This window comes from Condylostylus longicornis, unplaced genomic scaffold (assembly GCF_029603195.1).
Source record: "Condylostylus longicornis isolate FDR11 unplaced genomic scaffold, ASM2960319v2 ptg000013l, whole genome shotgun sequence".
Taxonomy (NCBI): domain Eukaryota; kingdom Metazoa; phylum Arthropoda; class Insecta; order Diptera; family Dolichopodidae; genus Condylostylus; species Condylostylus longicornis.
In genome coordinates, this window is record NW_026577982.1 from 111,778 (window position 1) to 255,956 (window position 144,179).

Sequence of the window (144,179 nt, forward strand, 5' to 3'; positions counted from 1 at the left end):
ATATAATGTATACATGTATACATAATTTTTTCTCAAGGATATCAATCAGGAAATTTATTATATTTGAATAAATATTTTAGATTAGGTTTTTTTTTTTCTAAAATTACATATGCGTATATATATGCGTAATGAAAATTATATATAAATAACCCTTGTCATAAACTCCCTCATAGTAATAAGTTTAAAAAAAATTACGAAAGTATTATTCCCAATCCTATCAAGAATAAGTTTTATCACAACTAAAAATTCCGTGAACTTTATACTTAGTTCGTAAATTGTATTGGAAATCTTTGGGAGGGAATTTATGGTACGGCTGAATGAAATAAATACAGTAAAAATATAAATGTAATTTAATTAAAATACAACAAAACATTTATAAAACTACTTTGCAGTTTTTGTTATAATTTCGATCTTTAGATCATTCCTATAAAGTTGGGAAACAAATGTGCTTGCCAATATAATTTTGCTCCTCTATCCAATCGTTCGTCAGCATACAAAATTTGTACATCCTATATAAGATAAAATACAAGTTAATCCTTGAGAGAAAATTTTTCGTCTTCATAAAAATTTCTTCCTCCCTCCTGCCCTACTCTTTTCTTCTAAAATTTATAGACCCTAAAAATTCTAAAAATGGGATTTCTATCCGATTATGAATTTTACTAATACAACATCATAGTTGCGGAATTGATAAGAATGTGCTTATTACACTACTAATTTATCTTAATGGAAATTTCTTCATGCAACTGCAGAACAGGTGGATGACGTAATCAAAGTAATTTTCTATCCGATTTTTTACTTAAATCAGAATTTATTTTTGAAATTCCGTTGAAACAAACACCACTATCATGAAAAAGTATAGTAGAAATTAACCATTTACTTGAACCAATTTTCTTCAAATTTTTTACATTCTTTTTCTCTTAAACGCTTAAAGACTGAAATAGCCGATCAACTATCCAAATTTAATAGAACTTAATAGTTTATTATGTTAGGACACATATTTTCTTTCCATGTCTTACTCTCCTCTCCCAACCTCACAAATCTAACAATTTTACAATTTTCGAAAGCTCAATTTTTATAAAATAAATCGAATAAATAGCATTTACTTTATATTTTTAATTAAAATTGTAATTAATTTATTTTCAAAGATTCCAGAGGCAGAAATCCATTAGGTCAAGTTAATTATAAAATTTTTATGAATCAAAGAATATAAATATAATCCTATACCAGACTATTCATAATATCAAGATATTTAAATATTATTATCCTTATGTATACATTAAAAATTCAATTAATTAATTATACTTTTCTGTTTCTTAAAAAAACGAATAATAATTTCTTTTTTACCTTAAACATATGTGATCCCTTTAGATTAATTAAATTCTGATTTTCAATTTCTATTTTTCTTTTATTTTTTTTTTTACCTTAAAAACCCTTAATAATAATACCTTGTATATTTGAATTAAATTTAAGGATAAAGAGAACTTAAAATTAATTTTGATTTTTCATATTAATTTATTTTTCTCTTAATTTCAAAATTAAATAAGAAAAAAAAAGCATTAAGCTAATCACCTGTTATGTTATGGAAAGAAAGATGTAGCACATCTGGTTTTGAAATTCATCTTAATTTTCTCTTTCCGGAATATTTCAATTTATAATCTCAATCAAAAAAAAAAAGTTAACTTTTTCCGAATATTGAATGGAATAACAAAAAAGTTAATAATATAAGTATGAGCGTGTGTATATAAAAACAAAAATTATTTAAAAATATTTTTATCCTTTTTTTTTACATAATTATATTATAAAGTGCGTGGGTGTAAATGTGAGTAAAAATAATCCTTTTGCATTCTTAAATTAAAACGCAAAATTTTAAGGTAAGCTAGACCAATTTAATTATTAAAATATGCTAATAGGCCCTTGTTTTTTAACATCTTGCAATATGATTGATTTTTCTATTGAACAACGGGCTTGATTTGCAAATTCAACGCACTTAACTTTATAATTATTACTAATTATATTATTGATAAAATAAATAAGTTTTAGTATATCTAATAGTTAAATTTTTATAATTAAAAAAATATTATTCAAATTTATAAAATTTTTATACTAAATTTTTTACTTTACAAAATAATTAACCATTTCAATCACATTTTCAAAACACATTTTTTATACCCTGCACTTCGTGAAGGGTATATTAACTTTGGTATGGAGTTTGTAACTACTTGAAGGAGTCATCTGCGGTATGGACATATATATATATTCTTGCTCAGCGTAAAATTCTGCGTCGATTTAGACATGTCCGTCCGTCCGTCCGTCCGTCCGTCCGTCCGTCCGATCGCACGATAACTCAAAAACGAATAATGCAATCGACACCAAACTTTCACAAGTTTTTTCTTTTGTGCCAAGGACGAACCCTATTGTTATTGGACTAATTCGGACAACGGGTTCGGGTAGCTGCCATACAACTCCAAGAGTTTATTTTAAATATTTCAAAAACTAATAAAGCTATAAATATAAAATTTTGTATACATGTGTCCAATTATATTCTACATATGGTCTAAAAACTATAATGAGATAGCTGCACCGGTTCGGGTGGCTGCCATACAACTCCAACAGCAAATTTTTTATATTCGGCAAAATAATAAAGTCAGATTCATGAAACTTGGCAGTCATGTGTCCAATTATAGGTCAAATATATTTCTGAAGTTTTAGAGGAATTGCTTGACAGGTTCGGGTACCTGCCATACAACTCCAGAAGCTAATTTGAAATATTTGGAAAAATAATAAAATCAGTTTCATGAAACTTGGCAGTCATGTGTCCAATTATAGGTCAGATATATTTCTGAAGTTTTGGTGGAATTGCTTGACAGGTTCGAGTAGCTCCCATACAAGTCTAAAAGCTTATTTTAAATATTTGGAAAAATAATAAAGTCAGATTCATGAGACTTGGCAGTTGTGTGTCCAATTATAGGTCAGACATATTTCTAAAGTTTTGGTGGGATTGCTTGACAGGTTCGAGTACCTCCCATACAAGTCTAAAAGCTTATTGTTAATATTTGGAAAAATAATAAAGTCAGATTTATGAAACTTGGCAGTTGTGTGTCCAATTATAGGTCAGACATATTTCTAAAGTTTTAGAAAAATTGCTTGACAGGTTCGGGTACCTGCCATACAACTCCAAAAGCTAACTTAAAATATTTGGAAAAATAATAAAGTCCGATTCATGAAACTTGGCAGTTATTTGTCGAGTTATAGGTCAGTTGTATTTCAGAAGTTTTGGTGGAATTGCTTGACAGGTTCGAGTAGCTCCCATATAAGTCTAAAAGCTTATTTTAAATATTTGGAAAAACAATAAAGTCAGATTCAAGAGATTTGGCAGTCGTGTGTCCAAATATCAGATCAGATATATTTGTGAAGTTTTAGTGCAAATTGCTTGACAGGTTCAGGTACTTGCCATGCAACTCAAAAAGCTAACTTTAAATATTTGGAAAAATATTAAAGTCAGATTCATGAAACTTGGCCAATTATTCGGATGTCCAATTATAAGTCAGACATATCCGTGAAGTTTCTATAGAATGATTTCACAGGTTCGAGTAATTGCTACACAATAACGAAAGGTGCAGGGTATAATTCAATCGGTTTATACCGACTGAAACGTTTTTACTTGTTGTATTAAAAATTCGAAAGATGTGTAGTGAATTCGAAATATGTGTGGTGAATTCGCACAATTTCATTGCGAAAATGCTACCATTGCAAAAAAAAAAAATTGCGAATAAAATCAGACGCCTGACATAATACTAAAAGCTAGAGAATTTCTCAATCCAATTACCAAGTTTACTCGAAATATTTTGATGTGGTTTCGTTCAGGTTTCTATCTATCTATAATAGACAATCGAATTACTAAAAATTTACTTCTATACTCGTATTAAATTATTTGATAATTTTAACATGTAGACAGCGCCGGATCTACCATATATGCAAAGGAAGCATTCGCAATGGGCGCCAGAAAATAAGACCGCCATTGAAATTTTAGAAAAAAACTTGAATTTTAATAAGTAAACACTTTTTTCAAACTATACGTAAGGTCCTAAACAAGTCAGAACCAATTCTGCATCTAAAATAATAAATAAAATTTTCAATTTTCTTAACTTAATCTTCATTTCTTTATCATATAATATAAAATTAAATAACCGTCGCATAAAGTTTATCTAAGAAATTTTCAAAGCTGTCTCAAGCAAATATCTGAATAATTATTACGGCTAACTAAAGAATATAGACTCAGCCTAGACGTAACATTAGACATAACACATTAAGTAATTATCAAGGTGCGTTTTCTGCTAAAATTTGGTCAATTAACATTAATTGGTAATTTATTAGGAACTTTCGTCTATTATACGTCTCAGCCTTTTTAAAACTTATTAAAGATTCTTTCAGCCTTTCTTTACATGTAATAAAATTTAAAAATATTTTCTATTTCTTTTACTTTAAAGAATTTTAAATATAAAATTTAAATTATTAAAAAATTTATTTGCTTCTTTTTGTGTAAGTGAAACTATAAGTAAAAGACAAGATAGACTTTTTTCACCTTAGAACTTTTTCTTCCAATTTTTTTCTTTTCCTTGTTACTTTTTAAGCAAAACCAAACAACTATTTCTTTTCATTTCATTTCATTTTACTTTTTTCTTGTTGCTTTACTTGTATAAGTATCTCAGTGCTTTTTTTTATTATTATCCTTTCATTCAAATTCTTACATTTCAGATCATTACTATGATGAAATAAGCATAAAGAAAAAAAGGATTTCAACGCTAAAGGCATTAAAATGTAAGTATAGTTTACAATAATACAAAATTGTATACACAGACATATGTACATATGTACGTACATGTTGTATGCTTTACTGGGAAATTTATACTCTTAAGTAAATACTTACGAGAATAAAAAAAAGGAAAATCTTGAATGATTCTTTACCTTAAATTATCTTAAAATATTTATCCATGTAAAATTTTTCTTCAGCTTAAAGAACATTAACAAAAAAAAAATTGTTTTTTTATTGGGTAATTTATAAAAAATATGTCAAAATTTTCCGGAAATCTTTAAAATTTTTCTTACATCCCGAAAAAATACATGTCAACATAATTTTATTACAAATATAACGTAATCAGCAGATATAAATCACAAATAAGTTATGTAAAGTTTTAACAACCGAGATAATTGATACCCTGTAAAACGTATAAAAATAATACTAGCCCGAGGGAATTGTGATTGGAATAACAGTCATACAAGTTAACAATTTATTCGATAATATCCCAGAAAACATTAAAAAAACACAGCACTGAAATACCACAAAACAGATATAAAATAATGGGGCCACTGTTTTCTATTAAAGTAATTGAGATCACACTAGTCCTGACAGTAGCCAGCATTCCAATTCGCTAGTTGCTCCGCCATATTTCAAAAAGTATTCAAACTATTATACTGAGCTCTCGTAGATAAACACAGTAACGAAGTTGATAATCACACTAAGGGACGATAAAATTATAAAACTCCTTATGGTTGGGGTTATACAATTTCAAAACAATCGTTACTTCATCAATTATTAAACCATATTTTAGAAAATACTTAAGCTGCAGCAATAACAAGAACTGTATGTATATGTATATTAAAAACAATAGATTAAAAACAATATCTAGAAACAGTAGGTGGTGTGAATCTTTGTAAGATCGTAAATTTCTGCGAGATTGATATGCCACCAATTGTTCATATTAATCAAAGAGTAGACAGGTTCAACTAACGTATGTCTATTCTTATTTGCAGTTGAATGTCACTTAAAATCATTTAAAATTAAAGATACCCAGAGTTTATTGTCCAAAGAAAGCAGTAATTTCGAATTGATTTGACAATACAGTCGAGACGGGACATATTAAACACTTTTGTTATCACTAATAATTATAAAACTATACTCTGTAATTTTGTTTAATTATCTTGACTTTCCTTTTATAAATTCTTCATATAAAAGTGCCTTTAAATTAGTTAAGTAAGAAAACATTAAAAAAACTAAAAAATATAAGCAAAAATGCTTTTACTTACTTTTCATTTTTATACAAACATATTTACATATCTCTTTGATAAGGAAATATAATATTATCCTTTAAAAAAAAAAAATAATAATTTTTTGTTTATAATTAATGTTGAAATTATTATTGATACAGCTGGTACATCATCCTTCGTATAACTCGCAATTTTAACCTAAATTTCTGATTTTTTTCAGATTTTCATTTTTTTGTTTTGCAAAAGTTTTCAATTTAATTTTCAAAGGATGAGTTTGTAAGAACATACACATGTATGTATGTACATAGTTTGTAAAAAATAAGATAGATATAAAGATATTCGAATATATAAAAATATTAAAGGTAAAGGATAAGTCAATTTTTATTCGCATTTATCATTAAAAATCATTAAGATGTTTGAAATTAATGAAATCGTTTATAATAAACCATTAGGCCTATAAAATTGCCAAAAAAAAACGATCATTGAAGTAGGAATATAAGCTGTTCACAACTCATAATTTAATGGAAGTTTTAATTCCTAATTTACAAATAAATAATGAATGCTGATCGTACAGATTATTGAACCTAACGATCTTTCCCCCCGAATTGATGTGATCAGATAACATGTGAGCAGCAGCTCTTCAAACAATAAAATTATAGTATCCCTTCAAGCCCATCAAGTCTTACATACAAAAATCATATATTTTAAAGTACTTCTACTAGTCTCTTTGATTTTAATAAAAAACTACTATTCAGATTTCAAATTCATAGATTTTACCGATTATGTGAATTGAATAATAATGCAAGCAACGACAATAATATGCCGGCCAAGCATTTTGCCTAAATTATTACAGTAAACAAAATCACAGCATTTTTAAAAATCATTAAGAAATTATGGAATTGGTAAAATATTTTGATTTGAATTTTGATTTGTTGAAATTTTCATACGTTCAAAGACGTATACACAAGAGATTAGGGTACGTATGATGTAGGTATCTCAATAATACCACAACTAATAATATTTTTGAATATCCTGTAGTACCTAATCATTAATAAAAATTTTTTTAACTTATTTTCCATGAAATAATTAAAGTTCTTGCCTACAATTTTTGAGAGCATCACGATAATAACATCACAATTCATTCACATAAATATTTATGTACATAAAGAAATAATAAATAAAGGATCAAGGTAAAATATTTTCATAATATCCTGATCCCAAAATACAAAAAAAAAAATACGAGAATATTGGTCAAAAAAAACAAAAACAAATAAACAAAACAATCATAAATTATGAATACAATTTAATGGGTTTTTTTACAGTTTTATACTTTACGGATTGTGTGTAGGTTCATATAATGTTCTTCTATAATATACTAAGATATACGATATTACTGTATACTGTGAATAGCTGAATAAATAATTTTATATAATATTATATAATATAATTTACAAAACTGAATATAAAATAAAATAATTAAAAATTTATACTCAGATGGAAAATTTTAAACCATTTAAAACCAATTAAATTCAAAATAATTAATGAAAATTTAAAGCTGTTATACATATAACAGTATAAACTTGTTAAATATATTATGATAATTATTGTATATAAATTTAAAATTTTTTTTTAATTGTTCTTAATTATAATAGTAGATTGTTGTTTATTCTTAAAAATATTTGAGCAAATTATAATTACAAAAAAATCTGAAAGTATATGTATAAGTGGGCGATAGGGCTCAATTCGGATTCCAAGGAAAAATATACTTAAAAACATTAAAAAATTTTCATCTTAAATGTGAGCTATTGTTATGGTAGAATTTGTAATATTAAAATTTAAATCACATAATATTTAAGACACAGGCGACAAGTTATAGTAACCGGCAGTGTATTCGTTACTTTAGAATTCCTACACAGCAATTACGACTGAGAATTTGAATTGTGTATTAGAATACTGTATAGCTACAATTTCGAACACAAACTTAATCAATCATTTATTAAAGTTATCTTGTTTAAACTACAGTCATAAGAGAAAATCGAGAATTTTCATAGCTGAAATGATTCTGCTCATAGCTTAATGTTTACAAGTTCACCACTTTCAATCATTTCCATCTGCATTTGAATACTTAAATTTTGTTAGAAATATGCAATTAAATTTACAAATTATATAGAAAAACACTATTTTAATCATACAAAAAGTAAATAAATTTTTTTTTGGCTCCGAACATCCTATTCATTCCATGCAGCTTACATAACGCAAAAACAGGACAAATAAATGGTCAAAAAAAAAGCGATTTATATTCAAAAGAAACTAATTTAATATATGAGGATATCATAAAATAAAATCTTTGCAATTTCCAAGAAAAAATTTAAAACCCGACACGTACACATTAAAAATGTTCTTGAAATATCTTTTATTTAAAAAAAAAACGAAAATTACTAAAAGATCTGATTCTTTTCCATTACCTAAATACGAGTAGATAAAGTAAATGATTACAATAATGCAGAAAACACCTGCTATCAGAGAACATTTGTTAATACGAAATACATATTATGAAAATGTAATTTTTTCTGAATAATTCGAAAAAATTTTTGGTCTGTTATGTTGCAAGATGCATCATATGATGCATCAGGTGCATATTTTATTAAGCTTTATATGGCCGAATTCGAAAAACATGAGACAAACTGGTATTAGTTGCTTATTATTTCCTAATTATTAGAGAACTCTTTTCTGGGAGCAAACCCCAGAAATTTTGAGTCAGAGAAGTTTTTTTAAAATACTCTACTATTAATATTATTTCCTTTTTACTGACAACATTGAATATATAACAAACAATATTATTCCTTCTTATCAACATCATTATTATAATAATCACATCATATATAGAGTCACATAATTAAAAATTCAGATCTTACCACCCCTTAACTTTATTTTCAATTTGATATAAATTAAACAATTTAATTGTGTTGTTAACTGTTATACAATATTAAATATAAATGTGAAGGAACAATTTAACATCGTTTATAAATTCATTTATGAGATATACTCGTAGCATATGGATCTAGTCTTATAAATTATTATTACAAAACAAGTGAATGCAATAATTTTGGTTTCTACAGCAATATTTTCCAGTTTTTTATTTTCCTTCCTTTTTACGAAACCAAAAATAAACTGGAGTAAAAAAAAAAAACAAACAATAATTTTTATTTATGAAATAACCTTTAACATTCTACATTTTCCTATTTAAAACATAAATTTCTATTTTAAACCAAAACCAAAAAGTAGAATTGGAACAAAAACAAAAAAAAAACTGCCAGAAAAACTTTAATGAATTCTTCATTGTTTATTTTTGACCATAGTATTTTTAATATTGTTTGTTTAATTGTGAATTGTTTTCCATTATGAAAAACCACATTTGGTATGTATTCATTTTGATTAGATGTTAAAACAAAACAGATATCTCCTGGGGATGTTTTGTAAAAGATGTACTTATAATCATAGACAACAAGAATATTGTAAAACATAATATTTATGAATTGGTTCCGAAAAAATCAATTTTAATATATGGCAAATAAAAATAGAATTAATTTTGGTCAATTTGGACTTTGGTTACATTGCACATAGAATTTCCGTTATATCAAAATAATTTATAAGAATATTTAATTTTTCAGAAAAATTTCTACAAAATTTTCATTTTCTTTTAGAACGTTTCAACGAACTTCAAAATATTATGCCTCTCCCAGATAGGTAATTTAATTCTCCCAGAATCAAAAGACAGAACCTCAAATGAAACAATAATTGAATAAAATATTTTAAGAAATTAAAGTTGCTGGAACCGTGTCCAATGTCGGAAAAATTTATTTTCAAAACCTATCAACTACAAATTCACAATGACTATATTTTTAAAACTAGCAATACCAACTTAATCAATTGCGTTAAAAACAAGGTTTCTTTGGATTGAACTTTGCATTGCATGATACTGAATTGATGTTCGCCAATTTAATTTTGTTTACAGTTTCGTATTTCTAACAGTCTGAAAACCTAACAAAAATTTTTACTTTTTGTTTTAAAGACTTTTCTTTATGCTCGATCTTCTTTTTGATTCCCAGTTCTTTAATTCCTAAAATTTTTCAATTAAAATAGTCATATAAATTTATGTAACCATATTTTAAAATTACTGATTTACAGTTGTCGTTTTCTCTTAGTTTTTCCTACGGGTACACCACATAATTTTAATTTTAATTCCAAAAAGAGCTCCACATAGGTTGTTTTAATGAGAAAACTTTAACTATCATTTATATTGTTGTACAGAAAATAAAATAGCTAAATATAATATATTATTTTTATCACATAAATTGTCTTGAAAAATATTCAAGTAAAAGATGGAAAATAGTCAAAAAATTATTATTAAAATTTAAAAAAAATGGGACCAATGCTTATTTTTATAATATAGAATGTTAGTAAATCAATTTACTAGTAGTTAATAAATATAATTTAATGAATGCGTGCGTAGCTTTACCACACATTTTCCAGCAATTTGAGGGAATTGCTCTTAATAAAATTAATATTATGCATGAATTTCAATATAAAAACGTAAATTGAATTAAAATAAAAATAATTTATTAAATATGAAATAAAATTAAATAAAATTTTCTTAATTAAAAACATTAAAATTAATTTAAATAAATAAAAATTCTTATTCAATAACTCTAATTTCATTTCGAAACTTTCTTACAAAAAGTTAATAGTAAGTGCTATAATACCTATGACTCACTAATTTACTGCTTTTTCAATACATACAGTGTTTGTAAAAAATTATTTCCAATATTGTTATAAACAAATTATACGTCTTCACCTAAAAGTATGCAATTTTAATATTTTTCAAATGTCTTAAACAAATTTAGTTGTATTCAGGTTTTTAGATCTTGAAACCATTTAAATTCCATGTCTTCACATAAAAGACATGATAAACCCGATAATGGTGATGGTAATTCCGAAATATTATTAAGCCATCTCGATTCCCTTATTGAATAGCACTCAATCGATTTATATATTTTCTTTTCTTGAATTGACATACCACCAATAATAATAATTTTATCATCAAGAGCAATCACATCATGGCCATGTCTAAAAATAAATTTTTATTTAAGAATTTTCTAGCAAAAAAAAGAATTATAAATATAGTAATTTGAATAAGTACGATATAACCATCAAATAGTTACTTTCAATTAAATCATTATACTACTTTCTAGATTTACTGGCAAAGACCATTTAAAATTCTTTTTCAAGTATAATTATTAAATTTCTCTTATTTTACCTGCTTGATGACATTTTCGTAACACATTTCCATTCATTTGTATCCCTGAAATATTTGTCAACATCTTGAAGTGATAAAAGTATACCATCAATATTGGTAACACCGCCAATACAATATAAATCTTTATTATTTGTAATACAAAATTTTCCATAACATCTAAAAAGAAAAATAGAATATGAAACGAAAATTACTGCACACATTTCAATTCAACTTAAATATCTTAATTTTTCTAGTTAGAATAACGGATAACAAAATTTTAATGTAAACCTAATAAAATATTTAATTCAAACTATTTGTGTAGTCGATGGAAGAGAGAAATCAGTTCTGTCATTGCGAATTTTAATGTCAATAAAGCTTAATATTTACTTCAATGTTAAAAATATGAAAAATAAAGATTTTCACTTCAACGACGGAATCAACAGTCCTTATTTTTTAAAAATTAAGAAGGAGAAATCGTAGCCTTCAGCAGATAGGGCTATATGTCAATGTTTACGGATATTTTATAGCCTAATGCTGAATGGCATACATTTAGCTAATATGACATAATTAATAAATTATACATGACACATGTAATCAATTAAACAAAAATTTTACTTTTTATAGAGAATCAAATCGACTAAATCACCGAATTTAGTTCATACTCGTGTATGGTAAGAAAAATGAATGCTGAAAAATTCAATTTAACGTCATTAAATTATTGTGTTCGTGAGATAAAACGTTAAAAATATTGCATCGAAAATTGAATTTTTCTAACTGAATTCTCTCTGAATAAACCTAAGCAGATTATCTGAGACTAAGATTCTTTTACACACCGCTACTCATTTTGCGTTCTGTTGCAATAATAAATTCGGACGTTCTTATCGAAAAACTCATTAAATACAATATTCTTATGATAAAACTGCCAAATCACTACATTACACTATATTATTTTTCTACTTTCATAGACCTTACAAAAATTAATTATGTGTTTGTACAATACTAGAATCATAAGATTCTTAATTTGATATTTATCGTTGTGTTTGTCCAAATTTTGTATTATGCTTTTATTACAATTTTTTCTCTTTTAATTTTTTAATAAAATCCAATATAATTTACTATTTTACAAAAAGAGAGAGTAATAGATAAAAAAAAAAATCATTTAGAAAGCACCTTGGAATTCTAAGATATCCTATTGTATACCAAATATCCTCATTTATATTATATCCTTCAATTTGATCAGTTATTATAAAGTTCACGGTATCCAAAATACCTCCAGCAGCCCAAATACTTTTAAATTCACTACAACAAGATTTTATCATTTTATTCGTCATTTCATTTTTCTCTATTTTAGTTCTTGATGTATCAGCAATAACCATTAGCCCAGATCTGCTTTGCTTTAATGATGCTTTCTTAAAAATTGTTGTATACAATAAACAGAATGAAATGTAAAGGAAAACAAAAGAAAAAAAGCAAAACAAATTTTATATTTTTTTTTTTTAAATTTTTTTAAAATTTCTAAAGAAAATAAGTAATTTAAAAACAAAAAAAAAATAAAAAAGGACATAAAATGTAAAAAAAAAATATGTACAAAGTGATACTTAACCTAGAAAAAAAGGGAAAACTATTTTCATTCTATCTGTGTGTATGCCTGTGTGTACTTGAAAAATAAGCATTCAGTAAACTCATACTTATTCTTATACATACAATTATCATTATTCCATCAAGTATACAAACATATACATTCATACTTGATATAATTATTTTGTCTACTTTACATAATACGAAGCATAAGATATGATTTCTCTTCATTTTATAAAACGTTTCCAGTGCAACTAAATGAACCTACTCTCTCCAAGAAAATGACAAAAAAAAATGATAAGTTTTCTCGCTCCGGTTTTCAACCCATTCAAATTATGAATGCATAATTTAAAGTTAAGAATAAAATACTTAAAAATTTATAAATATATTTTTATATTTAAAAAATGAATTGTAAAACAAGAAAAGAATAGTTGACCGCGCCCGTATAGCTCTTTGGTACCCGTACAAAGGTTTCTCATGTATTATATAAAACAGTTGATGAAAGGATTCACGCAACTACTGCAAATTTTTTTTTTTCGAATAACAACCCCTAAACATTATAGTTAAAGCTACAACAAAATTATTTTTAAAATTGTATGGCAATTATTAAAAGAACTAATACAGTCTTGATCAAACTTTAAAACAAGCCAATAATTTCAAAGCTATACGAACCAATAACCACTCTTATATAAACGAAATTCATTTTGAAGCTTTTGTAAGAACACACAAAATTCCAACAAAATTTTTAATGAAATAGTGACTTTGTACAAAACTTTTTTTTGCCAAGTTTGAACAATGCCCCTTTTAAAGTGTTTCAGATATTATAAACTATGTTATATGGCAGCTATTATGAAAAAAACTTATGAAACTACTACAAAATGTTTTCGAAATAGAGGCTCTATTTCCAGAATCGTTTACGGAAAATTTTTAAATTGTAGACTTTTATAGATTCGAATGGCTGCTTTCATCAAATACAAATTAAATAAAGGTTACTTTAAACAATTTGTAAAATTTTTGTAAGCCTAGCTAAACGGGGAAGCTCGAAGTTTTTCGAACATAAATTTGAATAGGTATAACAATATGCTACAATATTAATTAATTGCAGAAAACGTTCAAGAATTCCAAACCGAAAATAATCTTATATCTCACAAATTTCATATAAGATTATCACTAATTTCCCTTACTACATACACAATTAAAATATTTGGCATGATTTAAGAGCATCTCTTTAGAACACGTTCCTATACTGTTATATAGTTTCAACAAAAATTTTTAAAAGAAAAGCAAAATATATTCCTCATATACTTTTCTGAAATATTTTGCATCCCGAAACTTATTCTTGAAATACACTTTTTTAAGCTTTAAACCAAAAAATTAAATTCCTTATATATCGATTTTATGTGCATTTAAATAATATGGAGGTGCAAAAAGAATTCAATTATGCAAATACTGATAAAACATACTTTTACCCATACTTTCATATTAATATCATAAAATATTGTAGATGATAGAACAATATTTCCAATGCTTTCACCACCAATAACATAAAATCCATTTTCAATAGATATTAAACCAAAATCCCGACGTGGATACGGTAACCTAGTTTCTTTAGACCATTTTATTGTTAGAAGATTAAAACACCAAACTGTATCTGAAATTACCTGAAATGTTAAAAGTAAAATATGATTTTATATTTTTGTTTTTCTTAAATAATTATTATAACATAGTTTACAGGGTGTTCTCAAAATAAATTAGTAAAATAAAAATTTAAAGAAATTAAGAAAATATAAATTTAAAATATGAAATAGAAATAAAGTCGATTAGATCAATGGTTTGTAAAAAAAACTCATTTGAGAACTAAGTTATATTAAATTACGCTCTTGCCAAGCAAATCATTTAAACCCAACTAAATCCAGTGACAGAAAAATTTATTTATTCTATGAATGTTATTCGTTAAAGGCAGCATTACTTAATTTAGACACTTCTATTTTTAATATTTAAAATGAGTATACAATTTTCAAGCTCTTCATACTCTGTTAAAATCCTGCTAAATTTTCATTCCCTTAATACAATTCTCAGTACACGTTAACGCAACAAACCAAAGTTTCCGTGCACATATTTGTATTCTATGTATAAAAATCCTTGACAAACCAACACAAAAAAAAAGGAAGTAGTTAAAAAAAAAATAAATGATGCTAGGTAATAAAAATAAATAGAAACAACAAAAGAAAAAGAATCTGAAGACAAATGAATGAGAATCATTATAAAAGGATTTTTATAGGTCAGTACCAAACCAATATTCATGCTAAATACTGCCAAAATTTTGTTGTTTATAAAGCAGTTTACATAAATCTTCAACAACCAACTACACTAAACCTTAACTTCTACAAGTAAATTGGACTTTTTTCAGAAAAAAAAAAGAGTACAATAAATTTTATTTTTGTACAAAACATGAAAAAATTTTTTAAAATTTTTAAATTTATTTTTATACCATAATAAAGGAGGTTTTTACTTATACAGTCAGCCCACTAGCTAATACGTCGACCATAGCTACGATTCTAGTCGAGCATAGCTAGCAGTCTTTATTTATTATTCTTGTACTTTAACAGACTGATAAATTTATATTCGTTTCTCAATACCGTACACTCTCTACAGGACAGGATTATACAAATAATTCGTTCACATGTAAAATTTCCGGAGACCTTAAGGTATTCTTGGGTGATGGTGGCCTCCTGATTTAAAATTTCGTTTTAAAATTACTTAAATCTCAACTGTCCATAGAACTATATTCAACGTAACGAGCACACATACATATATATATTTTTTTCAAATTTATTTTTCGTGACCTATGGCCTCACAGAACAGTTTCCAAAAATCTACCAGAGGGAAAATTGTAAATCTCGTCACAGGCAGACCAACACATTTATGTACATTCAGTTCTATACATATACATACATTTGTATATGCTCAAATATTGGTCATGCAAGTTGGTCATGACCAGCTTGCATGACCAACATGCATGACCAACTTGCATTGCCAACTTGCATGGATTATTGGCACTTTATATGGAAGAAGAAGCTAATAATTTTTCTTTTGTGTATATATAGAAGAAGAAGATAATATGTGTATGTATACTACTTGAAGGGTAAACAAAAAAAAACAAAATTAAATAAATAAGAATTTTATTTTCAATTAAACTCACCGGAATCTCTTTCCCTCGAGCTGGCTTAGTACCACCAACGACATAAATTTTATTATTACAAATTGTAGCTGAATGATGATGTCTAGCTCCACGCATTTTTGTCAACTCTGACCATTCATTTTGTTTTAAATTGTATAGAAAAACTGATCTCCCATCTGACTTTGAATCATCATTGGTATTATAATTTTCATATGGATTTAATCCACCAAATGACAAAATAAATTTGTTATGTCTTAAAATAAATATTTTAAAATAATTTAATCTTTATTATATTTTGACATTTCTTAATATAATTTTAATTAATTAATGTAGATGGCAGGATGTACAAAATATTTAAAAAAAAGTGATCGAAAATATAAAAAACTCACGAGTTCAGAATTGACAAATAGAAATTAAATTTGCAATTTTTGTATACACTTGCGGCTTCTGTTTTCATCAATCATCAATGAAACTTTATAATAAAATTATCAGAAACCATATTATTTATTGATAATGGTTATAACTAAACAGATTTTAAAAATTTCCATATTATTCGCGATTTTTCTTTGAGCTAAAGTTCTCTAATAGATAACAATTAATATTTTTAAAAATATACAAAAACAAAAACGAGAAAAACCAACATACAGAGTTTTTTTTCAATCTGAAACGAATAGAATATTCATAATAAAAATAATCAAATTTTTTGACCCAATTATTACTTAGTAAAAAAACCATATCTTAATGATTCTTTTGAAGGTCTTTTCCTATTTCTAAATATAAATGTGAAAATTTCATTATTACTACATACACTCAGACACACATATGTAGCTTAAAATGTACATACCTACATATAATAGCTTAAAGATTTTGAAATGATCATAAAAATTCTAAGTTCAATAAACCTACACAGAGTCTAGGTTAATATTAGAAATATAAATGATGCAATGAATGAAAGCAAAAACAAGAAAAAAACCACAAGTAAACTGTTTAATTAATTTTCTTATCAAAAATCTTTAAAAAAAAAAAGCAAAAACAATAAAAAATATAAAGAGCTTCATATAACACAACAAAATTAATCTAAATATCGTTTGAACTCAGCTGTGTAATCACTTTAATTTTTTTATGATTTTACAATCTGGTCACTGTATTTATATACTGTGTAAATTCATGGCATAACAATTTATTATCATTAGGCACATTGAACATATTTTCCCGCCAAAACATAATGTGCGATCAAAGATCACGTTTAATTTTTTACATTTTTTTTCTTTTTTTGTAAATAAATTCTCATCTGAAAATTGGAATAGCATATTCCAGTGATGTTGTAATAAAAAAATAAACTGTCTTTGAAAATTGTACATATTAAAATCATCCTTTCGAAATAAAATTAAATAACTATATTGCTGTACACTTATATGCGATGGTCAATGTCAGAAACATTAGAAAACTATAATAATGAAAAAGGATTAACAAGAGAACAAAAAGAGAGTTTATGTGATGTCGGGTTTTCGACGCAGGAACGCACTTCTTCATATATTAGGAAAACCTAAAAAAATATTTTTGGAGTGATGTCGGTGACTTCATTACTAATTTAATTACCAATAGAACGTTCAGTTTTTTAGCTTTATTATTAACTTCTTTCTGAGAAAAACTGATGGAAATTAATTCATACAAATGCAATAGATATATGAGGGCGGTAGATCACTGGTTCGGGTCCAGTTCGAAGAAAAAAACTTTTTAATTTTTCCGCCTTGACTTGTTCCTTTAATTTCGTAATCCATCTGTTCTGCAGTTGTATAAAGGAATTTCTAGTAATTATTCTTAAAACCTTCTTCAAAATTGAAAAGAAATGTTTAAAACTCATTTTCATAACCTTCTGTAACACTTTCACTGAACTGGACACAATATTACGGTGGGTTATGTGTTGATAATGTACAATTGTACGTTTTTATAATATTGGCGTTTAGTACAATTTAAAAATTTATTTCATATCTGTTATATGCATTTTAAAAATAAACTTAAATTACATAATATGATAATTAAATTTTTAAACTGAAAGCCGGCTTTTTGTTAAAAAACAAAAAAAATAACAAAAAACAATAAAATATTTTGTAAATAAAATAAGTGTGACTTCGATTATTACACAGCTGATCGATCAATTTACACCCATACCATATTACTGAAGAATAAAAAATTGATAAGATTCCGAATTAAAGAAAGACTTCAATAAATTCTTATAGAATATTATGCGTATGTATATATTATTTTTACGCATGTATTCGTTTCCATTATAAATTTATAGAGGAATTTTTTTATCAAATTTAAAATATTAAAATTTTTAACAAGAAAATAGAAGAAATCAAAAATCTCGCAAGTAAAAACTCAAATATTCTCAATATTTTTAAATTTTTTTCATTTTGAATTTTGATAATTTTTACTTGAAGAGTTAAAAACTTGGTACTTGTTAGAAATTTTAGAGAAATAAGAATAAAATAGAGAGAAAAACTATAAATAGACAAGATCAACGATTGAATAATTTCAGTTTTATTTTAAATCCGTGGCCGTTTGTTTAAATAGTTTGAAAAATTAAAGTATTTCTTTTTCCGTACACTCACATTTCATTGAGTAGTGAAGAAAATGAAGTAAAAAATAAAATTTTATATTGTTTAAATTTGAGATTATATAATTAAAATAATTTATTATTTATTACAAAATATATTTTAAAATTAATATTAAAAATTATATTTTCTCGATACTATCGACTTGGCACGCAACATAATTAAAAAAAAAATCCAATCTCGAAAAAAATCTTCTCGGAAAAAAAAAATTAAAATTCTTTATTTAAATAAAGAATAATTAAATTATAAAAATTTAAAATATTAATAAAGTGTTAATAGATTAATTAATTAATAAAAATATTACTTGAAATAATTTAATTTTAAAAAATATTAAAAAAATTAAATTCAACTCTTTTAAAAAAAAAAATTTTTTAAAAATCCAAAAAAAATCTTAAACCTTTCAAAAAAGCAAATTTTATACAAAATTTATAAATTTCTAAAGTGATAAGAAACATTGAAAAGCGGAAGTTCATCATGACCTGTAACCAAATTTGCTTCAAAAAAAAAAAAAAATAAAAAATTAAAAGAGACGATCTAATAAAATTATTTATTTTTTTTTGTATATTCCTTTATGGGTTGCGATAAGGAAAGGCATATAAATTTTTCGTATTAGATCAACCAAAAAAAAAAAACAAAATAACAAAAAAAAATTCTTTAATAAGACATAAAAATCTCTTTGTTTTGCTTATTTTTTAAATACTCGTTTATATTAGCAAGAAACTGTAATATTATTTTAATGAAATTGTCAATTCATTGGAGGAAAAATTTCCCTTAAAGATATGCAATTTTTTACATCGTTAATTTTTTAACGGTATGACGAAACAAAAATTAAAAAAAATGTGCTTACTAATTAGTTTTATTTTCCGGATCCGCCTGTAAATCGGCTTACAAACATTTAAGTTGAATAAAGCTCAATTTCGCTAGTACATTTGCCTCTTCTCTCCTCAAATAAGGACTCCTCACACCTCAATGCACAATAAATAATAGTGGTTCTATTATGAACATCGTAAAGAACTTTAGTATTTTGCAAAAGTAAAAAGTTCGCAACTTTTTTCTTTTCTATCGATTCTTTTTTACCATTTTTTCAGAAAAAAACAAAAAATTCACTCGGTTCGTCCGCTCGTTCGTCTGTCCATGTTTTTATTTACAAAACTTCTACACACTTTGAGATAGAAAGCTGAAATTTTATACACAAATAGATATTTCGTAACAACTTATGTATTTCTATGGAAGAAAATTTTTACCACAACGATTCTTTCAAATTTTTTCTTTTGCTCATCCTATGTTTATGCAATAAATTGATATATTTTAGTATATGAACGAAAGTAATTTAAAAATGCAATGTAGATTGCTTTTAAAAAAATATTTTCATTTGTTTAAGGGAAAAATTCATTTTTGCCAACAATAGATTACACCCAAATTTACTTATTTATTTATATTGGCTGCTCTTTGTTTTAAGCACATATAAAGTTCTGCACTGCATTTCCCAGTATGTATATTTGTTTCTGCATTAATATTGCTTGTATTAATGCGCCACACCTAAGCCCAGTTTATCGGGATGAAATGTGCTTTTTTAAAAACGACTGACTTTACTTTTGTTTATTTATAATATTATATTATTTGGCAATAGTGAAACAATATCTTAATTGATTTTTAACATTAAAAAATTATACTAAAATTATAAAAGTTAATTAGTTTAAGAAGAAATAACTTATAAAGTCACTAAGCTCGTTTATAGATTCCAAAGGCAAGTTGAGGAAAAATTGATGTTATTAAAAAATAATTAAAAAATTTTGAAAAAGAGCTGCACTAAATTTAGTATTGAGTGCTAAATATTCAAAATAAACTGTAATTTATAAAGTTAAAATATTAATAACAGTTATTAAAAGAACTATAATCTCTTTTTGATGATATACCTGAATTGAGCACTAAAATATTTATTAAATAGAGAGTAATAGAGAGATTAATAGAGAGCAATAAAAAATATCAAAATTCTCTTATTTTTATATTTTCAAATACTCTTTCACTACAGAAGAAAATTTTGCTCATTTTCCGGTACCCACTCATTTTAATATATTGAACTTTAAATTTACTCTCACTTTTAACTAACCCGATTCTCTCAATTATTTTTTCTCTCTAATCTTGTTCTTCAAAAAATAAAAATGAAAACAAGTTCAACTTTAAAAACGTCTTAAGATAGAATATTTTCTGAAATTATTTTAAAATTTTAAAAATGCATGCGTTAACGTACGCTTTTTTAGCGCAGGTCCTTATCAATTTCAATTTTATTTTTATATAATTATAGAGTATATTTATATTTCTCTAAAATATTAACTAAATTACATGAATGGAATTAAATTTTATTTTTTTTTTAAACATTCTAGAATTTTCAATGATTTTCTATAAAAAAATTAAATTAAATTAAATAATTAAACAAATTAAAAAATAAATAAATAAAAAAAATTTAAGTTAATAAAATGAGAAAGAAAAAAATCATATTGTTCACTTTAGTTTTGAATATTTTAATTGTAAACGCTGCTGTATCGGATGAAAATAAATCAAAACGATTAAAAAAAGAAAGCAATAAATTAAATAAAAGAGCCAGAAATAGTTTATTAAATAAACCACAAGCTGATTTGCCGAATCCGGATGAAGATGATGATTTAAATTATGATAACTATGATGAATATACTGATATAGGTAAAAATTGTTCAAAACAAATTTAACATTAAAATTTCAAGTGTCTGAGCAATTCATTATTTTCACCATGAAATTTTAGTTTTAAGAAATTTCTATAGGGCTGTTTTTTTACAAAGAATTTATAAAATGATTTATAAATTTATAAAATTTTTACGAAGATAAGTAATTGAATCGTAATCTTCGTAATAATTAAAATTATTACGAAGATTATAATTGCCTATTTGTTCTCTCAAAAGAGAGAACAAATAGGCAATTATAGGTAATATTTATAGAACCATTATTTTATTGAAATCTTAAAATTTTTTTTTGAAAAAAATTAGTTTAAAACAGCTAAGTCTCCCGAATTTCAAATTCCAACTGCATTTTAATGAAAAATATAATTAGTATAGCATGATTAGCAACATAAATACTTAACTTTGTCATAGCATTTTTTAGGCCACTGCCACATGTTCGGCTGTTTTATATTTTTGTTAGAGAAATTTTGCGACACAAATGCTTCTTTAAGTATAATAACAAATTCATCAAATTCTAAAAACATTTCTAGTGTTTTGATTTTTATTTCCTTTATTTTTGTTTCCGGAACTCCGTTTAGTTTCTTTAAAACCACAATTAGAATTGAAAATTTCAAATATAAAACAAAAAAGGAAGATTTGATTTTATGTTCTTTTGATTTAAAAAACTACATATATAACAGCTCTTTTCCTAATTTTAATAGGATAGAAAATACTGATAATTTTATAGTTTTATATTTAGAGCAACTTCAATTCTAATTGTTCTAGTTCGGCTGCACATGATTTCCACATATTTCATTCATATTAATTTTTGTTTAAACAAATAAAAGACTAATAAACTGGAAAATAACGGGTTTCGAATCCTTCTTATTAAAAATTTTGAATTAACGGTATTTTTTGATTCATTAAAATTAGTAACTACCACCTTTCTAGATATGTGTGACTATAAAATATAATACTGCATCATCAACACAATATTTATTTGTTAATAGAAAAGTCATATTATTAATTTTATTTATTCGTTCTAGATCACCTAGACAATAACAATAATAACAATGGACTTCATGAAGATACGAGAAGTATCCCGTCAAGTAATTAATTGAAATTATTTTGTAAATTATTATTATAATATAAGTTTTTAACTTGTAAATTTTTTTTTTGTTAGACGTTCCGACAAGACACAGTTCAAGTTTACCAAGTGAAAACATTATTGGATCATTTCAATGTATTCATGAAGGGAAATGGTATCGTAATAATGAAGTTTTTGAAACAGGAGCAAATAATTGTGCCACATGCACTTGTTTAAGCGGCCAACTTCAATGTGATGATCGAAAATGTAAACCAAATATCACAACTACAACGCCTCGTCCAACAACTCCTTTCACTACAACATCAACTACACCGGCGCCACAAACTAGACAACTTGATTACGCATCACCTGGTACAATTGCAATTGGACCAAGAGGCGAAGACGGATATATGGGGGCACCAGGTCGGCAAGGTGACAGTGGGGTTCCCGGCGTTCCAGGAAATCCTGGAATTCCTGGACCACCTGGTCCACCAGGTCCGATTCCAGATATGTCATTTTACACTCAACAATTAGCCGATGCTTATGCAAGTAATGATAAGGGACCTGGAGCTCCCGCATTTAGACCCGAAAATTTTCAATATCTGCAAGCTCAAGTTGGACCAGTTGGGCCAAGAGTAAAAAGCTTTTTTGGAAAAAAGTAAATTATAACCTAACTTTATTATTTTTTAAGGGACCACCAGGACCTCCAGGAATGGCAGGGCCACAAGGATTTCAAGGTAACTGATAAAATGTTTACATTTTTAATATTTCCAAAACAATATTAAAATGATTCAAAACCTTAATCAGGAGGCAGAGGGGAGCCTGGTGAAGCAGGACAACCAGGGATACCAGGCCAGCCAGGTCCTAGAGGACTTCCAGGAGCACCAGGGAAGGATGGAGCAGCTGGAGATGATGGAGAAGCAGGATCTCCAGGAGCTACTGGGCCACCAGGACCACGCGGTTTACCCGGAATGCCAGGTAAATGATTATTTCGAATATTATCAATTACATTATTATATTGTTTAAAAAGTAACAAATGACTTTCTTCGTAGGCATACCCGGCGTAAAGGGACATAGAGGCTATCCTGGAATCGATGGTGCCAAAGGCGAAAATGGTGCTCCAGGAGAAAAAGGATCTACAGGACCAATAGGAGCTATCGGTCCTACCGGTCCAATTGTAAGCATTTTTGAAATTCTTTATTTAAAACTATTTATTCCCATTCATTTTTAAGGGTCCTGCTGGTGCTAGAGGAGAGCGTGGACGGGAGGGTCCCCCAGGATCACCTGGAGCTCGAGGAGTAGATGGAATTCCAGGTCCACCTGGACAACCTGGGTCACCCGGAAAACCTGGCCCACCTGGATTCCCCGGAACTCCTGGAGCTAAAGGTGATATGGGTCACATAGGACCCAAAGGAGACCAGGGATTACAGGGACCAAGAGGTGAAAGTGGAAGAGCAGGCGCTCCTGGAGAACCTGGAAACCCAGGTTTACCTGGCAAAGATGGATCCCCTGGAGAGAAAGGTGCTGTTGGTGCGCCAGGTATCGCAGGCCCACAAGGATTTCCTGGCAGTAGGGGACCACCCGGAGTCGACGGAAATCCAGGACAACCAGGTATGAAAGGTTTACCTGGTACACCTGGGGAACGAGGTTTCAAAGGAGATAATGGTTTAAAGGGTGAATCCGGACCACCTGGTCCAAGAGGGTTGCCAGGAACAGTTGGCCCTGAAGGGAAACGTGGGAAGAGGGGAATGAGAGGCCCTGCAGGACCTGGTGGACCACAAGGTATTCAATTTTAATATTGAACAAACCGAACATTTAAAAATTCAATGTGGTTTTTAGGTGAAAGGGGTCCAACTGGTAGTCCAGGCCTTCCAGGACCTGACGGAGCACCAGGACCTAAAGGTGGAGCTGGTGATAGGGGACCGGAAGGTCCCTTAGGTCCCAAAGGTAACGTTGGAGACGTTGGCCCACCCGGACCGGCTGGAATTCAAGGATTAAGAGGCCTACCAGGTCGAATAGGACCTCAAGGAAAACAGGGTGGCCAAGGTGAACGAGGTTTGCCTGGAGCAGATGGTAAACCAGGAGAACAAGGACCTCAAGGATTACAAGGGCTACCGGGTCCTTTAGGGATACCTGGTGACAAAGGTTTTCCAGGAGAACCAGGGAAAGATGGTGAAGCCGGCCCCCAAGGAGTTCAAGGTCCACGAGGAGATGCTGGAAAAGACGGACTACCTGGTTTGCCAGGACCCCCTGGGCCACAGGGACAAGATGGACCAAGAGGAAATCCTGGTCCCGATGGCCCAAGAGGTTTTCAAGGGCTACCAGGATCCCCAGGTTAAGTACCACTTTACTTATATTTATGATTATCTCTGTTATAGTTTTGTTCTAAATTGAAGCATACTCTTTTAATTAAGTATTTCTAAAAATCGGACTTCCTTCTTCGTCGGAAATTTCTAAAAATCTGACTGGAAAGTGACTTTCACTTAAATATTTTCATCTACCTATGACAAAAATAAAAAGTCTATTTTAAAACAAAGTCAAATACGAAGATTTATTCTATAGTTCTATTAACATGTTTACTTATATGTCATTAATAGGTAGTCCGGGTTCTCCTGGCAAAGATGGTCAAAGTGGCCCAACCGGGCCTGCAGGACAAACCGGACCAGCTGGCCCAAGAGGTGAACGAGGTTTTCCTGGAGAAAGAGGCCCTATAGGACAACCAGGAAATTCTGGTGAAAGGGGAGAACCTGGATCTCCTGGAAATGATGGACCGCCAGGCTTACCAGGAAAACCAGGCATGAAAGGACATATAGGTGCACCAGGTATGATTGGATTGCCAGGATTACGTGGTCCACCAGGATACGCAGGAGAAAAGGGTGAGAGGGGTAGCATTGGACCAATAGGAAGTGAAGGACCTGCTGGACGAATGGGTGAACGAGGTATAACTTGAAAGAATTTTAATTTGATATTTTTAAAATTTGACTATATTCTAAATTTCAACTTAAAAAGCAAAATAAGCCATAAAGCTATTGCAGCATTATTGTAAAAAAATTCAATCGCTAAACAAAAAATTAAAAAAACATCATTTAACTTTTAAAAACTAATTTGAATATTTAAATAAACACTGCGAATAATGAAAAGCTTTAAATAAATGTTGCACGAATATTTATATTGTAGGACCTCAAGGCTTAGTTGGTCCACCTGGACCACCTGGGGAACCTGCAGAAAGGGGAGAACCTGGTCCACCAGGTCCACCCGGAGAAGTTGGTGCTGCAGGATCTCCGGGCGAGCGCGGTCCTATAGGAGCGGCTGGTCCGCCAGGATTTCCGGGTCCTCCTGGAATATCAGGCATACCCGGAGCAAAAGGTGATCGTGGACTAATGGGTATAAAAGGTGAACAAGGTAGTTCTGGGCCACAAGGTTTACCTGGAGAATCAGGACTTCCCGGACCGATTGGTTTAACCGGTGCCAAAGGATCAAGAGGGGAAGTAGGACAAAGAGGAGAACCTGGTATGGGTGGTCCACCAGGCAGACCAGGAGAACCGGGTTTGGCGGTAAGATGTTTCTATTACAAATATTTAATAATTATGATAATAGAAAATTAAAATATACTTTAAATGTTCAGGAAATATGTGGAAAGTTTTTTAGGAAACATAAAAAAATTCCTATAGCTACGTATATTTTAAATAAATTTTTTTAATGGAAGTGTTTTATTAGGGCCATCCAGGAAATATTGGGCCACCTGGACCTCCAGGAACTCCAGGTATAAAAGGTAATCCTGGAGACAATGGAAGACCTGGAAATCCTGGACACATTGGCTTACAAGGTCCCCCCGGCGCAGAAGGTCTTAAAGGTGAAGCTGGTAGTGACGGTCAACCCGGGCTGCCAGGGAACCAAGGTCCTCCTGGACCAGCCGGCGAAAGAGGGTTGCCTGGACTAAATGGTCCTCCTGGGACACCTGGGTTAAGAGGTCTACAAGGAAGTGCGGGCGAACGTGGAGTACCAGGTTAAAAAAAGTTTTATAAGAGTATTCTAATAATTTTATCAATACTAACGATTTTCATATAAATAAGAACAAACTTAAAATTTTAAAATATGTATATACATAGTAAAATTTACCTAAGTAGACTAGATGTTTAACATCAAAACTATATGTATTTGAAAAGAGAAATTTGCCTTTCATATCTGTTAATTTTCAGTTTACTTTTAAATTAAGCTAAATTTTCTGTTATGTCTCCTTGTGATAAACATTTAAATATATTACGCAGGTCCACAAGGAAAGGATGGAGAACCGGGTTCCCAAGGATTACCCGGACCAATGGGAATGCCTGGACCAATGGGAGAAGCGGGTCCCGAAGGCCGACCTGGAAAAACTGGAGTTCCTGGTATAAAATTTTTTAAAAATTATATTAAAATTTAATATATTAAGCAACCAAGTCAACCAAATATCAAATAATTTTAATTTTTTGTATATATTTGGGGGTTCGTCTAAAATTTTAAAATCTGTATATTATATTAGGAATCGCTGGCAGACCTGGAGATAAAGGACCACCTGGACAAATTGGCAATCAAGGACCGGCTGGTCCCCCAGGATTACCGGGGCCTCCAGGTCCACTTGGTCCACAAGGTTTAACAGGAGAAAGAGGTTTCAAGGGTGAAACGGGTCCCCAAGGAGTAGAAGGGCAAATGGGACCTAGAGGAAAACCGGGTCCACCTGGAACGGAAGGTATTGCTTTTTATAATAAAAATAATATAATTTATTTTTTTAATGTTATATTTCAGGCACAAAAGGTGATGCAGGAGAACCTGGCCCGAAAGGATTAAAAGGACATCGTGGTTTGGTTGGTTTACAAGGTCTTCCTGGCCAACCCGGCCTCAAAGGTGACATAGGAAATCCAGGATCTCCAGGTCCAACAGGAAAACCAGGTGATATGGGGCCTCGAGGCTTACCAGGTCGCGAGGGTTCCGTTGGACAACCAGGACAAATTGGTCCACAAGGATTAAGAGGACAACAAGGTAGTGAAGGAAAACCTGGAGTACCAGGCCCAGCTGGTCCACCTGGACCACCTGGACCTCCAGGCGAAAGTTTAGGATACGATGCTGCAGCATTAGCTGCCTTATTGGCTCAAGGTTCAATTGGAGGTTCTAAAGGACCAGACCCAGGTCTTGGCGACGAACCACCAAGAATGTTTGGAAAATTCGATGAACTTACTGACGAGCAGCATCAAGCCATCATTGAAAAAGCATACAAACAAATTAAAGATCAATTTGATCGCATAAAAAAACCTAACGGTGAACAAAATTCTCCAGCAAAAACTTGTAAGGACTTGGCATTTGCTTATCCTGATTTGAAATCTGGAGAATACTGGATTGATCCAAATGAAGCAGATCCAAGAGATGCTATTTTAGTTTATTGTGATATGGAAAAGAAAGCCACATGTGTATATGCAAAACCAAATAAAAGTCCAAAATTAACTTACTCCGGAAAAGAACAAGAAATTTGGTTGGGTGAGATGGATAATGGTATTAAACTAACTTATAAAGCAGATTCAATGCAAATTGGATTTTTACAATTATTATCTGGTCGAAGTGAACAAAGTATAACATTACATTGTAAGAAAACAATTGGATATGAAGATGAAGCAAATAATTCCTTTAGGTAAAACAATAAATTATATATATTAAAAAGTGTTTAAAGCTGAAAATTTTTATTTTAGACGCGGAATGAAATTGCTTGCATGGAATGATGCCGAACTTAGTCCAAAAGGACCGCAAAGATTACGTTATGAAGTTTTAGAAGACGGTTGTAAATCACGTTCGAATTCTTGGGCAAAAACAGTTATCAAATACACAACTGATAAAACTACACGATTACCAGTTATTGATGTTGGTATACGTGATATTGGAGAACCTGATCAACAATTTTGGATTGAAGTCGGATCTGTTTGTTTTTATTAATCAAACAAACACACAGATTAGTAAATAACAATTTTTTTTAAAAATAATCAAAAAATTTTAGAAAATATTTAGTTAAAAACTAATGTTATACTCTTAATTAATATCTAAAATGAGATTAAAGGTTAAAATTATTTTTATTTTTATATTACTAAATAACTATACTATAACAATATAATTATTTTTAGTCTAATGCAACAAATAATTAAAAATAAGAATATTTATAAGAGCAGTTTTAAGAATAAGTACACTTTTAATAAGGCTTAGAATATAAAGACTATCAGTTAAATATAAATGCAGTGATTCAAATTTTTATATTAATTTAAAATATTAATTTTGAATAAAAAATTTTTTAGCAAATTATAAAATAAATATTTTACTTGCTTTATTATCTTAGATTACTTTTATTAGGAACTTGATCTTAGTTAGGATTAGTCAACTTTATCTTAGGTTGACTTTTACACTTTTATTGTATGTAATTTTTAAAGGTTGCCAACGAAATTCTGTATGAAAATTTAAAAATTCTGTTCCAGTAATAAAATTATTAAAATTGCAATAATTTAAATCTTCTCTAAAATAATTATATCATTCCTTAAAATTTTTCATAACGAATTTCAATATTTGACAGAATTTTTTAAAATTAAAAATAAATATTTTCATTCTTAATTCATTCTATTTGGGTGTGTACATAAATAAACATTTATACGTAAAGCTATTAATCTAAAACAACAAACCCATCAATATTAAAACTCGCTTAAGTCGCGAATATCTCTAATATTTAAACAATATAAAAGCAAAACTTAAACAATAAAAAAGCACTTACATTTCTTCAGTAATTTCATTAAAAATACACTTTTCTTTTGAATTTGTTTCATTTAAATTACTTATTCCTATTATTTTCCAGCTATTACTACATTCCAACACATGTGATTTGCCTTTATTTCCCATTTCATTTTTAAATTTACACGACAATTGTTCATTTGAAATACAATTATCATTTGAATCATTCACTTGACATCCGATATTATGCGAAACTTTATTCATTATTAGATTTTTTTTCGAATTATTTATAAGATACGTACATAATATCAACATAATTGAAAATAATAATACGTGAATATTTTTCTACGTTACGACAAATAATTTACCTGTTTCAACTTTTTCAGTTGTGCTTCTTGGAGTTTTCTGAGTACCTTGATCTTTCAAAGTAAGTATTTCATCCACCTAAAATGTAAGAACATAGATATTAAAGAATGAAATTAGTGTTGCTTCTATTTTTTTATTTATTTTGTTTATTAAATACCTTAAATTCTTGGATTTCCAATGCTAAAATGAACCGATTTCTCCACAAATTTATACAATTAAAATCCATTTTTCCTGGAATCCAAATCATTTTCTTTAATTATTAAAATATAACTTAGATATTCTTGTTTTATGCCATATTATACTTAATAAAATAGTACAAATCCATTTGTTGTTAACTAGCATGCAAAGTACCTAATTTAATATTATCACAAACTTATTTTTAAAATTTATCAATTCCATTTCGGAATTATAATTTGATTACTATCATTTTAAAACTTCCACCTTTTCTGCATTATTCAACAAGGAAATTATTAATAAACAAATTCAGACAAACAAAAGAGCTTTATCAATAATTAACGCTAATACTTTTCAGTATAAATCCTTAACATTTGAAATCCAAGAACAAAGAAAAATTTATTTTATATAAATTTCATATTCTGTGTATTTATTTAGATTATATCTTTTCAATATTGAAAAAAAAATTCATTTAATTACAATAAATTTAATGAGATCTAGATTTTTTTCATAACAATAAATTATGTATAAGCGGATATTTGTGTATAAATTCACATAATAATTTAACTTTTCATAATTTTCTCGAATTTACAATAATCATCAAAATATTTTGTATCATTTGCACGTACTTGTAAATGATAATCAGCATATGGTCCATGTTTATTAAATTCCAATTCTTTCCAGTAATCTTTACCCTTACTTCGTATATATTCCAAATATTGTAAAAATTTTTCATATGTTATTATTTGTTTATTCAAACAATGTTCATGACCAGCCCAACTTTTATCACATATCCATTGTCTTCCAACTGGTTCATATAAATTTAATCGTTTAAGACATTCAAGAAATTCATCTTCACGATTACCATAATAGTATTTTGTTGTAACGTATCTAAATTATATAAATAATAATTAATTAAATACAATACTGTTTATAAAATAAATATTAATAAGTGAATATTTATTGAAAAATATATATATATGTACGTACGATAGTCCATCATCAATCATGTTTTGTACGTCAACATTTTCTACAATTTGTTGGATTTCGTGGCATGTTGTACTTCTTTTCAATTCAACTAATTGCCATGGTGCTATTAAACCAAATCTAACACATTTTATTACATCAGAAATATATTTCCGTCGATTTGAAAAATCATAATGTAACCAACGAACACCAGCCATTAAAACCTTAAAAAGTTAAAAATATTAAAAATTAAATTAAAGGAATGCCGACATTATCATGTACATACTATCTACTCGAAAAAAATAATATATAAATGTATTTACCTCTGTTTCAGAATACACTCCAATAGTATTTGATTCAAGTAATGAACATACTTCATTTAAACTCATTTCCAAAAATTCTTTTGATGCAACTAATGTTAAGAAAAATTTACAAATTCTTGTTAACATTAATTGTTGTATTTGATCTTTTAAATCATTTTTATATTTTCCTGCTTCTAAATAAAGCATAAAAGCTGTATCTTCACGAAATCTAACAGCATCATCTAAACATGCCCAACATTGATCTAAAATTCCTTTTATTGACAAAAAAGTTGCTGCATTAAATAATTCTAAAATCAATTCACGTTTAACTGTTGGCTTTTTAGTTAACATCCAACAGTAAATCATAGTAAATGCTTCAATTGTAACCTAAAATTTACATAATCTTTAGTTACTACAAAAAGCACAAAAAAGTAAAATGTTTTAATACCTGCTCTTCTGGTAAAATTATAAAATGTTCATTATTCATTTTCATAAAAAATTGAGAATAGCATTGTAAAACAATCATATGACAGTTGAATGTTTTTGATCCTATCATAATTTTAACGTCAGTTTTTTTAAAATTTTTTATCATATCATTTAACAATTCTAACAAGTCTTCTTTTGGGGGTTGCTTAATTTCCTCCCATCCCGATATATCATTTGTTTTAAAACCAATTTCAAGTAAAGTTTTCTCTTTCGCTTGATTTTGCTGTCCTTCAGTAGGTGGTATATAATTTGAATGAATTGCGTTAGTCTTAATCTCTTTATTTTCTATTCTTAAATTACGATCACTGTAATCTATATAATACAAACAATACAATGTATGTAGAGTTAGAATAGATATTACATATTATATGCATAATATGTAATATCACATACTTACATATTATATGCATAATGTTATGTGTACTGTGTACAACAAAACATACTAATAATAATTTAAATAATAAAAATAATTAAAACTATAAATGTATGACATGTACATACATATACATATGTATGTAAGAACTAATATCGTTCTCAATCTGGAGTTGATTACTACTGTAACGATATTATTATACTTCAGCCAAGCAGAAAATTTAATGCATTTAAAAATAAATACATATATGTATGTATATATTTAGTTTAAATTAAAATAATTATTACTTACCATCAGAATTTTGTGAACTCATATCAGAACCTTTGAATAGTTTACTAAAAAATATTTAAAAAAATATTTAATTACTTAAAATAGATAATTTTGTAATAAAGGAAGATGCATATATGTATGTATATACATACATACCAAATAATATATGTAAAATAAATATTATAACTCACCTTAATGATTACGTTCAAATATATATAAGAAAGCTACTCACTTAAAATATTTAAGTTTTTGATCAGCATCAGAATCAGAATATAATAGCAATCCGTTTACAGAACCCTATTGTAAATGAATAAATTTATTTATATATGTATTAGATATGTATAACATTTCAGTTTATAAATTATAATAGGTAATAAAATATGATATTGCAATAATTACAATATCATTATTTCAAGTGTCTAAGTTTTTAACTTTCTTTCTTGGCAGTGAAACTTATGAATTAAAATGAATATGCAAGAAGAAAATTTTAAATTTATGCTCCTATCAATTCAATTTTGTTTTCGTAATACACGTGCATAAATGCATTTTTTTATGAACCACAATTCTATTAAAAAGCTTACCTTATGATTTGCACGTAAGTCAGTTTGCGTAACATTAAGAGCAGATTTGAATAATGGGAATTCTTTTAACTTTCTGAACCTTCGCTTCGTGTTTAGCCAATTTTTACTTTACGAAAAACTTTTACACCATATAAACAAACTACTTTCAGCAAAATATATGTATTTGAAATTTTTAATTTTTTTTCTAAAAAGAAATTATTAAAATTGAAATAAACAATATAAATTTTTGAAAAATATTAGAAAAAATAAAAATTAGTTTTTATTCAATATAGTAACGCATTTAAATCAAAATTTGAGTTTTTAAAAATTTATGATTGCTTTGATGGTAAAATTAACATAGTAGAGATTATTTTTTTTAAAAGTTAAAAAAGTCCAAGTAACCAAGGGAAGTTTTTCCGATTTCTTGTAGCTTTGGTATAAAGTGACAGCAATATTGTTGGCTGAATTAAAATTATTCTTTTTTTCTTCAATAGAACTTATTTTCGGCATTAAAAATTGAATGTTGACTAGACTAATGTTAAAGCTGTTATTCGAAAACATTTAGTTGCTGAGAGGTGCACGCTTTCTACACGACGCCAAGCACTAGGCCAAAAAAGAAGCCTGTCGGTAATTCTCGAATTCAAAAATTTCTTCTGAAACAAGAGCTTAAAAAAACGGACAGGTAAGCCCACCCAGAGAAAAAGGAGGTGAAATAAAAAATTCACCCAGTATTCATCCATCAATCAAGATCACTAGGCGTACACTTTTCGCGTGAAGCTATGTGCTACTAGCAATCAGCCCCTTAATCATCCCATGAATCGTCCTAAATTTTGAGAACCTTCTCCTCTCTGAACCGCTTCATAACCCTCGAAGCCGCCGCCCACCATACCCCGCTGTATTTATTAACTTTTACTTTTTCTTAATATTTTTTTGTCGTTATCTTGATTATAAAAAAAAACACATTAAACTAATAATTTTTATAATTGTATTTATTCATTTTTAAATACATACATACATATATAAAAATTAAAATTTTATGCAATTTAATAATTTAATATTACATAAAATCATTATACATACAGTAGAAATTAAAAAAAACTACACAATAATTTTTGTCGAGCTTTTAACAATTAAACAAAATCAATTCCATATTTTTTTTCACCAATAAAAATACTTAAATTTATCATAGCATTTGGTAAAGTAGTAATGAAAGTTTCTTCTATTCTAGAAAATTCCGTTGCATCTTCTATAATTTTAAAAATATATCCATACATACATATATTCGAAAATACATATAATCATTTAATTTATTTTTTAATTTACCTTCTTCAACTAAAATATCCTCGTAACTAGAGAACAATGTAACTTTAACGTGTTTCCTCAATACTTTTAATTTGATACAATTTAAATCTTCAAGAATTTCTAACAAACATCTTAAGTTCATTGGATGTAATTGATTAAATTTTTGACATATAGTCAATATAGTTTGTCCAGTATTTGTTAGACAGTCTGTTAAAATAACACCAATCCATTTATCCAAAACGCGACGATTCAATGAACCATTTACTCGAATCCATGGATATGGTCTAATGATTATATTTTCTTTTTCTCTAAAAATCAATTTATTTTTATTAATAAATTTTCATTTATTCAACTTCATGAATAAAATTTTTTTCTATTGATACATACTTTACGGTAACTTCTTTTATTTTAACACTGGAGTCGTCAGCTTGGTAGGGATAAATGGGTTTCGGCAATCTTTTACAATCATCATTCTCTATTATCTCTTTTTTTATTGGTGGTTCGTCTATATCATTTGAACTATGGGGACGTTTTATTATAACTTCCGAATCTTGTAAAAATTCTTTATCCAGTCTTTTTATATTGTAGGAATTTACAATCCAAGGAGCAACATGATTTTTGTGAACGTAAATAAAATTTTCTACTCCCACCCGCATAACAAGAAAATTTTTTCGTAATATTGAAACAATTTTTACTAGCATGTTTTCATCTTTAAAATGTTCCTACAAAAGTTAAATTAATTATACAAAGGTTTTAATAGCTTTTATTGTACGCCTTAAAACATACCAACAAATCATAAGCTTTAACACCCACTTCAAACTTTTCCAAATAATTCAATAAATTTTCAGTAAAAATTTGCTCTCTAGAAGACAATCTTTTAAATGTTGCACTTTGAAAAAATTGTTTAATATTTCCATTATGACACCAATGCGAAAATCTGTTAATAGTTATGTAAAACATTAAATATAATAACTTTAATAATTAAGCTACGACGGTTTTAATAAGTTAAAAAAAGCAAAAAGAAGTAAGTATGAAAAATTGTAAAAGAAATTTTCTTTCACATTTTATTCATTAATAAAAGCAAATTTAACTTACGACAGTACTTTCTTCAGTATTTCATCCCTGTAAATAGCGTTTTTCACTATTTGCTTAGGCACTGTTAAATCGTTATATATAACATAATCCTTGTCAATTTCTTTGTGTTCATTATATTTAAGTTTTAAGGTCGGTAAATTAACAACATAAACATCTTGAGATTTATTTTTATCTTCTTTAATCATACTCGATTCAAACTCCAATTTATTCTCTAAATCAATATCTGTATAATCCAAAATTTCTTTTGACAATGTTAATACATTTGCTTTATTTTGATTAATTTTTGGTTTACCGAAATCTTTTTGATCATTACTCAAATTACGTTCTCTTAAAACCTTTTGCAATCGTTCAAAAACTTGCATTATGTTTTTTTGATTTAAAATAACTATACTTTCTATTATATCTTCAATATCTGAATTATAAATTAATTCTTCAATTATATGCTTACGTTCATTTACAATACGTTCAATGTTAACAAACAAATCTGGATACTTTAATATACAATTAAATGGACAAAAAGTATCCATATTAAATCTAGAAAAATCTAAATCAATAATTTTATTTAAATTATCAAGGGCACAGAAGAAATGATAATAATTATCTGGCAATTTTGCTAATACATCATAAGGATTATATATTATTTTATAGTTTTCATTTGCTTTATTAAATTTAATACGTGAGCCAGATGCATTTTGATTATTTTCTTCTTCAAAATATTTCACGTATTGAGTTTTTGGTGCACTATCAAGCAAAGAATGAAAATGGTCCATGATGCGTTCCGTTTCCTCTTCAAATGATGGACTATGGTTTGGATCAATTGTCAAAATCTTTTGTGGCATTTGTATTTCAATATTTACTTGATTTGACGCTAATAGTTCTATTAAATGATAGAATCCACCAGCATCAACGGTTTTTAAAATAAACGGAGTTGGTGTGACCTAAAGTAAAAATATGAAAAAATTATTAATTATGTTTATTTTATATTTGTCATTTATTAATTATATAAAAGATATTGCTGATTAGTTTATCAACACATTTAAAAAAAATTTCTATTCAATCTGCAAAAATTATACTTACGACAAAGAAGTTTTGCAATGATGATTCAAATTGCTGGTAACATAAGCTTATTGCTTCATAAGGTATGTCTAAATATAATTGTTGTTTATATTTTACAGATAAAATCAGAGATGAACCAGAAATCGGTACTAACTTCGATCCTGATGCCCCAGATTTGAATTTCAATTGAACAACTAAATTGTCATCACGAGCTTTCTTGTATGCTTTAGCTAAAACATCTTCCTTAAATTTTTTATAAACTTCAAATATTTGAATATTGTATAATGTTTTATCTCGAGTACAACATAGAGTACTATGCATTAAAGAATTTATTGTTGAAATTTCTATATCCTCTATATTTTGGGGATCCAAATGTTTAAGTGAAAAATCTCTAATCTGAGCTATATCATTAACAGGAACCGGGGTTTCAATTTCATTATACATTGAATTAAAATGATTCAAAGAGTCTGGTAACAAACTCTTTGATTCTATGACTTCATTTAAGTTTTGTATAATTTGATTTAAATAATAAACCATCTTAATATAAAGTACTTTCAATATATTAATAAACTGGGCATCATTTTTATACATATCACGTAAATTAATAAGAACATTAACTCCGAAACGCTTAGATATCTCAGAATTTTGCTTTAATTCGTGCACCCATGTCATTACATCTGATGATGGTCTGTGCCGTAATATATAGCGTAAACGACGTTGGCAGGCCCTTGAAGTTTTATTTATAGAATTTAAGTGCCAATGCAAGATGTCTCGAAAAATATATGAATTAATAGCTCGTTGTAATTGTGATATATATCCACTCAAATATATATAAACTGCCCGACATATTTTTAACATTCGATCTTCATCTTTTGACCATGATACTCTTAAACATGACATTTTATTTATTGCCTCCTTGTCAACTTTGTCGTATTCACCTTTTTTTTTTGCTGTATGTTTTATTTGTTTTATTTGTTTTTTCAAAATGAGTCTTTTTGATCTTAGTTTAAGCATATTCTGAGTAGGTTTTAATTTTATGGGCTTGTCGTTTACCATTTTCGCTGCTTGAGAAGAAAAACGTATTTTGTTTGCTCTTGTGGTTGTTTTGATTGTATTCTTTTTTATAGCCCTCCAAGACCAATTCCTTTGTAAATGAGAAAATAAGTTGGAATCGATCCCTGACGCTCCCTTGTTGTCTCCCGGTATATAACCAACATCTTTCTTGATTGCTTCATCAAATTCTACTGGACCCAAAAAATCTACGTCAAATCTTTTTTTTAAATTTTCTGAAATAAAAGTACAAATAAACAAAAAATATCTTTCACATTAAAAGAATCTTATGTTCTATACCCGATTCCATTTTCGCTCCTAATTTAGTGGATAGACAAATTTTATATAATGTATTCCAATAATTTTGTACATCTGAAGGTGTATTAAAAGTGAAGTTTACTTCACTATATATTTTATCCGAAGATATGTAACGATACCCAGTATCTGAAATTGTTGTGTCTAATATTTTTGCTTTTCGGTTAACATATAACCAGCATTCTCGTGAATCTTTTAATTCACGATGTCCTACTTGAATTAAGCCAATCCAATTTATATTTTTTAATACCTGAATTAGCGATCGACTGACACGAAAATTATTCAAATACTCCTGTAATTCTTTTGGCAATTGTGTAACTAAATAATGTTGTTTGACTGGATCATTTACATATTCCGCAAATAATGGATGACAATATTTACTAATCTGATACATTTTAACGATTATTGATAAAGGAAGTCTTAAATATATATCCATTAGATACGCCCATCCAGTTGGTTTTTCTTTGTATATAGGTAAAGGTTGTATAAACATTTTCCAACTCAAACTATTATCATAACAACCAACTGAAAGATCATTATCTAAATTATTTAAATTATAATTTGGTGAAGATTTTGTAAGTACTTCTTTGATTTTATCATATTCTTTAATCGGACCCGCATTTCGATCTTGCTCATACACCAAAAAATGAACGAATTCATGGACAAATCTTGCTGTTAAGAATTTTGGAGATTTCGAAAATGTTTCTCGCACAACTTTGTAAGGAATAACTGGTGTATGAACTTTTTTCTGGCTAGATTTAGTTTGCTGCTGTCTTATTTCGCGTTCTTCCAGTGTTGTTAATAAAATATTTTTTTGTTTTAAAATTTCACTCTGTAAGATTCTAAAATGAGGTTCCAGTTTTATGTGGGCCGCATAATATATAATTTTTACATATTTATTATATTTCAATGATAACTCATAAAATCTAGCCATATTTTTACTTTTGAGCCATCTTATTATTCGGTACAGCGATTTTGAGCAAATTTGATCTTTGTAGCCAAGCTTCTGCTCTTCAGACATAATATGTTTACGTAAAATATTTTTCTCCACAAAAAAGCTTTTACTCAATACATCAAGAATTAATTTTATCCTTTGATTATGTCGAGCGGTCCTGGGGTCGCAAATTATTTTATTTTCAACGAAGTGATAGGGAGTGTTTGTCTCTTTTAATATAGACATAACTTGATTTAATTTATCTAATTTAAGTTTATCTGGTTGTCCTTCTCCTTCAAAGTGTTCAAGTTTTTCGGGTGAATTCATCATTGAAACCAACTAAAATTTTACTTGAAATAATTTATAAACTTTAATATAGTTTTGAAGATAAACTCACATCCTCTTCATCAATTTTTAAATCCTCTCTGATCTCTTGAGCAGAAGGCGCTTTAATTTTTGACATGTTCTTCGCATTGTCAAAAGTAACGTACCTTAATATACGTAAAAATAAATGCAAAAATAGGTTTACTATAGCACTTTTGTAATACTCACATCACAACTCGCTGTCTTCCAACATCTGTTGAATATTCTTTTATATATCCTTTTTTCAAAAAAGCTCTAAGTAGTTGCCTTACGGAATATTTATTAGTTGCCGTATAACGTGTTATCTGCATTTGACTGCAGCCCGTGGAACCATGTTTTGCTATAAAACGATAAACTTGTTCTTGGAAAGACATATCCAAAAAACAATGCTTTTCACTTAGAAATTCTATATTTTCAGCCTCTGATGTTTCATTGTTCGCAGAATCAAAGATATCTTCCAAAGCCATATTTTCATTTTTAAACTTTACGACCAACACCATAGTGTCAGTACGAGCTCGTTTACTTTTTGGCTTACTCATATCAATATCAACATCTTTTTGCGGAACACGCTTATTAAAAAAAAATAATTTTAAGAACAATAACTTCACAAATTCATTGCATTAAAGTAATAACTTACAACAAGTTCAAAGTGTTTTGTGAAAATGGGTAATTTTGTTAGTTTTTTGAAACTGATTCCATCGAATGGTGGACCTTTTTTCAAAGTATCTAAATGAACAGTCTTTGTTGGATGCATTTTAAGTACATTATATAAAGTTTCAATTATAATTACAGGTCTAGTTTTATATATTCTATAAAATCTGGTAAGAGTTAAAAGGTAACCGCTTGATATCCTTCCTTGGACTCTTTCCATGTACGGTTGTTTTATAATCAACTGATGAGATGTCAATTTTAGTCTAAAACATATTTTTTTTAATATTTTATGCATTTGTTCAATTTACTTTTGATATATATATTTGCATGTATTTAACATGTATTTTAGATTAAATTATTATACTTTGCATAAAAAATATCAAGATATTCTTTTATATATGTGCTAATAGAATGCTTTCCACTAGTAACTTCGCCATTAAACCGACTTCGTCCAATGGCTTCTAAAACACAGTATTGCACCGCGGTAACGTCAGTAACTTTTTGAGTATATTCTGGAAAAAGAACACTTTCACGGTATTCTTGACTTGCAACGATAACTAACGTATCTCCATATCTAAAATTATATTTTTATTACATATTTCAATTTCATACAAATTTTTTTTCAAAAAAGCAATATTATACGTACTTGTTTTTTATTTCTTCTAAAGACATGTCGAAAAGTGCTTCAACTGGAATCTTTTTACGTTCATAAAAGTGTTCACAAGAACCACGAATATTGCCTTCATTTATATTCTTATAAACAGATCTATCGAATGGACATTCATCCTTGAAAAAAAAGATTTTACACTTGAAAAATAAATATAATAAAAAATTGTTACAGGCAAAACTGGAAAACCTAGTTCTGGATCAACGAAATCTGAGCGGCGACAATTTTTTATTTTGGCTTTTGCTACAGGTAATATAAAAAATTCGATAAGGCTTTCATTTTGCTTTTTTAAAAATTGCCATATTAATAGTTTAAAATTATCTGGAGTTTCATAGGGAAGATGTAGAGCTTGCTCGAATCTGAACCAAAGTCCTAAAATCATAAAAATGTATTAAATAAATATTCAAAACACAATGCACATGATTGTTTTACCATCAATTGTGATTCCTTCCAAACCTTCTAAAGCTATTTCATCTAAAATAATTTTAGTCCATGGTCCTCTGTTTTTTTTGCAATTTTCCATTTTTTTAAAAAGTAATTTTTTTCTAATTTGATTACACGCAGATGTTCCAATATTTCAATAATCTTTCAGTATATCAAATTTTTCCACTGTTATAAAAAAATTATGAAGGAGAATAATTGACTTTTTTGCATTTCCGATTCAGTTTAATGCTCAGTAAAATTCACAACTTCTCTATTTGTTCAGTAATGTTATTATTAAGTATGTTTTTAAATGTTAATTATATGATGAAATATTATAGCCCCGAACACAGTTCTGGTTATTAAATCCAACGAATCAAACATATCAATATTTCTAATCGGTTGATTAAAATCATTCAAAATGTTTTTGAATAATTACAACTTAAAATTGCAATAGAAAAATTTTTGTTAGGCTTATTCTTTCTCTTCAACAGCATGCTACTATTGATAATTGACAATCTATTGCTTTAGTTCTTGACATAACAAAAATATCTATCATTCGTGATTCTGGCAATAAAATGTAAACATTCGAAATGAAGCGGTAAACGGTAATTTAACCAGGGTTACCAAATAAAAAATGCACAACTAACCGAAAAAAAAAATTAAGATGTTTACACAACAAATATTAAGGTTTTTAAATTTTAGTTGCCACATACCCATTAGACTTAATCAATTCAATCTTATAAGACAGAATCATTTTATTCCTTAATGTCAGATATTAATGTTTTAAGGAATTGCAATCTATACACTAAAATATTAAAGATTAACAGCTCAAAATTTTTTTTTCAAAAAATTACAAAAAAATTTAGAAGATTCTTAGATTCACCACCAAAAAAATTTGGAATAAAATATAAAACAAAAATTTCACAACAAAAAAAACTAAAACAACAATAAACTAGCACCGTGTGTAAACCCATCAATTGGAATTAACCGGTAGAAAATTGTTAAGAATTCTCAAAATAATTTAATTGTGCATTATATTGACACCGGGAAAATGACAAGCATGAATTGTCACAAATAAATATTACTAAACACACACATTATAACATATACTCTTATACCTGGCCTGTGTCTATTTCAGTTCCACAAATTATTTTTCCGACAATTTTTGTTTATTTGGTTTATTAAATTATTTTGATAAACATATTTTAAATTCATGGGTTTTTAAAAATTTGCAATAGAGTTCTACATGTTCTTGAAAAGAACCAAAAATAGCTAAAGTATTTGCCACCGAAATTTTTTTATACACATAAATATAAATCTAATCTTAAAATACTGTTTAGAAAATTTAAGCAAAAAATTAAATGGCTTACGTAAATAACGTTAATATTTTCACTAAATATATATATTTAAAATAAGTTTTTTTTATTTTAGGAAGATTGTAAAGTAACTAGACTTCCTACGGACTCTGACAACATTGGTAAATAAAAAAAATTTAGTCTTATTTTAAATTATAAATTAACTTTTTTTCTATTAGTTTTCGGGGAATGGACTATTGGTTATAGTAAATCTCACATATTGAAGAGTGTTTGCATTCGAAATGAAAACGCATGTTCCAAGGATGATCCAGACCAATGTGAATTGTGCACGTAATTTATAAAAAAGAAAATTTAACACATATAATAAATAAGTAGCCATGTATTCATTTAATTTTAAAGATATCGCAACTCTCTGGAATTACCTCATTTGCCTGATATGGTATTTCATAAAAATAAAATGTCTTTGATTCATAAATCAGGAGCAGAATTGTATTTTACACCATTAGAAGCTTTAAAATTAGTTGAAAATGGTAAACAAAGTATTCAAGTGGCTTGTGCAGACGAATGGAAAGAATCTAGGTAAGTTACCTTGTAGAGAAAAATGTATTTGTACTTATAATGAATTACTGCAGGCCAGAGCAACACCTACAAGAAAAATTTAAGCCATTTGATTGGACATTTTCAACTGACTATCAAGGTACACTAAATGAAAAATTTCGCGTTGAAGAGACTGATAAAAAAATAGATATTTTCAAATTAATGCAACAAGAAAAAATATTATTTTATCATGATTTAACTTTATTCGAAGATGAATTGCATGATCATGGTGTAGCAACACTTTCAGTAAAAATTGTAAGTTTTATTTTCTAATAAAACACAAAATTTTAAAATGTTATACATATATAATCTACATATTTTAATATTTTAGAGAGTTATGCCCTCCGGTTTTTTTGTATTGTTGAGATATTTTTTGCGTGTCGATAATGTTATGATAAAAATGAATGATACACGTTTTCATTACGAGATTGAAAATGACTTCATTTTAAAAGAATACACATCGAGGGAGGCGAAAATTGAAGAATTAAAAAATGTATAATTCAAAATAACTTATCAATTATATTATTCTTTTTAATTACTTGTTTCTAGGTACCTCCACCTTTGTTCACTATTCCAAATGAGATTGAAAAATCATTGCCAATAAGAATTAAGAAGTCCTATAAATTATTTTTCAAATAATTTTTTTCAATTTATAGTCAGATTTGATGTAAACGCATAAATTTAATTTAAAAGGCATAAATTTAATGTTTCTATATTATAATTTTATTACAATACTTTATTCTCTTTTAAAATGAAATAAAAATTTCAACTGAAAAATCTATTTGTAATTCACTTTGAATAATTTTTAATATAAGGTAGATAAGAAAATATATTCATAATTAATATGCCAAAATATATTTTTAAATAATTATCTTTGATTATTATTTAATTTATAAATATAATAACCAAAAATATTTTTCGTTAATACCATAAAAAAAAAAATATTGGAGATGCGGGGCATCGATCCCCGTACCTCTCACATGCTAAGCGAGCGCTCTACCATCTGAGCTACATCCCCGTTGTGAAAATTTAGTCAAAGTTCATATATGAATTTATATACTAAAAACAAATGATCAGATAACATTGCAATTACTATTTAACCGTAAGTATAGGAAAACAATATTTTAAAACGCTATAAATTTGTCCAATTTTAAAACAATTTTGAATTTTCACCATTATATTTTGCATCTTGTTCAACGAATAAAAAATTTCTGTATTTTTTTTCGACTCAAAATCAAACATTTATATTATGTAGGGTATATGTAATTCCTTTATTTAGATTTAGGATGTGATTTCGAGTTTCGAATAAACTTACTGAGATCAACAACATAATTTTTTTTTTAATTATATTATATTTTAAACTACCTAATTATTTTCACTACCCTCATATTTCCTTTCAAAATTATAGGAATCCATAAGGTTCCTCATCTCTTTCAAATTATTCAGTAGTATTGTGACATCTGCTTTATGAATATTTATCTTATGTGTAGTATCTTTTGGAACTCCATCATGCAATTCATCTTTTATTTTAAACTCCAAAGCACAACAATCTATTGCATCTTTATTCAACGTCCCCGATACAGAAATCAGCTCGTTAATATTAAATTTTTGTTCCAATAATTTTTTCTTAATAGGATTAACACTTTCAGCATGCACTCGACATATTGATAAAGAATGCTCTTTTGGTAACCCTAGCTGCTGTAATTCTTCATTAAATGTTGCTTCATCTGCATTATTCTCTGATGCATTTATTAATAAAAATCGAACACAAGCAATAGCTGACTTTGCTGATCTTAATCCATCATTACTCGATTCAAACATATCTTTGATTTTTTCTTCATTCCCCATGCAACCATCAATGATACTTTTGGCTACTTCTGATGCTAGTATTCTTAGTTTTATCGCGCTTAGAGTTGACAAAGTGCAATGTATTTCTGACAACACCCAATCTGGACAGTCACAATCACCACAAAAACGAAATTTCATATTGATTTTCTACTCTACGGGTCTTTTTTCCGTGAAAGTGACTAATATTTTTTGTTTCTTGTTTTCATCAATTCAATGTCTATTGATAATGACAACAGCTTCTTTATAAAAAGCTACATTTTCTTAAATCTGCAGAATTGAGTTCATACATGCTATTATTTTATTGTCAATTTGACATTTATTGCTCAGAGCTTTGAAAATGGAATTGAAACATTCAAATCATAAGTGGAAAGAATACATGAGAATTTAAGGAGCATCAATCTGTCGATTTATTATATTTTTCGATTCTGTTTAATGTTATAATTCAAATCGATATGAAATTTATCTTGCCTAATAGCCTGAACTTGTATCTCGCTTTTTTATTCACTTTCAAATCAGAGTTCTCAGATTACTCATTTTTTCAATTGGATTTTTGCATTTTTTCTCAAATTAACGACTAAACGTCTCACTTTTAAAAACAATAGTGAATAAATTTTGTATGCATTCTAGAAAAATACCGAGACACGCAATGCACAACACAAATAATTCTTCTCACTCGAAAATCACATTATACAAGTACCTATATGGTAGCTACTCACTTTATTCTGACTTTCTGAGTAAAATAGCGAGATTTACGATCAGAATGTGAATTTGTATTTTGAAAAATTCGGTGCAATTGACGGAACTGCTGAGTTGCAAAGTTCAGTGCAATTGACTAAAAGTTTCTGGTTGCATAAAGGAAAAGTGGTACCAAAATGTTAAAAAGATGGGTTGATTTGAATGGATAAAAAAAGGGGAGTATTTTTGACCACTTTATTTTTAATTACAAAATCGTAAATGCTTTACTTAATTTTGTAGAAATGACTAATGACGATCTGAAATGTATCAGAAATAACAAGGAAAATTGTTGAAGTCCGATTTGAAGGAAATTGCAATTTCAACCAGAATAAATTAGAATCAATGTTTTATTTTTTCACATTTTGAATTTGAAAATTATATTTACTGACTGTTCGAAGAGATTTTCATTTCAAAACATTTAGGGCAACTAATCTACTCAAAATGCAAAGGTAAACCCGTAAAAAATATAATTATCACTTGAAATTTCACATGTTGCTAAATGTACATAGAAAATATGAAATGAATTAGTAGTATTATAATGTAACAAACTTTATGATATTATTTACTTTTTAAAGCTTAGAGAAAATGGCTTTTTCAGATTTAGTTAATTGTGCTGTTGTTGCTTCCAAGAAATCTTCGCTTAACAAAAGTAAACTATTCATTTCTCTAATTTGATCTAAACCTTCTTGATTACTATGATCCAGCGAATAAATTAGACTCTTTTTTGTAGCTTGAACTGCCACTGGACTTTTCTCTGCTATAGATTCTGCCAAGTCTAATGCACCTTTCAATAAATCATCTTTTGTTTCAAATACGTTAGAGATCATTCCACAATTAAAAGCTTCTTGACTCAAAAATTTTCGACCGGTAAAACAAAGTTCACGAACTAAACTTTGACTTCCAATAACCTTTGGTAATCTTTGTAAGGTACCAACATCAGCTGCCATACCGATTTGAACCTCTTTTACTTGAAACCAAGCATCTTGTGTACTATAACGGATATCGGCAGCAGTAATTAAATCAACTCCAGCTCCAATACAAGCGGAATGGACTGCAGCGATGACTGGCTTTGTACATACTTCTAATGACGTGATGGCATCCTAAAAGTACATATGTATCAATGCTAAGCCCAAATTCACAATACACCATGTTTATCAACTTTTCAGGTATCTAAGCTTATGCATACTAGTTTCTAAAACGAAGATATTTTATATACCTGATATAATTTAATTAACCGGCTCATTAATAATCCTTTTCTAGCAAAGTCCTCGATTTCACCAAGTTCCTGACCCAATGCTATCATACTATTTAAATCAATTCCAGCAGTAAAAACTTTCCCGGCACCTGATAGAATAATTACTCGACACTCTGGATTTATACTTAGAGAATCAAAGCACTCTTTGATTTCCCTAAAACGTTACTTTAATTTAAAATATTTTATCTTGTTTAATATCAGACACTTACATCCACATTTCTTTACTAAATGCATTCAACTTTCCAGGTCGATGCAATTCAACATGAAAAATGTATGGTTTTGGAACTGTTACAACTAAATTCTTTAGGTGTTTGACATCTTTTTCGCTCGAGGATGGAATTATTTTAGAGGATAACATTTTGGAACTTCCAGATGTCGTCAACGAAGCTAAAAACAAGAAAAAATATATATGGAATACCGCTTTACATAATTTTACTTAATTACAAAAGTTTTTAAGTTAATGCTGATTTCTAAAATTCAACTAGGTATATTTTTAAAGAAACAAGAAAGTGTTTCACTGTAACTTTTTTTTTTCTAAAAGTTAATATTTATTAAAGTTTTACCTGTTAGATTCCGAAACATATGTTTTGTTGTTTTAAAACTGTTCAGAGCCATTTAATAACAATTAACGTCCAAAGTACACAAACCTTAAAATGAAAGTACAGATGAACTGATAATTTGACATTGGGTTTGGTAACTAATGTAAATACATAATAAAGCTAATATAAATAAAAAACAGCAGCTCAAATTAATATAACAGGGATAATTCGATCCAAATATTGGTGAAACTATGGGTTTTCACCAATATGTATAAAGCATAGACTGCCAGTCTATATTAAAGATATTAAAGACTACCGGTACGGTAGTCCGGTTAGGCGGTACGCCTAAATAAGAAATTAGATTATCTCAGAATACTTCTCCATCAAAACATTTTTAATAGTAATTTGAATTGGTTTTGATTCTGAAAATATAAAACATTTTTAGGATTTTTAATGGCGGAATGCGAAATTTGAAAATCAAATTTCCCCTTTTATGAAACTTAAAATGTATTACGCAATTGTTCATTCACTGTTGTCTCGTGATACAACTGTGTGGATTTTAAGTGACACACTTGAGGCTTTTTGATTCTGTATTTCTGCAAAACAAAATTTTACAGAGAAATTTCTATGTGTTGTTTGATATACAAATATTTTTTGAACAAAACGTTCCCTACATATAAGCCTAATGAAGCAATATATATGTACATAATATATTAAAAGGTTTGGTTCGCCTCAATATTGAATTGTTTGAATTGAATTAATTAAAAAAAAATGGATTAAAGACTTTTATGTCAATAATGTGAAGAGCGCCATGTTAATGTTCATATATTTTTAATCGCACTTATAGTTGAATGAAACAGATAACAACTATGAAAGAATGCATATAAACAAAGATTCAATAACGTTGAAAAATTCAGTTAAAAAATTGAGACGCTGTCTTTAAAAAAAAACGCAAAAATATGAAAGGAAATTTGAAAAATTCTACGCGAATTCGCTTGCGATTAATGTTATTTTGACACCTAGTTGAAAAAAAAAATAATAATTTATTAACATGACAGTTGAAACTGGCATCGTTAATAAAATATGTCATATTTTATGACATTCCTACTTTCATTAAACTATTAAAACAAGTTATTGATTTACATTTTACAAATAAAATTAAACTTAATTTTATTGCTGAATTTAAAAATCGAAGAAATGGGTGATTTAAATGAAAAAGTGTTAACTGCAAAAAATGCTTTAACTGTTGCTCTTGGTGATAATACTCAAAAGTATTTTAACAATATGAAGTTTTGGTTTCGTAAAAAATGGTCAAAAGAAGAGTTTGATATCGCTTGTCGAAAATTATTAACGCCAGACAAAATACATTTGCATAATCAATTTCTTTTGGCTATATTGAATAAAATAGATGCTTTTCAACCTGGAGCGGTTGCTTTGCAAAACTCTACAAAGTTTAGCAATAGAATTAAACAAGAAACAAATAGCAGTAGCGGTCCCAGTGAAAGTAAAAAACGTAAAAAAAGCTCAAGAAGTGGAAATGACAGATCATTTGAGTCTTATGACTTTTGCGATTTCCTAAAAGATGATAACATGGACACAATTATTAAACCACCACCTAACTGCATGGACTATAACAATCAATCAGTACAGCAACAAAGATATTGTGCCCAAGAATTGTTTTTGCCAGATACTGGTTTTATTATGGGCAGATTACTTGTAGGTGCTTGGGAAAATGGTTTAGTAAACGCTGAAGATGTTGCGGCTGAATATATAGCAATGGCAGTACAAGTTTTATTGAAAAATATACTCACAGCCGTTATTACTAAACGGAAACATTATAAAGTTAATTCAGATGGAAAATATTTTTATGATATTGGAACTCCAATCAAAGATCCTTTTTTAAAAAACACTATATCCAGACAGAAAATCGACGACGCACCATTGGAATTAGACAGAGAAATCACCTCTGCGCATTTATTACGCAGAAATAATGATGATGTCATATTTTTGTCAGCTTGTGAGGAATTGTAAGTGTATTATATGATTTTCTTTAACATATTATAATTAGATTTTCTTTATTTTACATATGTTAAGGTATCCGATAAGAAAGAGACTTATAACAGTTCCTGATCTTTATAGAGCGTTACAGGATAAAAATATAATACCGTCCCATACGGTTTATGCTGTTAACATGGAAAGAATTGCACAAATGCTACAGTAGTATGTAAAAAATTATGTATTAAGTAATATATAAAAAGCAACATTGGCAAAAGTAATAATGTTCTCATAACATTCATATAAAAAATACAAACACATTATTGTCATTATAGTTTTATAATTTCGAAAAAGTTGGCTTGTCGGATTTGGTGAGTTGGGCTGTTGTCGCTTCCAAAAAATCCTCACTTAACAATTGTAAACTGTTTATTTCTCTAATTTGATCTAGCCCCTCCTGATTTGTATGCTCTAAAGAATAAACCAAATTCTTTTTTGTAGCTTGAACCGCTACTGGGCTTTTTTCTGCAATCAATTCTGCCATTGATATGGCACCTTCCAGTAGTTTATCTTTTGTATCATAAACTTTTGACACCATACCAGATTCATAAGCTTCTTTGCTGAAAAATTTTCTTCCAGTATAACAAAGTTCTCGAACTAAACTCTGACTACCAACTGCTTTGGGCAGTCTCTGCAATACACCAATATCGGCCGCCATACCAATTTCAACTTCTTTTATTTGGAACCAAGCATCTTGTGTGCAGTAGCGGATATCTGCGGCACTAACCAAATTAATTCCGGCCCCAACACAAGCTGAATGAATCGCTGCTATTACGGGTTTTGAACATGTTTCTAATGAGCTTATTACATCCTGCAATATATCATTTTTATTCACATAGAAATTTTCATGAAGCTATACGCCTAACCTGATACGTCTTAACAATTCTGCTCATCAGAATTCCTTTTCGGGCAACATCGTCCACTTCGGCTAGTTCTTGAGCTATTACCATCATGCTACTTAAATCTATTCCAGCACTGAATATTTTTCCTGCAGCTGATAAAACAATTACTCTACAATCAGGATTTATGCTAAGAGAGTCGAAGCAATGTTTAATTTCCCTTTCAAATGAAAAAAAAAAAATTTTTTTAATATGTAGCAATTCGATGTACAATGTAGATAATGTAACGTAATTTGTTAAAAAATATTACATCCACATTTCCTTATTGAATGCATTTAACTTATTAGGACGATGCAATTCGACATGAAAAACGTAAGGTTTTGGAATTGTTACACGAATGTTTTTTAAATGATCCACATCATCATTTGTGGAAGTGGGTATCATCTTGGAAGATAATCCTCTGGTAATTTTGAATCGTGTTACTGAAACTTAAAAAAGAATTGTTTGAGCATGATGTAAGTAAGTAGATTTACTGTAATTGTGTATATAATGTATTGATTTATTTAAAGAGCTAAAGAATTCCAGGTAGGTGTTACAAACTTTAATTGCTTGCTAGGGCTTATTTTGAAAGTCGTCTTAAAATATTATATAATATAAATAGGTATGTACAGTGCAGAATTAGTGAACTATTAACTCCTTAAAGCATTGCAAAACATACGTATGTTACGCATGTAAACAACACAACGGTTTACCGAAATATTTATGTAATAATGCAAAAAAAATACTTTGTTATGTATTTGTTTACATATTTACATTGTGTACATAAGTATGTACGTATTATTTTTGTAAATAACAATAGGTCATTAACCCCACATAATGAGTTTTTTAAGGTACAATTCGTTAATTTTTTATTTACCTAAGCTACGACAAATATTTTTTGTAATATTAAAGTTTACCAAATTCATTTTTTAATAAAATTATAATAACTTTTTTAAAAACAAATGATAAAAATACAATTTAAACAAGGCAACAAATCTCGAAAGTTCAAGGTACAACAATAAAAAAAAAAAAAACAAACAGAAGCAGTTATGACATTCGAAAATTAACGCTGTTCAATGTGTGAAATTGAAAATTCTGCAGTTTGTTTCATAATCACGACTGACAGCAATATTTTTTATGTCAAGTTCACTCATATCATCCAATAATTTCTTTTCCAATATACATATTCCTTTTAAGTTTTTTGAAAATTGGTGGTACAGTTTCAAAAAACTGCCATCATTCTGGAAAATTTATTTAGGAAAAATTGATTTAATTGATTGTTATTGCCACTGAAATCGGGAATGCATTTACCAAAAGAATGCAAATGTATTTACATTATGTACAAAGTCTTCAATTTTCCCCGATGAGGAACTGTCAACCTCTCTTAAGAGCTAGGACTATATTTTTTTTAGTTTTTACAGGTCATATAAAGCAATTATATGTGTTCAGATAATCTTTTGAGATAACTCGAAATAAAAAAAAATTATTGAAATTGGGTATTGATACTTCATAAAAATTTATACATCCTTCGCAAATCTATTTTTTTAAGCCTTAAATATAATCAAATGTATTTTAAAAATCTTGTCATAAAAAATATTACATTTCAGTTAGTATAATTTTGTTGTAGTGAAATTTTGAAGTGCATCATTGCATCCTTATTAATAACTTTAATGTTGTTAAATTAACAACTTTAATGTTGCGCTTACTTCGTCATTATTTTAATTTATTTTAATTAATTATTTTAGTAGCCCTAACGTAAAATTAATTTAACTTACATGTAACAGTGTCATCTAAATTCGATTTTCAATTATGCTCTTAATTATGTCCATTTTTCTTAAGAAATCATTCAAACGTTCAAAGCAAATATAAAACAAAACTAAAATTTTTAATACTTAAAGTATATGTAAGTATTAAATAAAAATTTAAGTCATTTGAAAACTGTTTATTGCAGCAGTCTATACAATATCACACTGCAGTACATACTAGAAAAATAAATTTAATCTAAAATGCGAAATCTCGCAGAGGAAAATCAATTATCATATTATATAAATAAAATGCAATTTTGAAGCGAGAAGTTTTTTGTATTGCATATTATATTTTTCCTACTGGTTTAATTATCACCTTTATTCATGTTTTTTTATTTCAGATGATTGCTTTGTACAATCATTTTAGTATAGCAAAATAAATATACTTTAGCCAACTAACGTAGGTGTCAGTTACACTAACTAAAACCGTCATTATTTATAGATAGAAGGGTAAGGAAAAAGAAAGAAGGAGTAAGAAAAAATAATATTAGAATTAATTTAATATTAATAAGTAATTTAAAAATTTAAACATCTAAAACCAAATGCATACGACCACTGTATGCCGAGTTAATAGAAAGCGTTACATAAGCTAGGAATTAAGTAAACAAAAATAATGCTATTGTAAAGTCTAGTGTTTTACTTTTATTTCATTAATTATTTATTTCTTTTTCGTTGTGTTAATTAAATAAACTTAAGTAAATAAACCAGATAGAAAATTGTTAAGAAATTATATCAGTACATATATTATTTGTATATAAACCATGAACTTTGATCATTAGATCTTTATCATTGAGATGATGCAGTTTTGTCAAATTATTTTTCCTTGGTTAAATAGGGAAATTGGTAAACGATGGTAGTACTTGTTTTTGTTAATGCGGCTGCTAATTTCAATTGTCAAAAATCAGATTTTTCTTAATACAAAAAACATCAATAAACAGCTTCAAAGCAGTAAAATTCAAAAATTTTCAATTATTGAAAGTTTAGGATTTAAAAAATTTTTAAAATTTATTTTTAGGTGTCAATTATAATATGGATTATGAGGTAAATTATTTTTTAAGGCAACTTTAATCAGAATTTTCATTAAAAGATCGGCTATATATACTTACATACATACATATAACTATGTGGCATAAAAAATTTGGGTGCCGTGAAAAAATTAAATGTGGAGTTTATGCAACTCTTATACAGTCATTTTAAATCTAAATTCGAATTTGAAGTTGATGTAATTTGAAAAATTAAAGGAACCTACCTATTTGGGCTTTTGCATATTCAGTACGTTGATATATGTAACTCCTTATTTACAATGTTTTTTATTGAAATTTTCTACATTAACGGGTAGGTACATACGTATTCTTATTTATTATAGGATCCTATTTAAATGTAATATGCTTAAATTTCTTACAATGTCATGGTACAAATTTTGTTTTCGTAAACTTCACAAATGCAACGTAAAATCAATAAAATTATATTGATTGCGATAATGACGCTTTTAGGTACTCAGTCCCATATCCTTACTGCTAAAAATAAATTGTTATTAGTAAATTGGTTTGATTAAATTTTTAAAATCAATTAAATATTTTCCATTTTGTATAATGCCGAAATATGCATGGTATATGAATTGAATATTAGTAAAATGATGGAAACGTGCCAACATCTAGAAATTTTGTTCTTACTTTTTCATATTGATTGGTTTTTTTTGTAATAATATTAAAATTATTTATTACATACAACTGCTCTGTGTATTTATTAAATATTTGACAAAAAAAAAAAAAAAAATTAAAATTTCAAAGGTAAAGTTAGACTGGCTTTATTTTTTCGTAATATCCTCCAAAGTACCTATCGACCTACCTACCTACCTGAAAAAATCAAGTGTTAGCACTCTTATCTTCTTATTCAATTAATTGTATTACATTGTTCAACAAAACTATCTGATTGTATAATGTCCGAAGATTAAGCTTATCTATTAAACTCTTTTGATTTTTAGGATTTTACCGTAATTTGTTTTCAGATAAGATAAGCATGTGAAAATTTTTTGTAAGAGTATTGCTTATTACCGAAGCCACTATAAAAATTTAAAGTGCTTTTAGTTTTTTTTTTTAACGGTAACTATTGCTTCTTAATTAAATTTCTTTTTCCGTTTACTTTTAGATATAGAAATATTGTAGATTCACGTCTTCCCCGATCGAAATTAGTCAAAAATAGGGGCATATTATTACATTTTTTCATTATGTTAACAAGAAAAGTGTTAAAAAAATTTTCTAGTCCATCAATAATAGGATATATTGCAGCAACTATAATACTTATTATAATAATATGGCCAGATCGTTATGCAAAATATTATGAATATATTGAAGCAAAAGATGTATATGATAATTTAGTGCCTGAAACAACTAGTAATATTTCTTTGGAACGTTTAATAGCGTGCGAATATGATGATATTATATTTGATAATGATTATTTATTTACGCAAACATATCGTTCACAATTATTTAATAGCGATGAAATACGTTTAGGTGGTGAATATACATCAGATGAATGCCGTCCGAAATTTAGTAGTGCCATAATAATACCATATCGTAAAAGAGAAGAGCAATTGCATTCATTTTTAATTTATATGCATAATTTTTTACGTAAGCAACGTATACATTATAGAATATTTTTAATTGAACAATATGATGAAAAACCATTTAATAGAGCAAAATTATTTAACATTGGTTATGAAATGGCTATAAAATTTGGATTTCCATGTTTGATATTACATGATGTTGATTTAATGCCTATGAGTTTAGGTCAAATATATGCATGTACCGAGCAACCACGTCACATGTGCTCAAGTTTAGATAAATTTCGTTATAATTTACCATATTTAGGTTTATTTGGTGGAGCTGTTGCAATACGAACTGAGCAATTTAAATTCGTAAATGGTATGTCAAATTTATTTACTGGTTGGGGTGGTGAAGATGATGATTTTTATGGACGATTAAAAGCAAAAAATATTGAAATTTGTCGATTTTCACCAGATTTCAGCAAATATATAATGCTTAGGCATGGTATTGAAGAGCCAAATGAAGAACGTATGGATTATTTACATAGTGGACCAAAACGTTATCATACCGATGGATTAAATTCTTTAAAATATAAATTAGTTGATATTAAATTACATAGTTTATTTACTCATGTTTTAGTTGAAACATAAAAAAGTATTGTAGTTATTAGTGTTAGTTTTTTCTTTAAATAAGTTAGAAAGCTTTAATATTTAAATTTATTTAAAATTTTACGATATTTGTAGAAAATAGTATGATATTAAAATTATGTATTATTAGAAAATAATACATTATTAATGATTTTACCATAAAGAAAAAAAATAATATTAACTTTTAGCTACAAAAGTAGTATTCTGAATCTCAATTCTTGGTCAAAGAAATGTTGCCTTTAAAAAATACTCTATTGGAAACAATGAGAGGCTAAAGTTAAGTACTAAAATATTTATATTTAAGGGCTTAAAATCTTAAATTGTATTTTATTAAGTACATCTTACTACTTTTTAGATTATAGTAATTAGTGAGTTATTGATAAAACAAAATAGCTATTACTTAATTAATTCTTAAAATAATATGATAAAAAAAATTCCAAAATTTAATTTTATTTTTAAGATCATATAGATACAACAATGCTGTTTTGCATATTTAGTTAAATAATTGAGGTTTGAGTTGAAGTAAAATATTTGATGTTTTGATTTAAATTAAAAAAAGAAAACTTTCGCGTAATTGATATTAATTTGAAACTATGTTTTATTAGAATAAATGAATTATATAATAATTTTAATAGCTTAAATGAGCGTTCAATTTAGTGTAGAATAGTCAAAATTTACAATTTTTAGTCCCACATTTATTTTTGGTAAATATATTTAGGCTTTTTAAATCAGAGCGAACCTTGAGTGCCATAACGATTAATTTCTATCAAATATTAACTTAAATTAATTTAAAATTGTTATGAAAGGTAAAATTGCTTTTTTTTTTTTAAACAAATGCAAAATTATTTAATATTATATTAAAAAAAATTAATAGACCAAATTATTTCTCATTTTAACCTTTATTTGAGGGCAAAACCCAAAAAATATTTATTTTAAAATTTGTAGGTACGTATTTTGTTTATTTTTTTTCTTTTGTAAGAGTAATTTTGTAAATTTCCGATTGGGGCTGTGTTTATTTATTATTTTATTTTATTTATCCGCTTTTGCATATTTTAAACATAAATAAATTTTAAAAGACATAAGAAATCAAAGAATCAAAATTGCTTTAAAGTTTTTAGATAAAAAAAATTTATAAAATTTTTCAAAGAAAAATTGTAGCAAAAATTTCTATGTAGAAAAGCGGCCTTAATTTTATGATTCATTGCTTTTAGAAAATGCTAAAATCAGTTATTTTTACATAATAAATCAATAACAAGTAAAATAAATTTAAAGTTGTTTTATTCGATTTATTTAACTACAAATGTTGTAATGCACATCTTTGGAAACGTATTTTTAAAGCAGAATTTAGTAAATATAGGAAGTTTATTTTTTTATTTTTATATGCCTAGTAATAAAATTTTTGAATTATAAAAACCTGAAACCAACTGAATGAAGCAATTTTTTTTAACACAGACAAGTTATATTTTATTGTAAGTAAATATATTAAAAATTTCAGAACATACATATTTATTTTATATTTTCCATTTTAATTTTGGCAATTAATGAAAGATAAAACAAGAAATGAATTAAGAAGTCAATACTTGCTATGATTGTCAATAATCATTAATATACAATTTTTAGGACTACCTCCTAATTGTTATTAATTCCAAATTATTATAGACTACTAGAATTTCAAAAGAGAATATATTCATAAGCAAAATTAATTGGACACTCGTAATCGAATTTAAATAAGCTATATTTTCTTGGATAATAAATTATTTAACATAATTGAATTTCAAAGTAGTTTTTAACTTCTTATATGGAAATATTTATAAAAATTAAATAATTTTAACAAAAATATTTTTATATTTTAACGGCTTACTTTTATTTTGGGGTTTTCATCACTGCTACTACTACTTTCGTCCTCATAAATAAATGCTTTTCTTTTAACATTAATTTTCCGTTTTTTAGGAATCATTTGAGTTTTAGTTATATTATCTACCTGTTCTGTATCAATTGTAATAATTTTATTTGGATTAAGGTTTTCCGACACTTTTTCATTGCCATATTCTGTTTGTAAAGCATCAATAGCCCAATTTAATTCACTATTTTCATTGAAATATTCAATATTTTTATTATCTTCAGTGTTTGTCACCAAACTGATTGAGTTTTGATTTATTGAATTACTTGCTATTGATATTTCGTTATCTATTTTATTAAAATCTAAATCATCTTCTAAACTCCAATCTAAAACATCGTTATTTTTGGAAATTTCTTGATTTTTTCTTGAAATTTCACTATTGTTGATATTATCGTCTGGATCTTTAAATGTAACATTTTTTTCTTTTAAATGATCTCTTATTTGATGATAATTCAATACAAATTTAATCATGTCGTATGTTATAGTTGGGGGGCATTTTTCTTTAAGAATTTTCAACTGAGGATTTTTTGTATTAAGAGATCTATATGTAGAAGTTATTATATCAAAATTTGTATCAGAAACACCCAATCTATTCAATTGCTTTTTTTCATAAATAAGTCCGTGTTTGATTGCTTCACTAAGATAATTGGAAACTGTAGATTCCGTTATATGACGAATTTGAGAAATTATTTGGATAGATTTGCCTGATTTAAATAAATCAAAAGTTTGCAATATTGTTGTGGTTAAAGGTTTCAAATCTAGAATTGTAAAACAAGTTTTTTCAAAATTTAACTTTAATTATCAGACGAAATATGATAGATCTAAAAAAAGTACTTACTTGGTAATGGATGCTCGTCGAGCAAATCAGCTATAGTTTTATCTTTTTTTTCGGAATTGATATCTTCAGAAGGCAACAAAAAATTTTTTGATTCTAGAATGCAATTAATAAAAGCTGGTCCAAATTTAACAACTTTTATTTCAGATACACCATCCAGTTGAGCAGCTCTAAATTCATCTAAGTTAAGAGGACATTTTTGAGCTAACTGATGGATAGCTTTATTAGATATTATCATATAGGGCATAACATCTAAAGAACTAGCGAATGAAGATCTAACTTTAAAAAGTTTTGACACTAGATTTTCAATTGAATTCTTTTCTTCTTTCTTCATATTTAAGTTTAAAATTTTTGAACCGGATTGCGTGTTGGAACAAGGTAACCCCATTGTATTTTTTCTTTTCAATTGGAAGAATTTGTGCATTGATTTCGATGGCTTGAGTAAAACTTTTTCTTTTGGATTAGTATCTAACCATTTCTTACCGCGGTCCGTCATTGTTAAAACATGTATAAATTTTAAGTGCTTATTTCGACCGAAATTCGATTGAGGATTTTTCTCACTAAGAGGTCTTTTTACTATAAAACCATTGAATTCTAACATGTCTGCTAATATTTTATAGTAATCTTCTGTTCGGTGTTTACCAACGCCGAATAAGCTGTTTTCAAAAAGTCTACAATATTTTCATTAAGTTAGTTATTTTAAAGCTAAACAATTGTAGTTGCAATTTATTTTTACCGTTCTCCTAGAGATTTCCTTTTATTTCCTTTTAAAAAATGAATTATGTTTGTTACACCTTTCCATCCTCCCATTAACTCAGTGACACTCAAAAAATTTTGAGTATCATCCGTAAAGTCACAAAGGCCATCAGAATTGATTTCTTCATATACTTCCGATAAGTTTCCACTTTCAGAAGTATTTTTACAATTATCACAACAATATTTTCTTTTCTTAGGTAAAATTACATTATCGCCTTCAAAGTACTTCAATATGAAATCTCTTCTGCACGTGGATAAACTACAGTATTCTCTTATCTTTAACGAAAGATCTCTTTGAATATCTTTGAAAATCGTTGAACCTGTGGATTGTGATATAAAGAGATCATGTAATTTCCAATCTTGATCTGAAAAAAACGCATAGCATTTCGAATGTAAACCATCTCTTCCCGCTCTTCCAACTTCTTGATAGTAACTTTCCATATCTTTTGAAATTCCATAATGAATTACAACACGAATATCCGGCTTATCAATACCCATACCGAAAGCTACTGTAGCAACAATTACTCTGATCTCATCATGGACAAAATCTTCATGTACTCGTTTCCTTTCTTTTAGAGATAAACCTGCGTGGTATGGCTTACATTTTACGCCATTAGATTGTATAATTTCACTTAGTTGTTCAGTCTTTTTTCTAGTTAAACAATAAATAATTATACTTCCCGTTTGTACTGATTTAATTAGCCGCTCAATATCTTTCCAAACGCCAATAGAACTTTTTCGTGCAACATTAAATTCTAAATTTGGTCGGTCAAATCCCGTACATACCATTTGAGGGTTTTTTAACTTTAGTATAGTACAAATATCAGTTCGAACTTTTTCCGTTGCTGTAGCAGTCATTGCCAAAATAGGTACATCTGGTACGCATGATTTAATGAAGCTTAAACTTTTAAAAGCTGAACGGAAATCGTGACCCCACTTGCTAATGCAGTGTGCTTCATCTATCGCAATTAATGATAATTTCGGACTAAGCTTTAATAAAAATTCACGGCCCAACGAACCAGTTAAAAATTCTGGAGTGCAATAAACTAAATTATATTTGAATTCTAAAACATCATCTAATATCGATTTGGTTTTTTGTGCTGAACCTAGAAGGCATGATTTTATGTTTGAAATAGTTAATGAGAGAACTTGATCCTCCATTAAGGATATTAATGGAGATACAACTACAGTAATTGTATTTAAATACACTGAAACGAATTGGTAGCACAAAGATTTTCCATATCCTGTTGCCATTACTACACAATTATCTCTTTTATCGAGCATTACAGAAGAGATAACTTTCCACTGCATTGGTCGAAAGTTGTTGTGTCCAAAATTTTCCTTCAAACATTTAATGTATTGAGAATCTTTAAGATTTTTAGTATTAATACTAAATACATTTATATGGGCAACTTTACCTACCTATCTCGTTGCTAGAAACACTTTCAAGCGAAAAATTTTCAAAGTCTTCATTGTCACCAAAAAAATCATCCATGACTTCCATTAAATTAATTTTACTTAGCAGAACAGTTTTATTTTGCAGTTTTATAACCAATGTCTTTTTATATTGTTTTACATTTAACAAACTATTTCAAATTACAAATGTGAACTGTTTACATTTTACAATTACGTATAAAATAAATTTCCCTTTATTCGAAGCGCCAATTTTAAGTTTTGACAGTTTGTCAAAATAAAACCAAAAACGTTTTGCTGTTTACATATGGGTAGCGCATATGACGTTTTTTTAAGTGAAAATATTTTAATATTTGATTTAAAACAAAATTTTTAATACAAAAAGCAATAATTTAATAAACTTATGGAAATTTAAGTATTTCTAATAAACAACATATTTAAGGAAAAAATGGGAAAAAATATTGTTTGGATTAGCTATTCACGTGCGCCCCAAAAATTTTTCGTTTAATTGCTTCATTTATACTAAAGGAAAATTGGGATTACCGCTTAATTTTGGCCAATCTGCAACGTGCGTATTGGCGTTCATTCTTGCGTGCGTTAATTCTGGCGTAATCTGCAACGGAAAATTGCTCTTGTTCTGATTTCACCTTCAGGAACCATAAATGCATTACAATATCCTTTAATGTAATTAAATAAAGCATATTATGAATAAAAATAGAACTTCAAGCTAAAATTTCTAAATTGTTATATGTATTTTCTAATTTTGAATTTGCTGCTTATTAAAGTATAGGACTTGACAGCAGATATAAATCGTTGTTTTGCTTCATTATAAAAAAATTTGGAAATTGTCAAATTTCAAAGTGCCGCTTTGCCTATTAATTACGTTTCATTCGGCGCAATTAAAAATATCTTTGCAGTTGTTAAATTGTGAAGTGGATATTTGTATTCTAATTATGTTTATAACTTTAATAAAAAATTTATTAAATATATGAAAATTTATCTATCAGGTTAAACTTTGTTTGAAATTTACCTTGAAATCTGCTTTATATTTTTTATATTTAATTATCGTAAAACACAAAGTAAACTTTTAGCGGTTAAAGCTTGCAGAATTAAGGCGCTTGTATTAAGTTTGCATAACTTATTGGGTTAAGAGAAAAAATAATGTTTTTTATCCAGTTGTCTATAATAAAACTAATATGCAGATATACATAATATGTTATATAAATAATTGAAGATAATAGATCCTCTTTTTTATAAATTAGCTTTTATTAAATTCAGATATTTTATCATATCCATAAAAAGATAGTTTGAACCCGGCAATACGATTACCAAATTCTACAGATTTAAAACAATTTTCACCATTACTTAAAGCATAAATTGCAGCAGCACAAAAACTATCACCAGCACCTAATGTGTCAATAATATTATCTGGTGGAAAAGCTGGTATGATTTCGTAATTATTTGTTGAATCTAATACTGCTGAGCCTTCAGAGCTCCAAGTACAAATTATAATGTTATTTCTAAAAAAATAAGAAAAATTTAAGTATTAAATTTAAAGAAAATAAATTTCATTCACTTGTTTGAAATCATATTCCTTAATCCAAAAACAGCTTCTTTTGGTGTAAAAAAGTTGAAAAATATTGCTAAATCTTTGGCCATAAATACAACATCAGCTTGATCTGTTAATACTAATAATTCGGGTTTTAATTTTTCAAGCTCTACTGAAATTTTAATATGGTCTTCTGGTTTGGCAATTTTATTGTATTCTACAATTTTTTTTATCATACGTGTGGTTTCCTCAGGATTACGACCCTATATAATGACAGCTTATTTATTTACTTAAAGATTATGCTATGTATATTATATTGAAAAAAAATTTAAAATAAATATGTACACATATGTATGTATACATGTAAATACGTATAACAATTATTTTGAATATTTTTATGATAAATAATATTATAATTACCTCAAAGTGAATCCATTTATATAAACTCAAATCAATATTTTCGAAATGTTCGTATTTTAATATTGGATAATTTGGATTTGAATGTATTATTGTACGTGAACTATTTTCTTCATTTAATATTACGGATGAAAATGGAGGATCTATATCAATATTGGGACAATTTTCAATGTGTATCAACCTTTGATGACAATCTTCTTTTAAAAATTGAAATCCTTTAGAATTACTTAACATTCCTAAAAATTCACATTCAGCACCTAACTGACGTAAAACTGAACAATTGTTTGATGCATTGCCACCTCTTTGCCAATGACCTCGCAAGCATCTGAAAATAAAAAACAAATTATTGAATATTTTCAATTTGTTATAGAGTTTATATGAGCCTCATGATAATTAAAGTCTCATTGCCTGCCAAACTAAGAACAAGCATTATGTGTGTATGAAGAAATATGAACCTGTTCTAGAAATAATTCAAGCGACCATTACGCTACAATGGTACAATATGCTTGTAAATTATCAATCATTGGTTACTTTCACAAAGTTTTGAATACTGTTAAACACTGCACTATGCAATTTAAAACATGCAATGTTTTACAGAGAAGAAAACTTTCAAAAACACCCAAACATTATTTATTGTAATTTAATGCCACAATACAAAAAAAATGAATTTTTTCTGCACAAAACAATAATAATAGATTAGGAAACAATAACAATTTTTTACAGAAATTGACTGTAAAATGAGATCGTACGTACAAAATTTTAATGAATGAAAGTAAATATGTATTCATTGTGAGTATTTTGGCTAGGTACATCATGTTTCTACACATAACATGCTTAAATAATATATAAGTGCACATATATGACTCCCTATTGTTTAATTTTACCTTTTATCAGTATCTTCCACGGGAAATTTTTCGCAAACATGAACAATATCTAAAACACACATTCCAACACACATGATACGTTTCTTGATCTCCTCATTATGCAACATAGTGTTTACTTTATTTTTATTGTATACATATATCGTAATTAACTTATTATTTTAGTTCTAGTATCACTTTTCGCTTGTCAGTCACAATATTAAAATAAAACTAAACTGGAAATAAAAAAAGCAAAAAATACAAAACGAAAGTTTATCAATATTACGCTTCTAATACTTTTAAAGATTACACGTTTACGCCTATGAACGATATACTCTAAACTGTACTTACTAATAAGTCAAAGTCATTGCATAGCTTGGTTAAGTATAACATTTGCATATTTATAAGCATATGTACATATTTGTATATAATATATACACAGTGGTATATGTGCATGTTATATTGTCATAAATATTTGAGTAATTTTTTTCAATTCATTGAGTTTATTCGAATTACTCTTTAACGGCGGATTGAAATAATTCCTAAACAATATTAACCGAAACGAAATTTCCATATTATACAAATATAGTTTGACATACTAACATAAAATACTGTAATATATACGTAAGGACCGTTAACATGAGTAATTTAAAAAAATTTACAACCTGAAACTCTCCCTCTTTAAATTATCGGAATAGCGTGAAATTTCCTATATTTTATAGAACTTAGGGAGGCAAGCTAAAACTGACAAAATCAATAGTTTTAATTTTAATAACTAGAAGCTTTAGTTTAGCCACTTTAATTGCTTTATAAAATTAAAGTTATGCTTACAAAATTTATTTTTCGCTGAAAACGGGTTGAAATTATTCTTTTATAGTGATTACTGGTGAAATACTTCCCTCCCCCTCATTTGACAATCGGTTTTTTTATTTAATTTACTAAATATTTTTTGTGTTGTGCATTGTTAATTTAATGTGACTCTATTAATGTATATGAAAAAGAGTTGCCATAACAAAACTATAACTCAATTAACATTCTATGTAAGTTCTTTTACTAATGATCGTTATAAATATTCGAAATAAAATTCACGAACACGAACGAATTAAATTCAAAACTAATTTTCAAACATTAAATTTTCAAGATGAATTGTTTGTGACATTTCAGCTATATTGAATAATAATTAATACATATATATGGATAAATATAATCGTAGTAAATAATAATATATAAATTATCGCACGATACACGAAATTTTCAATAGATTTTGTAGTGCAAAAAATACTTTTTAACCACTCTCAAAAAAAAAAAAAAAAACACTTTTTGTTCAATGTATTAATCGATTTTATCAGCTATCTGTTCATGATACTGAACTATAACGGTGAGCTATCTATCCGCCAAAGTGCTACACATTTAAAATTCAATATTGGTATGGCAACATTAAATAAAAAAACCTTCAATAATAGATAATAAAAGCTGATTAAATTATAGATAAGGGAGAGAGCTAATACTTTAGTTCTCTGTTCTCTATTAAAAATGATCTCACTTGTGTTTGTTTATGAGTGATTTTTTATTTTTTTTAAAAATAACAGAAATTAGAAAATTGTTTAATATTGAATAAAATAATATAACGATCGATTAACGAAATATATGATAAAGACTATACTGATAGAGATTGAGTGACATTATATTATATACATATGAATTATTTTAAAGAGTTGCCAGTGTTAAGATTTATATTAAAAAAAATTTATGTGCCATTCTATCTATAGTCCTATTTCGAAAATTTTGTAAAATATATATGTAGATTCAGTATTTCAGATTATGCATCATGCTTTTAAATCACAATCTTATATTTAAGAATCAATTCGTAATGTATATACCTAAAACATATAAATTTGAAGCCATTTACTTATTCTACTTTTATGTAATGTAATAAGAATATTATATAATATAATAGTTTTTGTAAATATGCCATAATACGAGTATTTATTAGGAGTGCTCTTATTTCCAGTGATATCATCAGCTTAACTATATAATAAATCTAGTTTCACCTCAATTTCTTATATGAAAATTTTGTATACACAATATGTCGTTGCTCTCGATGAAATTTTTTATGCTAAAAATACGAACTTTCAAGATTTTTACACAACTGGCAGTATTGTAATTTCAGTTTACTAATAATGTGCAGTTTCAATTTAATGTGCTTTAAAAGAAATCAACATACAATTTCATTTTAAAATTATCGAACAAAAAAAAAAGTGAGAAAAGGCAAGCAAAATATTTTTCCATTGATATTTTAAATTCTACATTTGTAGTGCTAAGTAGTAGTACTGTGCATTTAAATTTACGTATTATGTACATATATTTACATTTTTGATATTATGTAAATTTACACGTACCATACGTGCATAATTTTATTAATTAAGAGATTATAAAATATAAAACAAATATCTTTTATTTTTATTATTCATTTATTGTCATTAAATTTCATATGGTAGGTAATTATAAGTTTTAAGTTATTAAAAGTAAATAAAAATTTTAAATTTTATAAAAATATTAAATGTTAAAGTGCAAGATAAATAACGCTTAACAACAACCAAAATGGAAATATACATAAATATAAAATTTTCCATGTATTTTTAACAGATTTGCCAGCAAAAAAAAATTTTTAATTAAAATTATTATCAGTTTTTAAGTAATTTACTAAAAACTTACTATATGGTTATGTATAAGAATATATGAATAATAAAATTTGGGTTAGCATTTGATTAATTATGAATTAATAATAATTAAGAATTGTTATACTACATAAGATTATTAAAATTTTTAGTAAATACCTTTATTAAAAAATTCAATATATAGGCAAATAATATTCAGGACAGGTTATAATATATCTGGGGCCCTATAAGACTAACAAAGAGACTGAAATTTCTTGAATGAAATTGTGTATATGGCGCAATAATACTCATAATAATTATTATAGCTACACTTTGGATTTTAAATAAAATTGTACATTAAATAATAAATAATTAGTAAATAATTTAATTGAACATTGTAAAAAGAAATCAGTTTTATTGCTTGTTAACTTCACACACTTTATATATGTATATACATATATTAAAAATTATTTATTTAACATTCTTTCTATTATATATTTACACAAAAACTCGCTTCATACTTGCTAATATTAATATAATGACAAAAATAATTAATTTTAGCTCATTAACACGTACATATAAAATATATATTTAATTACAATACATTTATAAAATTGTTTAATTATACATATATTTTTATTGTACATAATTATAGTTCAAATTTGTTGAGTGTCCTTTACAATGATTTTAGAATTTCCTAACTTTCTTTACTTGTAAAACTTTCTTCACTTTCACGTCTAGTGTGCCTATCTTCATTATTACTTCTTCCAGCCATTTCTAATGTTTCATTTGCTGAATTTTCACGACTTAAAATTTGTTTTCGTCTATAAAGGTATCCAGCTGATATTAAAAATGTTCCTAAAATAACAACAGCACCAACTGCTAAACCAATTGTAGAAGCTTCGCTTAAACCTAAAACAAATGAAAGAAATTATCAATATGAAATTTATAAAGTATTGTTTAAATATTTATAATGATAATGTCATTAATTATATAATTTAAATAAAATAAATTTTAATTAAAATGAAGCATAAAATCTTACGATATAACAATTCAATTTGAATATCAAATGATGAATGTCTATTATAACCAGATTTAATTTGACATTTCCAATTTCCAATATCATCTTCTATTATATTTTCAATTCGAATTCCACAGTGACCTTGTTCAAGACCATTACCATAATATGTAATACGACTATATTAATGTATAATAATTGAATAAATTTATCCAATTAATAGAATTTTAGTTTTTATACCTATCTTTACGCTGTTTAAAATAATTTGATATGTAATAAACATTTCTCATTGGATCAATAAAGGCACAATGTGATATTACATCAAATGGTATACGACATAAAAGTTGTATTGTTTGTCCAAGATCTACTTTGGCCAATGGTGTAACTACTTCACCAATATCTTCAACAACATGTACCTGAAAAATTATATTACGTTATATACATTTTATACATATATATCCTGTAACAGTATTTGTATAATACTTACAATATGCTTATATCGTATTTCATCTTTGTAAAGATTAATGTTACTTAATCCACAAATATATTCACCTGGTGCTACTTTCATTGTAAAATCACAATAGCCCATTGTTTTACTTTTATCAAATCGAAAATTATCCGGAAAATGTATAACATTATTTGGATCAACTAAATAACATATTTCCAATGGGAATGGTGCTTTACATTTTATATCGAATGTTTGTGTTTTATTAATAATTTCTCTATATTGCATTGGTTCAATTTTTTCAACAGCTTTTTTTATTAATTTTGTTTGATCGTCACCAGCATAAAACATACAACCTGTTGATCTTCCTTGATCCTCACGTGATATAGTCCAAATACCAATTTCATCTGATTGTAATGGTTTTTTGATTTCAAGAACACATTTACCAGTTGAAATGCTACAAAAACAAAATATTATTAAATTAAAATAAAATTTGAGTTAATATATTTTTGTGTTTATATTGACTTTTTCCAGAAATTTGATAGAATTTTAAAGAGATTTTGCATATTGAAACGGAATAGCTCCTAACCACGTCTATTAATAGTTTTCCAATGTTTAAAATGTTTAATATGACAAGAACAAGAAAATATTTTTATCAAAGTATAATTGATTAGTAAGCTTCCATTATTTTTGAATTTATTTGATTCTTAGAACTTTGAAATATTACCGGAGTAGTAGGAAGTATAGTTGGTAAATAGGTCAATGTTTTATATTACACTTTTGGTGCAAGTATAAGACTAAAAACTAATACATAAATTTAAATATTAAGTATTCGACATCTATTTCCAAAGAAAAATATTAAGACATCTAACGGGATGAATGTGAATAACTTTTTCTGTAAATTAATTCTTCTTATAGCAGTAGTTAGGTTTTAGAAATGTTATATGCCTGAAGTGTTATACTGAATAATGTATGCTAATGGAATTATTTTTAGTTTAAGTTTAGATAAACTAAAACCATGCAGTTTCCAACTTCATATGTGAATTTTAGTATATAAAATAAAAGAAAAACTTATAAACTAAGATATGAAAACTGTTATACATTTTATAATATTTTTATACACTTTCATAACGGCTTTCAAAATTTTTTAATCCTTAAAGTACAATTTAAAAAAAATAAATAAAATTACTACCTTGTATCTAAAGTTGATAAACGCCCGCTTAATAAACCATCAGTAATAAAAACACTTTTTAAACCATCAGGATATTCTGCTTTACAGGGGCCAGTTAATCCAGAAAGTTGACAATTCATTATTATATAATCATTATTTTCAGTTAAATTTCCTTTTGCAACATTTACATTTTTTATAATTGGTTCAATTAGAATTGTTTCTTTACTTTGAGAAAAGACAGCCCATGTTAAAGTGTTACATTTTATTGATGTTTTATTTCGTACAACAATTGATAAGCTCTCTTTGCATGAATTCAATAAGATTTTATTTTTTTCATTGTACATTTTACAGTAGGTAGGTTCATTACTTATTTTTGTGTTTGAACATTTTATTGAAGCTGTACCTAATTCATGTTTAAATATTGTTTGAAAATTTAATTTTGGTTGTTGGTGTACTTGTACCATTACACTATCTAGTATAGTTGAATCATCTGGAATTGTTTTAGCTAATAATGTCCATTTATCAGATGATGTATGTGACACATTGTCAACTCTAATACCACATTTCTTTTTTGAATATGGTAATATTAATTCACCGGATTCCAGTTTTTTTGGTTCTTTGGCATTCAAATCGATTTCAACTTTTTCCTGTTCTATATTCATAAAGAAAAAGAAAAAAATTTTATGTGTATTTAATTGTAAGCATTTAATTAGTGGCGTATATTCTTGAAAAGAGTATTATTATTCGTATATTAATATAAGTGGCTGTTACTAAGCCACTTATGTTAATACACAACCTTGTATTTACCATACAGAGCACTTAAAATTTACAGGTACTTAAAATCTTACTAAAACTTATATAATTCGGAATTATCATAATAAATACCATCTTTAAACATGAATAATGATATTAACATATCATAAAATTTTGTTATACGATGATTTAATAGATAGTGGAATATTTATAAGTACTTAAGTCTATAAAATTGGAAGTCGTTATTTTAAATAGCTATCTATATAACAATTAAAATATTGGAGCAAGTTGACAATTATGTTAACGCCACGCTGTGCCCTAACACTTCAAATAGATTGATATGAAATTTTAAGAGGTTTTTTTTTTTAATTATGCTATAATATCAATTATGGTTGTAATAGATTTAATTTTAATCCTAATCATATATACGATCAATATAAATTTTAATTTGTCGTCTAATAAAATCTGAAAACTAAAATTATTTATTAATTGATAAGTGATAATCAAATTTAATTACTTAATAGTTTATGTAAAAAAAAAACAAATTCATAGACTAAGTGGCTTTAGTAGAGATACGGTATTTATTGCTTCTAGTAAATACATAATATCGTATAATATAGGGTGCGTTGAAAGGGTCAAAATATTGATATGTTAATATTATAAGCAAATATGACTTTTAAAATAATATGTTAGATAATATCTACAAATTGGTTAAAATAATTAGTTAACAAGTTAATTTTTTCGATAAATTTTAAATAGTCATGTTATGTTTCATGAATCTCTGTCATGCTTCTCAATCATTTGGTATTTGCGATCCCAAAATAATGTACATATGTACATTAAAATGCTGATTTTGAAAGTATTTCAACTGTAACACAATATATGCCTATGCGGTGATGTTACAATGAGAAAATTCACATTTTTTCACTATGATACTAGCCACATTTGTGAATTTTAAACGTATGGGAAGCTTGAATTGTTATGTTAATGGATTTATATATTGTTTGGTATCGAATGTACATATCTGAAATATAGCATTAAATTAATGTTAAACTAATGTTTTAAAAAGAAATTAGATGCAGTCGTATCTGCGAACATTAATAAAGTTACTTTTCGAATAAGTAAAGAAATTTTTTGTAATTTTAAAAATTTTTAAGTTTTTTGGATTTTAAATTTTTATAAAAATTTAATTAACTGCAATGAGACATATTAACATTTTATGTCAAATAATACTCCTATAAATTACACTCTCTTACAACCGTACTCGCACGAGCGCTCTCTAAATGTAAATATTGTGTAATTTTTTGTTTTTGTTATTGTATTTATTGAAGTTACTACATTTTTCTTGTTAATTTCTTGCTTTTATGATTTAAAATTAAATGGCAATACTTTTTTATATGCTGACTTTTTTATATTGCACTCTATACAAAAAGCTATTGCAAAAGATGTGAATGTTATTTATACATGGATTTGTCAACATAAATTGACAGTTAACGTAGATAAAACAAAATACATTTTGTTAAAGGCAAATAATAAAATACAATAACCAAGGAATTAAAAAGGAAAGCATTTTCAAATATCTAGGTATAATAATCGATGATAATCCGAATTGAAACTTACACATAAAATATTTATTAATGAGAATTAGTAAAACTGCAGGTATTTTTAGAAAAATATCTAGTAGGGTAAGTAGAGTATTAGATAGCTTCAATGTATACTATTTATTACAGTCTTCTACATAGTAAAATCAATTAAGGTATAGGAATTCGGGGTAATACTCATTCTAATAATATATAATTATATACTTTAATAAATGCAAAATAAATCTATCAAAAATTTATACAGTATGAATTAGAGAACTGCAACAAACCTAATGTACAACAAAAGTGTCAAATATATAAAATATCAAATATACAGTAAGCTTATGTGGTGTTGATTCTGTTTTTAATACTGTCATAACGCAATACAACCAATTATAAGAATGCCATAAGAAGCTATAAAAATTTGTCTGCTAACACACTACAACCAAAATTAAATGCTAACTTTTTAAATTCATAAGTAACTTTTTAATACCTAATCAGCTTTATCATGAATTTCGTTTGTAGACCTGAAATTTGGAAAATTACGAATATCATAATGTTAATTCCGAATTACTAAAATTCTGCTCCGAATATTCGTAATAGAGTAATCAAAAATTACGTTCGGAACGGTTGCACTAAATTTTTCTTTATTCTTCCTCGAACACAGCTACTGTGAAGGCATTTGCTGAAAATTTTTTTTTCCACTTACCACAAATATTTAAAATCTAAAAAAAACAGCATAAAACTTTCAAATGCAAAAGGATATTTCAAAAATTAATTTTTTTTAAACATATTTTCACTATCTGTTATACATGGAAATATAAAGATATTTCTTACACATATGCACCTATCCATACATATTTAAAATATAAATATTATTTAGTTAATCAAAATTTTTTTATATATTATGTAGGTTAACTTATAAACTTACCACCAATTTGATAATAACATTTTCCAATTTTTATTTCTTTTGTTGTATTTAAATGTATAATAAAACCTTCTTTAACTGTAGTTAAAATTGTTTTATTTGGATGTATTATTGATGTTTCAATATAATTGAATTTTAATAAAATAAAATAAAATATTATTGATGATATTATTAAGTTATTCATTGTAGTGTTCGTGTTTTGTTCTTATTCTTTGTATTTTCACAAATATTTATAATGCAGGTTTTTTTCTTTGTTATTTTAATAATTATAAATAATTAAATATTTTATTAAATTTTACAATAACAATTGTTAAATTAGAAAATTTGTTATTTTAATTTAAAAATTTTATAAAAATAAACAATTTATTTTTTTTTATTTCTGAAATTTTAATTTTTCCGCCTATTTATACACTAGCGGCGCATCATAATGCGAGAATGTTTATTTACTAATATTAAAATTTATGCTATATGAAATATTTTAAATTTTTGTTGGAAAACACATAATATGAACATAAATATAGAATATATGTATGTACGCAAATGTTTTGAATTTTGGAAATTTTTCAAAAAAAAAAAACAGCAATTTTAAAAAGCCTATTGCTAATATCAAATGATCAAGTGTGGATATCGTCAGCCGAACTATATGAATTTTTGAACTTATTGTAAATGAAGTTAGATGTAGACTATATTATAGAAATGATTAATTGAGAATATAGTATATGTATTATAAAAATAGCAATGTTTTTAATTATAACTACATATCCACATATATACATCTAATATATATGTAAGATAATTCTATTTATTTTGATTTTAAAAAAAAAAATAATTTTTTTTTGTTCTTTTTTCTACAATATATTGAACATAATAAAATATATTTGGATATATGTGTGTATGTCGTTATTATGCATGAATACATAATGATGCCATATCAATTTTTAATCGTTTTGATAAAATAGAATTTCATTATTTTTATATTTTTTTTTTTGTTTTTGTGCAAAATTCTTTTATTTTAAATTTTAATAGCTCTGTGATATATAGGATATCATAATTGATATTAACATATAATTTAAAAAATTACAAAAAAAATATGTAAAATTTTCTAATAAATTTTAATTCTTAAAATTAATACAGAAATAATATTACTTGTCATGCAGTGAGGCCGAAGACACCAAATATTCTTAAGTCCTGTACATCAAAATTTAGTACTTGCAAAACTACTCCCATAGATAGTATATTTTACTCTCTTCGGCCGCTTCTTTGCAATACATGCAAGTAGTTTCTTCGTTTTGATTTAAATTTAGATTGCCCTTGCGTTATACTCGCCATATATATTTACATATACATGTTCCCGTAACGTTTCCAAACGAAATTCAGTAAGCCGAGTGAGTCCGGATCTAAATCAAAATAATGGGATTTCTATTTCCAATTCTTCCAGATTCTTATTCTTTATAAAAAAAATTTTAAATTTATATGTGTAAAGGGAGATTCATATAAATTTCATATAAATTGCAAAGGAGAACTTCAAGTTTATGTCAAAAAATTAATAAAATAGGCATATTGGTGGATTGTAATACGGAAAAGCGGAATTGATCTAAAGCACAATAATCTATTATTACATTCTTTGAATATCGAATGAAAATGAAAAACATTTAGACTATGTTTGTACAGAGCGTTTCAAATCTGTTGGAGACCTTCTTTGCTACGAAAGTGCCATAGAAAACTCGAATGTATAAATACAATTTAAAAAATATTCAATCATAGGATGTTTATGTTAAGGAAAGTAATTGTTATAGTAAATTGAATTTAGATAAATTCTTAAATTCATTTTATAGGAAGGAAGTTTATAATATAGACTTTTAGTTGGTGTACATTATGTATGTGTGTTATCAACTTTATTTCTGATTTCTGAAGATCATTTCACTCATTCACCGTTTTAGAACGATAATATTCAAATATGGTGATATCTTGATTTTGTGCTAAGGCGACGGCCGACACTTTGACCGGAGAAGTATAGTAGAGGTATTAGAATTTAATTAGCAATTGTATAATACGTGTACAAAAATATTTTTGTTTTTGTTTCTTGCAATGAAATTTATTACATATGCACATACGTTTATAATCTCTTTATAAAATTTAATATGATATACATATGTACATACATACTTTCATTGCTACCTATATCTTGCATACCTATACAATCATAATATCTCTATATAATTATACTAATGTAATCATGTATGTATACCTATATTTCTACGTAAATTTTTATTCAATTTGTACATACATGTTAATCCATACATACATACAGAGAGTGCAAATTATAGCAAAAAAAAAAAAATTTACGATTCCAGGGATTATTGATAAACAGAAAAAAAAAGAAAGAAAAACAAAAATTTGAAATTTTAATTTTATATATAAAAAACAAATAAATTTATGCTCTATTATTATTATGATAATTTAAATTATTATTTGATTAGAAATAAATGATACCTGCTAAAAAATTATTGATTATCTTGATAATTACTACAATGTACTTATGTATGTATATAATTACATATACTAAACATATATAAGTGTATATTAAAAGCTCTGTTAAATTTATGTAATATTCGAAATTATTATAGTCTTACCTATGATAAATTCAATGTTATATAGATATAAGTAATATATAGATCAGTTATATATAGATAAAATCTATAATTAATATTTTTGTTGTAATGAACAAGTGCTTCTACTATAATAATAATAATTATAACAAGTATAGGTTGTTTATATGCCCATATTATAAATACTTCAATTAAAATTGTCTTGAAGGTTTTAAGTATTAAATAATTTTTTTGCTCTAGTTTTAAAGTAACTATCTGATCGAATTCAAATAAGATACTTAGGTATGTTCAAAATTGAATGATAAGAAATTATGATTTTTCACAATTTGTGAATATGAGATGATTTAGTATGAATTTGAAATTAACTAATAATGATTAGTTAATAATGACATAAGTCTGACCGAATGAACGAATTGGTAATAACTTTACCACATAATTAGTTATAGGTGAACTAATTTTGATTTGTATGAGAAATCCTTGTATATTTTGGAATAAATTATAGCTATAGGAAATTAAAAATTTTATTATGTACCCGCTTGTATTATTGAATTTGGGAAATTAAATTACTTCGAATATTTAATTAATTTGAATAATATTAAGGAATAGAAAAAATTTATTGAAATTATTTTCTTCTAATATTGCATAATTTTCATCATTTTATAAAAAATCTCCGTTGAAATATATTGAAAGAAAAAAATTTTATTTGTTAATTTAAATATTTTTTATTGAGATTCACAATAAGGAAATTTTCGTGTAAAATTTGCAAAAATTATAAATAAAGTAACTAAAATGTCAATCTGTACAATAAACGGTTGTAAAGAAATTCCGCAGAAGCACAAATTTCCATAATTGACTTAAAAAATTAGAACGATTTTTTTACTCGAGTAATTCCGGTACTTTTACATCGTAAGTTTTACTCTGATATCGAATTATTTCACACCTGATATATAAGCTTTATTATTTTGTCTAGTAAAATCACTAGTTTCCAGTAATTTTTCTCGATTTTACCATATTAATTATAAATCGAGTAAAATTTTTTTTTTTATATAGTAAATGTATTCTACAATTTATTTACAACGTTATTGTTCTAAAGTAGGGAAATATTATAAATATAATTTATATAATTTCAATTACATATATATAACGAGTTAAATACATATACAAGCAACTTTATTTTTATATGCACTACAATCAATAGTATTAAAATAAAGATTATAATTAATATTAATTTAATCTTAAGCTGCATTTAAGACAAAGACGTATATGTTATAACTCTTAATTAAGGTTTGCAACAAAGCGCAAAAATTAATCGCTTTCATTTAGATACTAACAAAATAATGGTGATAAATAGCAAATTTATCAACATTTTAACTAATCACAATGATTAATTTCTATGTTCTATGAGATTGTCATGTTGTGTTGAATGTTACCAGTATTATGGTAGTTTATTTTTGGAAATTTTAAGTTTTCTTTTATTACGAATGTGATTATTATTTAGACGAAAATTAATTTTTTTTAATAATAAATAAGGGATCAATAACATTTTATACATATTATATACACATACTTTCTTCGTGGTATTTTCCAGAAAGTTTTGAGAATAGAATTTAAATATATGGTCAGAAATTAAGTGGTTTTTTAAATTAAATTATATATAAATCCTTTGTAATCTACGAATTTGATTTTGTTTGATTAAAATTTTATTATAAAGGTATAATCAGCATCGAATCTACTATATATGCAATGTAAGTGTATGAAATGAGCACTGGAAGATAGGGGCGTAATTATTATGTGCAATGCTCAAGTTTATTGTATATTGTTCATTGCTTTGAACAAGTCAGGACCGCGCCTGGGTACTATTATACCATAAGTTCAATAATAATACATGTATAACACAATTTATTATAAAAATCATTCCCAAGTTTTCTCATATAATTATAGAAATTTTTACAAGTCATAATTATTTTAAAGACACTACATAAGAGGTGCACTACAAGAGTTAATTTACAAGGATTTTCTTTTTCTAATATATTGTCTACTTTAAAAATACAAAATAGTAAAATACCAAATAAATTGACTTAAAAAATTTCATGTTCATATGCAGTCAACTTTAATTTAAAATATCGCTGTTAATCTGAATATAAACGTGGATATTGCCATATTAAATTCAAAGAGCTTTAAGTAAAATAAAATTATTATTTTTTTTTTGCTTATATAATAATAATATGATGTCCTTTGAAATGTTCTTTCCTATCATACAACTTTTATGATAATTTTATGTTTCTAACAGCTGTTATATTATGGTTTGATATTTTAGAATAAAATTTTTAATTTTCATATACAGAGTGTTGAAAATTCGATGGAACTTCTAAATTAAGATGATAAAATGGCTCTAGATGAGAACTAGAGGAATTTTAATTTGGAATTCGCGTAAAAATACTAATAGGTTAGTGAAATGTGTATAGAAGTTAAAGAAAAAGAAAAATTTTTTAAATGTTTGCCTTTACTCCTGAAGCTCTAATATTTTTTATTTTGTCCTGAAATTGTTGAATACTTCATTAAATCAAAAGTTTTACCTCAATGTCATGTAGTTTCAATCACTTTTCATTATCTTTAAAATAAATTATTATTAAAAAGAAAGAAAAAAATTAGAACTAGACTTTTTTCATAAAAACCAACTTAAGGCTTTATAAATTGAGAAGAGAATGAGAAAACCACTCTATCTGTGGTGGCACCATTTAGTCCTCGCCATTCTGTATTTAGATATATTTAATTTTTGAAATTCGTTATTTATGTACCACAAAAACTGAAATATTTAAGTACCATAATTGAAATCTAGAAAAAAAAAAAATTAAAATACAATTATCAAATGGGAATAAAATTCTGGAAACCATGAAAAATGAATTAAAATCAATTTTAAAACGTTTTGTATTTTATTTAGTGAGATAAAAATTTTATATTATAGATAAGTATAGATGTTTGTGGATAACTGCCATGCAGGCATATATAAATATATATGTATATTCTAAATATTTATGATTGTTGTTCATAAAATTTTGCAAACAGTTCTATAATACATACATGTATGTATGTATGCTTACAGTGAATAAAATTTATTGATCTAAAACAATATTTATTGCCATTTATTTATTTATTTCAATATAAAAAAAAAATTCAAAATGCCCAACTTATTATATTTTTAGATACTGGACCAAAAGAGTATAAGTATAGATATAAATAGACAAACAGTGCGTATATGCCAGTGTAGCAATGCAAATGCAACTACATAAATAGAAAAAAAAATAGTGCATGCGGGTGAATATTTTATTGACACGCAAATATAATTCACATTAGCGAACAAATAACATTAGACAAATTTGAATATGAAATTTAAAGAATGTTGGGAGGTAGGAAATAATGCCAGAAAATATGGTACTAGATAATTAATTTGCTATAATTGCGTGACTTCTTACAAAGAAATTTTGATTTGAGGAAAACCAAACCGTTTCACTTTAATAAAAATTTTTATCAATTAAAATGTAAAAAATAACGAAAGCTATAGTTGATTAAATCAATTGTTTGTAAAATTGCACCTTTTATTGTAATAATATCAGGGAAACACAAAAATTTTTAGTTCTTTAGGATCAGAAATATGAAAAAATTGCATATATTTGGGAGGAGAAAAGAAGAAGAATGTTAAATTAATTGAATTTTCGCCAAATTTAAGAGACGAAAATTTAGATGGAGAAAAATTTATGAGCATGGACTTGAATTTGGATTTGTCGTTGTAGGCAAAAATTCATATTAAATGCAAAAATTTCTTATATTTCCAGCTAAATAACCAAACAATCAAGAGTTGACATTTAGACGTGGAAAATTTATTACAAAATTTTAAATATACTTAAAAATATTTACAAAGTCAACTAAAAAAATTTACAATGTTTCCACTGTACATGCAATTTTTATTACTGTGTACAATATCTCTGATTTTATTTAAAATAAAGAAAATAAATCAGAGACATTGGTTCATAGGTGTGGGTGCCATATGATAAAAAGTATAATTTCTCTTTTTTTCTTTTTGTAATTTTGTATAAACTAAATAAATTTATTTAGTTTTATTATTTAACAGTAGTTCTGTGGTTTAAAAATTATTATCTATGTAGAAATAGGAAAAAAATATATTTTTAATATAGAAAAAATAATTTTTTTTTGGTCTCGAAATTGTACGAATTATAGTTCATGAATGACTATAAGAATACATGTATAGGTAAGTGTTTAACTTCTATATTTATGTAATTGATGAAGTACAAATGCAAATATTTTTAGAACAGTTTGGTTTAATTAATTGCAGTAGATTTTTATTAAAAATATAATTGATTGATTAAATTATGATAATAATAAATTACAATGCAGTGTGCTACCGTCATACAGTAATTAAAAATTTTAGAAATAAAATATTTATAGAGAATGCTAGCATAATAAGGTCGTTTATATTATCACACTCTGTGTACTTTCGTAGATTATTATACACCCTACAGCGACGAAACGATTTATAATGCCGTTTTTCATTTGAAATTTTGTATAAGCTATAACAAAATTGCCTAAGATAGGTTTTGATAGGATAAAATAATCGATATAAAACCATATATTTTGACAACCCTTTGAAATTTATTTTCAAAAATTATACTCAATTTATAAAAATCAATAAAAATTATTAAGACATTACTCAGAAATTGGTTTAAATGGTCCAACAATTAGAAAATTAAAGTCGAAACTAAAGGATTTTTATTTTTGTTGTTAGAACTAGCTCATACAGATACTTCTTTCATTTCTTTTACATGAAGAAATTTTTGTGAAATTTAAAAAAATTTGTTATTAAAATAAGCATTATTTTTTGTATGGCATTAAAATTCGTCTAAAACAAATTTATATTTTTCCATATTCAAAGGATCTAATTTAATTTGATTTACATACTTGCATATTTATCTTTAACGTCATAAGATTATTGTATGTAATTAAAAATGCTAGAATATATAGACAACTTTTTCAATTACTAATATTAATGTAACAAAATATATAAACAAATATACTCCAATTTTAACTTGTAATAATAAGGTAAATAATTATATGTATATCTATTAATTAGGTAACAATTTACATTCAAATTCAATTATCAATTTCAAAATTAAAATTTCAAAATGAAATTTTAATAATCGTGAAAATATTATAAATTTTCTATTTTCTGTTTATTTTAAAATAATTAAAATCATTTATTAAATGTGTATCGTGTCTATAACAGAATTTGTATGTTCTATATATGTGGAGCCTTTATACAATAATATTACAGGAATGATCACAAGTGACCTATTAATAATTATTTAATTTCATATAGAAATCATTTGAATTTTATTTATTCATTTATTCATTTATTATTGTGTATGCACTTGTAATACAACTGTACAAATAATTATTATGTTTAAAAAATTTATTATATTTTTACCAAAAAATCAGAAAAAAACTCTTGTAATCATAAGCGTAAATAATTAAAAATTAATAAAATGTAATTAAAATTTATTTTAATTATTCTTTTATTCTATTAAAAAATTATTATTTACGTTTTTACTTTTTTACATTTTATTTACATATAAAAATGTAGAAGGAATTTGGTTAATTTTATTCAAACGCCTGAAGGTATGCATTATTTTTAAAATGATGCTATTTTTAATGTTAAATATATAAAAATAGTTAGCTACCTGGCTAATTTGTTGTTTAATGATCTAAATTAATAGAATGTTATAAAATAAAATATTACTTCAATATTTTATTCGGACAATTTTTTTTTGAATTACGAGTATTATTTGAGCAAATCTACGAGTATTTAAGGTCATAATGAATAGAATTGAATATTATCACTGATTGTCTATCTCTAAATGAAAATAAAATTATATAGTTCAATCAAATCAATTGAAGCTTATTTCATTTCGATTAAATTAATCATTGATGCCTGAAGTCGATATTGCTTTCATTATTTGAACTATACAAATGAATAAAATATGAATAATATGAATTTTGTTGAAAATAAATTTGAGTATAACTAATCATTTTGTTGATTAAAACTAAACAAAATGTTCAGGATTTTAATTTGACATATATGTGAGAACAGGCCCGGTTCTGAAATGTACTTTTAAGCCAATAAACAATATGCAATAAGTATAAGATCGTTTGACTTCAAAATTACTTATATACGGAATTAATGCACAATACAGCTTGTTAGTTGCGATTACAGAATGGTATATTAATAAAATATTATTGTAATTTTTATCTTATTAATTTGGAATTACCAAAGTATTATACAAAAAAGGATTTGAAATTAAATTGTTATACAAAATATATTATAAATGTTATACTCTAAAAAATATATTTTACACAAAAGACTTTCAAAAAAAAATTGTTTTCTAAGGCAACTGTTTCATAATTTATTTTTATAAATTGCAGCAGATAGCTTAATTCTATCAGATAGAAATTGAATCACAAACATAAACTGTAAGTGCGTAACACTTTAAATATGAGAAAAAAATTAATTTGCAGATCATCAGTTTTAAAAATTTATTTCAATTATAAAATAAATTATGAATTTAATTTGATTTATAAAAAAAAACTCTCAACTAAATTTTATGGTTACCACACTATTAAGTTGTTAATTTTTCCACAATTTAAATAATTTTTTCCTATTCATAGCTATATAAATTTTTTAAATGATTTTATAGTTATAATTACACATGCAATAAGTTGAAAAATGTTTTATAAAGATATTAAATGCTTTTTCATATAATTATCGAATTCATATTATGATATTAGAAGCTACATATTTATAATATTATTGTATATAATAAATAATAAGATTTTAAAAATCATTTGCTTCCATTTTAATTACAAAATAATATTTTAAAATAATTATTCAATTGAATGTGAATGAAATTTTACGAATTTGTTATATGTTATTAAATTATGAATAGAGTGTAGTAGAGAGTGTTGTGGAACTCGATTATTGTAATAAACTAAAAAAAATTACTGAAATTAAGTTACTTATTATAATTTTAATAAATTAAATGACTTTATTAGTCCTCTAATGAACAAGTTTATTTGGTACATGTGGTAATTTTGTGTTTGATTGGGATTTGAGTAAAAGTGGTCGATATGGTTATAGCCAGAATCATATATAACGATAATGGGAAGAATTTACAATAAAGTCTGCATAATGGAGTTGGTTGTATGCATGATTGTATAGATTTTATAGGGCTAAAATGAAGCATTAAGAGATTGGATAAAGAATTTTCGCATGTTATACGTTTTTTATCAAATTTTATATCAAGCTGATGTCTTCAACACACTTTCCTGATTCGGAAATCATACGGAAGTGAAGTCGTTAATCCAAGGGCCTTCTGGCCCAGGAGAGATAACTGTTTTTCCTTTCAAGCCTTTCAAACCACCAGGTGAAGACCACGTATTTATCGCGCTGATGCAGAAGAGTTCTCGTATATTGCCGAGGTACTGTTGAGGATGGAAAAGGTGATTCACAGATATATTCGGGGAGGATGCTTTGGACGTCAACTCTTGCATAAGTCTCAAAATTGGTATCAGCCGGAAAAGACCACTACATTCCCTTTACAAAGTTTGGTAGGGGTCATTGAAAACTCGCTGGATGCAAGGGTAGGTGGCAGCTGGGTGTGACATCGAGTGGGCGTTTGACAACTCCCCATATGGTGTCATCTGCGACTCATTGCGCCGACTTGATGTCGGCCACATTCTACAGTATTAAAATTTGGGCTAAAATGAGTTTTTAACCTACATTTTAGGTTTGGATTAAATAGTCTTCTGTTATTTTTTTATTTGACTATTTTCGGCATAAATTATTAAATTTTGAGAGCTAAAGAAGCTTATATCATTGAATAAAATATTTTACGAGTGAATAATAAGGAAAAGCTATCTATTGTGCAAATTTTAAATTTTTTAAAATTTTATAATTAATTCACATATTAGTGCATATATATGTAGCATAAATTAAACAGAATCTATAATTCTTAAACTAATTCATATTTTCCAAAAAAAACGAAAAAATTAAAAAAATTTCTAAATTTATTGACATCGCAAAAATTTGTAATAAATTTGAATAAATCAAATTTTTTTGTTGTTGTTGCTCTTTTTATATTTATGCGATACAAAATATATTTTATATGCGGTGGTTTTTTAATTACAATAAAAATGAAATATTAAAAGTGTTTCGTCTATTTTTTTAATAAATTGAATAAATTCAGATAAATGATTAAATAAATTCTAACTTATAAAATATACAAAAAAAAAACAATAAAAACCGGAAAAAATTGGAATTTTTTATAGGAGATTGAAAGAGAATTGCCCGCAATATAAAATTATTATTATAATAAATAATAAATTGATTGATTTTTTTATTAAGTGAATTTATTAAGTGAATGATTAAAATATAAAAGGATTCGATTAATTAAAATGGAGAGACTTAAAACAATTCGATTTTCTAAATTTAGTCTTTTCATGTAGAATTTGTAGTTGTGTTAAATACAATTTTGTGATTAGAATGAACAAAGTAGTTTCAAACTCCACTTCTTTACATTCAAGGTGTTTTAAAATTTCTGATCTAAATATTAAATTTCGGGACAAGGATTAATTTGGCAAATATCTCCTATAATTTAAAATAAATTTAAAGGTTAATATTAAAATTTATTTTTTAATTTGTGCCTGCTTTTTTAAATTTTTTCGCTGTAATTCGTGTGGTTCCAGTTTACTTTTCAATTTAAAACCATTATTAAAGTGTTACGTACCTAAAAATTTAAAATTTCTATTGAAAAATGCAAAAAATTATATTTGAATTTTCGTATACACGATACAAAAGTTTTTCAATTTTAAGAAGAATATCATAAAATTAACCTTTAAGCTTATTAAATGTTATTATTAAATTCTTGTTTTACAAACTTTAACAAGATAATCTAGTAAAATTGTGAAAGATTTAAATGTGTCACAAGAAAACTTAAATTGACAATTTAGCAAGTATATATCAAGTGTTTATAAAATAAGTAAATAAGTTGGAGAGGAAGTTTAGAAAAAATTTTATTTTTGCCATAAAGTTCACTACAAATTTAATGAAATTTGTAAGAAATAATTATTAAATTTTAATTTTATTATAGAATTAAATTATATAATAAGGTTATTGTATTTTTTCAATGCCAATGATAAAGTTGTGCTCTTTTGTCGGAATTCTATATAATGCTCACTTTTTATTCAATATTTATTTAGCACTGTCATATATTAGTCAATTTACAATAGGATTATTAACAGTATTATATTGATAATATTCAATATTAAATATATACAATATAACTATTGGTAGTGTTGTGACAAAATCCGAATAAATGCAATAGTGCTATGGGTTAGGGCAATTGTTGCGAATGCCATATGTATAACTTAACTTACATAACTTAAAATACTTTGTTACATTTATCTATTATTATAGAACTTATTGACTGTTCTAACTGATTAATTGAAATTATTTAAATTTTATAATATTTTATATAACAATTAAATATAATAATAATATTAAATTTTTAATATTTTTACCAGCAAATCAATCTCCAATTTTTATAATTTATTTCTATTAATATATTTTTCATATGGTATATGTATTTAAAAAAATATTATTTCATATATATTTAATGTAAAATTTATATAGAGTATAAACTGAAATAAAAATAATTATTATTGGAAAATTTATTTAATTTTATGAAGTGATTAATGACAAATAGTTGTAATAATTAATATTTGGAAAAATATTTTAAAAATAAATATTCAAACAACATTTTATATGTATGCATATATCATGTATGTATATGTTCACATATGTATATATATAATATAAAATTTCTCAGTATAATACTCAAATCATTGATTTCATTGTCTCCGGGGAAAATAATTATTATTAAAAGTGATTAAATCAGGCGATAATGACATTTAAATTTTGTTAAAAAAAGGAGGAAATTTATTTTTTTTTTTATATTTGATGTAAATATAAAATATTCACATGTTAATATTAAGAGCGTAATTTATATAGATATACGTTTGGATGTATATATTAATTTTAATAATAATAATAATATTAATATTAATAATAATATGAAAGTAATTTTATAATTCATATTGGGTTTATGTTGTTAATTTATAAATACGTATATATATATTTATATAGCTATACACAAATATTGCAAAAAAATTAAAGAAAATTATTTTAATTTAATAATTCATATATTTTATAAATTTAATAATATTTAATACTAACATGGTTCGTTAATTAACTTAAGATCACTATAACAACTTCATAATATTATTTATGTATGAAAATTCAAGTAATTTCGGGTTTGATTAATGATTTTAATATTAAATTTAATAATTAAAAAATCGAACCAGAGGAGGAGAAATTTTATATAAATTTAAATTATCCCTTAGTTTAAAATTCAGTAAGTAGCAAAATATTAATTTAATTAAATTCAATCGGTACTAGTGATCTCAATTTATTGGATATTCAAACACTAGAATAATATTATTAGGAATATTATTTACCTATAATATACCTATAAAATAAGTAATGAATTTACTTGAGATAGCATAACAGGCGTAAAAACATCGATGATTGGTTTATATTGCTAAGAGTTTTCGTTACTCGTTGACATTACAGTAAAAATTCAGTATACTGTCTAGAGAAACATATACACAATAAATAGAAAACAAATTCATTTTGACATGATCCGAAAATACCGATATTTTTGCTAATACAATGCTCACATGGTTTTAAAAACCGATAGTAAAACATGAAATCGATAGTAAAACAGTAATATTGCAATAAAATTTGTAAGGGAACATTTTGTGAAAATTCGTTAAAATCCCTGGAACTCGGACACCCTTGTGATTTGGCATCCAGTCCGGAACAAATGTTTTACCCATTTTCGATCCTCTAACCAATGGAATATGTTATTGTACATCTTTCAGAAACGCTCTGTATATGCATTAATTTACAAAGTCATTAGCACTTTTCCAAAAAATTTTTTGAAAAAAGTGCTTATTAGTTTCACTCTGTCCGTCCGTCCGTTCGTCCGTCCGTCCGTCCGTCCGTGGACACTTTTTTTGTTTACAAAACTTCTACACCCTTGATGATAGAAAGCTGAAATTTCATACGTACATAGATCTTCACTAGAAACTTATTTCCGTAGAACAAAATTTTACCTATCTCCCCCCCGCTAGAAGTTATACCCCCCCAAAACCCTAAAAATGGCCTTTTTTAAATATTTGTTGCAATGAAACCATAAGCATTTTTGAAATTTTGCAAACGCAGAAAGGCAGTGGCTTGCTTCCCCTAGCGTGATATACTATAGTTAAACTTTAGAAAAACAAAATGGCCGTTCAAATTTACCGTTATCTAAAGTCCCTTTTTTTCCAAATTTTTGATGTCGTTTTTCTTCTAGACCCCATAATCTAGAACTTTGAAATTTTAGGGGCTTTTAGATATTAACAAATAGTTGATTTTGTTAGAAGAAAATTTTTTTCCATCTCCATCCCCTCTCAAGTTATCACCTCTTGAAATTCGTAAAATTTGAATTTTTGACACCTTATATTTCCGAAACCGCAAGCTTTTTCAAATTTCTATAAACACAAAAAGCTAACGGTAAATTCCATGACACTAAAAAATATAATTATTTTTCTTAACTCACACAATTAACCCTTAAAATCGAGCATTATGTTAACCCCTTTTTATATTAATTTTTGCTTTATTTCAAAGACTATGCATATATGTGTCATCCTAAATATATGCAATCCTAGAAATAGTTTTGTGTATGAATGAAAATAATTTTTATAGTGTGATAGGTATACATAGAGTGTTTTTAAAAGCAGAATTTTCACTTGTTGAAGGGAAAAGTGCTACAATACAAACCATTGGTTTGACCCAACTTTATTTATTATATTAATTTTTGCTTTATTTCAAAGACTGCATATATGCGTCATCCTAAATATAGGCAATCCTAGAAATAGTTTTATATATGAATGAAAATAGTTTTAATAGTGTGATAGGTATGCATAGACTGTATTTAAAAGCAGAATTTTCACTTGTTGAAGGGAAAAGTGCTACAATACAAACCATTGGTTTGACCCAACTTTATTTTATGTTAACAGTCTATATGCTGTATGCATTTCTTAATCTGAAAATTTAATTTATACATATTAGAAGGTTTCTACTCTACGAAAATAATAATACGAAAATTTTATTGGATATCTTATTGAGTTTTATTAGTTATAATATTAAACGATTTATTTTATTATTCACATTATTTTAATTAATAAAATTTTAATATTACCATATATATAGAGCAGTATATAAGTAGAAATTACCACCAGCCACGTAATCTCTAATTATTCCAAATCACGTTTATCTACTTTAAAATTTTATGTGATTGATAATATTTAATTATATCTAAAATTAAATTATTGTAAAATTATTTTATAATGGAAATTATAGTGTCTTTTCCTTAAAATCGATTTTAAACACTCATGTGTACACAAGTGTATGAATATTAGTCGCACATAATATATGAATTTTACAATTATGATTTAAATTCATGTCAGGATGTAGAGTGCATTCATATCTCATTATTTTTGACAAATTTATATTTGATATATACCATTAAACAATAAGATATGAATTGAAAAATAATTTTATTCTAATTTAGAGTTGATATAATAGTTGTATACTGAATAAGTTGATTGTTTTTTTGGATTAAGTAAGCTGAAATTTAAAAATACTTGGAAATAATTCAAAAGCATGTGTTTCCAGAAAATTATCATAAATTTAACACTTAATTTTAGTAAGATCTTGCGTAGTATATAATTCCTTGGTTCAATTCTTTTAAGTAAGCTAGTATTGATTGCAATTCCAAAAAATAAAATTTGTGAAATTGATTGAAGTTATTTTAAAATTTTATTTACCACCCCGTGCCGCCAATTGTTGTCCTAAGTTCTCTTACACTAGTTGAAGTATGCCTTGAACCCCAATCAGTGTGTTTGGTGTTAAAGTCACCCCCCAATATAAATCTATTGCCTAGGTCGGCCAGAACGTTTTGAAACATTTCTGCCGCAATTTTAAATCTGGGCAGAATAATGCAGCCGCTCTAAATTTTTGCTTAGTCAAAGTTATCTGAACAGCAGTCATTTGCATTCCCTCGGTTTGTACCTGGTGCAGATCGCAATGCACTATATTTTATTTTATTATCATGGCCGTTCCGCCTTTCGCTATATTTTCAGGGTGGTTCGAATTGTAAATTCTACGAGTATAACCTGGAAACTCAATCCTTATTCGATTTTTGAGTAACACTATTGTCACATTCAGTGTTTCGTTTCAAATAATTCAGAAATTTTTGGTTGAGGTAAATAATTATGTTTGAAAGCACAAATTTTAATGGAACTTGGTTTGTTTTCGAAATGCTAAACAATCCAAGACTTCTAATTTGCAGTACTCGTAATAATTTTTTTTATTTTGCACAATTCAGCAATTGAAACCATAAGCTGAATTGTGTATTTGTATCGTGTTTGAAATCATGGATTTTCAAATATTTGTACTTTAAAATTCAAATTTTAATAAATAATTAAAAATGGAAGAGGAGACTCTTGCAGCCTTTTCTATATAATCCTCATAAATATTATAACATTTAAAATTTAATTTAAATGTTTTCCATATGCCTAAATATTCAAATATTCTGTTTAGTTCCACATTATAGGTACATATTTAAAATTATATTGAAAAATATTTCAATAATATGAGTTCGTTTTAAAGTTTTTCATTCTTTAGTACTAAAAAACATTCTACAAATTTATGACACTGTTAAATTTAAATGTAAGTAATATATATTTTATTTGGCATATTTATATACATACATATGTACACGTGTATATATATACAATTATATAAATTAATATGGATACGTTGTATGTTTTTTACATATAAAAATTTATAATTATTTGTATAGAAAATTCGAAACTATAATGATTATGACCATTTCATGCAAATAAGGTTAGTTTTACATAAATTTTTTTTTTTGGTCATTGGTTAACATTAGTAATTAGGTTTCTGTTTTTACACATACATAATATACATATATTTGATTATATACATATATAAAATGGCTATAATGTAATTCTAACCACATTTACAAGAATTTATTTTTGGAATGATTATAAATAAAGATGGTACATCAATAAACTAAAACAAACTGATCTGTAATAATGGTAAATGAAAGTCAGCTATATTTTATAACATGTTCTTTGTGCATATACCTATAAACATTTATATAAATTAATTACATGATTAGCTTTTTGATTAAAAATTTTCTCTATGTTTGATAAAATTTTTTATTAGAAAATACTGAATAATATTGAACAAACTAGAAATAATATTAAATTTCAAAGAGAGGCAATTTTTTATTTCAAAATTAAAAGTATACTAAAATACTATATGTGTTTCTTTTGGATATGTTAAGATGGTTTGTAAGAATTTGAGAGTTTGTAAAAATTTCAAAAACCACATAAAAATCTCCTTAATTAAAATATTTAGCCATTGTCTTAATTTATTTTACGTTTCATATACATACGAGTATATTATGTTGTAGAATGCAGAGAAATTACTTGGTGAGATTTATAACTATGATTATATTGAGCTTCAAATACATGTGAGTATAAGAAAGAATTAACTGTTAAATGCAAATTTATCTGAACGAATCCGTGTGCTTCTAGGTATGGTGTAAAACGATTTGACAGAACTTTTTTCAAGAAAATTAAAAATTTAAAGCCGAACATTTTATTCGCCTAGGAGAAATTCAACGTATGAGATCATTTCGGTAATAAATCTTTTAAGGGCTGTCTATTGTTATTCTATCACTGTAATGTGTATGGTCTTGAATGTTAAAATTTCTGCTGAACCATTTTCGACTTGAATATTCATTAAATTGCTTAAGTGTGCGAAATATTGCTGATGTTTACATTATTAAGCTAGACTACTGCATTCGGATTATTAAACTTTCTCCTAGAATTTTCATTTAATACTACTCTATTAACATTACGTAAATATCGTAAATGTGTGCTTTAACATATTATTATATTCCATAAACTCATTTGGTATCTAAAATAATTTTAAATTCCATGAATAAAAATTATATACATATGTATGTATTTATATGTACATATCTATAGATTTAAAACAAAATTTAGAATTAATATCAAAGCAATAATAATATTAATGGTGATGCCATTTAATTAGATTAAATATAATATTTAAACGAATATTTGGAATTTAAATGAATAATCCATGGTATTTACACAAAATGTTTTACCAATATTCACTAAAATGGTTCGTGTAGGAAAAAAAATTGTACTAATATTTTGCTCTTATGCTTTTCTTGGTTCCTCGTTCCACCTTATGTTAGCGCATGTATTGAGGTGGCTGTGCTTATAACCAAATAAATATATTTAATATTTTAATGTTTGGGAATTTAATGTTTAGTGTTCTGGGAAATTTAACCTGAAATATCTGGCAAAAAATATTTAAAAAATTTACAAAAAAATTAAAATTGTAGGATGGTAATTTCATATATGTTTTTTATCTCCGTCCAGTTTTAAATTAAGACCATATTTTTTTTGGTTTATTAAAGTTTTATTTAAATATTTTCTTTTTGTTTACCAATATACGAAATAAAAGTTGCCAACTTCATTTAATCTTTTTGCGTTTTTAAACGTAGTGTAAATTTGTCAAAAATTATTTAAAGTTCAGTTCAATTATTTTATTTTACTTGTTGTCTAAAGATTTAATAAGTTAATATAAGTCGTTTAACCTCATTAAGTGATGAGATAAAAAAATTGATCAATTGCGATATAGTCAAATTAAACGAACACGACAAGTAGACACACATCGGTAGTAATCGGTAGGCCGGCAAAACGACAGACGAACAGAGAGGTAGATCGACATCTTGCTAAAATAAGTTATTTTCGCTTACCTACCATGCGTTTCTGTCGTAAATTCGATATGCAAAATTTGATACTATCATGTCAGACAGTAATGAGTGAAAGCAATAGAATTTCTGTTCATCGATTGTTTTCCAAAAAAGAAACTTAATTGTTATCCATTATATTTTATAGAATATTTGAAAAATTTTACTAGACTTTTAGAATCAGTTCAGGTTATAATTTTCAAATAATGTGCACAAGGGAAGTAAATTAGGGGAATTTTTTGTATAAAATAGAAAAAGCTATCCATACAATTTAAATTGAAATCAGTTCTAATGAGCAATACCAGACCCTAAACAGTAATATATACACATAAACGTATGATAGTTCAAAGGTAAATCTGAAAAAATCATTCCGAATCAAAAATGGTAAATCTAAAAAAAAAAATCAAAAATTTCCATCTAAAATTCCTCTATGCTGATTTCGAATTCGTTATCTATATACGAGTTTTATACATATACGTGTATACAATAGACATATAGTTTTATTTTAAATTACATAAATGTAATTAGATTAATTACACATAAGAGTTTTTTGATAACAATTATTTACAAAAATAACAGTATACACAAATTCACGCGTGGTCGAAAATATATTGACATAATTTTGGTAAACAAAAAACTCAAATATTTTGAAAATAGAAAAAAAAATGAAAATTTAGAAAATTTTTAGTTGTAATTAAAGTAAAATTTGAACAATTTAATGTACCGATAAAGGATTTATTTGTTTTATCTGAAAAAATTGGTAAAAAAAATGAGCGTATTGTCTATGCATAAAAATATAGATAGATTACTGAAAAAATTTAATACATAATTCCTAAAAAATTCATGGCAATTTGTGTAAAATTAGCCGTAAGACAGAGTGAGTGTATGAACCGAATTTTATTTATTTTTCTCGCGGTACCCTTTCTGTGCTGGTATTAACATTATGAATCGTATAGAAAAAAGGTCAACAATTGCTAAAGACTATAAGTGGTTTGAAAGTAAAAATAAATGTACAAATTTTTATATAGTTTGCAAAGTATTATTAAGATTTGGAAGAGCTATATTAATTGTTAACTGGCAGGTAATTGTATATTTGTTATTGAGTTCTTCCACAAATAAATACTTTAAATTTTCTTTAAATTTTCAAATATCATCAATAATTATTTTTAGTGCATGAAAGTCACTCAACTTCAACTACATCCAATGGTATAACTAATGGTATAACAATAGTATCATAGTATAACAATGTATAATAGAAATTTGGTTAATATTATAATTTTCATTATAACCACCAACAATTGATTTGTTTTATTATTTTCTGGTTGAAATTTCAATACCAAGGTTATTAATAATTTTTTTTTTTTCAATTTTATTAAAATATATAAGTATGTATATATTATGAAATTACGAACGAAACCAATACTTCATTATTTCAATTTATTGTAATACTTTTATAATTTTAAAAATATTCTATAAATTTCCAAAAAAAATCAATACAACAGAATTCAGATTTTGTTATACATGTTTAAATATTAATAAGTATTTAATTTAATGATTGAAACCATTCTGTTGCCAGCCATTTTCAAATGTTTTCAGTTCAAATGTTTTTTAAAATTATAGCCAGAGCAATGCTGCTGTGTCTTAAATAAAAGGTATTCTCTGATTAAGAAACCTGGATGACTTATTAATGGTTTAGACCTTATTGGGTTTTAATTAGGAGGCTTTATTAGTTTTCTCATTTTCAGTATTAACAATAGTTTTGAGGGGCAACGATATTATGCTTATAATGTACACTATTACACATGTTCTAAATATTATACTATATATAATTAAATATATTTTAAACACGCAGAAAAGAAAATTTAACTATAATGCAAAGTTAACCGTTTATTAACCTAGTAATAAAATATTCAAAGTTTTAATTGTGTATATAGTTTAAAGGATACCACAAATAATGGGATGACCTAAAGAGTGAAAAGAAAAAAACAATATTTATTTAATCTTTATTAAAAAAAAATTGGGCTAAATTGTTATATATAAGCAATTTTTTACTGCAGAATATTTTAAATTAGCCTATTTCGTCCAATTTACCAACAAGGATTTGATTCATTCATTACATTAATTAGTACTGTTGAAATCTACCATTTCTGGACTCGCAAAATGGCTTATTTAAAGTAAATATTTTGGATTTCCATTTGAAATTTTAGTTTCATAAATATCTGTTCTTCTCTTGCACAAAAAATAATATTTGCTATTTGTAATTTCAAAAATTGAAGCGCTTGATGTCAACCATATTTACTAGGCATTTTTTTTTTACTATTAAGTGAAAGTTAAATTTTGTTACAAAAGTTTTGTTACAAAAATTTTTCCAAATGGTATCAGAGAAATCAAATGTGCTGTCATTAAATGCATGGTTCGCTCCAAAGTGTTATAATATTAGTAAGAGATTCCTATTTAATGTAAACTGTTTGCAAGCAGTTACTAAAACGGCTCTAGATAGAATGAACTGTTTAAAAATATTTCACTTTATTCGAATTCAGTTCAACTAAATTTTCATGAATATTCTTTTTGTTTTTTGGTGCTGAGCTAAATTCCCTAGTTCATTCTTCCATGATTTTTTGGAGGACCTTTTTTATTATTTAAATTTCTTTGCGTGAGAATTTCAGCTGAATAAATTATGATATTTATATATGCATAAAAAAAGCCATTTACACCCAATACAATGTAATAAAACAATATAAGGCCAGTGGGATTGTTTAAATATTGGTAAAAGTTTTTAAAATGAATAATTAAAAATTATTTTTGTACGGGAAAAATATTTAATATTAAAAATTTAATTTATTATTGTGCTTGTAGAAAAGAGAATTTTAGGTTTTTTCTTTATATTGCAAATATTTTTTACCCAAAAATTCTATGCTTACAATTATTAGTTTTGAAAGAATGTATGGATTGACGTTTATATATTATGATATTGCTATTTAAAAGATTTTACTATAATATAGTAATTTGTCACTAATAATTGTTAATCTTAGATTTGTTTGTTAAGGAGATTTTCTTTGCATAATTTTCGAGAAAATTTTTGCAAATCTTGAATGAATGCGCTTAGGAATCTTGCATAAATCTCTTCTTCAGGACTCTGGATGAAATATGATTTATTTTAGACAGTATGATCCGTATATTTGGTGGGATATAATTACACAATTTTTTTTTTATTCTTTTATATTAAACTAAATAATAAATTAACTGTTTTCCAATGTGATACTTAATATATTCTCTAAAGATATTTGCCATATCACTCTATATATTTTCACTTCTTAATAATCTGATTCCATAACACTCTTAGGTATCTGACACTAAAATACAGAAGAGTATAATTGAGATTTCTATATATATTTTTATATATGAATTAAGCAAGCCTTAAATCTTCAATGTTTAAATTTCTAGGTAAAAATTATATACACCTATACAATAAATAGCAAGAGAATTTTCATATAAAATAAAGCTCCATTTACAAGCTGTTAATTAAGCTGGAGTATTTTGTAGTATGACAATATGATCCATGCAATAGCCCTTTACTCAACTTAAAGATAAAAAATGAATCTTAAATTGAACTCTATGGTAATGGTATTAATTTTCATGAAATTAAATCAATGACAAACACTCTTCAATACTTTCGAAAATTACATTAAATTTTTAAATTAATTTTTCTTCCTAAATTATTTTTTTTAATTTAAAAATATTTATTTAATATTTTATTAAAAAAAAAATTATTTTTAATTATTATTTAAGGTTATAGACATTTAATAAATATTTGTACAAATTTGGTTTTTTTGATTTGTTTTTCGATAATTAATTTTCATGCATAAATTCCAAATTAAATTTAGTGTTAAAATATAATGTAATTAATTGCACAATATAGTGATTTTTTGTTTTTATTAATTTGCTATTAATATACACTTTTGATATAATCCATAAATGATTTATATTCAATTTTAGGATGGCCGCAATTAATTAATGTTCGAAAATGAATTATACTCGTAGTATACAATAATATTATATTGACAGATATGAGAGTTAATATTATGAAATGTAATAAAAACAAATTGAATTGAATAATTATGAATAATTATTAATGTAATTTTTATGATGGCAAATTATAAATAATTGGGTATAAGAAAATTTATATTGTTCACACAAAACTAGATATACTTGTAATTTTATTGTTTTTTTTTTTTTTTGCATTATTTTTGTTATGATCAATCTTTTAATTTTGTCATAGGGGTTTCTATATACACAGAAATTTGATTAATACTCCTCTTAAATAATTTTTATTGATTTAATGTGAATTATGTATAACACATGGAATTCATTAAATAGTGACGCGTATGTTAATATTTCTATTTGTTGACATAAATCGTTATACAAATTAATAATGAAAAGTAAATTAATTATTTGTAATTATAATTTAAATTTTATAACAATTTAATTCGTATTTATTAATAAAATAATTATAATTATTAAAATAAAGTTAATATTTCTAGCGGGTTATAATATGGTATGTATTTTTAGAAAAACAAATACATTATGTGACATTCCATGTTAAAAAATCACTGTCAACTCACTGTTTATGTTTACTCTTAATTATATTAGTTTTTATTAAAGAGTAAAAAAGAGAGAGAGAGGAATAAGTACACAAATTTCTTCCGATAGATGGCTTTATTATATTTAAATGGAAAGTAAATCTCAAAATTTAAAGGTTACAAAAATTTAAAGGTTAGTGTTTATCCGTGATTAAATTAATTTTAATATAGAGAAAAGTGTTATACCAATAAACTAATTAGGAAAAGGATTATATTGAATTAAATTATGGTGAATTTTTACTTTTAATATGAAAAATTAAAATTTCCAATAACAAAACTATTTAAATTCTCTAATTTCTTACAATGTTCTAAATACTCGGCTAAATTTGAGTATTTAAGAAGTTATAAATACTTCATTTTCTTATAATGTAGTCTTAATATTTTAAGAATTTCTATGTATTTCATTGTTCTGTTCTACAATTATTTTTTATTAAAGTTAATATTTACTTATAAAGAGTATAGAAAATGATTTTTAAAGTTTTCTTTAACTTGAATGTTATCTCTATACTTTATGTAATAATTTTTTTTTTTGAATTAAAAAGATTCAAAAGGTATTTTGGTCATCTTTGGATTTTCAAATATTTAAAATTATTAATTCATTTATACTATACAATATAAATACATGCATATGTTTCTAGATATAGTATTATTTCCAATTTCTATTATATTGAGGAAGATATAGAGAAAATATTGCAATATTAAGCTATTTTCTATTGTGACCCATTTATTTTATTATAATATGATACATTTGTATTCATTTTCTCAAGGACTTTAATAATAATCCTTATTTCCTATTCTTGAGAATATTAAAATCTTTGTATATGTACGTACACAAAAAAAAAATTTTATAAGTTTGAGAAATTTTCTTGAATATATTTGGGTTTTTTTTTTTTTAAATTGTAATTTATAATATTTTAAATAAACTACTCAAATGCGAAATCATTTGTTATGATTTTGTTAGATAATAGCATTGGGCATATTTTTTGAATACATTTGATCGGATATCAAATAACTGTGTGGGGTTTATGTGAATGCCAATATTATAGTTCGGATAAATCATTCAAATATCTAAATTCACTGTTAGAAAACTTTAAAATAGCAGTCTCCCACTTAGTGAAAAATTTAATAATATACAAAACATAATCATATGCTAAAATTAACATGAATTTAAGTTCTTGTGAGGAGGACTGAAATAGGAAAGATAAAAATAAGTATTAAAGCGGAAAAATTCTTAATTTTCTAATAACAGGTTAACAATCTTCGATTTGAGCTAGTATAGTATTTCAATTCAAAGTCCCTATACGTACTACCATTATATTATGGACTCTATTCAAAGTGTATATGTATAACTCTATGCATGTAAATTTTAAATTTTAGAATATTATATTAATTTTTATTTTTTAAGTATATTAGTAAGAAGTAGAGTTTTTTTTTATGTATTTTTATTATGTGAGCATGAATATTACTTGAATGTGTACCATATAAGAATGGTATTATAATAATAATACATTATTCAATTTTATTTAAAAAAGGATCTTCCAATTGAGAAGAAAAGAAAACTTAATCATGTGTAAAGTATGCCCATATTATAATAAGGTTTTTTTTTATTTTCATTTCTTGGCATCCATTTTATATATAAGTAGCTATACATATATATGTATTTTAGGTACAAACCAAGGAGTATGATTGTATTAAAATTTTTTTGTTAGAATTTTTTTTTCCATGCGATTAGCTAAATTCCATTGGTAAATATTTTCTCCCTCGATAGCTTTTTTTCATAATTTTCAATTTTTTTGGTTTTGTATTTCAAATATCCTTGAATATCCTTAAATGATATGAGGTATCAGGACTGGTTTGTTTACATTCGTTCTTAATATTTTTATTTCTTTATTATATTATACTGTGTGGACAGGGTGTTGCTTATCAAACGTTTTTAATTTTTTTAAAAGATTAATTAGGTAGTTAAGAGTTTTCTATTTTGAAATTGGAACTTTATAGGGCTGGTTAAAAATTTTGCATTTGATTAGATTTATTCGATCTGAATTGTTATACTGACTCTATTCTTGACTTTGATTTTAAGTTTGACTCTGATGCTGAGTCTCACTCTCACTCTGTCTCTGACGCTGACTTTGATTCTAACTCTGACTCTAACTCCTTTTCTGACTCTAATTCGTTTTCTGATTCTGATTTTCGCTTTTAAACGGGATCTGTATGTGGCTCTGATTCAGACTATGACCCTGAATTCGACTTCTGCTACGGGAATACTTTATTTTTGACAAATAAGAAATATGGAATTACCACTCTCTAAATATGGAACTAACTATAAGTTAGAACTAACTCGTTCTAACTTACTCTATATAAAAAAAAATTAATTAAAGTGCGGTCTTTATTAAACTAATAATTTGAAATTTTAGAAACACACTGTTCATTCTTGTAAAATTGTAACTTATTTTCTCTTTTACTTTTAATAATACACAATATCTATATTGTATTTAGAGAGAGCAAAAAAATGAAATATTTGCAAAAATGATTTACGAAAAATAAAAGAAAAGACCTTATTGGACATAATAAAAATTATATTTTCTATAGATAATTATTGTGTTACATCTAAGAACCGAAATTTATTAAAAATTGAAATGTTTTTTGTTAACAATATGATGTAGGACAATTAATATTTGTCAAATATAATTTTTATGGATTTAGATCGGAAAATAATATCGTAAATAAAAATTGGGTTAGCAATGTAAGTTTTATTCATAAAAGCTGTACATTTAAATTTTTTTTGGTAAAGTGGGTTTTTATATTGTATGCTGCTAGTTACTATTACGGCTTTACGATGCTTCTTAATAATATTTAAATTTTTTAACATATTATATTATAATTGTGTGTAAAATTTGTAATGTAAATTTTGAAATTTTATACAATTAAATTTTGAGTATTTATGCAATTAAGATGAAATTGCCAAAAAATTGGCGGTATAGCAAAAGATCATGTGTTAAAGCAAATCGTCTTCAGAATAATTTTTTTAGCACTTAGAAATAAATTGATAAAATCGTTTCAAACACTAATTTTTGATTTTGATTCAAAAACTTTACTACTATGGTATGGAACCCAAGGGCTCCTTCATTTTCAAAATTAAAAATTTTAGTCAAAATTTTCATGTTACCGATCATCTGACTTTCGGGCTATTTACTTAACATAACCATTTATCAAATTGATTTAGTTGTTTATAATATAATTTTTAATATCCAAAATAAAACAAAAGAAAATATAAAAAAGAAAAATAAAATTATTAATTAATAAATATCTTAAGGTTGATTTCAATTAAAATTCCATAAAGGAGTAATAATATTTTGATACTAATAATTAGAGAACTTTAACTATTATCATATACCAAATTGGAATTCCTTTTAATTTATACGCATTATATTATAATAAAATGATAATAATTCACAATAATTTATTAAAAAAAGGAATAGCTTACAAACAAAAGATAAAAATAAAATAGTAAAATTTTTATAAGATAATAGTGTTGCCAATATTTATAAGTAAATTTATCAATTTTATTAAATTAATTTAAAATTCAATTTTTGTATGAAATTTTGAGTAAATTTCTGTAAAAAATATATATGTACGTAGTGGAAAATTTGGGCTTAAAAAAAATTTGATTTATTTGAATTTTAAAATCTTACATTTATAGTTTATTTGAATGAAATTTCCCATAACTTATGAAGAAAAAAATTAAATTGAAAATTTTATTCAGTAATTTTGTTTTAAGTTAAAGTTGATACTCAGGATACTGGAGTCACACTAACTATGTTAAGTCTGGACCTCAACTTTAAGTTAAAATTTTATAATATAATTTATAAAATTTTTACATTATAAAAATTTAAACACATCTGGTAATTCTTTCTTTGGAAGTGTATATTGTTCTGTTCATTATCAATAAAGCATTCACATCAAGAAATAATAATAATGACCCCCCCAAGATGTCTTTTATTTTTTCACCTTATTCTTAACATTTAAGCATAATATTACACATATAAAAGAAATGTAAATGTGCAGGAATTCTATATTATATAAGTTAGTATAATATTTAAGTTATTTTAAAGAGCACATTATGGAAGTTTAGTAATTTTTTGTTTGAATTCTGAAATTTTATTAATTTTATTAAAGAGATTCTTTCATTATTGCTTGGAACGTTTTAAAATTTCCAATTTATTCATAATATTTTATTTTTCTTGGAATTCTTTAATAAACTCGTATTTGTATAAAATTATTTTTATTAACTTGTATTTGTATAAAATTAATTGCTACTACAGCTTGATTTGAAGAAAAACATTTTATTATATACGGTTCCAACTTCAAATAAAGTGTCTTCTATCTGGTCAGAGCAATATTTTCTATACAGACCATACTTCATAAATTTCATGCTTGTTTTTGTGTTGCTATTCAATACTTTCTTTCCAACTTTCAAAACTGATTTCATAATTAATGAAAAAAAGGAACTTAATATAACAGATATGTATATATATATAAACACCTATATTCGTGTATTATTTTGTGATAAACTCAAAGCGAAAATGTGAAGAATAATAAATGAAAAGGGAATATAATTTTTATAGTTTCATCACATACCCTAAACTAGTAATAAACCAAAAAAAAAAAATGAAAATGTTATACATTATTAGATATTTAACAGTGATGAGATGTTTACTATATACATTTATATTTGTAAATATACATATATTAATTTTTTAGTACACAAAAGTAAACATAAATATACTCATATAAATTTTGTTGTTGTACACATATATTATATAGAATAGAAAAGAAAAATGAGAAAAAAACTTCTGTATTAATTGATGTTTCACCTGGGAATTACAAAAGGAAAACAAATCATAAAGTATAACAGAAATTTGAAGGAGTATAGATACTATTATACCCACTGTTATACAGATCCATTTCTAAATGTATACATGTATATATGAGCCCAACAAAAAACACGTTTTCGTTATTTAATTGATAATACAAAATTATCTTTCTCTTTTTTTTTTTTGAAGTATAAGTTTATGGAGGTGAAGAATACAGGTACCTAAATGAAGTTATACATATATTACATAATATTCCCATGTTAAAATTGTATTCTATGTTATATTATAATATACTCTATACAATTTCTGTTTTCTATATATGTATGGATTGAGTGAAATTAATTTCAACAAAGTTGAGAAAAATTTGTAATCATCATTTGATGTACGTGGATAATTAATTGTTTAGAATTTTTCGAATTTATTTTTTCTTTGTTTTTGGATTTTGTTATTCTCTCTTGTTAATTTTTCTGTGTGTATATCGTTATAAATAGATTATGTTATATATACAATAAGTTTGTCATATGAAAATTATCTGATGTTTCATTTAGGTTGCTATATTATTTCGGCAGTATTTATTAAATTTTATCCTTGATACTCTAATTACAATTTGTTTCAGAAACGTATAGATCTTTTGTATACAATATATTTAATCATTTTTTAAAAATTATCAACTTGTTCTAGAGGCGGCTTTTTCCAGCTTTAAAATTTTAATTATAAAACCTGTGTCTCCGTGAAAACATTTTTGGAAAACCTAAATTTCCCTTAAAACTAACCTTATTTAAATTCCCTAAAATTCTCCAATATTCTGATCTAATCTATTTCTAATTTACAAGTGCTTCGATTGTTACAAAATCCACTGTAAATAATTTCATGAAATATACTTCTTTAGTTGATTCCAGTACCCCAAGATATGCGGACAAATGGCAATCTTGTTATATTTTTACAAGTAAAATAAAAGCTATTGTGCTTACTTGCTTGCTTACCGAAGTTTATATCTAATGTTTGAAATTCTATCTTCATCAGTAAACATAGCATGTATTTATAATTGATGGCAGCTTATTATTAGTATAGAAAGGGTATTATAAAATATTTTTGATATCAGGGAAGTGAATATAAATGTTAAATGTTATACTATATACGTTCTTGATTCTAGAGTGCACATATACGTATATACGTGAAGTATGTATAATGTTATACGTTTTATTTCGCGTATGATGAAAAAATTAAGGAAAAATAAAAAAGTTAATGCTGAGGTTAAAAATAAATTTTTTTTTCGTTTTCAATTAAAAAAATTCAGGTATGATGTTTAAATGAAAATTTATCTTTTGAGTGTTGAGCATTATATTCTTGAGGATTTTTTAAGTGTGTTCTAACTTTCACATTAAAATATTGTTTTTTATTCAGCTATGTCTTCGTTTAATTTTCTATTGTTTATATTGACGTTCTGTTGATTTAAAAAAATATTTGCAAATGCGCAAAATTTATAATTTATGCGTCAAAAATATCTACATTGAAATTACGATATTGTAATAAATACCATAAATTTATAAAGAAATTTCTTTATAATAGAAAAAGTGTATATTCCATTATGTAATTTTATTTTAAATCTATATTGTCAGTAGAATCACAATTCCAGTAAAAAGGCTACATTCGAGACTCGCGATACATTGAAGTATTTTCGCAACCAAAATATTGAGCTTTTAAAATTTTTAAATATGTGTATAATTTTACATACAATTTAAAAATGTTGAAAATTACTTAGAAAATTAAATTTTTCAATTAACTGTGGAGCTTAGTATGTGAATACTAATTAAATTTTGAAAAAAAAATCTTAAATTCCTAAAAGTATGCAAATTTTTTAATGAAATTTTTTAACTTTTAGCTCACGAAAATGACATAGCTAGCTGGCTATTAGCTGTTTTTCTAAATTTAATAAAATTTAAATTAATACATTATTGTTATACATATTTACATACTTACGCTAAATTTGTGCTTATAAATAAATTAAATTTTATAGCTATTTCTATTAAAATTTTTAATTTATTTATTTTAAATTTTCATATTTTTTACCTTATTTACAACTGCATTAATTTTCAATATAAAAAAAAATCATAACTAATTGTAAATATATAAGAGTATTGTATATTATTCCTGTTCTGAGCATAATGTAGAAATTGTATAAGTGGTGTTATAATTCTTCTTTCGTTTATAATTTCATTAAGAACAGAATTACAAGTAGCTATAAATCTGACACATTCTTAACTAAAGTTGGAGATTAATTTTCGGGGTTCAGTTAATCTTATATATAGATTTCAACCATTCTTTATGCAATTATATTTCTGAAAATACAAAATTTCAATTATTGATCAAAATCATAGTGGTACATCATACTAATACAACATATGAGAATATTTGTTTATATTTTTATAACAAAAGTAGACCCTATATTTTTAACTATGATAACTTTTCAGAATTATATTAAATATAAATTTTGTTAATTTAAAATAAGTTGGTTGTCGTTTTAGCTCCTGTACACCGCACTATAATTCCTTCAGTGTAATTTATTTTGCTCTATTATTATACAAAACATATTTTTATACTTATAAAATTCGGCAAAAAATAATTTATATAGAGAAATAAGGACTTATAATAAATTTTAAAATGGTTTAAAATTTTCAAAATTATTGCAAGAAAGGGTGCGGTATAAGGAATTAGAAATATGCAATTTAATATTAATATATATATAATTAATATACGAGATATTTATAAGTTTGTTTATAAACATTGTATATATACAAGGTAATAATATAAGAATACTGTTCTATACATTTATTTGGTCATGTTCATGAAATTTACAAGCATTTTATAATATAATTGTTAGCTTTTCAATTATATAGCTATGATAAAATTTGCTTATACATATAAAATGTCGTGAAAATTTAAAATAGTAGTTAAAATAATATAAATGACTTAAAGGGGTGATTATTTATGTATGCGAATATTTTCATGTTTTTTTTTATATTTTAAAGTTGGAAATTATGATTTTTTTTTTAAACTGATTTCGTGCTTCTGTGTGGCTGTTTTTCGGGTGTTTGGACGAAACACAAACTCAAGAAAATTTCTTTTGCCTTGTTTCCCCATTTTGCAATTAAAGTCCCTTATAGTCGTTCGATAAAAATATCCCAAATTGTATCTCCTATCGTAAAATAAGATTTGCAAATAAAGTAATACGGGAAAACCTCTGAACAGTATAAAAAGAATTTGAAAGGAAACGATTACCTTTCAAATTCCTTTTATACTGTTCTCTAACACGGCAATTTATAGAAGTTCTAAATTCAATAATCGTTAGGTATTCATGAAATATTTCCTTCATTTCACTAGGACAAAATTTTTCTATTTTGTCTCCTTCCGTGCTAGAAGAAGATTACTGATTACTTCGCTCTCAAGGAGATTAGTAAAATACCATGTTTTGACAATTGATTATTATCTTTGTAAATGTTTGTAATTTTTTGTTTGTTTTTTCCTACCTAAAAGTATGCAATATGAAGATAAAACTTTATTTCTCTAAGCGACATATACTACCTTACAGGTTGCTCCGAATTTGCTTTTTCACAAACGCTGTTAATTTTCCATATTCCTAGTTTATTATTTTTTTTTTGTGAATTTTAAAATGAAATAATTTAAAAATTTTTTATTCTTATAAAGTTAGCTACATTGCTATGTAGCTAAATGGTGAATAATAAATAAATTAAATTGAATATATTTATTATTATTTTGTATAAATTTATATGAATAAATTTATTTCTATTAAACAAAATCCTATATATGGAGGATTTAATCTATATTTTAAGCTCCATTTATTATAAGTCATTCTATTCTATTTTGTATTTCTAATGGAACTGCAATAAAAGAAGGAAAAACAAAATAGCTATTTTAATGAAGCAGAAAAATTCAATTTTTACCATTATTATTATTTGAATATTAAATGAAATATACAAATTTTTATACAATATTAAACTTATTTAAAAAGAATTAATTAAGAGATTAATTATTATTGATAAGTTTTAACTATATAAAATAAAGGATATAGGAGGATAATCAGTAATAAATATTTAAGAATAATTTTAGAGTTAAAGAGAAGTTAAGTTAATTATTATTTTTTTAACGTAAAATTATATTTTCTATAAAGGTAAATTAATGAATGCATTATAAAAATGTCAAAATCACGCATAAAATATTAGAATTAGAATTAGGAATGAAAAATTCTAAATAACTCTACATTAGCCTTACATTAGCCTTAAAATTATAACCAAATTATTCATATTTAAAAATTATATTAGTAATGAAATTAGATGAAATTTCAAAAATATTCAAAACAAAAAAAATATATTTTAATTTTATTCTAATAAAATTCACCATTATTTTCTTTTCCATTTTGAATTTTACAAAACAATAAACTATTTGTGTATGAATTTTATTTGCTTTTAATTTTTTTCTTTTTATAAAAAAATAAAAATATATAAAGTAGATCAAAATTATTATTCTATTTTGAAAATTAACTTGAAAATTCAAATTCCTTTGCGTATATTTTAAATGCGTCCAGTCATTTAAGTTCATTATTTTATTATGAATATTTTTTTTTTTTTGAATAATTCAATTTATGCTTTATATACGAAATCAGTTCATATTTTATTTATTATATTATAGTTATATGAAATTATTATGTTGAATATTTTATTTATAATAATAGAACATGTGCAAATTTTATATTCATATAAGTATATTTCGAAATTATATAATTTCTCTATACAAAAATAGTTTATTTGGTACATGCATTTTTATTACGAGATTTAATGGTATAATAATGTTGCACATTTAAAGCAATATTTTACAATATTAGATCGCATATTTCAAACAATATTTACCGACCGTATTGTGTATACAATAAGGTAAGTTATTTTTATGATAAAATAACATACTTACTTATAAAAAGGAAATTTACATATTATACTAGTTAGTATTTCCTTGAAATCATAAAGTTAATAGAAATAAACTTGGTGAATTTCGAATATTTTTTATTATAAAGTAATTCAAAATTCAAAAATATTCTGAAAATTAAGCTTATATTGAAATTTAAACGGGAAATAACTTTAATAAAATTAAAGAATTAGCTTAACATCAATTTAATTTTACTAGATTGATTTGTGTCTTTAATTCTAGATAACTGAAGCAGCGTTTGCCCTGATGTCGAAGGATCTGTGTTGGGTTGGCAGAAACGTTATACATATATCGTTGGAAATGTGTATATCCGCACTGATTTTATTTTAAGAAAATTATAGAAATAGCCCATATTATAGAAATTTTTTTAACACAAAATAATATAACCAAAGGGTAAGGAAAATATGGAATGCATGGTTTTTGATTTGCTTCTTGTATAAGCGAAAATTGCAGCAATTTATTCCAAGTAAAAACATAATTTCTGATTGATGAATTATTTCAAAATATATTTGTAAATTAATAATGTTAATAATAACAATCATAGGTCATCTACAACAGAGGTTTTGAAATCTTTGATTTTAAAAATCTTGAGACTTAAAAATTTTTTAATGCAGCAGTATGAGTATTACTTTAGGGGTGCCATGTTATAATCCTGTATAATTTTTAGGATGTCAAAATAAAATAGTTAAATAATATACATATAAATATACATAATATATATATACAAATTGTTATATAGGCAATAATAGAAAATTAAGTACTTAAAATACATGAAATGATTTATAAAACTAAAAATTAAATAATTTTCGAAAAAAAAAATGAAAAACTACGAGTATAAAATCACGTGCGTGCATATAATTGGTTTCTCTTATGATTTTTATATATCAAAAAAAAAAGCAAAAACAACAAAAATTGTAATGCTACTAATTCTACTAAATATTCTAATAAAAATAATAATAACAACAGTAGAATGCGGCAATAACAATCATAATAGTAATAATAACAATAATAACAATACTAAGAGTAAAAATATTGAAGAAATTTTATTTTGGTTTTCTTTTTTTTTTATATTTGATTTGAACTTTGAAGCCAAAATACTCTAATAATCATGATTTATTCTCAATTTACTGTTAATGTTGTTTTTGTATTTTATTTTTACAAAATTACAAATTAGAAATTAATTTGAAATTACAAGCAGGTAAATAGTGTACAAATCGATTTTATATAGAATTATTATATTGTATAATCATCATCATCATTATCACAATTATCATTATAATCAACATCATCAGTCTATATCCTTAATATTTCGTATATGCACATATATACACACGTACAGTGTTCATATATTTTGAATGGTTTTCAAATTTTGAATAGCTACATATAGATTTAATAATATTCACCAATATATAGGGAAATATACGTATAGGTTTGCAATGGGATATTATAGGAAAATATCCTTTACATATACCTGTATACCACTCTTATATGTTTATTGTTATTTTTATTATTATTTTTTTTTTATACATTTATTAGTTTAATTTTTTTTTTCTCTAAATTTTCGTAAAATAAAAATTTGTTTTCTTTTCTTTCCTCTCTGATGTATATTTTATATATGCATCAATTTATACATATATACAGCCCCGGATTTATCATACATGCAAAGTATGCATTTGCAATGGGCGATAAAAAATAGGGGCGCCATTGAAAACTTAAAAAACCCCTAAATTTAAAAAAAAAAAATTTCACCCAAAAAAAGGATTCCAAGTTTTTTTTTATACATCAATTTATAGCGAAATTAACTTAATAAAATCTACCTACATGCAAACATAATATTTTGTTCCTACACATATTTTCTATTTGCACCATATAACAAAAAATGTTCATAGAATTAAAATTACTCATACATTTCTTTACTCTACACTACTCTTTCATTCTTATTTTTGATACGAATGCAGAACATATTTTTTTGAATGATATGAATCATCAGATTACAATTATTAATATTATTACTTTTATATACATTATAGAATGAATTTGTATATGCCTATAAACACAGAATATTATTCCACACAGTTGTATACATTCAATTGTTCATATATATAAATGAAATCGTCTCATATAATATACATATAATATACGCAAAAAATAAAAATATTCAAAAATACACATGTACACATAATTTATATTGTCTAATATAAATAAGATCAACACTCATGCGTACACATATAATTATCTCATAAAGCAAAATTTTTATTTTGCTGAGATTGCTCCCTATCAACACTCGCTCGTACACATATAATTATATCACAAAGCAATGTTTTTATTATGCTTAGTGGCTACACTCGTTCGTACACATTATATTTAAATTGTTTCATACATGCAAAATTTTATTTTTGCTTAGTTGTCGGCCACTCACCAAACAAACAAACACATTATTATAATGTATTACTTTTCTGTATACTATTGCATTAGTAAACAACAAGAACAAAACAAAAAAAACACAAATTAAGAATGAGAATAGAAAGAAATTAGAAAAAGAGAATGAGAGCAATATTCTTAAATGATGGAAAGCATAGCTTGATATTGAGATTGTGTATACCAATATTTTGTTTTTGTTTAACAACAAAAAATTATGAATGAATTTTAAAATTACATGATCGTTATGAATTTCTACTACTATGTTCTGCTTTCGTTTTTGAAAAAACTGTTATCAATCACAGAATTAAATTTTAATTGATAAAATCTAGTACTTGTATTGAATTGAAAAAATGTTGTTTAATAATCAATCGAATGTTAAGAATTTTATGTTGAATTGATCTTGTGTAAATCATCCAAACAATAAAAGTAAAATGAAATGGCGCATAATTTGTTTCACACGTTTATCTCCAAAATTAAAACATTTAAGCAGAACAACATTCTGAAATTTCAAAAAAAAACAAGCCTATAAATACCAGTAAATGCGTTTATTTTAATAAAGTCTAAAAAATTTAATGAACAGTATAAAAGCTTGTACCAATGTTTATAAAAAGCTTAGTTTTCAAGTCATAAATTTTAGAACAAAACTTTGATTTTCCTTAAATTTTTGAATGCAAGTCGAAACTTTTTTTATACGCTGCTTCATTTCTCAGGCGATTTGTGAAATAAAAAGCTAAATTTTATTCGTAAATTTAAAATTACGAATAAAAATAAAAATAATTTTTTACTTTTTTTCATATTCAAATAAGCTGTGAAAAAGTTCATTTGATATAATTTTCATAGAACCTTTTACAATAAGTTTCACTTGTAAGTCAAAAAATAAATTTTTTGGTTGTTAAAATCAAAAAATCAAGTTTAAATGATTGATATAAATCTGATCATAACTTAATAAAAAAACGTACAGTTAAATAAATTACCTTGTTTTTGAGTTTAAAAAACAAAAAATTGAAAGTTTAGTTCTAGACTTTAATTCTATAATTCAGCATAATAAGGTTACAAGAAAGTGCTTTATGATGCACAATGTGCAATGCCCATTACATTTTGTTCACAGTAATAAAATAGGTGAAACGGTTGAAGGGGGGGGGGGGCGCACTTTTTAGGAACCGCTTAGGGCGACGAATACATCAGGACCGCGCCTGCATATATACATAGATATATAAAATTTAATTTTTGGTCTCTACGTACTTGTTTTTTTTTTTTGTACAAAAATTTATTCAACACGAATAGCGAAAGCACCTAATATTATTCGTTTTCTATACTAAATATTATTATACACCGTTCAAAAATGTTCAACAATCCTAATTACATGATTTCCTTTTACTCTCTGAAAACGTGGTCAAAATATTTTATTAAACTCGTGCATTATATCTATATATACATAATTATATAGTTGTATATAATATATACGAATATATAAGAGGTAAAAATTGTTCTGTATTACAGAAAATCATCTACTCATCGTATATAAAACCTCTTATACCAATTTCTCTCATCATTAGAATTATAAAAACGTAAATACCTATGTTGTGGGTATATGTATATTGTATTCTGTGTGTTTATATTATACGAGTATGTATATCTAAATCTATACGATTGGTTTATTTTATTTTAGTATACCTGTACCAAGTATAATAATTTAGATGTAAAGATTAACAATATAAAAATTATATTTAGTATACTTATATTTTTAAGTATGTATATATATACTATTTATATAGTGGTATAAAAAGAGAGGATAATATCGCAGGATAAGTTGCCTAAGTGTAACTTGAGAAATTTTTATATTTTCATTTTTAAGAAAATATTAAGAAAAATGTATGGAATTTTTTCAATTGTTTGTATAGATAAAATTTTAAGGGTTAAGTATTATTATTTAATTTTTAAGAATCTAGCTTGGTGGATTCTATTTTTTTATTATTTTTTTAATATTTAACATGGATGGAAGAATATTGCATTAATATAACAGTTATATACAAATATATTAAATTTCATATTAAATTAAAAAAAAATTTTTTTTTGAAAATAATTTCGTGATTTTCAAATTTTATGAAACCGCATTATCAATACAACGTATCTACATAATATAAGAATATATAGCTAATGTACATTTTTTTGTAATGTTGCTGTGTTAGATATTCTTATACTTATCTGCAAAAATTTTATTTATTATAGTTAAAATAAATTACAGAAGAAAATGGTGTAGTAATTTTAAGATTACCACCAACGTATAATCCTTAAAGGAATATTTTTGAAGTAGAATAAATAAATATGGAATATAATTTTTGTATATATACATTATAATAAAGTGGATATTAGAGAAAACTAAAGGTAAGTACGTATAATCATACGTATATAAGCTAATTTAATGCAATTAATTTTATATTTTCATTTGTTAAGTTGCGGTCTACACATTCTAATCTAATAAAGCAAAATTAAATTATACACCCTTTTATAGCCAACAAAATACGATTTGCTAGATTTTGTAGTAATCGGAAAATGTGTTGCTTATGGTTACTTTCCATAATCAATAGAAATCAGGGATTAATTAAGTAGTGTTAATTGTACGAGTATTAATTATCAATAAATACGACGTCGCTGTACTAGATTATAGTCCCTAAATAAATATTTTATAAGAAAACACTATTGCAATTATATTAATGATATGGATCGAAAATTTTTGATGAAGTTTATTCTCTCTAATTGAGAAAATCAATCTATGCGGTCAGTTTTCAGACCAGTCTTACTAAGCAGACTAGTTATTGGCAGTTGTTAGAAACATGACTTATATGAAGAAAAACAAAGTATGCCGATGAATCGCTGTGATATAATGTTTTCTATCCATATATTTACATAAGGCTCATATCAGCACTAAGGAGACTCTGCCATTTTATTTTGTGACATACTTATATAACTTTAGTTAATAACTGTTCACATAATTTTATTCAATTATTTACTTTCTAGAATTTTTTGAAATTTAAAATGCGTAAATATCTTAATAATATAAAGTCTTATATTATTAGGTTCTACTAAGTATTTCTAGGAGGAGTAAATAAAATTTACATTCAGAAATTTAAATTTAAATAATATTAAATATTTTCATGAGAAATTTTATATTATGTCAATTTTGAATTCAAAAATATATAGGAAAATTCAATATACGTGAGGTAAATTTTTGAAAAATAATATTTATTTATTGAATTGAAAATTAAATCATATAAGTTTATGATGTACATACAAAATACATATATGTTCTGTAATGTGACACGAACAATTGTACTTTTGAACCAAATACATGAGAATTTTCTAAAAATTTTTTTTGTAGATAATCTCATAATTCATACACCAAAATTATAATTTTCGACTCTGTAAAAATATAAAAATTTTCCAATTAACCCCTGCAACTTTCACGACTTTATGACATTTGTTTTATTTCACAGTTCTCGTCAAAGCTGTTCTTAGTTTTCAGGGTTCACTCTACAGCTTATCGCATTAATAATGTAGTCACTTTTAAAATCTTGCCTATTAATATCCATTCAGGACGGTGATTGGCTCTTATTTTATTATTACTCATACTTCTCCGTTCACTTAATTAACATATCCCATCCATCTTCTTCCATTTCTTTCCAATAGTTTTATATTTGGGCAACTCGATTTATTTTACTCTGACAGTCTTCTTACAAGTAGCTGTTTAATATTCAAGAGTTTAATTCAAGAGGAGGCTCGGGCTTGAATAATTTTGTTGGTCGTCATTATCCTTCTCAGCTTTTATCTCTTTGTTTGAACTCAAATTTACTCTTACATGTGCAGTACACACTAATATCTTTTACCTAATAAAAAGATGGACGAAAATATTGAAATTTTTTATTTTATTTAAATTATTATAAAAGAGTTGGGATATTGAATTTTTCGCGGCATAAAATGAGAACAGATAAGAGCATCAAAAATTTTCATATTCTTTGCTTAGTTAATTTTAAATTTTGAGAATAATTTTTCAGTAAACAAATTTTCTAACTGTTATTTCAAATTTCATTTTTTTGTTCCGTTTATTTTATTTTTATTTTTCTTTTTTTTTTTTAAACTGAATTCAAAATCAGTTAATTTTAACGTTCCCCTTTTAATAGAGTTAAGCATAGCTTTCGTAGATATATATATTTGGATAAATATAGGGTAAGTGAATATGCATAGTGTATTAAAATCCTTGTTTTAGTTCTCTTTTATTTGTTTTATTTGTATGCTGTGCAATTATGTACAGGTGAAAATGCGGATTAAATTTTTTTTTTGCCAAAAATAATAACAAAAAGAGCACATAAAAATATTAAAATAACGAATGAAATCAGAATATAACAAATTTTATTTATACTAATCTGCATTACGTTGACAACCTTCAATTGAAAAAGTTAAGCCAAAAAAATTGATTAAGGTATCACACCACATAGTGGAATAAGAACTTTTGTTTCAATATATTTTGCGGTGAGTATTCTAAAAACACTAATTTTAATAGTTCATTCCCGCAGAAGCAAATTTGTCAAGATGGAGTCAATGTCTAGTATGGATTCATCCACTTCTCGATTGATAAGTTACAACTTATGACAAGGCTGAAGTGGGATCTACTTCAAAACAACTTCAATTTTCTTTTCCATTTATGAAAAAGTTCTTCTGTTTCTTCATACTCTATGAGATTTCTCTGAGCAGCTCTTTATCTTCAATTTTTTTGGAATATTTTTAAAACATGCGGCCTAGCTTTGAATGGGCACCGTATTGATTAGAATAGTCTCGTAGTGTAAATTATATTTTAATGCAGTAACGTGTCTCCTATAAATTAACTTAATTGCAGGTTCCAGGTAACTATTAATGTTAATGAACTCCTAAAGCATTTTGATTTGGATGAGAAGTTCTTGATATATCTTTCAGTGCAAAATATTGGAAAATGGCATAAACCCAGAATATTTTCTCTGCAAAATGGAGGAGCAATTGAGCGAGGTGGAGATTGATCCGACGCTTTACCTACCCTCAGGTCGTTTTCTCTTGCTAATGGAAATCAGGTTTGCTAACGATCTTAATTAACTTTTGATCAATTCGCTTTTGTTCAGATAAGGAGGTGAGATTATTAGCTTCTGGAAGTACCGCAATGAATTTATTTTGATTAATTTGTTTTTCTGTCAGCTTTGGATGTTGTTTAACATAGCTTAGGTAGCGTATTGATAAGGTTGATGCTGTGAACGGCAATATTATTAAGTTGGCGGCAGCTTGAAATATGTTTTGTACGTTCTAAATAATTTCATGTTATGCTTGTTTTTTTTGTTTTGTGTATGTTTTGTGAATTTAATGGAACTTTATTTTTGTATATCTATTAATTTTTTAAAAGGATCTTTCGTTTATTTTTTTTATATTTATTCATTTACATTTTTTTTTTTGTTTTTTGGATCCATTCCAATTTCAAGAGCGGAATTCATGTTGTATAAAATGGTATCCGTATACGGAAACCGTACATTTTATACAGACTATGAATAAAAATGTAAATTTTTCTTGTTTTTGTTTGTATTTCTGTTTTTTTTTTCTTCTTTTTTTTTTGTAAATTTAATTATTACAGTTTTTTATTTTTTTAAATAAGGTCATGTACGTATGACGTATTTTTTTTTTCTGTTTCTACTAATATAATTATCAGTTATATGAGGGTAAAATAAAAATTAAAGAAAATATAATATAGAAAAATCTATAGGTACTTTTGTATTAATTAAATAATATGAAAATTTAAAATGGAAGGAAATTTAATAATTTAAAAAATAAAAAAATCAAAAATAATAATAATAAAGAGAAAAGAGTTAATTTGCAATTTTACACATCATAATCAGTAAATGAAAAAATGGGGGACTTAATTTGAAAATATTTCAATAAAAGTTTGTACACTAAAATATGCAATAGGAGCAGAAGAAGAGGGTTGTAATAATGTTAAGAATTGAATTTGGTAGTATAGATATCAATTGCGATTCATTTAGGCTGGTTTTAATAATCTGTCAGTTTTCTAAATCAATTAATGTGCTCAGCAATAAAACGAGTAGTGATCGATACGAAAATTTTCATGAATCACAAATATTTCTGAAATATTTTCGTTAAATATTATAGTTTGTCATTATTGTTAAATAAAATTCTATGATTTCAGAAATTTACTTGTATAACTTATGAATTTTTTGTTGAAGATTTATCCGCATATTCTTGTTGGAAAACGTATAATAAAATTAGCATTTTAAAATTTAAACTTGAGAATAATTTTCTACTAATCTCCATTTCAGCAATCACCAATTTTTTGACTCATACAGTGCCCACATGAATTACACCACAATTATAAAATTTTACCATCTACAAATTGCTTTGTTATTTTTGGGTTATTTAGGACATTTATGAAGTTAAATAAATTTGAAAACAAAATTTTGTAATTGAACCAAAGAAGAACTTTTTAAGTTTGACTAATATTTTTGTTAAAGGAATAATTACCATATTAATACTAAATTGTTGTATTGAATGTTTTCTGAAGTAGGAATAGAGTTCCGTATTATTATAGATGAAATTTTAAGGACAGCCTTTAAACTGTATTTTAATTCATAATTGAATGCAAAAATACTGCAATACCGAACAAAAGAGAAGTTTTTTGTTTTACGTTCCGGAATACAAATTCGATTTTTTGACATTGACATTTTTAAATTGATTTTATAAAATCACCACCATCTTAAAATTACCAGTCTACAGTTTCCGCACCGAAAATCAACGCATAAAAACTGAAAAATTGACAATATGTTAATATTTAAATATTAATTAACGAATGCTGGCAATACTTGTCATCAAAATTTTATACAAAGTGTATTCTGAATTTTTCTAATGCACGCATTTCATACAATTTAGAATGTATGCCATTGTAAATTTTTTTAAAATACAACACGGGGCGTGAGACTTATCGTTAAGTTTGTGATTCTTTTTTATAGTACGAAATACTGCCACATCTCTAAGATAATTTATTTTGTTAACAATATCTTATATATAAAAAATAATACTCGATTAAATGAATGATTTTCAAAAATTTAAGAAAAACCACTTTAAAAAAATTTCTGAATTTAATAAAGAAGTTCATAAATTTAATTTTTTCTTAATGTAAGTATAAATTTGGACATGGACAGCTAAAATAATTTTTATATAAACATATTTTTTTTCATATTTATTATCAATTTTTAAGAAAAAAAAAGACATTTGACATCTGTCAAAAAGAATCATGCACGTTCATGATTACCCCTTTTATGAACTATGAATAAAATATGATTTTAAAGGATATGATGACGATAAAATTAATAACATAATATAATACTATTGTGTATGTGTGTATATATATGGAAATATACGTATATAATAAATATGGTATAACGTTATGGTATGATTCAGTTTTACTTCTATATTATTTTTTAAACGGTATAATGCGTCATATACTTATACATATGTACATATACCAATATAAATGTCAATGAAGTAAAAATGAATAGAAAAATCATAAAGTTTAAATGAAATAGATTTATTTAAAATATATGTACATATTAGTATAAATATACATATATCATATATCAAGTTAAAGAATTATAATACGGTCTGATTGATTCAGTCATGCAAATTTATTTGGTTGAATTGTTTAATTGTTCTATAAGTTACTCAATGTTGCACATTTTTATTATATTGTCACAATTTTCCAATATCTATAAATACATTTAAGCTATATACACAAACATGTACCCATACATACAAATGTGGAGAGATATAATAGATGATTGAAATTTAAATAATGTTTATATGTATATGTACATATATATATTTGTAATAATAATGTCTACAGATGTTGAATAATAACATTAAATTTATAACAAAATAGAAGATAAGCATTAAATACCAAAACAAAAAAAAAGAATGAAGTCAAATAGCCGAGATTACCATTTTTATCCTAATGGGTTAAGGTGTATTCCAAAAAAAAAAAATTCTCTTCCTATATTGTTATTGTTATTATTATTGTTTTATCTTGTTTTAATATCTTTTTTGGTTGTTTTTTTTTTTTCGTTTTTGGTAAAAAAATTTTTTCGAACTCATTTGTTATTTTATACAATGTTAACCAATACATGTATATATGTATATGTCTAGATTATATAATTATATATTACTGCTGAAACAATTACTGATATCGAGTATTCAATGTTATTGGTTGACGTATACAAAATGCATTAAAACTAACAATTTTTGCAACATCAATTCAAAATATACAAAGTATACAATGAGAAACAATTCAAAATTGTTAAAATAAAAAATGTTATGTATGTATGTATGTCCGTATGAATGTATGTACAAGAGTGAGCCAAAACATAAAAATGTAATTTTAAATTCTGAAGAATTTGTTTTTGAAAAGACTTTATAAATGTAGTTTTACTATTTGTTATACATAGCTAAAACTAACTATAAAAAAACATCAAATTGTAATTTTAAGCAATTTTTCAAAAAAATTGCATATTTTTAGGTTACCAATGATACAATTGCAATGATAACTGCGAAAATTCTATTGTACTTCACTACCAATATGATTTTTTGGTTAAAAGCAAAATTTTATTATACTTTTTTTTAAGAGATCCATACTTTAAAGAACGGCTTTTCAATCTGTTGGCCATATTAATTACTCTACTCTTATAGGACGATTGCAAAATTTAAACCGTTTTACTTTACTTCTCAATAAGATTAAGTGTTGGGTTTTACACATCTTGAATTTTGAAATTTCTAAAATTTAACTAGCTAAAGCTAGTTTCCTAAAGTTAAAGCTCGGAAAATTTTTAAAAGCTTAGTCCTTTTTTTAAATAAAATCTTAAATTTAAACTAGATTAACTTAAAATCGCAATTTTTCAAGTTAGAAAGCGTTCCTTCAAAATAACAGAATTCAATTAGTTCCATCAGCTCTATGAGTTATGTTGCTCCGTAAAAGCACATATTAGCTCTACATACATAAGCTCTATGAATATATGAGCTATATTGTTAATTAATATCAGGTTAGTGATTTTAAAAGGAATAAATCCTGCTTAATATTAGCAATCATAGTTAAAGAAATAATATAAAATTTTTTTAAATTTTCAATATTAAAATATCCTATAATTGATTGGGATACTGATATTTTAAAGGTTAACTACAACTAAATATATTTTTTTATCATTCATTTTTAATTTTGGTAACATATGTATATATTATGATGCACACATGTATGTACAACTATGACTGATTTCTCTCTGTCAATTTTTTTTTATCATCATCATCAAACGCTATCGATACTTTTTATTTATTGTATTGAAACAATAAATTTTAATATTTTTCTTATTTTTCATTTATTTTGGCCCTAGAGTTCTATATTGTATACATATATATCCTCTGCATAAGTGTTATATAAGTATAACTATACTTTTAATGACTATAATCTTTGAAATAGTAGAAAAAAAAATGTTGAATGATTTTACTTTTTTTTTGTTTGTGTTTTTTTTTTCTTCCTTTCGAAAAATTAAGTTTGGTTGATGCCTTCAGGATGTATTTTTCATTGTTTAATGTTGGTAAATATCACGTTGACGCATCAAATAACTTTATAGTTACATATTATGATTATAAGGATCCTTACATAATATGTACGAATGTACGTATATTGGTGTATTTGTTTAAATATAGAATTCATGTGTGGCATAACTATATTTATAACTCCACAATACTTGTATGTGCATATGTGTACATTGTTATGAATATATGTATTGAAGCACGTTCACTTAATTTATATTTTGTTTAATATATCCGTTTCCTGTACATTTTTTAAATACAATGTTCAGGATTGCCAAAAGTAAAAAAAAAAATCAAAAAGATACATTTAAACAACACAACATGTACAAATATATTTCAGAGGAAAAAAAAAAGAGAGAAAAAACCAATTGAAAGAGCAGAAAAAAAAACTGAAGAATTTGGGCGAAAAACCAAAAAAAAAACAGGATAAGTATGTAGCTATTGTGTAACATTTAATTATGAAAATATTTTATCAAAAAAAAAAAAATTAATATTAAAAAAAAGTTATTTTGCATCCAAAATGGAAAAGTTTTGGAATCAAGAGATTTATTAGCTCATATGCTCAACAAATACCATCTTTACCATCGAACCATATTTTAAGAGTAGACTATCAAATTATGTCTAAAACTCAGATGACTACTGCGAAAATTTTGGATCAAATTTTAAGATTTGGTGTACTTTAATTGGAATCAAGTTGCTTTCTATAAATTATCGTTAATTTTAAGTCTCTTATTCAGGACTCTTCTAGTTCTTGCCGTATATGCTTAGTGCTTTGAAAAATAGTACTCACAACAGTACCACCATCTTTGTAATTGTGATTTACAAAATTAATTTACTATTTTATTGTATATAATAAATTATTTTTGAAATTCTCTTAATAATTTGAAATATTTTCAATAACTTTTCAATAATATTGTGAATAATTATTGTTCCAATTTGTGAATAAATTGAAATTTGTCCAAAAAATTTTTATTTTAATTTTTTTAATATTCTTACTAAATCTGCATTTATTTTTTAATAATATGGCAAGATTAACTATATATTTTGTTTATTTTTCTCTTTTAATACTCAAAATGAAAGATAACACAAGAAAGGATTCTTGAAAATTCAAAATTAAGTAAAGAAATTATTTCTATAAATATACACAAAATAATCTTGCGTATATCTTTGTATAACAGAGATTGTTAAACTTAAATAATAAAATGAAACAAATGACAAGAATTTAATTACGATATGATGCGGCTAATCATGAGAATATTAAAAATTTCAAAAAAAATTTATATGAGACTTGGGGTTTATAAATGTTATGATCAAATTAACTGGAGAGTTTTTTAAGGTTTCCAATTCTTAAACTCTAAAAACTGGGTATGCGGTCTATAATGCAAAAATGGGCCTGTAATCAAAATATTTAACAATTATTAACAAATAATTAACTATTGAATGAAACTTTATTTTGCATACAACAAGCCTTTTAGTTATCTATCTGGTTTTCTGCAAATTCTAAAAAATATTTTGAAAATTTTGTTAATTTAGCTTAATATGAGGTCTGTGATAGGTTCAGGTAGAATTAGGGTTTCAAATTCGAAATATAAAATTTTTAAGATAGTATCGGATTCTTTTGAAGTGTTAAGTTTCGTACTGATGGGTCAAAATCGATTTCCGGGTTCAATTCTGATTCAGATTTTGAACTTAATACCCGAAATATTTATAAACAATATTTGAATCCATGTACATTAAAATATTGCTGGCAAAACTGTGATACGACGTAAGTGCAAATATTTCTAAAAGTACTTTATCAATTTTCTGTTTATGAAATCTCAAACAGTGCATCTTTAAAATTTACGAAACAGTAAAAACTAATAAATAATTACGTATTTTTTAAATAATTTTCATATTTTCATAAATTTAAAAGATGGATTGTTTGACATTTCCTAAACAGAAAATTGGTAAAGTACTTTTGGAAATATTTGCACTTACGTGGTATCACAGTTTCGCCAGCGATATGATCTATACAATTTCAGGGATGTTGTCGGTTCCGGTTTGAGAAATTACTTAAGTCTCATAAAAGAACGACTGAAGAGAACACTTTGAGAATCAACTTACTAATACTTACGACAAACATAATAAAATTTATTCAATTGATTTTCTTTTTATTATTGTTTTTCTTCTATATTTTACTGTTATTGTTATTATTATTTTTACTTTTATTATTATTATTATTTTGTGCCTTTGTCCAGTTGTGGTATTTAGTGTATATTTATAGTAACAATTCAAACAACGAGTATATACCTTATTGTAGCATATTTTGCTAGTTAGTAGCAGTTGTATAATATAGTTAGTTATAGTATGAATAAAAACGGTATAAGAATACGGTATAGTATAAGAAAATATATTTTATATTTTTTAATGCAGGTCACGATATGGAACAATGTATTGATACGTGCCAATATCTAAAGAGTGACTGAAATTGAATGAATGAAAAAGAAATGAAAATCTACATATGCTCAATATGCTCATAAAGTTGATTTTATTTGAATTGTGTGTATATCCTTTATTTTTTTTTTATATGATTTTTTTCTTATACTATATTCCTTTATATTTATGTGTGTGTATTTGTAATGTTGTGTTTTTTTTAGTATTTCTCTCGTTGATCCCATATAATATAATTCGATATATATTTTATATTTATAGTTAAGAATATCTCATGCATATTATATTTTTTTTACTCTTCTTTTGTTGTTTTTTTTTCATATAAGAATATGATTTGAATCCTTTGGATTCTTATATTTTCATTACAGTCATAAAGTAGTTTTCTTTTCTCAATTTTTATGTTATGTTTTCTTTTTTTTGTGTGTTTATTGTGTTTATAGAAGTAATCTCACAGTTGTGCTCAACTGAAGTTGAAATACAAGAGTAAGAAAAGGGGAAAAGAAGGGAATGAAGAGAGAAAGAGAGTGTAAAAAAAATAAAACGTGTTGTATAAAATTGATAGAAATATGGAAAATTCATTTTCTTTTCGTTCCGGTTATTTTTTTTATTCTTTTGTTTTGTAGATTTTGTAGGTTATAATATTTAAGCTAATTTTTTCATTTTTTTATTAAAACATATTAAATTTTATTAAATAATATAAATAAATATTATAATTGTTTTTGTATGATCGTCATTATATCATCGGCTTTAATTTTCGATAAAAAATTGTCAGATTATCCAAAGAATTCAAAATAAAATGGAAGTATTCTGAATGAAACGCCAGTACTGTTCAAGTAATATTGAATTTTTCCATTGCATACATGCTTGCTTGCCACAATTATTGTATGGTGTTAATTTAATAATTTTTTTTTAATTTCTTAAAAATTTATTAATATTTCAATTATATTATATGCTTATAAGCCATTATGCATTTCGTACAATTTCGCATATCTCTCACTTCATTTGAATTTCTTATCATAAGTCGGCCAATTTACTCATGCCATATCTTGTTTATATAGAAATTTATAGATTTTTTTTCTACAGTGGAATAAGCATTATTGTTATTAATATATTAAGATCATTATGCAGTAGAAGTTTTCTAATTCGAATTTTAAAAGTAATTTACAAAAGCCAGTTTTCCTTAAATTTGAACTGGTTTTTTTGAAAGTGGTATAAGTCCATTTCTTTACATATTCAGATATATATGGGCTTGCGTTTGAATCAATTTAAATATTCTGGCCATAATAACATAATTTGTTAGTTTTATGTCTACATAGAACTCTGTTGAAATTTTGATTGTAAATAGTGGAGAGAAGTTGTTTATACTTAAAGAAAGAACCTATTGATTATACTTAAAGAAAGTTTGCTATGAATATATTAAGTTCAAGATTAGGTGGATAACAATGAAATTTTTCGTATTCGTTCATCGTTTAATATTACTCTTTTCCAAACCAATTTTCACTGATATAAATAATTTTTGTAGGGAACTAATTCTATTATTTAGAACTCTAATTTTACTAATACTAAAATATCATATTACCTATTTCTAAATTTCCCTTTTATGAGAGTGAAGGATTCTTTTGCCAAATTTAGAATTGTTTAATTTTTTGGTAACTTTAAATACAATATAACAGTTAGAAAACTAGTTGTAAAATCCAAATTTCAGTTCTAACTATACACTATTGAATGAAAACATTTTGCATGATTATTTCTGTTATACATGTTAAATAATTTATTTAGGTTTTTTCTTATTTCTTAAAATAAAATTCATTATTTTTAGAGCACTAGTTGCGTGAAACATTCAATTAACTAAGTATGTATATTATGTACTTACTGGAACTAGGTACTTAACCTATTACAAATTCATGTGCAATATGGAAATATTTATGAATGAGAAATGTAAAAACAAAAAAAAAATTAGATTTTAAAATAATTTAGAATGATTTGCAAACATGAAATTTTTATATGTTAAGTATTTTAAATTTTCCAACTAAGTCATTAAAAAAAAAAAAATTTTTTTTAAATGAATTTTTATTTTTTTTTGTAATTTCATGTGGATTAAAATTTGAAAATCACGCAAATAAATTTTCTTTATTTACAGTTTTTGTTTTTCATTTATTTCACATTTTCATGTTATTGATGGCGATAGTAGACATTGCCTGTTGCATAGATGGTTAGATAGAGTTATAAGGATGGCGCAAAAATAGTTAATGGTGTTAATACCTAATGCATTTTTGTGCATATATGTATGTATGGGTGTATATGTATGGGAAAATGTTATAAAATATGTGACTGAAATTTATTTACTTTGTTTAATGAAGTAACAGATAAGTTTTATTTTAGAAGTGTGCATGTGCTTTATGTAATATATTTATGTTATCTAGATCTAATTTAATTAATGGGATCTATTTTCAAGAATGATATTTTTTCAAATATAAAATTTTTTTTTCTGCTTTTCTTATTGCGTGTTAATTAATTACTTATAGAAATTACATGGAATTGTAAATTTTTTCGAATATATGATGAATAAATAAATTTAAAATTAGAATTGAAAGGATAATTGAAATTTTATACTAATGAAATTTATAATGTGGCAAAAGTTTAAATTACATTTTGTTATGTTTTTTTGTTACTTTATTTTGAGGCTGACTTTAGAGGTTTTAGAAAGTGGGTGTAATATTTATATAAAAAGGTTTTTAAATTAAAGTATTTTTTTCATTATTTTTTTTTGAAAAATTGAAAAACTTTTAATTTAGGTAATAACAAAAAAGTTTTAAATGAAACTGAAAATATTGCATACATTTAGGTGCAATAATCTTTAACACCTTAATAATATTATTTCTATACTAAAATGTAGGTAATCTGAAGCAGATCAATCTTCGATCTGACAAATAGCAGTTATTCCGTATAGCCCGACAACCATATCGACTCCTATTAATTGATTAAGCGGCTAGACTCCAGTTAAGAGCTAGGTCAGATTAAAAAAGATGTAACTTTTTGAAACATTTTCTCGTAGTTTTCGCCATTCATTTTGTATTTTTAAGGGAAAGTGACATAATTACGGTTCTGCACATGCACTTAATTCACTTTAAGGCTAAACTCAATATACTCTTTTTGGACTTTAAATTACACTATATTACTGAATCGCAAAGGGCATCACTGTATCTCTGTAATTTTTTAACCGTAATCGGTTAAAAGATTGTGAAACGTTATATTGGTACAGTTAGAGAAATTTTTCTTTTATGCCTTTCTAAACCCATTTCTATAATTTAGAAAATGATTAATATATAAATCAATTGGTCTCGTCGACGTAAAGCTATCGCTAATGCTCCCATCGGAACTTGTGATTGAATTTTGAGGTCAGTTTAAGGTTAAAATATATTCAGATCAATTATTTAAAATTATTTATCATATTTTAGCTTTTATTTAATAAAATGAATATGTGAAAAAATAAGTTTAAATAAGTTATTGAGGATGTAGATTGTTGATTGTATAATCGGGGTAATAATGCATTGCAATTATTGTGAATGGATCTATTTCACGAGAAATCACAAAACCATATTCGTTCTAGAACAACCTTTCAAAATCTTACGCATTTCTCGATTATTACGATTTTCTTCATGAATTCAAGCAAATTGTGATGATCGCAAACTCTGTCGTCGTAAGTGTGTAGCTTTACGATATTTCTTCCCCATACTTGAGCTCGTACTTTCTGAAAACGTGTATTGAGGTTCCACTCTCACTCTCCGAATTCGGTGAAGTAAGGTGCTACAAATGTCGGTATATGGGAACGCATCTGCACTAAAGTTGTGTGAATTAAATTTTTATGTAAATTTTTTCCAAATTTCAATTGCGTTACTATAAATTTTTAATAAATTTTCTTTTTGTTGTAATCATTATTACTATATTAAATGGAGGAAAAGAAAATTTTCACTTTAAGGAAAAAAAAACTGCATTGGATTACTTTAACCTTTTTTCAAATTAAATTTTTTTTTCTCCCTTTATAAGTCATTTTTAAGTTACACACATAGATAGCAGCTAGCACATTCGTGTTCTACGTATACATGAACACATTTGTCCATATTTAATAAAATATTTAATTCCGTTTTTATTATAGTTTCTTTTTTTTTTATAAAAATGCATAACAGCACACGTTTTTACGCTAAAAAGAACTTTGTTTTTTTTTTTTGTGATTTGAGTCCGCTTTTAATAAAAATAATTCTTGTTTTATTAAAAAACGACAAAAAAAAAGAAATAAAAAATAAATGAAAAAGGAAGAAAAGAAAGAAAATTGTGGAAAAATTCAACAAAACGGAAAATAACAAGGAAAATTTTTGTCACGTTTTTCATAATTTCATTCGTTTTCTGCTAGCATTGCCTTTATTTTTTATTATTATTATTTTTGTTTTGTTTTTTTTTTTGTTAGTTGCTGTTATTGTTTTTTTGTTGTTGTTGTAGTTATATTTTGGTTTTATTCAACATAATATTTTTTTTGCATAGTTTTTATCTAAAAATAATATTAAAAGAATCAAAAAAAAAAGAAGAAAGGGAAAAGATTTTAAAATGCGCTTAAACAGAGTGTCTAAATGTTGAAAAATAAATTAAATTAAAATTCTATCATCCATACGAAATTGAGAGTTAAGAGGGCGGAATATCAATCACGGCCAATAAGTATGACGTTCTCTGTATTATTTGTGTAGTAATGAATCAAGCCGAAAGTTTATTCCTAATTTTTCAGATTTTTATAGTTTTAGTCATAATTTCACAGCTAAGTAAGATATATTGGTCAAATTTTAATAGAATATTGAATAAGCTAAAACTAGTTTCAGTGTAGAACAAAATGAAAATTTAACAAAACTGAGTTTGGTAGGTTTCGCTTGTAATCATAGAATAAGTTTCATTGTCCGTAATATGTCTCGTACACTGTCAATATGTCAAATTTAAATGGAAATGGGATTTTCTGAAGAATTATAAAATTCAACTAAACTGGAATTTTAACATTGAAGCCTCAGTAAGCTTTTAAGAAGTGATGTATTGTTAATAAGCTACCAAAAAAATTATGTACAAAGAGTGAAGTTCAACATGAATTTTCTTAAGACTATTACACAATAATATGTTTGCCTAACACGTATGCTTTAATACAAAATGAACTGGGATACTCCGTATTGAACAGGATACCCGTATTTTTTTCAAAGATGATATAGTTTTTCATGAGAGGGAAAAAATAAATTGAATAACTTCATTATGAGTGATTAAATTCACTTAGCCAGTTTATAATACAGATTTACACATTTAGATGTTATACTGAAAGAAAGAAAATAAGTGAACATTTAAATTGCACCTGAATTGAGTTGCAAGATCAAAATTTGTGAGAACTAAATTGTTCAGATTTAGAGCGTTAAACTTGTTAATTATTTTGTTAAAAAATTTTTAATTTAGAATTTGCTTTGAATATTATTGCATTTAGTTCCCTCAGAAAATATTTTAACATATAAATTATATATCAGAAAATATAATAAATGTTAGACAAATTATTAAGGTATTTGAAAATTATCTATAAAAACTTTTGGTAAGCTGGTTATGATAACCAGTTTCTCATTTATTTAATTATACTCTTTTCAAAAATATAAAAGCAAAAAGAAAATAATAATATCTTATTATAATTTTAATACTAGATGGACTAATAAAATAATGAAACTATCTGTCTCTCTTACTCTTTTAATATTCACAATATTCAACACAATGCATTTAAGCAGCCACGGAACTTATTATTATAATACTAGAGGCCGAAAATAAAATTTAAAATAACAATAATAATACAACAACAACATTAAAGAAAAAATTATCAAAAAGTAGATTTAACAAAATAAAAAGAGAAAAACTAGTAGAGGAAAAATAGTGAGACAGAACGAGAGAGGGAACACAAAAAAAAAAATCGGAGTACTAAAAAGTGATTTTCCTTTGATGTGCTAAAATATAATGAAAAAAAAATTCCAGTCTTTTTTTTCACTTTTTCTCATCTTAATCCTTTTTTAAGAAAATTCATGGTACGTTATTCTATACACAGAAACGTATAAATATGTATATATATTTTTACTTTACATATTTCTGTATACATTTAATATTGCAGTGGATCAAAATTTCAATTGCAATTGAGTTGAAAATTTTAAAGTGTTATGCGATAATGAATTCTTAAGCTGAATGATACGAGGTAATGGAAATTTTGTATAGCTAATCCCAACTAAGCAATTACGTACAAATTTAAATATTAATTTTCTAAAATTTTATAGCTATTTTTAAAGAAACCATTTTGATAATAAAAACTATAAATATTTGAATTCGATATACTATGAATTCAAGATCTAGTTAGAAAATTTATAAATTATTAAAACAAATTGTGCGAAAATAATTATAACTAAAATGTAAATTTAATTTGAATAAAACTGAAATTATTTAAAAATGTTCGACCTTCGACTTATATTGGAGCCGAAACTAAAGTTGAAAATCTAAAATTTTAGCTTATATGACTTTAGAAATTAAATAATCTTATGAGTTTGTATAAAAGGAACTCGGCTATTAAGTGTAGATTAAATATAAATAGTGACAATTCTAAAATTATTTTCAAGAAAACCTCCTAAGCTTAAGTAAAGAATTCAAAAATTTTACTTATAAAAGCCGAATATTGCACAGAATGAAATAATGTAGGAATGTTATTAGTTAATGCTTTCAGAAATCAATTACATACTTAGTTTACTTTAGTGGCATTGTTTTGAATTTTACCATTCTGTTCATCTTGAACAGAAAAGTCACAAATAATTCAAATTATTATGCTCACTTAATGGATCCAAGTGTCGCAATGTCGCAAAAGATAATTAAATTTTATAAGACAAATTTAAGATAGTTATTCATAAATAGTTTTAGTTTCTATACTGTTAATTCATACTGACACATTTAAATGTATATGTAGATCATATTTGTGTATATTAAAGAATTTCAAAATTTTTGTTGAACAACGTTCTTATTGAACAATATAACTATGAAATTAATTTTCAAAAATTATTTCAATCTCAATAAATCAATTTAATCAAGTCCAAATCCAAAAAAAAAATTTTCAAATATATTTTTAATATCGCAATCAAGCATGTATTCGTAAAAAATTTTATATTGTTGGGTTTTCATTTTTTTTTTTGTATAGTATGTGATTGTTAAGTATATAATTTATATATGATGATATCATTTTGAATATTCGTGATGTTTATGCTAACTTTACATAAAGAAATTAAAATAAATAAAGGACGAAAAAAATGAAAATAAAAGAAGCTTAATCTGCTTGCATGTACAGTCACATACACACACACATTCAGATGAACGTGTGTAAATATGTATGTTTTAATGTATTTGTCGCTTTATAACATTAAATTTTATTTTTTTTTACTCTTGTTATATTTTACACTATTCTACATACATACATATACATAAAAAAAGTTACAAGAAAAACAAGAGAAAGAAAAGAACTTGAAATGCGGACACAAATAAAAATTTATTGCATTTTCCTGAAAAATTATTTCTATTCTATTTTACGATAGTTTTCAAAAAGAAAAAATACAAAATAAAAATAAATAAATAAAACGAGAGAAAAAAAAAGAGGCGAAAATAGGATTATGGATGGCACCATTGTGAAGAACAGGCAAAAAAAAAAAATAAATAAAATAAGGACTTTTTTTTTTTAAAGAAATACGATAAAAAGAACGTTTTTTTTTCTTTCTTACATTCTTGCTTGGTTATTTTTTCTGTAGAACTGTTGTAAAAGTTATTCAATTTAAAGAAAAAAAAAAATGAATTTTATAGTTATTCTTATACATTCGACTTTGGTCCTTGGTTGATCACAAACACACACTGAACAATATGAAATGAAGTTTTTGAACTCGTTCGATATTAAAAATTTGTATTTTCCTTATTGTTGTTGCAATTATAAATAATACCAAAAAAAAAAAAACACAAGTGCTTATATGAAAATTTTTGTAATTTTTTTTTTATATAGAAAAAAAATTTTGATGCAAAAATTTTTGTAAAACTATAAAAAGGCTTTTCTAAACAAAATAGTAAATTGCAAGAGTGTGAAAGAGCGAGAGCAAAAAAAAAAATATACAATAATTTTATTTATTAGATATTTTCATTATTACGTCACGATTTGAGTTTAATATTTCTTGCTTTTTTTTGGTTTAAAACATCATCAGCTGCATTATATATTTTTGAAAATTATTATAGAAAATTTAAAAGTTTTTTAAATCAAAAAAAAAAAAAAAACATTGAGTAGCAGGCAACACATGCAACTGTGGTCAATCTTATTAAAAATATAAATGTAAGAAAATGAGTTCTAATCAAAAAGATGAATTATAAAATAGCACATTATCATGAAAAAATAGAGCTTTTATAAAATTATTATATTATAGTTATTGCATAGTTTTAGGATGAGAGAATATCAAGATAAGCCTTAACATATGAATTGATTTGTACGAATTGGGTAGTTTCAATATATTGATTTATTTTTATTGGTACAAAAATATTCTGTTATTGATGGTATCAGAGCAATGACTATGTGCCGAAAATTGAAATTCTGCTAAATTTTAGAAGCAATAGCTCTGCAAACCATAAATTATAATTATATTGTAATAGTTCCAAAAATTTACTAATATTTCAGATTTCTGCGGGTTATTAATCTATCTAAGAGAAATCAATTTTGTTTATTTTTAGGACTTAGAGGAGTTTTAAGCTTTCAGAAGAAGGAAAATGCGTAATAATATTTTACTATAGAAAAACAAATTTGCACAGCCATATTGAAACTAATAAACACAATATTTAGTTTTTTAATTTCTAACTATTGATAAGGGAAGTTTAAAATTTAATAAATAATTTTAGGAAGTAAAAAGTGAGAAATAAAAAATGAGATTGTCATTTGTTTGGAAAAAAAATTATAATTAATGATTGGCAATTCATAATGAATATTTTTTGTGATAACAATTGAATGTTTTTGTATTGAAGAAAAGTTATAATGGGAGAACATTAAAATGATGAAAACCGTTTAAAAATATTAAAAATTTCCAAAATATTTTAGTTAGCTTTTAAAACTCATTTTATTCTACATCATACGGATATGTTTGTATAATGAGTTACGAATATTAAAAGTCGTATATATACAGTTAAAATTACGATAATGAATTTTAAATTTAATTTTCTCTCATTAAATTTATAAAATTGTCTCTTTTTATTATTTCTTAGCGCTTAATTGAAAAGCTTGCGACTTGAAATAGTTCTTATATTTGGTTAACGTGTATAACAGTTTAAACGGTAATTAAATATGCTGATAAACTCTAAATTTTATTAGCATTTATTCACATAAATATTTAATTAATATTTAACTAATTAGACCATCGAGAGGCAGTGACTAGCGAGAACATCCACCAATAGCGTAAAATCAGGACTACCAAGCACGGCCAGCTTTCGTCTCCAATAATTTATATTAGGAATTATTTACAGTATTGAAGTTATTAATCTATGCATGTTCATATGTAAAACTATTCAATTGGTAGTCATTTGGCCCTATTTTGTCACTAAGCTGTATAACGAATCCAAGTTTTTAAGCAAATTTTGAAAAATATTGAATGACCTATAAAACTTTATAAATATATTTTCCTACCAAACCGGTCTCATCGGAGAATAATAATATGTTCGATTATCATACTCTCGGGAGTTTCAAAGCCTTTAGTTATAAAATGGTTTATTTTTATTCCTCATAAGTTTATTATATTTTTTTCTCTCTTTTTCGCGTTCTGAAGCGGTAAGGTCTGAGTCTCGAAATAAAATTTGATGAGTTTGAGTTTTATACATAAAAATTTTTAAGGTGCAAGAATTTTGTTAAAGCAATGTCAATAGGAGTAATTTTGATTAGAGCCCACATTTCAGTATTAAGGCTTACTAAAAGTAAATTAAAAAGTTTTCAAATTTCATGCAGTAGATGTAGACATAGTTTTAACCACAATATTGAATCCATATTAAAGAATATTTTTACTTTTCATTTATTGTTTAAATTGTTTTAAATCTATCTTAAAGTTATCGTCTATTTTAAATTATTGATTTTAAAATTTTGCTAAAATTTACCTTATTTTTAGCTTGTCATTTCAATTGTCAATATTGTCAATATTCCTCAACATTCCATTTTATTGTAGAAAGTAGCGATAGGAATTATTTATTAATTTATTTGGTAAGGTAAGGTTGAAATGTAGTTTGTTATGTTAATATTCCACTTGATTAACTAAATTAATCTTAACAACATTTATAACCCTTATTAATGAAATTAAAATTTATTTGAATAATTGACATTATGTAATTGTTAATGATTCTTTAGTAAAGCGTGTGTTTGTTCCATAATCATAATAAGTAATGTTATAGCATTAGGTTGAAGATCAAAAGTAAATAATATGTAAAGCAGTTAATTGAAATTTTTAGTTCAGATCCGGAGCAGGGCAACTTGTGTCATGTAAGTTTATACCGCAGGGTTGATTGTTTGGGAGGAATTGATAAATTGCTAGCACAGCGTTCACATGTCGGTCTTCTGCTATTGTTTTTCTGACTTGGCTAAATACGGCGCGAATATTTTTTGGTTGACCATCGCATCCGATATTATTCGCAGATAAAGAGTACACTAAAGGAGAAAACAACAACAATGGTGACAACAGCATTTGTAGTGACTACGACTAAAACCAGTTGCAGGAATTAAACTATAATTTCGGTGATAGCTTTTACATTTACCCGGAGAAGAATAAAATATCGTCAACATACGTTTCTCGTCTCTAGTCGAAAACGAGTGTCTGCCGGACCCAGAACTGGATCGAGCAAATATTTTCGGATGATGAGTTATCATGCCCGATTTATCCATTGCATGAAGGCCATCGTTCATCATACTATTATTGATTACTACTGCTTAATTTTTATTCATGGTTCTCCTTACAATTATAAGATCTACTGAAGCTTTGAAAATAATTTTGTGCAAATTTTCAATTGCAACCCTTTGCAAGCAATTCTTAATTTAATCCTTAAATATGACTCTGTTTTACATTTACACTAAATATTAATGACCATCCCATGTGCTATATAAAATTTCATAACATAAGAGTATGTAAGTATAATTATACCTAATTATGTACTCTTTTTATAATGATTGAAAATAATGAAAACTCTTCTTGTATGTAATATAATTTTTGTATTGCACTTGTTTTGTATTGAAGTGCTTGAAGATCCTTAAAATGTTAAATCCTTAAACTATATTTTTTTTGTTTTTATTTATTTATTTATTATGAGTGCATTTATAATTTAAGTATTTCTATGTATTCACTGGAGTTTACGTCATATACATAAGTGAAATGTGGAGGAGGAGAAAAAAAACTGGAAAAATTGCAACATCAATTGTAATTTGATGTCACTACAGAATTCAAATTATTGTTGCGAAAATAATTTGATGTGTAAATTTTTAACTTTGCTCCTTATTTTTCTTTTATGTCCTTTTCTTTTTTTGCTTTTTTCCAACTATAAATATTTCTCGTTAAATTCCGTTGAATCCTCTCATCCTTAAAGGCTCTTAAAATACTTGTATGTGCACATCTATCTATACTTAAATTATATAAAAATATTCATATTTATGTTTTATTTACATTCATACATATACGAACATATTATATTTTATTTATAAAATAGTAAAATGCCTTAAAAAATGCTATATATATAATAAACTATTAAATTTAATATGTTTAAAGTTTATTTTTCCATCAGAATAAAATTTAATTCCATTTCAAATTTACCCATTTGGCTTATTTTACACTTAAAATATTTTATATTATGTGTGTTGTTTATATTGTATATATATATTCATGTTCTATGTATGAATAGTATATCAACTTAGTATGTATGTAATTTAAAAGTATGATAAATCGACATCCAAAATATCGATATTTCATGATATTAACTGAAGCAGTTATAGAATTAAAGAAAATAAAAATTTATGATCGATTTTATTGAGTAATTTAAAATCATACATGTATGAATGTATATATACTAAATGATATATAGATGAATATATATAATCAATATTATTATGTACATACTCATACAAGTATGTATATATGTGGATATTTAATTGAAATGATCCAAGTTTTATAGTTTATTTGAACAATATTTAAAAATGTAGAATTTTCCATTTAACTATAAATGAATTTCTGTTTCATACATACATACATTTTATAATTTATTATCATATTATTTTGGAAGATGTTTATTCTTCGTGTATTGAATTAATTATAATTTATAATTAGATGATTTAGTTATGAAATTTATGAAAAATTATTGTTGTTAAATTTTGTTATAAATTTTATAATGCAATAAGAATATGGTTTATTATAGAATTATTGAATTATGTTAATGTATGAGAAGATTTATGTACGATTTTATAAATGTTTGATAATGTTTAATTTATATAAATGAGTTAAATGTAGAAGATTGTTTAATATTTGTTATTGTTTAATATTTGCTTTATGTTGATGCAATTGAAGTAAACGAAGAAATGCAAAACGAGGAGATGAGACTTGAATTTCTTTTAAAAATGACAAAAATAAATAAAGGTTTTTTTAGAGAAAAATGTATGACAGCGGCTTGACTATACGTGGAGTAAAGTTATTTTATTTTTTTATTTCATTCCTTATGTATGAACTATTAAATAACAGCTTTTTAAAATAACTCATGGTTGCAAGGTTTTGTCCCGCGTATTCTTTTAAATTAATAAAGTAATTATGAGTTAACAAGTGAGGTTATTGCTTAGATCTTACATATACTTAGAAAAGTTCATTACGAAATTAATTTCGACTTGTATGACGCACTTTAATTAATAGCGCAACGTTTCTTAGTTTTCTTGTCATTCTTCTTCTTACTTCTTTCCTCTTGGGAGCTTCAATATAATATTTCTAATTCTGCTCGAAAATTGCATCATACTTTGCAAAGTTTCCGGGAAACTTGCATCGGTTTTAGGCAGAATCTTTTATTTTAATGTGCATTTAAGAATTTTATATTTTGCAGTTTTATATGCTAATCGGATATTTTAAGGCGTTCATTCGTCTCCTAACTTCAAATTTTGCAATTTTCCCTTGCCAAGGTATTTCAGGAATTCCAGAGTTTCTGCCTTTCAAATGTCAGTGCCGTGCAATTATATTTGATTTACAGTTCATGTTTCATTGCTGGAGATTACAATTGACAAAGATTCGATTATAACAGGTCTGTCAATTTTCATTTATAAAATTTTTCTGAAATTATTCTACCAAAAGAATAAATTTTTTTCTTTGCATTTATCTGGGTCAATAGTGCTTATTTATTTTCTTTCATATATTTATTTTTATTAAAGAACATTGATTGTTAACTCACTATTGAATAATGTGATTTTCTTGATCTAGAAAATCATATAAATTTAAAAATTGAATAGAAACTTTAATGAAATTATCAACTTTTTCTGAAATCATTCTAAATTCTTAAAGAGTCACCATCAAACTTTTATTGTGAAAAACTTAAATGATTTTCAAATAATAAATCCAAATGCAGTTTGTGTCTTTTGTATAGGACTCATTAGGTATAGACGTCGATTATTTTTTTTTTTTTTTTTGTTGGTTTCGTGATTGTTACCATTTTTAAAATAAAATACCTGATATACTTGTACTCGTGTATTATGTGGAGTATCCGACTGTGTATGTGTAATGTTTGTGTATATTTTTATCATTTTTTTTTTAAAGTATTAAAATAATTCCATTTTATTTAACTGTTTACCAACGAAAGAAATTTATGTAAATAAAAATAAAAGTAGAAATTTATATAATATTGTTTGTGCCAATATAAATACACATGCATAGAGAAGATTCACATAGTACAGAAATGTGGTTAATTTTTTCCATAGGAATTTATTCATGTGGAATACGTTGGAAAAATTGAAACAGAACTAAACGAACTCACTTTATTTAAAAATACATATATATTTATATGGTTGTATAAATATATATAGTTGGAAAAATCCGTCTTTTGGGTATCAACAACAGACATGAGACACGATATGAATGTGTGATTGGACAACTTAACCACATAATATTTAAAGATTTTTTTTTAAATAGTTTCTCCTATGTTTTTTTGTTTTTTATAATTTATTGTTTTTTTTTTATTCTTTTCCCACAACTAGTATTTTCCGTAAGTTCTGTATATTTAGTGTATGAATAAAAGATGTTCCATTAATTTTAAAACTAATTGAGTGACTAGTTTTACATTAAATAAAGAGGTTTGAAGTTTTATAAAGCCAAGCAATAAGCGGTTTCAGGATCAGTTAGAGCCTATTTCTATAAACCTATTTTAGAAGAAATTTGTTTTGGGTTCTGAGGTCGTTTTCTCAATATTTGATTTTAAAAATATTCTTTTGATGAAAAATTGTAAAATTCAAAGAAATTTAAATTTTACTTAGGGCATCCCCTTAATCGAACTTTATCTAATGTAATAAATTAAGTTTTAAACTCTTTATATTTTTGAAGCATTTGGCGGTAAAATCCAATTATAATACTTGTCTGTAGTAAGAATGCCTATTGTTTCTAAAAACGTATAACCAGTCTGCGATTAAAATTTCACACGTCCTTATAAGACTCCTTACGAAAATACTATTATTAATCTTAGTACGAACGACTGCCACAACCTAATTACAAACGTAAAGTTTTCATCACATATTAGTTTTAAGAAGGATTTTTATAATTTGGTTTTTCTTACAAATCAAATAGAACGCTGGAATTTACTATAAATAGTGATGTTAGAATACAAAAGTATACTACAATTATACAGTTTGCTTATAGTTTTGCTTTAACCTGTATTAAATTACCTTGTTTACGGAACATCTTATACTATAATATGTTATACATATATATTCTATAATAATATGTGCACATATTGAAAATGAATTCTACAAGGACATATATTTTAAGTGGCAATATATACAAAAAAAAAAAAAATATTTATATAAAAATATATCAACTTTGCAGGAGTGTAGAAAAGTTAAAAACTATTATACACACAGTAGTGCAACATTTTTTTTTTAAATAAAATATATATTGTGCTGCAAGGGACTTAAATTTACAGATATCAAATAACCAACAATAAAGAGAAAATTTCAAAAAACGAACCGGTTAAATGATAGGAAGAGAAGGAGTCATTTTGTTTTATCTTTAATTTTTTTTACTATTTTATTATTTTTGAGAACGCGACATGCATGCATGCATCTATAGAAATTTTTTTTTTCCTATTCTTTTGAATTTAATTTAATTCATTGATTAAGTGAGCAGCAACGAAGTTATTGCAAATAAAATTTAAAATTAAGTGCTCTAAAAGCTTCTAATTAATTTAATATTGAGTGAATAATTGTGAAGTGTCGTTCATCAGCACGTGAAAAATTTCAATCATACTAACTTTTAATATGCAAAAAAAAATTTAAAATTTAAGGAACAAATTAATAGTGTAGCCCAATTGCATATAATAATTTGGTAATGCCGAATTGGATGTTATATAAGTCAATAGAGTAGCATGATATTTAAAGAAACGTTATAACGTTTGATAGAGTACCAAAAAGTAATGCCATTTTAAGTTCGAGTATTGTCATCTTGTTATGCAAGAGCCATAAAAACCCGAAATGAATATTGAACTGCTTACGGTCGGTTCGTCACATGTGAGTTACCGTTTGTTCCTTTTAAGAGAACAGTTTTCGCTTAATTTTAATAGTTTCCTTTTATATTTTTAAAATAATTTTTAGGAATATTACATAACAAATTCTTAATTATGTACTATCCTGTTCCACAAATATTTTGTTCCTTCTTCGTTTTCAACCTAATTACTTTTAAATAAATCTAGTCATATAATGACATATGTATATAAAATGTAGCTGGATTCTTATACACAATGGTTAATTCTTATACACAAAAAAAAAACAATAAAAGAGAAAATTATATAGTGATGGTAACTGCAATAAGCAGTAGTGGGAGTAATAAACGACGAGTTATTTTTTATTTTTGTAAAAAAATCCGAAATTAACGGGGGGGGGGGGGGGATATGTAAGGATATTTTCATTCCTTTTTTTGTTTCTTTTTTTTTTTAATTTTTAATCGTTTTGATACAAAATTTTGTTGTTGTTCAAGTTTTCTCTTAACTTTTATATAAAATAAAAGTTTTATAAACAATTTTAAATTGAAAAGTCAAAGTTAATTCAGTTTATTAAAAAAAACTTAATTCAATTTTGTGGAGAAAACAGGTAGTTGACAAAATGATTGCGAGCATAAAAATAATCGCTAATTTGACAGATAATTCGATTGAATAACTTTAAGAAGTTGAAATAAAAACCAAAAAAAAAAAAACAAAGCAAAAGAATATGAAAAAACTTAATGTTTTGTTCCAATCTACTTTAGGATATATTTATGAAAAATATAAATTTAATAATATTTTAAATTTACTACACATAAAATCCATAACGCATTTAGAATTTTAGTAAATTTTTTTTATAATTATGCCTTTGCATTTAGTGTCCCTTGGAACTCAAATAATATACCGTACTTAGACCGCAACTAATTTAATTAATTAAAATCTCAATTAATTTAATTAAAACTAATTTTTTTTTTTTTTCAAAATTTCCCTTCAAAATCTCATTTTGTTATCCAGTAAGGTGCTCAAATAAATATTTAATTCAGAATTTTCTGGAATTATCTGAGTGATTTGTGGCATGACATTATTATTGCAAAGTCTTCAATTGTGAATGACATGTTTGAAATCTTCAATAAGATTAGTGCTGTTATTTTCATCTTTTTAGAGAAATATATTATGTTCAACATGTCAATAGAATCGGTTCAGTTCTCTCCGAACATGCACATACACATAATGGACTATATAAACAGGAAGAAATATGATTGCATATTACAAATCTCACTACTACTCTTCTCTATTAAGTAATAACTTGTGTTATAATGTAGGGAACAATTTTATTATACTCTCATATTTTAAGACATTTTAAGACAATACTGAAAGTTGGGGAAAAAAAAATGGAGCGGAAAAAGACAAAAGAAATCAAAAAGTAAAATGAATTTCAAATTGAATAATTTGCTTTTGAACTTAAATTAATTACAGTTGTCTTTTTAAATTCAATAAGACAGTAAAGATATTACCGTTAACATGTTGTTGATTTAAAAAAAGAAAAAAACAAAAATTAAATTAATTTTGAAAATTATTAAGAAAAAGTTGCATACTTTTAGGGGATTGATTTTATGAATTAAGGGATTATTAATTTTTTTTATGACGGTTATTACATTTTTAAGGAGGCTATTGTTATAAGTCTTGTTTTAGAAGTTTATCGTTCATGTATATTAAAAATTGAGAGGAGTGATAAATTACTTAAAAGAATTTAATTTCTAACAAATAATTTATAATTGTGATTTAAGCAATTTATTTTATCTAATTGAGAAGTCATTTATTGATTTCCAAGTAATATTCAGTAAAAATTTACGGATAAAATTAATCTTTACGAATAAAATAAAATTGCTTTGTTGTGATTTGACCAAACTCAATATTTCATTATTTCCATGAATGTTTAATTATATTCAATATTTTAAATCAAAATAATATGGCGATTTATATTTCTTTTTTCTATAGAACTAGAATATTGTATATTCAAATTTTAGGCATTAAAATTAAACCAACTGGTATTAATTAAAATCAAGTGAGAATTAACGTAATGGTGTGTGCTTCATTTCAATAACAGTTTTGTACTTGAAAATTTTTAATAATTTTTTAATTGGTATTATATCCATAATATTTCATTTTAAATCCATATTTTTAATAATAATTACTATTATTGTTATGCATATTAAATTTTTTTTTTTAAGTAATTAATTATTATTATACAGTTTAATAATTTCCGATCAATATATTTCATTAAATATACAATAACAATTATTATGTAAGTGATTTTAAATACAATTACACAAATAATTAATCTTTTTAAAATATTCCTTTTGATATTTCCGCCTTCAATTTAATATCCTTTCAAAAATTTTGATTTCAAATTGAGTCCTTTTTATAAATAAGTTATGCAAATAAATTATGTACATTATGTATGTGTATGTATATTAGTTGTTTAATGAAATATATAGGATTCACCTTTACTTTATTAAATTTTTAATATTATGATCATGGAAAAAAAAAAACGTTCAATTGACATAATACAGAGGTAAAAAGGACGAAATATACCGGAAATGTAAAAGAAGACCAAGTATAAAAAATATACCAAAAAGAGAAAAGAAAAAAAAAATTTAACTTTTTTTTTTAACATATCCTGGAAAATTATACAATTTTTTTTTTCTTAACACTCTACATATTTTTATTACGTAAAGTATGTTGTACTTGATATAAAAGAAAATGTAGAGAAAAAATAGAGGATGTTCAACGTTAATTTACTATACAATTGAGAAATATTTGATCGCATTTTACTATAATATACATTCAAGGATATGGTATAGAATATGGGTGGATTTTATAATATTCACACACTATAATATATAGAGCGAATTTATATATGTGAATTTTATAATAATATTATCTTTAAAGTATACTGTAGCTATAGTTGCAATATATATTACCTGTGTTCAAAACAAAAAAAAAAATAGCAAAATAAATAGATAGAGAAAGAAAAAGAGCAAAAAAAGGAGTAGTAGAATTATATAGGAAAATTTTTCTACTTTATATATATACGTATATATTTTTAACCCTTAAATAAATTCAATGTTTTCGACAGCTTAAAATTGAATGTCACAATCTAAAGTTAACAACTTGAATGACTTGATTTTTATATTATTTTTTTATTTTCAATATTTTTTTTGCTTATATTTACAATTGCATATAATAAGGTTAAAAGATAAATAACATTATTGCGTTACTTTCTCGAAAGTGTGTTGGGTAAGTGTTTAATCGTAGTTTGAAAATTCTTAAGTAATTTCAATAATAATGAGTTGAGAATGCAAATTAAGTTTCGTTGTAGGATAGATGTGAAAAAAAAGAGGACGGCAGTCTAATACAAAATAAAGGTGTTATGTCAATTAGGGTCAGCAACCATTATAAATACACTACACCCACCGAGAGAGGGGAAGCATTCGCCATTTCGAAAGCCATCAAAAAACTCAATATTAAATTTTTTAACTCAATCAATCTTACTCAAGAAAAAAAATTCCGTATATCGACCGCAATGATCTTATTTCTACTACAATCGGCTTGATGTTCCTCTTTAGGACTCCTCCCACCCCACCCCCTTTCCTTAGTCAATATTTTATTCAGTCAATCATGTTTATTTGAATATAAATTAAAAAAAAGTGTATATAAATCGATTTTATACTTAACATTGTTAACAGATGAGATTTGTGACTGACTTATAATCTGTACGATCTATTTTAACTAATTTTTAAATTGTTATGACAGATGTTATGACATAAATTTTCAATATCCAATATAACAGTTATCCAATATAACAGATATCCAATATTACAGGATATCTTGAAATTTAAACCTCTATAAGGTTTAAAAGGAGAGTATTGCATTTACGGCAAATATCATAATTAAAAGTTTTAAAAAATTGTGAATGAAAAATAATTATTTTTGGAATATGTGAATCGGGAATGTCACAGAATTCTGAATTTAAAAATTATCCTCCTTCTTATAAAGTATAAATAAATAAATAAATAAATAAAAAAAAAATTATAGTAAATAATAAAAGAAATCCCTACTATCCGTTATTTTTACTCTTCCACTTACGTAATGTATACGTACGTATACACACGTATCGTATAAATAATTTTGTATGAGTGTACGTATGTCTTGTATATATTTTTTTTTTTTGTAATTTAAAGAATAAAATCAACCTAAATATTCTATTGTTATGCAATATTTAGAGAATAAAATTCAATATAAGTATTTGTACATAATAAATAATGTACATTTTACCCGCATAAACGAGTCGCATGTACATGAAATGTTTGAAACACAATTATTTATGTATGTATGAATGAATACGCAACCATATACAAACATATATTACTTATATGGCGTTTAGCATTATAATGTTGGTGGTTGTGTTATATAATGTATAACACAAAAATAATAAAATAAGAAAAAAAAATAAAATAATAAATACTATACTCTTAACTTAACCTAATTCTTATGATAAGTTGCTGTTGTTATTGTGTGTGTATGTTCAAGTTAATATGAATGCAGTCAGTATTGAAAAGTTTACGTGTACCGAGGTGAAATACCTTTGAGCTAATATTATAGATTTTATTATTGTTTTTCTGTTTCTTCTTCTTATTTTTTTTTTATTATCATTATTATTATTATTTGAATTTTTATTTTATTTTTTTAAATAATGTAATATTCTATGTTATTTCTGTGTTCATGCTGTTGTTGTTCTTGTTTCTTTTTTGAGTTGGTACTGCTCATCTTATTGCTATTAGTATAATATATTATTGAAATGCTGGTGCTGCTCTTGTTATATTTTTCTTGCTATTGTATACTTTTCCAATATCCCAATCTACTTGTCTTTTCTTTCACTATATATTGGTGTTTATATTTATTTTATATATGTGTATCTGTTATTGGCGCAATTTTTATATATACATTCATATATTAAATCTTAAAAATTCTTAAAAAATAAAAACGTAAAATATAAAAAAATAATATAATAATAGAAAAATATATTTATGCGAGTGTACTGTGCGTATATAGATATATAGGACATAATATAATAAAGTAGGAAGGAAAAAAAAAAATAATAATATTCATATGTAGAAATAATAAGGAAAAGAAGATGAACAAACATAGAAAAAAAAAATTCTATCAATATTTTATTTATATTTATTTTTCTTTTCGATTTGTTATTCTTTTTTTAATTTCAAGCTGGCCCCGAAAAAATATTTTCTGGCAGTATTTCGATAGATTATTCTTAAAATTTTTCAGGCAGTTTCCAACAAAGGTTTCGGCAAAACTTCTCAATTTGAAAATTTAAAAAGTTTTTGATAATTTATCTAAGAGGCTAGACTTGCCGATACTCAAATTCGTGGGAACAAAGTAAGATGAGTATCTAAGTGCAAATCTAGTTTGATTTATCAAAATTGTATTGTTGCATAAGTTACTTCGACGCACAGGTAACTTTTTGGATTAAGGTATCTAGATGCCGTATTAAATAGAAATTTATAGTACTCAATCTAATCGAGTTTCAAGTCTTATCTTCATCTAATATTAACTCAGTCAGAAATATTTTTATTATATTTAAGAAATATAACAGGAGTGAAATCAAGAAATGCTGTAATAAATTATTTGCATTAAATCACAAAAATTTCTTACACAGCGAATTGAAAATGGGAACTGAAACTCAACTCAAATACAATATTAGAATTAACATTTAACAAGTTTTGTTTTAACTCAATTTCTAAAATTGTTATATTTAATTTATCAAACATGTTTGTTTAAGTATAAAGTTCGAGTTCGAGAACAATATTTATGTTCACATAAAAAAAAAAAATTTGTATAATTTTGTCAAGTTTATAGCAATAAATTTTTTCTTAAGTTCTTGATTAGATTGAGTTATTTTTTTTCTTTTTTATATAGGTACGATTATGACCTAGAAATTAAATATGTAAATTGTTAAAAATATAGTTACACTCTGTAATTGAAAATTTTATTTGAACATGTGCGATTTTATTTTATCTTTTGTTCTTCTTATATTCTTTCTAACAATGTTTTCTTTTCAATTCAATTTTCTAGTCACGTTCTACCTTTCATCACATATGGATTCCATAATATTGAAATGATAAGAACGAATAAAATAGAAAATCTATATACCGTTGTATGTTTATATACTGTTATAATATTGAAATATTTAAATATAAGCATGTTATACCAATAAGTATATCTGTATGTATACGTATAATGCACATAATATGTACATAAACGGAAGGTATTGAAATTTTGAAGGGGTGATCGACCATAAGGATTGGATTTTCGCTGATGATGTTGAATATTTTTTTTTTTTATTTGCGATATTAGAGAGAAATAACCCATATACCCAATTCTAGAAAAATAAAAATACGTTTATTTTAGTTTATTTTTATTCTATTTTTTTTTTTGTTGCTTTTATTGAAATTCCCTTGATTCACTTTATTTGATTCTTTTGTTATACTAAATATATATTTACTATGGGAAAATGGAAAATCATATTGTGCAATTATTGTATTTTGAAAGGTACATGACTGTATCTACCTAAAAAAGAAAAAAAAAAATTTTTTTTGTATTATCACTTTACTTTGATACGCTCTCGTACACCATATAGCAAATTCATATCATATGAGATGTTTTCTTAGTTTCATCATCATCAAAAATGTTATATTATTTGCCAATTCTCTAAATAGGGGAGAAAAATTTTCTTATTTTTTAGCATATAATAATATAAAAGGAACAAAAAAGGAAGAAAATAATGAAAAATTTGAAAATAGGGAAAAAAAATTGTGCAAATTGAATAGTAAGAAAAAAAAACAATGAAAGGGGAGTGGGAGTAGAGTATAGTAAGGGAGAAATCAAGAAATCATGGTGAATTATTAGTGATTCTAACAATTCTAAGATAATTCAGATTAGCAGTTTAAGTTTTAGGAACATAAATTCTGAAATTGATTATATGAAATAACAGTAATGCGAATTTTCAAAAATTTTCTAAAAATTTATCAAAAATTTTTCTGACAAACACAGTCATGAGGTTCTAAAAATTTCCCATCATAAAATTTATACATCATTATCATTTTATATAAAACTGATGCTCAAAATTAAGTGAAAAATTAGAATTTTGAACAATAATGGAAAAATTTACAAACAATTTTAAATATTGAAATTTAGAATACTTCGTTTCGCATATGCCTAAATTATGCTATTCATGAACTTAATTAGAATTCAAAAAGGTTGGGTTTTTTCATTGAATATAAATTAAAAATTTACTATTTCATTAAGTAAACGAGTAACAAATGTAGTTGTAGTCGATACTAGTGCAATGCCGTTAAATTCCATTCAGCTGACACATATTTATGTTTCTGGATTCGGCTTATACGCCCTGCCTCGTGTCAAATTATACTGCTATATAGGCGCTCATGAGTAGGCAAAACTTTTTGAATGAAGATAATGTTCACAGTTCAACAGTTTCGGTGTTATAGGGACTTAAAATCAATTTCGACTGATTTTTTTAATTTTTGAAATTTTAAGTATAATTCCGTGCCCGTAAAAGACAGGCGCATTATTAAATATGATTTGGAAATCTCAGAATGGGAGAATTATATAATCTGTTACGATATCGAAATCACATGACTTTATGGTTCGAAAAATTTAAAATTTTAACTTTTCTTTTTTAAAAAACCTTAAGTTTTCATGTGAAAATTAATCTTTTTCTATAACTTTCTAAATTAACCCTAATGTTATCTAATAACTTTTAATAATATAAAAACGTGTTTACAATGCAGGAAATATGATTAACTATAAATTTTGTATACAACATATTTGATATGCTTTTGAACAAGTTTGATATTTAATTTAAAGTAGTACCAAAATTGACACTCAGGAATTTCTACCAAAGAATTTTGATTTTAAGCACGAATGTAAGTCCAATTTTGCAAATACAACACTGACGTAAAATTAATTCATTGCCAAATTTAGTAATAAATATTGTGTATATTGAAAAGTAATCTTAAATTTTCACTAAGTAGTATTAAAAATATAGACAACATAAAATTATTTATTTAAAAGGGGCTTCTGTAGATATTCAACTAAAGCTTTTTATTTGTGAGTGGAGAGAAATGCTGAAGCGAACGTAAAAAGAAGAGAGCTAAAAGTTTAATCTGAAATCAAATTTATTGCTATGTTTTTAAAATTTGTAATTCCATTACAACATGTTCGTTGTTTGAATGAAAATGTTCCAGTCAATTTTATATAACCACTAAGACTTTTAAAAATATTACACACATACTAAACGAAATTCGTTTTCAATTGTAGGTTTTCAAAAAAAAAAATTGTTTTTTTCTGATATTCGAATGAAAAGTCATAAAGATTTAGTAGTGAAAATAAGAACAATTTAAAAAAAAAGGATTTTTTTTTTATTACACATTTTTCTCTAGTATGTGCGATGATTTGAATCAATTATATGGTATGAATATTGAGTTAAAATGTTAATAATAAAAAAGCAATATACATGTATTATATGTACATTATAATTTATGCAGTTTTATAGCACTAGAAAAAAAAATAAAACAACTTTTTTCTTTTTTGGAATATTATTGAATATTTGAATATTAATATTTTGAGACTAGATACATAGAATCGTGTAAATTGTGAATAAAAAAGTAATATTTTGTGATTTTCGAATTCTATTGCAATAGATTAAAACAATATCGAAGACTGAGTATAGATTATACTTACATATTTTTTCAATATTTTCTGATCTAAATTATGCACAAAATCTAGCTATACTTGTATATTAAACAGAGTTGTTAAAGATAATATTAAAAATGGAAAATATTTTTAATTAAAAAACTCAGAATGCAATGGAAACCATTAAGTCGGAAACCAGACTATTATTATTGGTTATTAAAATTATAACAAAAATTAAAAACAAATAAATTTTACATTTTTATTAACATTGAGATCTATAGTTGTGTGTGTTAATATTATTATTCATTACATATAATTATTATTGACAAAATTAAATATAAATGAGACTGTGACTGTAATTTCAAATTCCAAGGAGTCAAACAATTCAAAAATTTAACTTTAACAAAGCTAAATTTAAAATATTTTACACTACACAGTTCTGAATCACTACAGAGTACTATATCTATACTGAAAACCCTGGCTATTGTTTTGAATTCCTTTAAATTTTGAAGGTGAGTCATGGTTTCGCAACTTACTCAAATATGGAAATTAATATTGTGCATTAGTTTGTTTTCAATAAGTCATAACTAATTTTATTAAAAATTAGCTTAAATATTTTGGAAACTTATACTTATACTTTCATAAACCGATGCATATACGACCGGATGATGTAAAACTAATTACCATTTTTTTTTCAGAAATTGTCTTGCAACCATGACAAAAATTCAATTATATTTCAAATTTTGTATAAAATATGTGTAAGT

At 25.5% G+C, this 144,179-nt stretch overlaps 13 protein-coding genes and 1 non-coding gene across 19 annotated transcripts; 4 read left to right on the plus strand and 10 right to left on the minus strand.

The window, feature by feature from the left end:
* Nucleotides 1-10,955: 10,955 nt before the first annotated feature.
* Nucleotides 10,956-16,217, minus strand: LOC129605543 (beta-scruin-like). The gene is made up of 5 exons (XM_055515371.1): nt 16,122-16,217; nt 14,383-14,580; nt 12,512-12,750; nt 11,363-11,518; nt 10,956-11,172 (listed from the first exon to the last, which is right to left on the minus strand). Exons 1-5 carry the CDS (start codon nt 16,215-16,217, stop codon nt 10,956-10,958), a joined length of 906 nt encoding a protein of 301 aa, XP_055371346.1.
* A 1,298-nt stretch (nt 16,218-17,515) lies between these two features.
* LOC129605642 (collagen alpha-1(I) chain-like) lies at nt 17,516-28,456 on the plus strand. The gene is made up of 16 exons (XM_055515531.1): nt 17,516-17,588; nt 21,350-21,418; nt 22,458-22,520; nt 22,595-23,133; nt 23,190-23,235; nt 23,306-23,476; nt 23,551-23,675; nt 23,731-24,280; nt 24,338-24,832; nt 25,096-25,437; nt 25,676-26,052; nt 26,216-26,504; nt 26,767-26,883; nt 27,018-27,224; nt 27,281-28,157; nt 28,216-28,456. Exons 1-16 carry the CDS (start codon nt 17,516-17,518, stop codon nt 28,454-28,456), a joined length of 4,581 nt encoding a protein of 1,526 aa, XP_055371506.1.
* A 1,880-nt stretch (nt 28,457-30,336) lies between these two features.
* Nucleotides 30,337-32,213, minus strand: LOC129605643 (uncharacterized). The gene is made up of 6 exons (XM_055515532.1): nt 32,192-32,213; nt 31,607-31,839; nt 31,173-31,428; nt 31,063-31,112; nt 30,764-30,963; nt 30,337-30,664 (listed from the first exon to the last, which is right to left on the minus strand). Exons 1-6 carry the CDS (start codon nt 32,211-32,213, stop codon nt 30,337-30,339), a joined length of 1,089 nt encoding a protein of 362 aa, XP_055371507.1.
* A 1,510-nt stretch (nt 32,214-33,723) lies between these two features.
* LOC129605462 (general transcription factor 3C polypeptide 1) lies at nt 33,724-41,094 on the minus strand. Its single transcript, XM_055515243.1, has 14 exons — nt 40,596-41,094; nt 40,336-40,535; nt 40,143-40,282; nt 39,861-40,070; nt 39,483-39,759; nt 39,035-39,414; nt 38,880-38,973; nt 37,534-38,821; nt 36,205-37,469; nt 35,128-36,065; nt 34,819-34,969; nt 34,420-34,754; nt 34,054-34,340; nt 33,724-33,976 (listed from the first exon to the last, which is right to left on the minus strand). Exons 1-14 carry the CDS (start codon nt 40,684-40,686, stop codon nt 33,861-33,863), a joined length of 5,772 nt encoding a protein of 1,923 aa, XP_055371218.1. The 5' UTR covers nt 40,687-41,094; the 3' UTR covers nt 33,724-33,860.
* Nucleotides 41,095-41,710: 616 nt separating this feature from the next.
* LOC129605331 (TIP41-like protein) lies at nt 41,711-43,287 on the plus strand. Of its 2 annotated transcripts, XM_055515022.1 has the most exons (8): nt 41,711-41,956; nt 42,018-42,063; nt 42,121-42,232; nt 42,302-42,481; nt 42,535-42,599; nt 42,711-42,754; nt 42,831-42,992; nt 43,049-43,287. In XM_055515022.1, exons 1-8 carry the CDS (start codon nt 41,948-41,950, stop codon nt 43,136-43,138), a joined length of 708 nt encoding a protein of 235 aa, XP_055370997.1. In that variant the 5' UTR covers nt 41,711-41,947; the 3' UTR covers nt 43,139-43,287. The 2 variants fall into 2 exon arrangements, with proteins under 2 accessions (XP_055370997.1, XP_055370996.1); XM_055515021.1 differs by having other exon boundaries at nt 42,535-42,754.
* Nucleotides 43,200-44,621, minus strand: LOC129605332 (COMM domain-containing protein 4). The gene has a single exon (XM_055515023.1). The coding sequence runs from the start codon at nt 44,483-44,485 to the stop codon at nt 43,865-43,867; it is 621 nt and encodes a 206-aa protein (XP_055370998.1). The 5' UTR covers nt 44,486-44,621; the 3' UTR covers nt 43,200-43,864.
* On the minus strand, nt 43,445-43,517 carry Trnaa-agc (transfer RNA alanine (anticodon AGC)). Its single transcript has one exon. It is a non-coding gene; the product is annotated as a tRNA-Ala (tRNA).
* A 911-nt stretch (nt 44,622-45,532) lies between the features above and the next one.
* On the minus strand, nt 45,533-47,040 carry LOC129605530 (delta(3,5)-Delta(2,4)-dienoyl-CoA isomerase, mitochondrial-like). 2 transcript variants are annotated; one of them, XM_055515349.1, is made up of 5 exons: nt 46,901-47,040; nt 46,547-46,724; nt 46,299-46,491; nt 45,649-46,182; nt 45,533-45,577 (listed from the first exon to the last, which is right to left on the minus strand). In XM_055515349.1, the coding sequence occupies exons 1-4, from the start codon at nt 46,950-46,952 to the stop codon at nt 45,652-45,654; spliced, it is 954 nt and encodes a 317-aa protein (XP_055371324.1). In that variant the 5' UTR covers nt 46,953-47,040; the 3' UTR covers nt 45,533-45,577; nt 45,649-45,651. The 2 variants fall into 2 exon arrangements, with proteins under 2 accessions (XP_055371324.1, XP_055371323.1); XM_055515348.1 differs by having other exon boundaries at nt 45,533-46,182.
* A 961-nt stretch (nt 47,041-48,001) lies between these two features.
* Nucleotides 48,002-49,206, plus strand: LOC129605350 (transcriptional adapter 1-like). The gene is made up of 2 exons (XM_055515048.1): nt 48,002-48,903; nt 48,971-49,206. Exons 1-2 carry the CDS (start codon nt 48,074-48,076, stop codon nt 49,095-49,097), a joined length of 957 nt encoding a protein of 318 aa, XP_055371023.1. The 5' UTR covers nt 48,002-48,073; the 3' UTR covers nt 49,098-49,206.
* LOC129605351 (delta(3,5)-Delta(2,4)-dienoyl-CoA isomerase, mitochondrial-like) lies at nt 49,095-50,821 on the minus strand. Its single transcript, XM_055515049.1, has 4 exons — nt 50,684-50,821; nt 50,078-50,255; nt 49,795-49,987; nt 49,095-49,739 (listed from the first exon to the last, which is right to left on the minus strand). The coding sequence occupies exons 1-4, from the start codon at nt 50,730-50,732 to the stop codon at nt 49,209-49,211; spliced, it is 951 nt and encodes a 316-aa protein (XP_055371024.1). The 5' UTR covers nt 50,733-50,821; the 3' UTR covers nt 49,095-49,208.
* Nucleotides 50,822-52,522: 1,701 nt separating this feature from the next.
* Nucleotides 52,523-56,153, plus strand: LOC129605496 (beta-1,4-galactosyltransferase 1). The gene is made up of 2 exons (XM_055515283.1): nt 52,523-52,652; nt 53,760-56,153. The coding sequence occupies exons 1-2, from the start codon at nt 52,648-52,650 to the stop codon at nt 54,805-54,807; spliced, it is 1,053 nt and encodes a 350-aa protein (XP_055371258.1). The 5' UTR covers nt 52,523-52,647; the 3' UTR covers nt 54,808-56,153.
* Nucleotides 52,727-59,933, minus strand: LOC129605495 (bifunctional 3'-5' exonuclease/ATP-dependent helicase WRN-like). Of its 2 annotated transcripts, XM_055515282.1 has the most exons (5): nt 59,718-59,933; nt 58,276-59,662; nt 57,543-58,210; nt 56,666-57,462; nt 52,727-53,128 (listed from the first exon to the last, which is right to left on the minus strand). In XM_055515282.1, the coding sequence occupies exons 1-5, from the start codon at nt 59,797-59,799 to the stop codon at nt 53,123-53,125; spliced, it is 2,940 nt and encodes a 979-aa protein (XP_055371257.1). In that variant the 5' UTR covers nt 59,800-59,933; the 3' UTR covers nt 52,727-53,122. The 2 variants fall into 2 exon arrangements, with proteins under 2 accessions (XP_055371257.1, XP_055371255.1); XM_055515280.1 differs by lacking the exon at nt 52,727-53,128 and having other exon boundaries at nt 56,522-57,462.
* A 1,022-nt stretch (nt 59,934-60,955) lies between these two features.
* LOC129605554 (ketohexokinase-like) lies at nt 60,956-62,872 on the minus strand. 3 transcript variants are annotated; one of them, XM_055515386.1, is made up of 5 exons: nt 62,832-62,872; nt 62,559-62,770; nt 61,678-61,999; nt 61,285-61,520; nt 60,956-61,228 (listed from the first exon to the last, which is right to left on the minus strand). In XM_055515386.1, exons 2-5 carry the CDS (start codon nt 62,663-62,665, stop codon nt 60,967-60,969), a joined length of 927 nt encoding a protein of 308 aa, XP_055371361.1. In that variant the 5' UTR covers nt 62,666-62,770; nt 62,832-62,872; the 3' UTR covers nt 60,956-60,966. The 3 variants fall into 3 exon arrangements, with proteins under 3 accessions (XP_055371361.1, XP_055371362.1, XP_055371360.1); XM_055515387.1 differs by having other exon boundaries at nt 62,845-62,869; XM_055515385.1 differs by having other exon boundaries at nt 62,559-62,860.
* Nucleotides 62,873-65,673: 2,801 nt separating this feature from the next.
* LOC129605644 (uncharacterized) lies at nt 65,674-68,741 on the minus strand. The gene is made up of 6 exons (XM_055515534.1): nt 68,711-68,741; nt 67,847-68,477; nt 66,697-67,111; nt 66,450-66,625; nt 66,234-66,388; nt 65,674-66,103 (listed from the first exon to the last, which is right to left on the minus strand). The coding sequence occupies exons 1-6, from the start codon at nt 68,739-68,741 to the stop codon at nt 65,889-65,891; spliced, it is 1,623 nt and encodes a 540-aa protein (XP_055371509.1). The 3' UTR covers nt 65,674-65,888.
* Nucleotides 68,742-144,179: the final 75,438 nt, after the last annotated feature.

Coding starts and splice junctions, on each gene's coding strand:
- LOC129605530 (XM_055515349.1), bottom strand. CDS start 46,952: ATGGCTCTGAACAGTTTTAAAACAACAAAACATATGTTTCGGAATCTA. Junction 46,492..46,546: donor TTTAGTAAAGAAATGTGGAT/GTAAGTGTCTGA, acceptor GTAACGTTTTAG/GGAAATCAAAGAGTGCTTTG. Junction 46,183..46,298: donor GGTTAATTAAATTATATCAG/GTATATAAAATA, acceptor ATGTACTTTTAG/GATGCCATCACGTCATTAGA.
- LOC129605350 (XM_055515048.1), top strand. CDS start 48,074: ATGGGTGATTTAAATGAAAAAGTGTTAACTGCAAAAAATGCTTTAACT. Junction 48,904..48,970: donor TTGTCAGCTTGTGAGGAATT/GTAAGTGTATTA, acceptor ACATATGTTAAG/GTATCCGATAAGAAAGAGAC.
- LOC129605644 (XM_055515534.1), bottom strand. CDS start 68,741: ATGTTAATATCATTATTCATGTTTAAAGATG. Junction 68,478..68,710: donor ATTATTCATGTTTAAAGATG/GTATTTATTATG, acceptor TTATGAATATAG/AACAGGAAAAAGTTGAAATC. Junction 67,112..67,846: donor TTATCAACTTTAGATACAAG/GTAGTAATTTTA, acceptor TTGTTTTTGTAG/CATTTCAACTGGTAAATGTG.
- LOC129605543 (XM_055515371.1), bottom strand. CDS start 16,217: ATGCGTGGAGCTAGACATCATCATTCAGCTACAATTTGTAATAATAAA. Junction 11,519..12,511: donor GGATATCTTAGAATTCCAAG/GTGCTTTCTAAA, acceptor TTTTCTTTTTAG/ATGTTATGGAAAATTTTGTA. Junction 11,173..11,362: donor ACGAAAATGTCATCAAGCAG/GTAAAATAAGAG, acceptor ATTTATTTTTAG/ACATGGCCATGATGTGATTG.
- LOC129605462 (XM_055515243.1), bottom strand. CDS start 40,686: ATGGAAAATTGCAAAAAAAACAGAGGACCATGGACTAAAATTATTTTA. Junction 39,760..39,860: donor CTTGATATTTTTTATGCAAA/GTATAATAATTT, acceptor AATATGTTTTAG/ACTAAAATTGACATCTCATC. Junction 34,970..35,127: donor ATACTGAAGAAAGTACTGTC/GTAAGTTAAATT, acceptor AACTATTAACAG/ATTTTCGCATTGGTGTCATA.
- LOC129605351 (XM_055515049.1), bottom strand. CDS start 50,732: ATGAATTTGGTAAACTTTAATATTACAAAAAATATTTGTCGTAGCTTA. Junction 50,256..50,683: donor AAATATTTGTCGTAGCTTAG/GTAAATAAAAAA, acceptor TTCTTTTTTAAG/TTTCAGTAACACGATTCAAA. Junction 49,988..50,077: donor TTCAATAAGGAAATGTGGAT/GTAATATTTTTT, acceptor TTCATTTGAAAG/GGAAATTAAACATTGCTTCG.
- LOC129605642 (XM_055515531.1), top strand. CDS start 17,516: ATGCGATGGTCAATGTCAGAAACATTAGAAAACTATAATAATGAAAAA. Junction 23,477..23,550: donor CGGTTTACCCGGAATGCCAG/GTAAATGATTAT, acceptor CTTTCTTCGTAG/GCATACCCGGCGTAAAGGGA. Junction 25,438..25,675: donor TGGACGAATGGGTGAACGAG/GTATAACTTGAA, acceptor TTTATATTGTAG/GACCTCAAGGCTTAGTTGGT.
- LOC129605554 (XM_055515386.1), bottom strand. CDS start 62,665: ATGTTGCATAATGAGGAGATCAAGAAACGTATCATGTGTGTTGGAATG. Junction 61,521..61,677: donor ATAAATGGATTCACTTTGAG/GTAATTATAATA, acceptor GTCATTATATAG/GGTCGTAATCCTGAGGAAAC. Junction 61,229..61,284: donor AGGAATATGATTTCAAACAA/GTGAATGAAATT, acceptor TTATTTTTTTAG/AAATAACATTATAATTTGTA.
- LOC129605331 (XM_055515021.1), top strand. Junction 42,482..42,534: donor GACGAATGGAAAGAATCTAG/GTAAGTTACCTT, acceptor GAATTACTGCAG/GCCAGAGCAACACCTACAAG. Junction 42,993..43,048: donor AAATTGAAGAATTAAAAAAT/GTATAATTCAAA, acceptor ACTTGTTTCTAG/GTACCTCCACCTTTGTTCAC.
- LOC129605643 (XM_055515532.1), bottom strand. CDS start 32,213: ATGAGTTCACAAAATTCTGATG. Junction 30,964..31,062: donor GAGTGTATTCTGAAACAGAG/GTAAATACATTT, acceptor TAACTTTTTAAG/GTTTTAATGGCTGGTGTTCG. Junction 30,665..30,763: donor ATGATTGATGATGGACTATC/GTACGTACATAT, acceptor TATATAATTTAG/ATACGTTACAACAAAATACT.
- LOC129605332 (XM_055515023.1), bottom strand. CDS start 44,485: ATGAAATTTCGTTTTTGTGGTGATTGTGACTGTCCAGATTGGGTGTTG.
- LOC129605495 (XM_055515280.1), bottom strand. CDS start 59,799: ATGGAAGTCATGGATGATTTTTTTGGTGACAATGAAGACTTTGAAAAT. Junction 59,663..59,717: donor TGTTTCTAGCAACGAGATAG/GTAGGTAAAGTT, acceptor AAAATCTTAAAG/ATTCTCAATACATTAAATGT. Junction 57,463..57,542: donor CGACGAGCATCCATTACCAA/GTAAGTACTTTT, acceptor TTACAATTCTAG/ATTTGAAACCTTTAACCACA.